The sequence below is a fragment of the Peromyscus maniculatus genome, chromosome 14 (genome assembly GCF_049852395.1).
Source record: "Peromyscus maniculatus bairdii isolate BWxNUB_F1_BW_parent chromosome 14, HU_Pman_BW_mat_3.1, whole genome shotgun sequence".
Lineage (NCBI taxonomy): Eukaryota > Metazoa > Chordata > Mammalia > Rodentia > Cricetidae > Peromyscus > Peromyscus maniculatus.
In genome coordinates this window covers 83,683,260-83,827,013 of record NC_134865.1, presented here as the reverse complement: position 1 = coordinate 83,827,013, position 143,754 = coordinate 83,683,260, and the positions used below count along the sequence as shown (strand labels likewise).

Sequence of the window (143,754 nt, the reverse complement as noted above, 5' to 3'; positions counted from 1 at the left end):
GCACAATGGCTTTCGGTAGTACCTCATCATTTTTAACTCAAAGGTCACCTTCTCAGATCCCCGGCTTTCTGAGTTTGGGGGATTCCCACTAAGTCCTCTCCAATGAGCATGCCTGATTATAAGCTTCTCACCATCAGTAGCACCGAACGGTCACCAGGCTCACTGCCTGTCCTGGCTTTTTTTGAGGGAACTCGGTACCTCATGGGAGCACAGGACTGTGTTGACTGGAAAGGGGTGAGGGCCTGAGAGAGGATAGTGCCTACTGCAGGGCGCGCGGAGAGTTGTCAGGGCTGGCTCTGAATCCTGCTGTCCTCTGTCTCCCTCTGAAGGGAGGGAGCAATACAAAGTCTGAGAAAGCCAGCAACAGGAAAACGGGAACTCTTGTGACTCTGAACCGGTCTCCTAGCCCACCACCAAGGATCTAGGCACAACTGGTCCAAAAACCATTCTTGTCGGAGACACGTGCCTAGACTGCAGCACTAGTGGCCACAGCACCCAGGGTGTGGCTGTGAGAGACAGCTGGCTCTCAGGCACTTCTACCCACCGCCTGGCTGTGGGTGAGTGTGGGGCCGAGTTTTCACTACAGTGAGCTCTCGGGGTGACCAGCCCTCCTCCAGGAAAGGACATCGGCCTGGAGGTGAGCAGTCAGCACCTTGGCCAGCACCAAGCAAGCCTAGCCCTGACACACCAAAGCAGGCCAAAGACCTCCACAGGCACCACCACCTCCTCCCCTTCCTCTTCCAACCCAGTTGGTCCCCACCAGGTGTCACGCTAAGTAGACGCTAAGTTTCTCTGCTGTCTTCACTCCCCACAGTCACATCCTCCCCTCCAAGTGGAGTTGCTAGAATAGAAACCAAGCAATTCGGCATACACCTGCAAGAAGGGTTGGCTGCAAACTGTTTAACTGTGGATCCGACTTCCGATTTATGTAGGTGCTCAGCTCTGAAGACACCAGAGGAGCTCACCTGATTCACAGACCACAGAACCGGGTCGCAGCTCCAGCATCATGGTGAGTAAGGCAATATCGGTGGAGTAGAGGATCTGTGTTCGGTGGGGCAAGTTCACTGTCCAGAGCTCAGGAGTGGGGTGAAGTACATACACCCAGCCGCCTCTGCTGCAGATCACCTTGGAGCCAAATGGGCGGCCAATGAGGTCAACTGAGTGCCGCAGGACGCCATGCCGGGTCTGGGTCTGTGCCCCACGCTGCACGCGCACTGCCATCATCGAGCCATGGCCCAATGACAGGATGGCTGTGTCGCCTTCTTTGATCAGCTCCTCGTATGCCACAAAGCTCATGGTGTTAACATCTGCCAAGTGTCAGGGACCTGGGGAAGTGGTGTGTGGGTGTGAAGTCAGAGGACCAGGAGGCAGGATGGGGGTCTGTAGTTTGGGTAGAGGTCTGTGAGGCCCGAGTTCTGAGCAGTATGGGTAACTGACTTGACCGGGCAACCCAACAGAGCTGCACCCTAGCTTGGCATATGGAGCCTTCTAGATCTGGGAGGACACAAGAGAGTGTGCAACGGTAGAAGCCCAAGGGTCCCCGCACAAGAAGGACCAGTGCAAAGTCTCTTCTTCACTCCCCAGCTGTGAAGGCGGCGGCCTCTGAGAGGCGTGCACCAGCCGGAGAGCGAAGCCACCTCCGAGCTAGGATCCCGCGGAACCCCTTGCCCCGAGTACCTCGGGCGGGCTCCCGAAGGCAGGGAGGCTGGCTACCCGCGGAACAGCACGGGACCTGCAGGCAGAGCCCGGAGCGCCGCTCCCGCCCCAGCCGCGCATCCCAGCTCAGAAACTCACCTAGCGTGCGCCGGCTCTCGGCTCCACACGTGGCTCCGCGGCCGCTGCCACACTTCCGGTGCGCTTTGATGACGTTACCCCAACGAGGGGGTTGCTGGGAGCCCCTCCGCTGTCCTTTACGGGCTCCCAGAGGACGTTTCCTGGCCGGCGTCGCCGCGTCTGAGGCCTTCTGTGCATACTTGCGCGTTGCTAAGAAGTCCGAGCACTGTGCAAAATAAAAGTCCCCTCCTCGCCAGTGGTGTGTGCGCGGGCGGCCTTCTAGGGATGCCCAGCGCGCGGGGCTTCTGCCCGCCGGGTACGCCTGACCCCAAGGCGCACTTTGACAACTGAACAACCCCAGGACCTCCCTACGAGTGCTCACCACAACATTTCCTCATTGCAAACAGCCCCGAAACACCCTGCCGGGACTCCAGCAGGAATCCTAGAAAGTGGAAGCGGAGGGCAGAGGCGGGGTGCCCAAAGGCTTTGGCCAGGCCAAGGATAAGGAGTAGGGTAGTCTGGAGTAGCCTGCAAAAGTGGCCCTAGGCGAGGCCCGGCCATCTCCGGCATCTTGAGAGCTGGATGAGATGGGCTCACTCGTGACCTGGGGGAGGAGCTGCTTGCTGGAGACCAGGCAGAAATGGGGAAGCTGTAGGGGTGTTTTGTCTCAGCAGAGTTGAATCTGAGCCCCCATGGACTCCTCGTGAAGGAAGGTTCTTCCCCGGGGTGGAGAGGGGAGGAGGGATGGGGTAGGGAGAGCGAAGAGCCTCCCTGCCATCCTCAGCTAGCGGAACTGGAGGGCATGAGACTTCAGCTATTCAGAACCAGTAGCAGTGACCAAATCCAGGCTGCTCTCTCCAGACACCAGGCTACTGTAGCCTGGTAAAACAGGGGTGCTCACGCCCCACAAACATGCCCTGTCTAGAGTCTTGCTGGCTTATGGGAATCCTCTGGGGCCAGGCTAGGCCAGCCTATGTGAGGTCCTTGCTCTAGAAACCCAGGAGCCTGACATTAGACCTCTTCAGGTCTCTGCCCTGGCTGGCCTTGATCAGGTAGCCTGTAAGGATAGGCAGTGAGGCTTTCTTGGTCTCCCATGGTGTGGAGTCACAGCTTTTAGCAGAGCCCGCCCCAGCCCTGCCCTTGGCTCCACAACACGTTCTTCATTCCCTTGTCGGTGCACAGCCCAATTCACACCCTAATTGCTCCTCTGGAGAGACAGACTTTCCACTTCCTCTGGGAGGTTCCTCTTCCCCAACCTCTCAGCGGCATGGAGACCAGGCCTGACTATGTTTCCACCCAGCCTGTGAGCTCAACGGGGCTTTTCCCTGGGTCCCAGCTGTCCAGTGCTGGCTTCCCTGTCCCTCCTCTGTCCCTTCTCCAGTCCACCTTCTCAGAGCTAGCTATCTGTCGTGCCTAGCCTCAGCCTGGAATCTTCAAGCAAAAACCAGCCTCCCGAGCCCGTAGCTGGTGGTGTGTGTGTGTGGAGGGGCTTCCCAGGGCAGTTCATACACTGGGTTCTAACAAAACTGACGCTACATGCATTTAGCTAACTGTCGTGTCACTGAACCCTTCCCTACAATCTTTTTTTTTTCCCCCCAGACAAGGCTTCTCTGTGTAGCTTTGGTGCCTTTCCTGGAACTCACTCTGTAGCCCAGGATGGCCTTGAACTCACAGAGATACGACTGCCTCTACCTCCTAAGTGCTGGGATTAAAGGCGTGTGCCACCACCACCTGGCCTTCCCCACAATCTTATGACCACTTTACAGGTTAATTTGCCTAACATACACACAACATGGTTCAAGCAGTATTGAATGTTGTCTTTGAGATAGTTCCCTATGAAGCCTTGGCTGGCCTCAGGCTGGGAGAGAGATCTGCCTTCCTCTGCCTACCAAATACTGGGATTAAAGGTGTGTGTCACCATGACCCGAGGGATTGGAGTTTAAAGCCCAGCTTCAGAGAACTGATAGCACACTTGAAGGGAGGACCAAGAAAAGAGGAAGCCTGGAGGTAAAGAAGCTGAAGGTGGCTGGGCGGTGGTGGCACACGCCTTTAATCCCAGCACTTGGGAGGCAGAGGCAGGCGGATCTCTGTGAGTTCAAGGCCAATCTGGTTTACAAAGTGAATTCTAAGATAGTCAGTACTGTTACATAGATAAACCCAGTCTCAAAACAAAGCAAAAAAAGAAGCTGAAGTTGTCTTTGGGAGAGGCTGCTCGACCTGCACCTCTGGCAGGGACCTCTGGCAGGGTCTGGGTTGCCAAGTGTCCCCTCTGAGCCGGGCAGTGGTGGCACTAATCCCAGCACTCAGGATGCAGAGGCAGGCGGATCTCTGTGAGTTCAAGGCCAGCTTGATCTACAAAGCGAGTTCCAGGACAGCCAGAGATGTTACACAGGAAACCCTGTCTTGAAAACCGCGAACAGGAGTTCCCTCGACTGGCGTCACCTCCTGTTTCGCTTGCCTGCAGCCTCTGCCTCTCTCCTGACTCTTACCAACTTCCCCCTTGCATTCCATGAGCAAGGGGGCAGAGAGGAAGGGTGCCCCCTGGGCACAGGACTGAGGATGGCCCTGCCTGTGCCTGCTGGGCTGGACCATGCTCTGTGAATAAAAGACCGGCGTTCCTTTGAGGTCCCTTCCAGGCCCTGTGGTTAATGTATGACTTGGTGTGATTTCTAAGGAGATGGAACCATAAATCTCCCGAGTGATGTCACCCAGCTTCTTGCCCAGAAGCTGCCAAACCAGCTACTGTGATTTCCAAGGATAGCAGAGGGTCCACAGTCAGGTCTAGGCTAGATGAGCAGGCCTCACCTTGCTCCCTTGCTCTGAGGGCCTCCAGGACTTCCCAGCAACTACCCCCACGTAGGGGTCTCACTTTGATAGTGTGCTGAGGCTGTGAAGGCCCCTTCATCTCTCCAGCCTGCTGTTTCCTTCCTACGGCCGTCTAGCCACTCTGCGAATCTGCAGAGCCCCCAAAGGTAGACACCCTGGGGCCACCGGGGGGGGGGGGGGGATCCGGCCTCTGAGGCAGCACTTCTCTCTCTACAGCCAATCTTCCTTTGTTTCTGTCCTTGAATGCGACAGAGGCTAAAGGTCACGGGAACCTGTTGGAGCGCTGAGTGCTGGGTGTGGCTTACTGCTAGGGTGGACGGGCTGCAGCCCTGCCTTCTGTATCTCACTTTTACTAGAGTCCTGGCCTTGCAGGGAGATGGGAGGCTGAGAAACTAAATGCTGGAGACAAAGAGGAAGCCCTGAGCCCCCCTCCCCTCCCCCCACCCTCCCACCCCCCGTCTGGACATCAAGCTTGCTTCCTCTCTATTTCTACAAACAGAAACTTGAGCACTTGGGGCTCCAGCAAACCAGTTTCCCTGAAAGGGGTAGGTACTGGGTTGGCAGCTGCAGATATTTCTGAGAGGGACTGGAGGGGGAATAGAATACAGGGATTACAAGCTTATGGCACACCTGCTGCCTAGCCAGTGGATTTTTTTTTTTTTTTTTTTTTGAGCCAAGAGCTTGTGTAGCCCAGGGTGGCTTGAACTCCTGATCTTCATGCCTCCATCTCCCATGTGCCAGAATAATAGTTGTTTATAACCACCATACCCATGCTTGTCTCCTCATACTTTTTTTTGAAGGGGGGTCAGGGTCAGGGTCTCTCCATGTAATCCTGGCTGTCCCAAAACTCACAATGTAGACTTGGCTGGCCTTAACTCGCAGATGATCCACCTGCCTACACTGCCTGAGTGCTGAGAATAAAGGGGTGGACACCACCATGCCCAGCACATACCTTCTTGTAAGGGGCTGTTTTAATTGGCTTACAAAATAGTGACTTGACCTGGGTAGGGTGGCTCAGCCCTATAATATCAGAACTTGGGAGGCTGAGGCAGGAGGAGCCTGGTTTACGGACTCTCCTGTCTCAAGACAAAAGACGTGGAAGCTGGCCCAGGTGAATGAGGGACCAGGTGGCGTCACTCACCGAGTGGGGCTTTTCATGCTCACCGAGGCTGGGGCAGGCAGGCAGGCTTTCTGCCCCGAGTCCTTCTGCTGAGGCTCCTGCACGTCATCTCTCAAGCCCGGAATTTCTGTCGTCTCTCCGGCAGTCATTCGCTCAGGGCAGGCTGCCTCCAACAGAAAGGCAGAGATCCTACCCCTGTGCACCTCCTCCTGTGTGCCTTCATCGGGCACCTGGCACGGGCTCACCGTGCAGTGACTGGAGCGATTCTGTCAAACGCACAGGCATGAGACTCCTCTAGCTCTTGCTTTATTAGTGCAGCAGTGAGGGGCTGTGAGAGGACATTAAGCGTGAGAGCTCACTTCTATATTTTTACCAACCGCACCGTCCACCATTCTGCACCCTTTTCTGCCGATAGCTAGTGTCCCCCTCCTCAGGGATGAGCATCAGATCTTATCCGAACTTGTCTTTCCACTACACCTTTCCTGATCTATTTGCAGAGAAGGGACACTGTCCTTCCTATAGGCTGGATTCCTAGAATTCCTGGGATTGCTAGGTCATGGAGTTAGAACATTTTTATTTTATTAAATACTGCCAAATTACTTTCCAGAAAAGTTGAAGAGGCTGGCAGCTGCAGGCAGGGTGCAAACGCCTGTCTTCACATTCCAATTCACAGCGGGCACTGTCTGGGGTCAGTCTTCTGCATTTTCCCATACCTGGGTGTGTGGGGCTCCGGGAGAGACTGTTTCAGCGTGTTGGTTCTGATTAGTAAGCTTATTTTTAACTGGTGCTTTCTCCACTTCCAATTTGTCTGCCCACTGTGGGTGAGGTGGTAGGAACCGGTCTCCCGAGGAAAGGGCCAGGGGATGGAGGTTTGAATACTCAAAACCAGCCTCTCATAGCTCAATGTCTTGAATCTTTCAGGGTCTGGGTCCAAGTGTGTTGGCTCGGCTCCTCAGAGCCCGCCCAAGGTCAGAACACCCTGGATGCTTTGGGGCTGGATCTTAGCCAGACTGCGTCTCTGGTGCTGCACCAAGAACACCCAGGAGATGCCCGCGGGCACCTTGAGGAAGGTCAATGGCTCTGAGCCATTTCGTACCGCCTGGATGCAGTGGATGGACGCCGTACCTAATGTTAAAGACCTGGAAGCTCTTGACAGGGCCCCTCGCCACCTCAGTCTGCCAGACAAGGCAGGAGGAAGGGAAGGCAGAAGATTCAGTACCAGCTAGCTTTCCAGACTCAGTTTCCCGCCCCGAGGCAGTGTGTGTGAGGCAGGTCTAGGATACGTAAGGCCCTGGGGTTCTGCCTTCGGGATCCTGCGCGAGCGCCACAGGGATAGTTAAGCTGTGCGGGGTCGAGACACTGGGACCGCAGGGGTGGGCGGCTAGGGGGTGTCGAGGGCGGCTGCCATGGACAAAGCAGCGGCACCACCCCAAAGCGCGGGCCAATGGAATGAATGGGCTATAAATAGCCGCCAATGGGAGGCTGGCGACGCGCCCCTTAAGAGCTCCGGAGCAGCCAGCGGCCGACGTTCGTCTGTGCTGCGCCAGGAGCTGCTCAGGCACTCTGCGCCCCCGCTCTGTCCTGCATCCCGGTGAGCGGGTCCAAGGGTCAGGGGTAGCCGCGCGGGGCTCCACGCGGAGGGGTGCGGGATCGGGGCGTCACGCGCGGCCGCGCTGCCGGGAGCGCGCACCGCACCCGCCGGGGACTAGGGATGCGCAGGAGCCGGGCGCAGACGATACAGACCCAGCCGACCTTGGCTGCGTCCGGGGGAAGCCACGGGGGTCCCGAGCGGTCTGCAGGTCCCTGGAGGCCGGTGCACAGAGCCCCTCTGACCCCGCGCTTCCCTGCCGCCCGCAGCCGCCGCCGCCGCCGCCATGCCCTTCTCCAACAGCCATAATACGCAGAAGCTGCGCTTCCCGGCCGAGGATGAGTTCCCTGATCTGAGCAGCCATAACAACCATATGGCCAAGGTGCTGACCCCCGAGCTGTATGCCGAGCTCCGTGCCAAGTGCACACCAAGCGGCTTCACGTTGGACGACGCCATTCAGACTGGCGTGGACAATCCGGGTATGCATACCCCTGTAGGCGTCAGGCTTCCGTCTCCCCAGGAAAACCCCAGGGCAAGGGTCCCATTGCCCTTCCCTCAACCTTCGGTGGGCTGGGGTCCCCTCATCCCCTTCCCGCGCTCAGCCGCAGGGGCCTCAGCTGCTTGCTCCAGCCTGGCAGTGACGTCACTGTCGCCGCACCCCTCCCCCAGGCCACCCGTACATCATGACGGTGGGTGCGGTGGCGGGCGACGAGGAGACCTACGACGTGTTCAAGGACCTCTTTGACCCCATCATTGAGGACCGGCACGGCGGCTACCAGCCCAGCGATGAGCACAAGACGGACCTCAACCCAGACAACCTGCAGGTGCGGGGCGGCCCGGTCAGGACGTGATGGGGAGAGGGGTCTCAGCGCTCACTCCCGCCATCATTTTGCGTCCTCAGGGCGGCGATGATCTGGACCCCAACTACGTGCTGAGCTCTCGGGTGCGCACGGGCCGCAGCATTCGTGGCTTCTGTCTCCCCCCGCACTGCAGCCGCGGGGAGCGCCGCGCCATCGAGAAGCTGGCAGTAGAAGGTAGGGGTCCGGTCTCGGCGGGCAGATCAGCTGCGCTCTTATCTGCGCGCGCGTTTCCCCAGGAGACGCAGGGGGTCAAAAGTCCCGCCTCGCGCGCGGGGACACACTGCCTGGGGCGGGGCGGCGGGCTTGCTCGCCCACCCGGGCCTTGAACTCTGCACTCCGCAGCCCTGTCCAGCCTGGATGGAGACCTGTCAGGCAGGTATTACGCGCTCAAGAGCATGACCGAAGCGGAGCAACAGCAGCTCATCGACGACCACTTCCTCTTCGACAAGCCCGTGTCGCCCCTGCTGCTGGCCTCCGGCATGGCCCGCGACTGGCCGGATGCTCGCGGCATATGGTACGAGCCCTCCCTCCTCCCGGTCCCCGGAGGGTGGGGCCCGGCCCGAGCTCCCGGGACCGCGCGGTGTCACCCTGTCCCAGCCCTCTGCGCAGGTGACCTTGGTCCCGCAGGTGTGTGAGATCCCTGCGCTGCGGGAGGCCGCAGTCTCCAGGGATTCCAGGGCGGTGACCTGTCTCTTGGGAGCCGGCGCTTCTTGTTTTCTCTCCTCACCCCCATACCCCGCCGGGATTCTGCCAGGTGCCAGTGACGCAAAAGCCTCCGCACCCGTCCGGGCAGGGCTCCTACCCCTGCGGACTGTGAGGGCGGCGGAGGCGTGCTTCCTCGGGTGGGCTGCTCCGCCTGCCACACACCATGTGACTGGGGATTGGGGTGTGTGAGAGGTGCCTTCGTCGCCCTGCCTTCCTCCAGTGTTTCTGGGATGGGAGTCTTGGTGACAGCCCACACTCCTGCACCTCTGTGACTTGGGAAGCTTTTAGTTTGAGGTCACCCACCTATAGTGTCTCTCTGGATGTGACCTAAGAACGTATTCTGGGAGCGACTTTGGCTTGACTATACCCCTCCCCCAGGCACAATGACAATAAGACTTTCCTGGTGTGGATCAACGAGGAGGACCACCTGCGGGTCATCTCCATGCAGAAGGGGGGCAACATGAAGGAAGTGTTCACTCGATTCTGCACTGGCCTCACCCAGGTCAGGCCTGGTGCTCACACCCAGGGCCTGCTCACTCTAGGGGCTCGGTGTCTGGGAGGGGTCGGGGCAGATCCTAGCGTCCACCACTCCCGGGGTCCCTTAGGGCTTCCAGCCAGGCTTCCCCTCTGAGCTCTCGCTTCTTTCTCTGCCTCCAGATTGAAACTCTCTTCAAGTCTAAGAACTATGAGTTCATGTGGAACCCTCACCTGGGCTACATCCTCACGTGCCCATCCAACCTGGGCACTGGACTGCGGGCCGGTGTGCACATCAAGCTGCCCCACCTGGGCAAGCATGAGAAGTTCTCGGAGGTGCTCAAGCGGCTGCGGCTTCAGAAGCGGGGCACAGGTGAGGGGCAGGGGCACAGGTGAGGGGCAGGGGCACAGGTGTCCTCAGTCCCGCTGATCTGCCTGTTTCCCGTCCGCAGGCGGGGTGGACACCGCTGCTGTCGGTGGAGTTTTTGACGTCTCCAACTCCGATCGCCTGGGCTTCTCGGAGGTGGAGCTGGTGCAGATGGTGGTGGATGGAGTGAAGTTGCTCATTGAGATGGAACAGCGGCTTGAGCAGGGTCAGGCTATCGACGACCTTATGCCTGCCCAGAAGTGAAGCCTGGCCCTCACCACCACCAGCCTGCTGCTTCCTAACCTAATACCCGGGCAGTGCCCGCCGTGCATCCCTGATGTTTGCCGCCTGGCGGCTGAGCCCTTAGCCTCGCTGTAGAGACTTCTGTTGCCCTGGGTAGAGTTTATTTTTTTGATGGCTAAGCTGTTGCTGACACTGAAATAAACTAGGGTTTGGCCTGCCCTATGTCTCATGAGTTGTGCCTCTCCTTTCCTGGGGACTGTGACATGGGTCTGTGGCCTGGCCATTTCTGTCAACTAGAAGATGGCACATTGGCCACAGGAGATAGAGGGTGGAGAGGGAGGGAGGGAGGTGCTCTTAGGCTCTCGGTTCCAGCCTGAGCATCTAAGGACACTCCGCCTGCAGGGTGGAGCCTAGCATTTCCTCAGCTCCAGCCAGAGGAGCCAGTCAGAAACTTGACACTCGCCCAGTTCCTTTCTGCTGTCTTCCTGAAGATCCAGAGTTCCACCCCTTGCTTCCTCTCCCCTCCCAGCCCTACCCGTCTCCAACACCCCCTCCAGCTCCTAAATAATCCTTTCTCGCTCTGCCTCCGACAGCTTCCATCCTCTTGGGCCGAGCTGCCTCCTTGGTCCCTGGGCCCAGCCCTCTAGCACCATCCAGACTGCAGCAGGGTCCTTCCAGTCCAGTGCTTTTATCTGCAGCCTGATCTCCAGGGCCCTGGTGGTTGGGAGGAGACGATCCTCGGCTCCCACCAGCTTATGTGCCACATCATCCAGGAGATAGTCAAGACAGTAGTCTGACTCTGCTGTGACCTGGATAAGTCAAGGGGAAGGAATTCCAAGGCTCCCATCGGGCTCTGGGCAAAAGACTGGGCTGTCTAAAGAGCCAACTTCCCGGAGGCTTATCCTGGTTGGGCCTCATGAAAGGATCTGGCCCACATTTGAAAGCTGAGAAAGAACATCGACCCAGGGGCTAGAACTATAGTTCCCCACCCCCACAGTGCCTTTTCCAAGATAAGTCTTGCGCTGCCACCTGCTGGTCAGTCACCACATGCTTGCCCACTGAAGATTGTGGACATTGGAACACGGTCCACTAAGACTCCAGGCCAAGCACCAGTAGGTTTGGGGGCAGCCTTGAGCTGTGAGCTACAGAGGAGTGTCCTCAATGCTTCTGTGGCCAGCCTCCAGCTATGACCTCATCTAGGCGGTGGTGTGTAGACTGGGGAGGACCCTAGTGCAGGGCTTGACCTCTGTGGAAGACTTAAGTGTCAGAATTAGAAGGGCATCCACCTCATTGGGTAGGCTGGGCGCAGGATAGGGCCGGTCCCCTAAGAGTGCAGGGGGTCAGGGATATGTGCATGCCTCCTTGATGTCCAGGGATGGCGGCACTCCTCTCCTTGGATGTCCTAAATAGTTCCTAGCTGGCACTTTTGTCAGGAAGGGATGGGAGCTGGCACCAGCCACACTGTAGACTTCAGTCTGGTGACAAACAGCAGTCCTTCAAACATCTCCATGAACAAAGGAAGTGATTCCCTCTGACAGGGGAGGATGCAGGCAATAAGACAGGGACAGTAGGCACAGGGGGACATGCATGGCCACAACTCTCCAAGTCTGCTGCCACACCTCAAAAAAAACAGGAGGTACAAACACAGTACCCTTGTAATGAAGTCTTCCTTATAACTACCTCAGGCCTATCAAGTTCCCATGTGGAACACTGCCCCTTGAACCCAGAAGGTTCTCCTGGTTCAGGTCCCTTACCACCAGCAGGGTCAGGGCCGGTTAGCCTGACTGGCTGGGATGAGACTAACCCTGTCCCACTGAGCATCCCTCTCCCCACCCGAACCCTAAGAATCCCCAGAGCTGCAGCCGGGAACCCCGCTCTCCACGCAGGCCTCACCACACATTCCTGAAGGCCCCAGTGGGCAGAGCCTAGCCTGGAAAGATCTTTTTTTCCAGGCAGTGACTCTCATGAGCATCTTGGACCAGCCACTAAAGCACCAGCACTGGCTGGCTTTCTCTATCTCACCAACTGGGCAAAGCCTGTGAGGGGACTGGAGAAGGTAACCTGGATACCTTGCCCCAAGTCCCTTTGGGGCTTCTACTTCCAGGGCTGAGCTGCATCCTGGCCTCTGCGTAGGCTCAGAACCTCAGGATTCTCCTGGGCTCTGGGGCTTCCCACCCCCGACTCTCCCAGCCGGCAGGAAAACTGGGGTGCATGTGTTCCCTGTGCTGTGTTGCATGTCTGTCCCACTGTAAGCTGCACTGGAGTTGGGGCTGAGACAGGGCTTGTACACATGCCACTCTGATGGCGCCAGCTGCCTGCGCTCACCAATCTACAGGACTCCTTGCCCCGTCCAGACAGCCTTCCTCTTCCTCTGGATCGGAGATTCAAATGAATCACTGAGCTTGGCTTTGCCCCGCTGGGACAGAACCTGGGGGTGGACACAGGGAGAAAGATGCTGTGCTCCTAGGCAGCAGGGGTGGAGGCACAGCTCCCTGGGGCACCCTGGTCCCACTAAGCATCCTGCACACAGGGAAACAGCCTGATTCCTTGCCAGGAACAGCCAGAGAAGGATTTCAAGGTGGAGCCCCCAACCCTGCTTGGGGTGGTCCTTGACAGGACGAGGGCTCTGTCCACAGACACAGCTGTAGGCAGTATTCCTGACCTCCAACTCCCCCGCCCCGCCGTCTCCATCTTGGTGCTGGTGGAATTTCTAGACACTGACCCAAGGAGGACCACGATCCTACAGCAATAACCAGGAGACACAACTGCTTAGAGCAGGAAAGAACTGGTCGGGGCTGATGACCTGTTAGAAAGCTCAGCCACTCCCACCCCTCCTCCTCTGTGCAGGCACATTTCACACTCAGTGCTGGCTGTATAGACAGGCTGAGGAAGCCGAGAAGCAAGCTCGGGTTATAAAACAGCTCGTACTGAGATCCCACACAGATTATGTATGGAAAAACCCCCAGAACAGTCGTCGGCTGTGGGTGGTGGGGTAACAGGTGACTTCCTTCTTTATACTTCTTTTCCAAATTTCCTCCAGTGAACATGTATTGCTTATATAAGGCAAGATTTTTGCCCTGCTGAGGGTCAAACTCAGGGCTTTGCACATGCCATGTAAGTGTTCTGTCACTGGGCTACATCCCCAGCCCTCTATGTGGCTGAGGAGAACTGAACTTTTGATCCTCCTGCCTCCACTGACCAGTGGCTGGGATTATGGATGTGGACTCCCACACCGTTTTTGCAGTGCAGTGTTTAGGATTCAACAAAGGGCTTTGGACTGACTAGTTAGTGCTCTGCCGTCTGAACTACAGCCCCAGCCTGCCCCAGTTCATTGGGAATATTTCCTTTTTACTTCTCCTATTTATAAGAATTTAATGTGTCCCAGCTGGTGGGAGTGCTTTAAAACAGCGGCAGGAAGGACTCCACTGCCACCCTCCCCTGATGGGGAAACTGAGGCCCCAGGTCAAGTGGAGCTCAGAGAAGCCTAGTCATGGGCTTACTCCCCCTGCGTCTCAACTTCTAGGGCTTTCAGGACTGCTCGGGTGAGTCCTGCCTGCTGCTCCCAATGGTAGCTTAGAAGGCTGCAATTGCCCGCAGGATTCCTTACACTGCACTTCTTGCTGACCCAGCCTGCTACTTAACAAGCCTCTCAGACGCCTGAGGCAGCTACACACAGTACTCATAAGGGTGCAGGTTAAATCTTCCTTCCACTACCAAAAAGGAAAGGCACCCTGAGTGGGTGATAGCCTAAGAAGCAAGGCTTTTTACCAGCAGGCTGGGACCCACGACTGAGTCAGGCCACTTCTTGCCTCACGTTCACACCGTTCTCTGCTTTGCTGAGGACACAGAGCAAGGGCTCTGGCTGGGGCTCAGACGTCATGACTTCCACACCTTGCCAGATAATGTCCCCACTTAAAAGTTCAATGGCAGCTGGGCATGGTGGCACACATGCTTAGTCACAACACTAGGGAGGCAGAGGTGGCAGGTGGATCTGAGCTTGAGGCCAGCCTGGTCTATAGAGCAAGTTCCAGGCCAGCCAGGGCTCTAAGTACTGATGGCTTATGGTCAGTTCCCTGGTAGCCACAAAGCTTTGGTCCTTGGCTTGGCTAGGCTAGGTGGTAAGATTGACGTTTAAGCAGCCACCTTGGGATGTGAGCACAAGGCCACCCTGAACATGGCAGGCAGGGTTGCTGGGTTAGTACCACCTAGTCACTAGGTCCTAGTGGAAATTTGTGTGGTGCCTAAATCACTCCTAGGAGAGATCGCCTGGGACTGTGGTCCAAGGCTCCTAACAGCAGCTTCACTGCAGAGCAGGACAGCCTGTGGGCCAGTGGGGTTGGAATGCAGGTGGAATGAGGGCCAACTGGCTCTGGGTGGCCCCGAGGCCCATCCACACTTAGATGACTCACTAGGTTGGTCTGACGGTGTCAGGCTCTGTTTGGTGGCTTTGTGTCTAATTCACACAGGGCTCCATTTTGCGTATTCTACCATGCCTATACCAGCAAAGGGGGTCCTGCTCCCGTGAACTCTGGTCCTGGCGCACTGCTCTCTTTAGCCTGTGTCCTTGGTCACTTCTTCATCCTGGTGCTGACAAGCAGTATGTTCACCATGCCAAGGTTCTTCCAAAACAAAGTCCGTTCCATTGAAAGCGAAGTCTAGTTCTCAAAAACGCCTCTGACCAGTCACCGGCCCTGTGCATATGGAGGGGCCTCGGGTGGACCAGACGTTCAGACATCATAGCTGTTCGTCCCATTCAGACGTGGAGTTGTGAACTCTGGCCTGACAGGGCCCAGCTGCCCAAGCCAGAGGCCTCACCTCTTCCTTTGTCCTGGACGCAGAAAGGAGGGAGCAGGCGCTGCCTTTCTCTGGCCTCCAGTCAAGGATGACATGACTTTGCCTCTTCAGCAGAGTCCCCGAGCTTAAGTTCATTAGCGACATTCCATCTGCAATGCAACCCTGCACAATGTGGGGGGCCCTTACTGCCACCGGGACCGAAGGGTGTGTGGCATGGCTGCTCGGAGTGATCGGGCAGATTCCCTGGGACTCAGGACGGGGGAGTGGCAGGTCCAGACCCAGAATGCCCAGGGTAGTCTGCAGTGGGGCCTCCTGAGGTGGGAAGGGCTGCTCTGGGGCTCCTCTACCCAGGACTTCTGGTATTGTGCCAATGAAAATGACTATCTGCTACTTCCATGACTGCTTTGAGAATGTGTCTGCACGGCCCACGCCTGCTGGCAGCTCCCTTGAGGAGGCAAGCCAGTGCAGATCTTGCTCTAGAAGGCATGGCAGAGTCAGGCTGCATGTCAGGCCTTTCTTCTAGATCCCTGGAGCCAGTCACCCCCTACAGTGGGGTCTGTCTTGGTCTGGGAGTGGCACACATATTCCCCAAGGAGCTAGGTCACTCCTTGGTCAAGTTCTAAGGACAGGGTACCCTAAGAGAAGTGCACTCTCAGACATACCTTACTGGGGACTTGCTGGTGTCGTGGCCCCACACAGCAGGAGTGGGGGATGAGCTGGGCTCTGTGCCACCTCCATCCCACCTCCTGCTCCTCCCTCCTCCGCTGCAGGCTCCCTGTGCCTGTCACCTTCTCGGCCTTTGTCCCACTGGTGCTATCCCTTGGCCTCCTACATGAGCCAGTCTGTCCCTCTCTGCCTGGACACTGAGCATCTCAATAATATGGGAGTCTGTATCTTGTCCTTTCTTGTACCTCTAGGGTCAGCACAGGTCCTCCAGAGTACCCGCCTCCCTCAGTCACCCCCAAAACCAACAAAGAGATAAACTATGTGTGTGACTGGCAAAGGGCCTGGAGCAGTGAGCCAACAGAAGCAAAATCTCCATTGTTTTCATCTTCCAATTTTAACTTAACCTTCACTACTTGAGTCATGATTACTTAAAGCTCTCAAGACACAAGAGTCTGGGGCAGTTCAGGAAGTAGATGTCCCTGGAAAGAGCAGGAGCTGTCCGGCTTCCTGAGTCCCTGACAATGCTGAGGGTCTGGCGCTAAAGGTGACAGGAGCTGGAGAAGATCCCAGGATGGTTGATGGTTCATCCCTCAAGAGTTAAGGCAGCCAGATGTGGCTAGAGCAGGATTATGTACAAGGCCAGTCAGGGCAGGAGCCACAGTAGTACTTGCTTCTCATTTACTTACATCTATCATGTATGTATGTATGTATGTATGTATGTATGTATGTATGTATGTATGTGCACTGTTGTTTTGCCATGGGTGTTGGGTCCCTGGAACTGGAGTCACAGTCAGTTATGAGCTGCCATGTGGGTGCTGGAAATTGAACCTGGGTCCTCTGGAAGAGCAGTCAGTGTGCTTAACTACTGAGCCATCTCTCTAGCCCCCTTGTTTCTCCTCTTAAAATATATTTTATGTGTGTCTGTGTACCATGTGTGCAAGTGCTTGCAGAAGCCAGAAGGCGGCACTGGACCCCTTGGATGGAGATACAGTTGAGGCTGCCTGATGTGAGTGCTAGGAACTCAGGTCCCCTGAAGAAGCAGTAAATGCTCTTAACAGCTGAGCAATCTTTCCAGCATATTTGTTCCTCATTGAGATCCCCCCCCCAAGAGCCCCCAAGTTATCAACAACCAGGAGTCACAAGATGAGTACCCAGGGTTCTAGGAAAATAAGGAGCTCTGGGTTTGCAATGTCAGCTTAACCACAGCATTAAGACCCACACCCAACCACAGCCAGTGCCCGGAAAAAAACACCCCAGTGTGGCATGTTTCCTTGGCCATAGATTGTTGGGGTCTAGTCCACAGCTCAAGTTTAGCCCTTGGGACAGATCAGGCTTTCCCATGGAAGAGGATCATAGCCTGGGATGTGAAGAAGTACTGGCTCCTTCATGCTGCCCAAGGTCCAGGCTTACCACTTTTTATAGGTTAAGATCCAAATGGTAGCTGGGAGGTGGTGGTGCACGCCTTTAATCTCAGTACTTGGGAGGCAGAGGCAGGCGAATTTCTGAGTTCCAGCCCAATCAACAGAGTGGGATCCAGGACTGCCAGAACTACACAGAGAAACTCTGTCTCAAACACTACTCCCTCACCTAAAGAAAGAAATCCAAATGGTACAAGACACCTGAGATGGATGATAAAAAGTAGGTGGCCTAGATGTGGTTGCTCACACTTTAATTCCAGTATTTAGGAAGACTGCATTAAGTTTGGGACTAGAAAAAGCAACATGGTGAGTTCCAGCACAGCATTGGCTACAAATCTGTCTCAAAATACAAACAAAAGTATATAACACCCAGCGTTGGGCATGGTGATGCACCTTTATCCCAGTACTTGGGAAGCAGAGGCAGGAGATCTCTGAGTTTCAGGCCAGTCAACCACCCAAGGCTACACAGAGAAACCCTATCTCAAAGAACAAAACAACTATTCCATCCTAACACAAAAGAATATACCTTCTTCTCAGCACCCCATGGAACCTTCTCAAAAATTGACCACATGCTTGGACACAAAACAAATCTCAACAGATACAAAAAAATTGGAATAACCTCCTGTATTTTATCAGACCACCAAGCCTTAAAGTTAGAACTCAATAACAACAAAAATTATAGAAAACCCACAAACTCATGGAAACTGAATAATACCCACCTGAAACATCAATGGGTCAAGGAAGAAATAAAGACAGAAATTAAAGAGTTCCTAGAATTCAATGAAAATGAAAGTACAACATACCCAAACTTATGGGACACTATGAAAGCAGTGCTAAGAGGAAAATTCATAGCTCTAAATGCACACATAAAGAAGATGGAGCAATCCCATACCAATGAATTAACAGCACAACTGAAAGCTCTAGAACAAAAAGAAACAAACTCACCCAGGAGAAATAGACGCCAGGAAATAATCAAATTGAGGGCTGAAATCAACGAAATAGAAAACAAGAGAACAATACAAAAAATCAATGAAACAAAGAGTTGGTTCTTTGAAAAAATCAACAAGATAGACAAACCACTAGCCAAATTAACCAAAAGGCAAAGAGAGAACACCCAAATTCACAAAATCAGAAATGAAAAGGGAGACATAACAACAGACAATGAGGAAATCCAGAGAATCATCAGATCATACTTCAAAAACCTGTACTCCACAAAAATGGAAAACCAGGAAGAAATGGACAATTTTCTGGATAAATACCAAATACCAAAATTAAATCAAGACCAGATAAACCATTTAAATAGACCAATAACCCCTAAAGAAATAGAAACAGTCATCAAAAGTCTCCCAACTAAAAAAAGCCCAGGACCAGATGGTTTCAGTGCAGAATTCTACCTGACTTTCAAAGAAGAACTAATACCAATCCTCTTCAAAGTGTTCCACACAATAGAAACAGAAGGAACACTACCAAACTCTTTTTATGAGGCTACAATTACCCTGATACCCAAACCACACAAAGATGCAACAAAGAAAGAGAACTACAGACCAATCTCCCTCATGAACATTGATGCAAAAATACTCAACAAAATATTGGCAAACCGAATCCAAGAATACATCAAAACAATCATCCATCACGACCAAGTAGGATTCATCCCAGGGATGCAAGGATGGTTCAACATACGGAAATCAGTCAATGTAATACACCATATAAACAAACTGAAAGAAAAAAACCACATGATCATCTCCCTAGATGCTGAAAAAGCCTTTGACAAAATCCAACACCCCTTCATGATAAAGGTCTTAGAAAGAATAGGAATACAAGGAACATTTCTAAACATAATAAAAGCAATTTATAGCAAGCCAACAGCAAACATCAAATTAAATGGAGAGAAACTCAAAGCGATACCACTAAATTCAGGAACAAGACAAGGCTGTCCACTCTCCCCATATTTATTCAATATAGTACTAGAAGTTCTAGCTAGAGCAATAAGACAACAAAAGGAGATCAAAGGGATACAAATTGGCAAGGAAGAAGTCAAACTTTCACTATTTGCAGATGATATGATAGTATACATAAGTGACCCCAAAAACTCTACCAGGGAACTTCTACAGCTGATAAACTCCTTCAGTAAAGTGGCAGGATACAAGATCAACTCAAAAAAATCAGTAGCCCTCCTATACACAAATGATAAAAGGGCTGAGAAAGAAGTCAGAGAAACATCACCCTTTACAATAGCCACAAATAATATAAAATACCTTGGGATAACACTAACTAAACAAGTGAAAGACCTTTTTGATAAGAACTTTAAATCTCTAAAGAAAGAAATTGAAGAAGATATCAGAAAATGGAAGGATCTCCCATGCTCATGGATAGGTAGGATTAACATAGTAAAAATGGCAATCTTACCAAAAGCAATCTACAGATTCAATGCAATCCCCATCAAAATCCCAACACAATTCTTCACAGACTTGGAAAGAAAAATACTCAACTTTATATGGAAAAACAAAAGACCCAGGATAGCTAAAAGAATCCTATACGATAAAGCAACCCTTGGAGGCATCACCATCCCGGACCTCAAACTCTACTATAGAGCTATAGTAATAAAAACAGCTTGGTACTGGTATAAAAACCGACATACGGACCAATGGAATCGAATTGAAGACCCTGACATTAATCCATGCACATATGAACACCTGGTTTTTGACAAAGGAGCCAAAACTATACAATGGAACAAAGAAAGTATCTTCAACAAATGGTGCTGGCATAACTGGATGTCAATATGTAAAAGATTACAAATAGATCCATATCTGTCACCATGCACAAAACTCAAGTCCAAGTGGATCAAAGATCTAAACATAAATCCAGTTACACTAAACTTAATAGAAAAGAAGATAGGAAGCACTCTTGAACGCATTGGCACTGGAGACCATTTCCTAAATAAAACACCGACAGCACAGACCCTGAACACAACCATTAATAAATGGGACCTCTCAAAACTGAGAAGCTTTTGCAGGGCAAAAGACACAGTCAATAAGACAAAAAGACAGCCAACAGATTGGGAAAAGATCTTCACCAACCCCACATCTGACAGAGGATTGATCTCCACAATATATAAAGAACTCAAGAAACTAGACATCAAAGCACTGAACAGTCCAATTAAAAAATGGGCTAAAGAGCTAAACAGAGAATTCACAAAACAAGAACTACATATGGCTGAAAGACATTTAAAGAAATGCTCAACATCCTTAATCATCAGAGAAATGCAAATCAAAACGACTCTGAGATACCACCTTACACCTGTTAGAATGGCTAAGATCAAAAACACCAATGACAACCAATGTTGGAGAGGATGTGGAGCAAAGGGAACACTCCTCCACTGTTGGTGGGAATGTAAACTTGTACAACCACTATGGAAATCAGTATGGCGGTTTCTCAGAAAATTAGGAATCAAACTACCTCAAGACCCAGCCATCCCACTCTTGGGCATATACCCAAAGAATGCTGATACATACCATAAAGATACATGCTCAGCTATGTTCATAGCAGCACTATTTGTAATAGCCAGAACCTGGAAACAACCTAGATGCCCATCAACGGAAGAATGGATGAAAAAAATGTGGTACATATACACAATGGAGTACTACTCAGCAGAGAAAAACAATGAAAGCATGAAATTTGCAGGCAAATGGATGGAACTAGAAAATATCATCCTGAGTGAGGTAACCCAAACCCAGAAAGACAGTTATGGTATGTACTCACTCATTGGTGGATTCTAGATATAAAATGAACAATCAGACCACAACCCATAGAACCATAGAGGCTATATATATATAGCATGGAGGTCCGTAGGACGACTGTGGCATATAATAAATTTCAGTTTTACTCAATTATTGAAAAAAAATAGCCAAATGAATGGAAACACATGAACTATGAACCAAAGACTGAGGGGCTCCCAGCTGGATCAGGCCCTCTGAATAGGTGAGACAGTTGATTGGCTTGATCAGTTTGGGAGGCATTTAGGCAGTGGGACCAAGTCCTGTGCTCATTCCATGAGTTGGCTGTTTGAAACCAGGAACTTATGCAGGGACACTTGGCTCAGTCTGGGAGGAAGGGACTGGACCTCCCTGGACTGAGTCTACCAAGTCGATCACAGTCCTCGGGGGAGGACTTGTCCTGGAGGAGATGGGAATGGAGGGTGGGCTGGGGGTAAGGGGAGGGCGTGGGAGGGGGGAGAATAGGGGAACCCATGGCTGATATGTAGAACTGAATGGTATTGTAAAATAAAAAATATATATCACAAAAAAAAAAAAAAAAGAACAAAACAACAATAACAACAAAAACCCAAAATGTAAGATGAGGTAGAAAACTAAGTAACATTCTTACCTAGCTATGAACCATAAGCTACAATAATGACCCGTCTGGCAAGGTATGACCACGTGTGCAACAGTGGCCATGTTATGGGGGTGACACATTGTTTAAAATATTTTAAACATTAAGCTGGATATTGTGGTGTACACTTTCAATCCTACAGGAGGCAGAGGCAGGAAGATCTCTTCTTGAAGGGGGCCTGTTCAAGAGCAAAATTGTCTCACAATAAAAAGGAAACAGTAACAGCAAAATCACCAAATAACCTTGGTGGAGGTCAAAGCAACAATGCCATCCAGTACCCTGGCTGTACTCCCAGGCCCAGCTCTGGGTCTCCACCTATTCTGTCCCCCAGGAAGGGCTCAGATGGCTGCACGTCAATAGGTCAGATGAGTTAACTGACCCCACAGCTGCTGCTTGTTGAGAGCAGCAGCCATGGGGGTGGAGCATTCAGCCACTAAGACTGTCCTGCCCTTTGGAGACATCTAAAACTTCCTCACCACTTCTGCACACTCCCATTCTGCACTTGTGACTGGCACTATTCTAGGTACTTGGGATGCAGGAGATGGAAGCTTCTCTACCCTATACAAGCCTTAAATTGTGGAGGGGGTGGTGGTGGTGCAGATGGCCCGGACTTGGTAGGTTAAAGTCCACAGTGTGAGGGAACAGTCCTGGGAGGAGCACTGTCTGAGGAGCACCAACAGCCTCCCTCCCACTTGCCTGCACTCAGGTGCTAGGCTCACTACCTCTCCCCTGACCCCTCTGGAGGGTCTCACTATGAAGTCCCACTGTCCTGAAAGTTGCTTTGAAGATCAGAGATTTTCCTGCATCATCCCCCCAACCCAACCCCCCCCACACACACATACCCCACTCTCTCTCTCACACACACAAAAAAATGTTTGCCACGCAGTGCTGGCACATACCTTTAATCCCAGCACTGGAGAGGCAGAAGGAGGTGGGTCTGAGTTAGAGGTCAGCCTGGTCTACATAGTAAGTTCCAGGACAGCCAAGGCTATAAAGAGAAAGCTTGGGGGGGGGGAGAGGAAGGGATGCTAAAAAATACAGTGGTTTTCCACTTGTTAGAGAGTGGTACACTCTCTAACAAGAGTTCAAGATCAGCCCAGGCTACATGAGATACTCTCTGAAAGAAAAAAACATCAAAGGAGTCTATACACCAGACTGTCAGACCTACCAAGGCACAAACGCCAATCTAGGCCCCTCTGTCTAGTCACTATTACCCACCCAGCCAGCCAGCCACCCTCTTTGTGGCCTGGACAAGGTCCTATTCTCAACGGCTGACTTGAAGAGCAGTACTGTCAGCGGTAGGATTGCTGAACTGGTGTACTTAGACGACTTACTACAGCACTGACCATCTGAGGACTGAGAATATAAACATGCACCACCCCATCTGGCTCTAATTCGTTTTCCGCAAAGGTGCTGACCTCCCGGTAAAATGCATTTTGAAATGGTCCTGCTTCAGAATGGTACTCGCTCTCCCCGGGCCTTCCCACACCGGAGCTCCTCTCCTACATCAACCAGAGGGGAGAAACTTGGCACCTTCGCATGAACTGGTTGTGTGCTTCCCTGCGAAGTACTTTTTAAATTCATACCCCCCACCCCACCCCCTGCACCATGTTAAACTAAAACAGAATCTCACGTAGCTTAAGCTGCCCTTGAACTCCTGACACTTGCCTCCAACTCCAAGTGCTGGGATTACATGTGTGTCCCACCACAGTGAACTAACGATCCAAGTGGTGCCCTACATGCTGGCCTCAGATTTCTGCAGTGGGCCAGCATTTCCAGAGACGACAGAGGTCCTAAGAGCCCGGCACATGTTCCTATGGTAGGAAAGTTAGCATATCAACCCTATTCTCAGGACCACACTGCCTCCCAGGTTCCCTAACTAACTTGAGACACTCCCAGGAAACAGACAAGAAAAAAAAAGTATGTGGCACTGTCTAGGTCTGTGAAACAACTTTCAATGCTAGTGTTTTTTTTTGGACAAGAAAGGGCATGGTCTCCTTGTCCTAGTGATGGTAGAGTTTCTGTGTTTTGACCTAAAATGCTGCCACTAAAATCAACATCAATTTTAGTAAGCCTTCTTGTTGGGCAGTGGTATTGCACCTTTGATCCCTTCATGAGAGGCAGAGGCAGGAGGATCTAAAATTCAAGGCTAGCCTGGTCTACGGAGTGAATTCCAGGACAGGCAGGGCTACACAGAGAAAACCTGTTTAAAAAAACAAAAATTAGTATAAAGATTAAAAAAAAAATAGATTAGTAAGCCTTCAAAATACAACCAGTTCAGGAATACAGTGACTGTTGGTCCTTTAGAGACAGTTCTTCATTTGATCCATAACATTAAAATGCAGCCAAACAGCAGCAGAACACAGCCCTGCAGAGTGCCTGCATTCACACAGAAGGTGCTGCTCTCCTCAGGGCACATGGCAGACCTCTAGCACTCCACTGGCTTTGAGAATACAACCATGGAAAAGCAGTTCACAAGAGCCATCTCCTTTTCTGTTTCCTCAGCTCTGGCTGGCTTCTAGGTAGAGCAGGCTGGCCTCAGTTTGCAGAGATCTACCCGCCTCTGCCTCCTGAGTGCCGAGATGAAAGTTGTGTGCCACCACACCCAGCATGAGCCCTATTTGACAAGGCAGGTATTGTGTGTGGGCCATGCCCTGATTGGGTTTCTAGGGCAGGATTCTTTGAGATGGGGTCTCCCAAGGTAGTCTTGGCTGTCAAAGACTCCGCTAACAGAGACCGGCCTACTTTGGCCCCAAGTGCTTTGATGGAAGGCATGTCATCACACCCAGTTTAGGGCAAGATTCATGGAGTAACAGCTGGTCAAGACCCTTAAAGAACAACTCAGAAGCTCTGCCTGGATGAGGAAAGTGCGGTTCATAAAGATACAGTGGCCAAGAGCACCAGTGGGCACAGTCTGCATATGTAGCCCAAGAAAAGCCCCCGTGTACCTGGACAGCACCACTCTGTCTTGGTGGGCCCTGGGGTCCTTTACGTTTTAAAGGGCCATGAGCACAGCTGGCGGCACCCCGAGAGGCTGGCGGTCTCTAGAGGCCTTGAATCCAGGGCGAGCAGTTCCCCTGCAGTCACGGCTGACCTGCTGCCAGGGGCCTCCCCACTTCTGACCTCTCAACACCATCGGGATGGCCTTTCGGCTCTACTCAGTTTTTGTCTTCGTCCACCTCCTGAAGGTCCCTGGGTCCCTCCGACCTCACTGAGTCACCTGCTCCCCTGGGGTTCTTCCTCCCCCGAGCTTCCTGCATTTCAGTTCACAGCGGCCCCCACCGCACAGACCAGAAACTGTCATCTCTGCTTTCCCTTCTCACCCCAGATTCATCAAGAGCCTGCAGCAGCAGCACCCCACCCCCTCAAGCTAGCCATGCAGTCTGAAGGCCTCTGCTGGGCTTTCTTGTCTTCTAGCTCTCTCCCCTTCCAAAGGATTCCAGAAACAGCTCTCAGAGATGGCTGACAACCCAAGCAGGCCGGCTGGGAGCCCTGCAGCTCTCAGGGAAAGCAGCTGCCGTGAGGCCTAGCGAGCCGTCCTCATCACATCTCCATTCTTTTGCAGGCCTTGGGGACCCTGTGTCCTCTGGAGCTCCCAAGATGCTCTGCAATGTATTTCACATTATTTCTCACCACATCCCATTCCAAGTCCTCACTTCTTTTTAACAGATAATCACATATAAATGTGTGTGTGTGTGTGTGTGTGTGTGTGTGTGTGTGTATGCGTGTAATATGCATGTGAGTGTAAGTGCCCTGGAAGACCCTAAGTGCTGGTTTCACGACCAGTCAGCTACTAGATATGGATGCTGGAAATTAAACCCTGGACGATCTCATCAAGTGTAGTATGTGCTCCTACCGCTTGGCAACTGCTCCAGCTCCTAAGGTCCCACTTCTTGTTTGTTGACTGACTGCTGGAGTGTAAGCCGTAGGGAGACAGGGATGCTCAACCCTGTTGTCTTGTACAGCAGACAAGACAACAAACAGCCATGACTTAAGCTAGTTTAGATTTCATACCCCAGGTAACAACAGCCAATCAATCAACAACAACTCTAAATCAATGTAACAACTTTGCTGTGACATTAAAATGTCAAACTAAGTGTCAAGTTCATTACCCCCCTCTATATAACCATGTGGGTGTTGGGAAAAAGCTGTAGGTCTGATTCATGCGTGAATCACAGGCAGAGAGAGGAATATTGGGTACAGCATGGAAAAAACCCACTCAGTGATGGCAAGGGCCTGGTGTTTCCTCATGGGAGTACATGGTCCCCAAGGACTAAGCAGCTACCATCCCCTCCCAGGGACCAGGAGGGCTGGCAGAAAGGATGCTTCTCAGCTAAAATGCTGGGGTCTATGCAGAGTACTTAACACTATGCTTCCCACACGTCCTCTGCCTTTATTCAACCCGATGGTGGAGGCAAGCAGCATGCCTCAGGACTACCTTAGACTGAGGCTTCAACACAGCATTAGGAGACAGTGCAAGAGTTTACTGAGAAAAAGTGAATTTTTAATTATCTTGTGAATCTACTTAGAAAAACACACACAAGCAATGTTCACAACTATAAATTTAAACCTTTTGCACTAAAAAACAAAACAAAAACCAAAAAAACACAAAACAAACACAAAACCACAGGCATGAACTGTAAACCTGTATTAATTATCAACTAGTTTTAAGGTTAATTCTTAGCAGTAATTCAGTCTTTTCCTTCTTGGCAATTGTAATGTTTTAGCACCAAAGGATCTCCCACAGAGGTACTAGTAATGCTGGCTGCCAGTGTAAGGAGATGTTTGCAATGCAGTGCTTCCCACACACACCGTCACTCACACCACACACAGGAGTCACGTGCAGATGGTGCGGCACTCGACTCCCAGGGCAATGGACACAAGACAGAGGCACGGGTCACAGACTTTAATGTAGTGCATTCGTAGAAAAGGCCAGCCTCCGCTCCCAGGCGTGCTCCCGTCCTCAGACTTCATGTCATGATTTAGAAGATGCAGACGTTATTGCCTAAATATTACTCTATACATTTCCATCAGTGTTCTGGAAAACACCTTAAATTGCTACTTAATTTACACCATAATTACTGGGTTACAGCTTTAGCTCATTGGCAATTTTGGAAGCAATATTTTTGAAAGCTATGGATGTCCCTGATATCCGTTTAAACCGGACCCCATTCAGAGACAGTCTTGGCAGCTTACAGACTTCCATTTCCCACTGCACCAGGTTCTCCGCGTGCCCGTCGCCATGGACACAGAAGAGCAGGAAGCGCTCCCTCTGCTCATAGTCGCAGTTATTGGCGTCCAGCACTTTGCGGATCTCCCGCATCATATCACTGGGGTCCATGGAACTAGTGGTTTTCATGCTCCAGGTGAAGCGCAGTGAACGAGGTTTTGCCTCTTTGTTTTCATCCTTTTGTTCCGAAGATACATTGCGACTGAAATGCACAGGGGAAGGGTGATTTTTAATTGCACTGGAAAAAGACTCTTTTCCACCTTAGCTAACTGATTATCAACTCCTTCAGCATATAAGCAAACTGACCCCAAGTACCTCACACATATCGAGGGGTACACGCCTGTATCCCCAATCTCTAAACGTAAATACTGCACACAAGGGTCTGCCTGGCTGGAACTGTGCAGGAGCCCCCTGCTGCACAGGGTGAGTGCTGACAGTAACCTCCTGCTCGTTGTTCACCCACAGCTTGTTAGTGCAGTTAGGCTTGTCCCAGGCACACAAGCATCAGTGCTCCAAGGCTGACTCAGTATCCCCATAGTTTCCTATAGGTTCCTCAGCTAGTTGCCGAGTGCACAGCCAGGCCAGCCTTCTGTCCTCACCATCTCCCTTGTTGTTTCTCCATTTTGTTAAAATCCCAGTTTCATAGTGAAAATATCCAGGTCGTGCTCCTGTGGTACCAGCCACTCAGGAGGCTGACTGGAGCCCAGGAGCCCAGGAGCTTGAGGTGAGCCTGAGTAACAGGGAGGCCCACCTCACAACAGGCAAAACCAAACACTAAAATACCACAACTCAGATGATCTAATCTTAATGAAACAGACAGAAAAATGAAATGCTACAGCTCACTTGTCTGTGGAGAACTGAAATGACTGGTCTGTATGAGGTGAGCACTCAAAGCCAGGCCAAATAGCTACGTTAGACAGGCTGCAGGTTACAAAGGCAAGCACAAGCTTGGCAACACTTTTGGGATCAGGAAACCTGAGGTGAGGAGGCAGAGACAGCACAGACTGTGGGCAGTCTGTTGGTGTTGGAGAGTCACAGGAGGGAAGGGCGAGGCAGGGCAGAGCAGGACTGGCCACACACAACTAGTTAATTCAATGGAACCAGCAGTAGGGGGTTTGTGGGGTTTTGTTTGTGGGTGTGCTTCTTTTGTGAAGATGGGGTCTCACGGGGCTCAGACTGCCCTGACCTCCTGCTCTAATGTCCCAAGTACTAGGACCACAGGTGTGTGCTACCATGCTCGCACAGAGGCAGGAAAGTGCAGAATGCACTCAAGACACGCCCCAGGCATGGAGCCACCACACTGGGTCAGAGTGGCATAGACAAAACCACTGGTCCTTACAGAGCGCTTGCCCGGCAAACCTTGTCCTGCTCCATACCAGGAAGTAGGTTCCCTCATTACCTTCCTGTTGTGGAAGGGGCAATACATATGGAAAGGCAGAGCCTGCTCTAAGCTGGGACAGGCCTGGGAAGAGACTGCCTGGAGCTCCCTCCAAGTCTACCTGGAAAGGGCAGCTTACACAGTGCTCAGGGCCTCACAGGGACAGAGGGTCAAGCAGCAGGTGCCAATGAAGATTTCCCCTTGTAACAGTAGCATCATCAGAACTTGCACTGGAAAGCACAGTAGGAGGCCTACCACTACAGAGATGGAATCTGAGCCTACCTGTGATTCCATTTCATACAAGGAGAGCTACATCATTTTAAAAGAAAACACTGTCTCAGCCCTCCCAACCTTATTCAAGGCATCAAGACACAAATGTGAAGCCTGGCTGAGGGTGCTCAGGAAGGTTCTCACGGCACACCAGTGCCCTCTTGTGGCTGCTGGGATGCAAAGCAGTCTCCTAGGTCCAGCAAGTAGAGCCAGCAGCCTCAAGAACATTCTAGAACCAGAACCTTGACACAGCCCCAACCAGGCCCATTGTACTTAAACAAATAACCAGAAAACGGCATTGATCACCTCTGTCACAACAATGAGGTAGGTAAGTACTTAGAAAATATTTGAAGTAAAAAGCATTTCCCTCACCTTGAGCCCTCATATCTCCCGTTCCTCTCATATTCAGTTGGAAGTCTCAATGAACAGAACATAGAAGCAAAGCAAAGTGGGAAAGAGAAAAGAAATCTTACATACTGGTCCACAGCCACAGGTTCATCAACACAAACACTGTACAATGAATTAAGCCTAGGCATGGCAGTTACCACTGAACTGATTCAAACTCCTCCATCTGACCGTGGATGACGTAGTCTCCAGAGGACAAAGCTTGTAAAGGGCAAGCTGTGCGTCCACATCAGTTTTCTTCCTGCTGTGCCCATTCGTGGATTTGACTAGAGCTGTTCTGTTCTGTGTTCTATTACCAAGCCACACAGTACAGTTTCCATTTAAAAAGAAATGAGGTTATCAGTAGACCTCTATACTCAAATATAACAAATCTGTCCTGAAAATTTGCTATTTTGGAAGATCACCATCCTCATGTAGTGGCACTGGCAACAAAAAGGAAGCCGACTTCTCCACTCTTTAAGAGATCATGCTTCATAAATACCAAAGTGCAGCCTGGCCTTCCTGGGAGGCAGGGGCAGGCAGGAACTTAAAACAACAACAACAGGGTCTCTCTATGGAGCCCTGGCTGTCCCAGAATCCAGTATGTAGACCAGACTGGCCTTGGAGCTCAGAGGACTGCCTGCCTCTGCCTCCTGGTGATGTTAAGGCATGCACCACCTTGGCTAGGCAGCAACCTTAATAGCAGTGTTTCTGCCTTGTACGTGCACATTCCGAGGACATCAATATTTTTGATTTATCAACACCAAAAATATTAACCCAACTGGAACCCCACTTACCATCATGCTCTAGTAAACAATGACACATACTTTCTTCACTGGGACGTGGCTTTTAGACAGAATACTATTTGCTCCTCAATTCTCCAAAACCATAAGACATTTCTGCTGTGAAGTTGCTCACATCTCAGTGTCTACTCACATCTGAGTTTCTAAACGAGCCAAACCAAATGAGACCGGAGGATTGTTTTGGATTGTCTCCAACCCCAGCGTTATCAGCCACCTTGTCATTTGCCAGCTTTTGCCAGCTCAATTTCGGTAAAGCAAAAGTGATGACTAACACAATCACCACTTACCTTCGGTATGCTTCAGGCTACATACACCATTAACTGTACACTTGATTACTGCACATCCCATTCTTTAAACAGGAGCATGCTAAGTGCTATTAGTACCAAGACAGAATTATCTGGATGCTAAATCATTCTACTGAAGAAAGAGTGCACAGGGCATGCACAGGCCTTCTGCTGAGTGGGTGCTCTAGTTCCTTTAATATGCCAAACAGAGTTAATCTATTTCTTTCCAGTTTCCTTTCAAAGATATGAGAATTTAGTTCTTAGCAGAAAGTTTAGTTTTAAAGAAAAGAAAACAACAACAACAACAACAACAAAACAGGACCAAAAAGCCAAACCTGATGTTAATTGCAGGAGCCATTTGGGGAGGGTGGGGTGAGGACTGAAAAGTAAGTGTACATATATAAATCCTACCTTTTGATAAACCTGAATGACATGTTTCTAAAAGAAATTAAGCCAAAAAAAAAATTAACAAAAAAGACTTGTACAAATTAAACAGAAAATCTAATTAATTAGAGAAAGAATAGGAAAACAAAAAACAAAAAACAAACCAAACACCACGGCTCCTCTTCTGGCTAATAATCAATAAAAGCAACATTTGTTGAAAAAGTAAAATTATTATAAACACTTAAATTTTGAGTATGTGGTCTTTTAATTTCAAACATAAAAACATGTTTATCCATAATAATTAAATTCATTTAAAAAGTTCTTAAGATAAAATTCAGTCTTTAAAAAATTATCATGATCATTATGATGTTATTATTAATACAAGCCCTTGCTGTATCTATCAAAGGCTGGTCTTGCATTTGCAGCCTGCTTCAACCTGAGTGCTGAGATTACAGACCTGCCACCATACTGCAAATTCAATATCTTAAAGAAATAACATGTACTTTGTTGTACTTGTAATAAATATCATTTCTCAGACTCCTATAGACTATCTTATGAGCAGAACTTTCTTGACTTCTGCTACATAAATACAAAAGACCTAATTGTAAGCCATTTAGACATGAAGAAGATCGCCACTGAGCTATGTGTGACGGCATAATCCTACAGTCTAGCATGGGAAGACAGAGGCAGGGAGTGCAGCAAATCTGAGGCCAGGCAGGTCTATAAAATCAGTGCCAGAGCCAGTGCTATATAGCAAGATCCTGTATTAAAGGGGGTGGGGCTGGTAATGATGCTTGGTAATGGTAAAGTGTTTGCCCAGCATGCATGACAGGGCATATCCTTAATCCCAACAGTCTGGAGGTCCTGGAGACAGGAGGATCAGAAGTTCAAGGTCATCCTTGGCTACCTAGTGAGTTTAAAACCAGTCTGGGCTCCATGAAACCCTGTCTCAAAAACAAAACCAAACCAAAACAATAGTAACAAATTTAGGAAGACACATGGGCTGTGCGGAACAGTCTGACAAGATCTTCCACACAGTAAGCACTTCTGGGCAAGTGTAGGCAAGAAAAGCCCATTGCATAATGGATACCGCAGACACACATAAGCACCAAATAGCATTTTTGGATTTTTCCTCTCTAATTTGGGATTAACTTTGTATTGCTTTTAGGAAAGTCCAAACTCTTGACCTTGTCCATGCCACTGTCATCTGTAACTGTGTTGGGCTCCATTCACAGCTATCCCATAGTGCACGCAGCCTGTGAACCACAGCTGGACACTTGCTTAGACGAACTGGATAGTGTCTAACTATTAGAGACAACTGCTATCCACATCACACAGAGCAAACAATGGTACACAGCAGGATAAATACTGTATGGAAGATTGGGCATGTAAAATATTTTAATTAGATACAACCTATAGATATATGTTTGAAATACTATTTCAAAATGATTATTAATTTTTACCTTCCTCTCCCAGTACTGGGGCCTTGAGAGTTATATCACTAAACTACATGCCTACTCAAGGCCTTTTTAAAAATCTCTCTCTCTCTCTCTCTCTCTCTCTCTCTCTCTCTCTCTCTCTCTCTCTCTCTCTCTTTCTCTTTCCTGTCTGTCTGTCTATCTGCCTATGTTTTGCCTGCATGTATGTGTGATAGTGTTGGATCCCTTGAACTGGAGTTACAGAGAGCTGTGAGTGGCCATGAGGGTGCTGGGAATTGAACCTGGGTCCTCTGGAAGAGCAGCCAGTGCTCTTAACCACTGAGTCTTCTCTCCAGCTCAACAACAAGGTCTTTTAAACATTATTTATATATTGTAGGTGTATGCGTGTTGGCCTGCACTATGTAACTGTACCACATGTACATAGGCCCAAGGAGGCCAGAAGGAGATGGGTCCTGTAGAATCGGAGCAGTAGATAGTCATCAGCAGATGTGTGGGTGCTGGGAATGGAACACAGGTTTTCTAAAAGAGCAGTAAATGCTCAACCATTGAGCTGTCTCTCCAGCCCCTCACAAAGAAAGTTACTGTTAAATAATACATACATACTTTTCTTAATTTTGGGCTGGAGTTTATACTGCCTGTAGTGTTGAGCAGATTTACTTGTTTTACTTATTTATTCATTGATTTAGTTACTCACTCATTCATTCATTCATTCATTCATTCATTCATTCATTCATTCATTCATTCATTCATTCATTCATTCATTCATGTTTGGTGCCTGTCCTGGATCTCGCTCTGTAGACCAGGCTGGCCTCGAACTGACAGAAATCCACCTGGCTCTGCCTTCCGAGTGCTGGGATTAAAGGCGTGCACCAACACCGCCTGGCTATTTGTTTATTTTTAAGTGCTTGCGTGCGTGCGTGCGTGCGTGCATGCGTGCGTGCATGCATGTGTGCACACGCGCACGCAGGCAAATACTATTTGCCATCAGATCCTTCTGAAGCTCTAGTTGTTGTGACACACATAAAGTGGGCACTAGGAATCACACTCCTGTTGTTTACAAGATCACTATGGTACTCTTAACCACTGAGCCATCTCTAGGGTTGGGAATTCTGCTTGTGGAGTTCCTAAAGCTCTCCAAATCTGCAGGCTGGATGGTCATACTTAAGCCACCTTGACTTCTCCCTCATGGTATCAAAGTGTCAACATCATGGCCTTTCAGGCATTACAATTTTAGCCTGAGAATTATTGTCCAGAGGAAGATAAAGAATTAACTGTAGTGAAGGATTTTTTTTTTAAAAGATTTATTTATGTATATGAGTGCTCTGTCTGAATGTTACTTACACTTGTATGCCAGAAGAGCCAGCATGTGCTCGCTGGAAATTGAACTCAGGACCTCTGGAAGAGCAATCAGTGCTCTTGGCTCAAAATCTAGCCCCTATATTTTAGTTATTATTATTATTATTGGCTTTTTTTGTTCTCACTTTTCAGACAGGGTTTTGAAACCCTGTGAAGCTCTGGCTGTCAAGGAATTCACTCCATAAACCAGATTGCAGAATGGTCTTGGGATCAGAGATCTGCCTGTCTCTGCCTCCTGAGTGCAGGGATTTAAGAAAAAGAAAAAAAAAAATCCCAGTACTTGGAGGCAGAGGCAAGCAGTTCTCTATGAGTTCGAGGGCCAGCCTGGGCTACAGAGCAAGTTCTAGGACAGCCAGGCTATATAGAGAAACCCTGCCTAAACAAACAAACAAACAAACAAACAATCCTGCCTCAAATAAAAAGTAAAAAATAAAAAGCCAGGAGTGGGGTTATTGGTGAGAATGCCTGGTGGTCAGAACACTAATGCTCTTGCAGAGGACGTAGTTTGACTCCTGGTACCCACAAGGAAGCTCACAACTATCTGCATCAGGTTTCAGGAGGTTCGATGCCTTCTTTCTGACTTCTATGGGTATCAGACAGACAGAGATACATGCAGGCAGAACATTCATACACATAAAATAAAATTTAGGGGCTGGAGAGATGGCTGAGTAGTTAAGAATACTGTCTGTTCTTCCAGAGGTCCTGAGTTCACTTCCCAGCACCCATATGGTGGCTCACAACCGTCTATAATGGGATCTGATGACCTCTTCTGGCAGGCAGGGGGTACATGCAAATAATAATAATAAATTTTTTTTTTAAATCTTAAAAAAAAACCCAAACTATTAGATGTATCTATAAATTATTAAAAGGATGATGTATATTGTATTTAAACAAGAAACCTTAATGTAATTTCTGTTCAACACTGTATGACATGAACTAAGTATAATTAGAAAATGAACCTGGGGAGCAGCACAGGCTCCAGAGCCAGGCAGATTCGGCTCAGACACGTTTCTGGTGTAGGATATAAAATTGTGCCTGATCTTTCTGAACCTCATCTTCATTCTTCTACAGAATGGGGAACATGTCCATGTATAGAACGGACCATGGGGCTGAAATAGAAGGTGGAGAGAAGACTAGGGAACAGACTATTCACATAGCTATGCACTCACTGTACATGTAGAAATATGTGTGGATTACTTATAGGTACCACTCATAAAATGTGTATGATACAGATGCTCATATATTATACAAATATGTATGTATGTAGAAAATAATTATATAGGGGGGGCTGGAGAGACGGCTTGGTGGTGAAAAGCACTGCTGCTCTTCCAGAGGATCCAGATTCAATTCCCAGCACCCACAGAGCAGCTCACACCTGTCTGTAACTCCTGTTCCAGGGATCCGACACCCTCACACAAACATACATGCAGGCAAAACACCAATGCACATAAAATACAAGTGAATAAATTATTAAAAACTATATAGTCAGATGTGACCTTGAATACTTTATTCCTTCTAGTACTCGGGAGGCAAAGGCAGATGCAGGTGGATCTCTGTTAGTTCGAGGCCAGACTGGTTTGCATAGCCAATTCCAGGTCAGGGATACACAGAGATACTGTCTCAAACACCAAACTGAGAGCCATAGATCGCTCAGTGGTGAAGAGCACTTGCTCTAGCAGAGGACCTGGGTTTGGTTCCCAGAACCCACATAATGGCTCACAACTGTCCAGAACTCCAGTTCCCAGGAATTTGACATCCTCTTCTGTCCTCCTCGGGCAGCAGGCATGCATGTGGTGGTGCACAGACACACATTTGAGCAAAACACTCGTACCCATAAAACAAAATAAATAAATCTACAAGAACAATACAAAATCTAAAACAACCAAAAAACCCAAACCAAACAAATTGCATATGCAAATATCTACCTGGTTAACTTACCACAAAATAAGCCTTCAAATGACAGTTAACTTTTTCCTTTAAAAATGTTTATGGTCTGTGTCTGACATCCATACAAATGATGTGCCTGTTAGGCTTGTGTGACAAGTGCCGTCTCAACAATCCAGTTTTTGCTGCCCCACCCCCAATCTATGCTATTTTGTTTTTCATTTCTTTGGTTTTTCAGGACAGGGCTTCTCTGTGTATGTAGCCCTAGCTGTCCCAGAACTTGCTCTATAGACCAGGCTGGCCTCCAATTCAGAGATCTGCCTGCCTCTGCCTCCCGAGTGCTGGGATTAAACTAAAAGAGCAGCAAATGCTCTTAAAACCGGGTTTTTACTGAACCTAGAAAAAGTGCAGTGGAAAGTAAGCCTCAGTGATTGTCTTGTCTCTGGCCACCACAGCAATGGTCACAGGTATGAGCAGCAGGTCTGTGGCGTTTTATGTAGGTGCTGGTCCTCACTGTTTGTCTAGGAAGCACTCTTTTTTTTTTTTTTTGGTTTTGGTTTTTCGAGACAGGGTTTCTCTGTGTAGCTTTGTGCCTTTCTTGGAACTCGCTTTGGAGACCAGGCTGGCCTCGAACTCACAGAGATCCGCCTGCCTCTGCCTCCCAAGTGCTGGGATTAAAGGCGTGCGCCACCACTGCCCGGCTAGGAAGCACTCTTACTGGGCCACCTCTACAGCCCCCACCTACACGATGTGATTTTCAGTCAATGACAGTCTTATACAAACAGAGCACACAAAGGAGACAACTGAACAGAAGGACTTTGATGAGCTCCAGAGTCAATTACAGGGCTGGTGAGGTAGCTCAGTGGGTCAGTTACTTGGTATCAAGGCAGACATGGAAGAGACAGATGGCTTCATGTTCAGACACAATCACAGTGCAAGTGTTTTTCTTCGTGTCTGCTAAGCTGAAATAGATATGCCATGTGGACAGATGTGTGAACAATACAAACAATAATTAAAGAATGATACTTCTACCCAAGCGCTAGACAACTTTTGGTATTGTGAAAAGATGCTGAGTTCTGTAACTCTACTTTAAAGCTTTCAAATCTGAAGTTGGACACACATGAGCTAAGGGGAAGAATGAAAAAGGATTCAGGCAGCAGCTTCACCAATTAGGAAAGACATTTACTTTTTCTCTTTGTATTTGCTTCAACAGAACCAGCAGCACATGACACTTACCTCCTTGTGAGTTTTGAAGTTAATTTACTAAAAAGATTAGTGGAACCTCGGCTTCGAGTCTGGGACAGTGGTGTGGCTTCGTGGGACAAGCTGGGTGAGGCAGGTGGGCCATTATACGTTGCGGTTCTCCGCTCCCGAGGCTGGCCGTGGAAAGTGCTACGGCTGGCCGTGCCTCTTGGGAAGCGAATGCGGTCTGGAGTGGTCGCACTGCTAATACTGTGGGTAGAAGCGACTGGAGTTCTCTGATCTGGAATAGTGCTAGGAAAGCAGAAAAAGAGACATCTTTGTTCCCGAAATCATAACAAATGAAAATTTATAAGCACAATATTCCTTACATACAGTGAAGTAAATCAGCCACTGTGAATCAAGATCCAAAGGATACTTTAAAACAGGACTTAGGGGCAAAAGGTAAGCTCAGTGGGAAGGCTATCAAAGGAACAGGACAAGAGACAAAGCTCAAAAGGTTTAGGAACACCATATATGTACATTTCAAGGACAAGATTAACGTAGGGTAGAGAATGGCTAACTCACATTTTCCCCCTCTACTTCCCTTTCAAGCTGCTTACACACAGAGAACTGTGCCGAAAGGAAAGAAAGTCTTGCATGTGAAAAGGAACAGGCAACCAAAAAGTTTCTAGAAGCACACAGATGGCATAAATGTAAAATCCCACATGCTGAAAGCAAGTTGGGGTGGGGATTTCTTATACCCTGTAGTATGTATGCCAAGGCATGAAGACAGGCATATATACATACAGACACAGATAACATGGACACAGTGAGACAGGATGTACTTCACTAAAACTATATGGAGGAAGAACATCTTGTGGACAACTGTAACAAAATCTTGAACCATAAAATCCACAGCACAAAATTAAGCAGCAGTGGGTACACATTAGCTTCACAAGGAATGTGCATTTTTCTTACATAGCCTTGAAGTTATCTCCTTCACTGTCTATTGGAGGTAACATCATCTTGGGGTGCCCAGAGGCTGACATGGACATCGACTTCTGATGTCTCAGCCGACAGGTAGATGTGGCACAGAGTGAGGCAGGGCTAGCTGCGTAAGCGAACACTTCTGTCAGGCTGGGAGAGGGTTTGGGTTCAGGCAGAGGCAGAAACAACAGTGTGATGGAACAGTGACCAAGAGCAGCCTGCTGTCTAATGCACACACCTTCTCCCCAGACCCCTGCAGACCTCCAGAGATTAAGAATCTCTTTACCTTGTTTGGGGATTTGGGCCAATTGCTGGCCCTTAACTGCTTTTACAAACAGCAGGTTGTTTTTTTTTTTTTTTCCCTTTTTTACCCCCGAGACAGGGTTTCTCTGTGTAACAGTCCTGGCTGTCCTGGCTCTCACTTTTCTTTTTCTTTTTTCTTTTTCTTTTCAGGAGCTGAGGACTGAACCCAGGGCCTTGTGCTTGCTAGGCAAGCGCTCTACCACTGAGCTAAATCCCCAACCCCTGGATCTCACTCTGTAGACCAGGCTGAACTCGAACTCACTGAGATCTGACTGCCTCTGCCTCCCAAGTACTGGGATTAAAGGTATGTGCCACTACCGCCCAGCTGCAAACAGCAGTTTTAAAAGTTCATTATCTTAGCCAGGCGGTGGTGGCACACGCCTTTAACCCCTGCACTCGGGAGGCAGAGGCAGGCGGATCTCTGTGAGTTCGAGGCCAGCCTGGTCTAGAGAGTGAGTTCCAGGAAAGGCACAAAGCTACACAGAGACTGTAATCATGAGCATAGAAACTTATTACCCATCAGAGTATCCTATGTCATTTGAACAATAGAGTTCAGAACCTTCCCACTCAGAAGACATGTGCTCCCTTCTTAGCAAGATGGGGAAAATCAGCATGTGGACTATTTATGGAGAGAGTATCGTAGTGATTTAAAGCCTTCAGTGTTACCTTGCACAACGGATTCGGACAAACTCACTCACACAGAGTAGTACCCTAGGACCTGCTTCCTCTTTTCACCTGCACATAGGTTCTAGGGATCAAACTCCAGTCACGGGGTTTGTATGACAAACGATAAAGGCTTTTTGCCTGCTAAGTTGCCTGTCTCATTGGCCCATCTCTTGTACTCTGTTCAAATCCAGACAGTGGTCAATACATTTGGTTGGTCTGCCTAGGTGCTGACAATTTTTACCAAACTGGGAGCTAGGTTCAACATGTGAATGAAGAGAATGAACAGAGCAAGAACAGAAAAAACAGGAGCTGTTTGACTTCTCTGGAGAACATAAGTGGTCTTAAAGACAGACTTGGAGAAGGAAAAGGGCTTGGGTGTAGACAAGAGACTTCTCTCTCTCTCTCTCTCTCTCTCTCTCTCTCTCTCTCTCTCTCTCTCTCTCTCTCTCTCTGTTTTACGGGACAGGGTTTCTCTGTGTTGCTTTGCTCCTTTCCTGGAACTCACTCTGTAGCCCAGGCTGGCCTCAAACTCACAGAGATCTGCCTGCCTCTGCCTCCCGAGTGCTGGGATTAAAGGCGTGCACCAGTACCTTCCTGCTGAGACTGTTCCCTTTCTCCAAGAAGTAGCTGCAGGGGTGACTGGCCCAATTGCCCAGGCAAGACCTATAGATAGGTACAGGGGCATGAAGAGAGCATGTGCAAATACTCTGCAGCACTGACTGATTCTTCCACAAAGTACAAGACCTAGCTAAAGGAAAGTATAATTCATACTTTAAGTATGAACTATTTGGTTAAAATTATTAAATTATTTTTTTGTTATATTAAAAGTGTGCGTGCATGCATGCACGTGAATGTGTTTGAGTGAATATGCCTGCAAACTCTAGAAAAGGGTACTAGATCTCCTGAGCTTTAGTTAGAATTCTGGTCCTCAAGCCGGGGCAATGGTGGCACACACCTTTAATCCCAGCACTTGGGAGGCAGAGGCAGGCCGATCTCAGTGAATTCCAGGGCAGCCAAGAATGTTACACAGAGAAACCCTGTCTCAAAAAACAACCCCCCCCCCCCCCCCCGGAAAAAAAAAAACTATTTCATGCCTCAACTGTTTCATGTCTGTCTACACCCCATGGTGCTGGAGTTACAGGTAGCACAGCCATGCCTTGCTTTCCATAGGTGCTGGAAATTCAAACTCCCATCTCATGCTCACAGAGCAAGTGTGATTTACCCTCCAAGTCAGCTCCCCAGACTGAACAAAGTGTTTTCAATGAATGTTGCTGAGAAGCAAATAGGCCCTGGTAGGAAGCAGGGGACACAACTGTTAGGATTCTGCCACTCCAGCTACATGGCCGCCCATGCGCAGTTCAGTAGCGTCTTACGTCATCAGTGTGATGCGCAGTCAAGCAATAAGCGCATGAGTGGCTTAGCTCCATAAGCCCACCTGTGCATGTGCATGGAAATCCTTAAAAAGCTGGACACAGACTCCTCCCCTCTCTTTTGCTTTCTCTTCCCCATGTGCCTTTGACCTTTCCTTGTTTTTTAAAACCAACATTGGTGCTGTGATGAAGCAGGCTCTCAAGGCACTCTGCGTCTGGGGCCCTATACCTGACTGGATCTACAACTGCCGGCTTTTTTCATTTGCCTAGTCCCCAGGACGGCTCCAGGTTGGTGAGTTTTCCATTTCTGATCCCTCACCATTTCCTCTGTAGCCTGAGATATATTTCTCGTGCCAGATGCCCCAGAGAGTCCTCGGGCTGTGTACCATGACACATTCTCTCTTGATTAAGCACTGAATGCTGTCTGGATTCCAGGGGATCCTCTGGTACTTATGTCCCCCAGCCCTTGCCCATCCCGTGACAATGGGTTGGGTAACTTGTGATGTTCATTTATGACAGTCCACAGAGATGTGAGTCTGGGATCCCCTTTGTTATTTTAATTTTTTTTCTCTTGGCTGCAGTCATGGGACATAAAAAGCTTCCTCCTTTGGTCCCACTGCTCCTCTGAGAAATGTCTTTTTTTTTTGTGGTATTTCAAGACAGGGTTTCTCTATGTAGCTTTGGTGCCTGTCCTGGACCTCACTCTGTAGCCCCAGCTGGCCTTGAACTCACAAAGATCTACCTGCTGGGATTAAAGGTGTGCGCCACCACCGCCAGTGCGAGAAATGTCTTAAATATCCCCAGATACCAGTAAATTTGGCCGCATAACGGCTGCTTGAACCCTGATATTTCACGGGAATTAACTAACTTCTGCCAGGGAATGTGCAAATGAAGAGTTATCTTATCCCCACACTTTTGCCTAAGCTGTGAACCCTCCCTGAGTCTTTCTCTCCAACTCTGGCTTCACTTATCTGACCTCCGATTTGTTCTCCGGTACCGGGCAGGCCACTAAGCATGGACAGGTCTAGAAGAAGGCTAGGATGCATGTAAATAAGTTTATGATCAGGACCCACATTGGGATCATAATAATCCAGATGGCTCTCTAGCCAGAGATCAGTTTACAGCCTGCCACTTGGCGGGTCTTCCTAAAGCTGCCCTCAAACCAGCAAACTATCAAATAAAAAAGAAAAAAAAAATTCAAGACATGGAATAAAATCCATCTCTTGTCTCCCAGAGCTACCTGACATGAGGGCTAAACTTAAGCATCTGGAGAGCAAGGATCCTGACCCCACAGATGGAAGTTTCAGCTGTGGCATTTAAGGTGTACCATGGGAGAGATGAGAAAGCCCATGAACAGAACTGCCAAACGCTGGCACACGCCATCCAAGCGGCTGCTGCATAAGGGCTTCCAGGTCCGTTTTAAATGTGTGCTAGAGGAGGCCATGTGGGCTAGTGCGTGCTACAGACATACATTCAAGCAAAACACCAATGCACATAAAATAAAAATTATTTTAAAAAATTCACAACCAGGTGGTGGTGGTACACGCCTTTTATCCCAGCACTTGGGAGGCAGAGCCAGGCGGATCTCTGTGAGTTCAAGGCCAGCCTGGTCTACAGAGTGAGTTCCAGGCCAGGCACCAAAACTACACAGAGAAACCCTGTCTCGAAAAACTTAAACAAAACAAAACAAACTGCCAAGCCAGTGTTTTCTTTTCCCTCGTGTTGTGCGCCAGGAGCTTCTCTGCTGTGGTGAGCCTGGCATCGGGCGGGTGAGCCAGCGTCACCCTCACTGCACAGGTGCCCCCATTTGTATATGGTTTCAGTTCAACCCCAGTTCTTAAAGAAATGCTGCAGGAACTTCAGTTTTCTCATTTATTTCATCCTCTTTCCACCTGACCACCAGGCAAATGACTTCCTTTCTTCCTCTTTTCCTTTTCACATCTCTAGAAAATACCATCTTTCTAGAGCCCCCAACTTCACAAAGTTCCCGAGGGTGCTACTGGGTGAGTTGTCCTGCTGGGCGAGGGGAGAGCCGTCTGTTCGCTGGAAACACTCATAACCATTCCTTTAGATTTGTTTGCCTTATGGTTGTCATAAACGCGATTTGCAAAAACAAGGAGCCTTAGTGGATGTATAGTACCTAGACTTCTGTGTCAGTGCAGAAGGGAGCAACTTTGCTATTTGGTCCAGTATAATAATAAAAAGACAGAAACCAATTCAATAAAACAAATTAATGTCACAAGACACGTGTGGTGGTCCACACATCTGTAATACCAGTACTTGAGGGTGGAGGCAGGGAAGATCAGGAGCTTCAAGCCTTAAGAAAAAAGGATGACTACTATCACCCTAACTCAGTGCTTCTCACTGTTGTCCTGCTGACTGAACCTCAGGGTTGTACTTGCACACACAGTGGGCAGCTCATCTACAACTGTAGCTCCAAGAGATCCAATGTCCTTTTCTGGCGAGCGTGCATGCTAAATATGACCAGACAGTGGTCAAGATTCAAGTCAGAGGACAGCAAAAGGTAACTTGAACTCATCTTGGAGTTCTCTGAGGCTTACTCTAATTTCTAACTCCTCACTCAGAATTTGGTTTATTTTATACAGAATATGCATTTAACTAAATCCCACCAACTAGATTTCTTTTCCCTTCCCCCACAAATCAATAGTACTTCATGGTTCCTGGATCAACCTAATCCCATTTTTCTTACTTTTGTTCGGAAACAGGGTTTTTCTGGGTATGTAGGCCTCTGAAACTTACTTGATCTGTAGACCAGGCTGGCTTGGATCTCAGAGATCCATCAGCCTGTCTCTGCCTCCCTAGTGCTGGAATTAAAGGCATGCGCCACCAGTGCCCAGATCCTTTTTTGTTGTTGTTGTACAGGAGTTCACATTTAGATTTCCTGAGTTTCAGAAGACAACCAGAGGCTGTACTTTGATATATGTATGGTTGTTTTGCCTGCCTAATGCCTGTGGAAGTCAGAAGAGAAAATCAGACGCCTAGGACTGGAGTTCCAGATGGTTGTTGAGTCCCATGTGGGTGCTGGGAATCAAACATGGGTCCTCTGGAAGAGCAGACAGTGCTCTTTATCACAGAACCATCTCTCCAGCCCTCATTTTCTTATTTCATAACTCTGATATGATCTACTTACAGACACATGATCTTATTAGTGTTTCAAGCCATGCAGAAGATGGACTCTCCATGTTCCTACTGTCTCATGAATATTTCTCTGAGGGGGGACTATATTACTACTGGCCATCTGCACCTGGTGGGAAGACTGGCCTTGAACCTGGAGATGCACCTTCCTCTACCTCCAGAGTGCTAGGAATTAAAGACCTGTACCACCACCACCCAGCTTAAGTTATTATTATTGTTATCATAGAGCTAGAAATGGAACCATGCACATTATTATGGCACTGTACCTAAACCACAACTGAGACCCTGTTCCAAAGATGAACATACACAAAATCTCTTCCATTCCCCTACTCACCATTTTCAAAAACCATGGCATGCTAAGAGTCTCCAGAAGAAACCTCACTGGCTCAACCTCAACTTTTCCTTGTCACACATAGCCAAGCATAGGGATAGGTGCTCTGGACAAAGAGAAGAATCTGGAATCCCAATATTTTGCTAAAAATTAGCATTTAAAGTTTACTTACCTTTAATGAATAAGCAATAACCATTTGAATTTTGATTTTAAAAGTGAGAAGTGACATACTACCACTTCTTTTGGGAGAAAACATTTTTCTAGGTAAAAATCTCCTACCTGTTTTCTTTGCCATTCTGAATGACTGAGTGTCTGTCCGTTGCAGACCTCTCACTGCAAACGTAGGTGTTTCGTCGTGTCATTCCACCAGATGCTGCATTACTCTGCAAGAAAAGGGTGTACTTATCTTAGACTATTTGGTAAGTACAATTCAATAGAAATAAAAAAAATTGTTTATGCAAACAAAAAATTGGAAGACGGCTGTTGTCTATGCGTTTGGGGGTGTGCATGTGCCTGAAGGTTGGAGGTTAATAATGTGCTAACTCTCTGGACACTCTCTACTGAGTATTCTCCCTAAACTCAAAGCTCTCAGACTGAGGTTAGACTACTTAGCCAGCTGGTCAAAGGGAGGGACAGCCTCTCTCTCTCTGCCTTTAGTGTACTGAGATCGTAGGCAGGCGGCCATAACCATCTGGCTTTATTTGGGTGCTGGGTTTCTGAACACTTGAGCAGCAAGCATTTTACCCACTAGATCATCTCCCTAGACCTACACAGTCATTCATAAACAAACAAATAAATAAAAACAACGTATGTGACTGTGTTTGCACAATGGTATGTGAGTGTGTGTGTGTGTGTGTGCGCGCGCGCGCGCTTGTGTGCCAGAAGAGGACAATGGATCTCCTGAAGCTAGAGTTATACAAGAGCTGCCGAATGTGGGTATTGGGAACTGAACTCTGGTCTTCTGCAAGAATAGAAAGCACTCTTAATTACTGAGCCATTGCTCCAGTCCCTTTTAAAAAAAGTCTTTAAATAAATCTAGTAATCCCGACGTTTGGGAGGCTGAGGCAGGAACATCATGAGTTTGAGGCCAGACTGGATTACATAGTAAGCCCTTGCTTAAAAAGATAGAAAAAAATTAATGCAGTATTTTAAGGATAAGGCTAACATATATGCAGAAATATATAATAATATACATGCCAATAAAATTAGAACACATTTCCATGAGGCTGGAGTTTGACAACACACTAGCAGACAAAGTTAGCACAAGTATGAACAAGAATATAAAAAAACTAATAAAAATGCAAAGGATGAACAGGAGAGATGGCTCAGCGATTAAGCACATCTGCTGGCTGCTCTTCCGAAGGACCTGGGTTCAGCATCTGCTTGGTGGCTCACAACTGTCTGTAACTCCAGTTCCAGGGATCTGATGCTCTTTAGGCACCATGAATGCATGTGGCACACAGACACAGAGGCAGACAAAAACAATCATATACACGAAAAAGTACCAAGGATATTGTGAAAAGTGAAGGAACGCACAAGGACAGGAAATGCTTGCAATCTTATGTCTGATCAGTGTCTCGTATTCAGAATATATGGCAACAACTCTTACAACATAATCTCAGAATGACAAATTAAAAATGGGCAACCCAAGGTGTTATGAATTGTATAAAGAAGGCTCTGGCAGGTAGAGAGCCAAGGTGCTCTTGTGGCGGGTGAGAAACAGAGAAGCCATGCAGACAGCGCTCAGTGAGGAGGTTTATTTAGTGGAGGAAGAGAAAAGAGGGAGGAGAGAAAGAGAAGGGGGAGAGGGTACGCACTCCTCGTGGAAGGAAAGGGAAGAGAGGGGGAGGGGAAGAGGAACGGGGGAGAAATGGGTGGAGGTTTCCCTTAAGGGCATAGGGTGGTGCCAAGAGGCAGGATCAGAATATTAACACAGGGCAGCAAGCTGGCTCAGGCTCAGTTGGTGCTGTGTTTGCTCCCAAGACTGTCAACTTGAGTTTGACTCCTAGAATACACACAGTAGAAAACAAGAAGCAACTCCCTTGCACACGTGTGCAAGAATGTATGCATATAGATACATACACAACATAAATATAATAAAAAGGTTTTTCTGCTGTTTTTTGAGACAAGGTTTCTCTGTGTAGCCCTGGCAGTCCTGGAACTCCATTTGCAGACCAGGCTGGCCTCAAACTTAGAGATCTGCCTGCTGGGATTAAAGGCGTGCAAAGCTACTGCTCAGCAGATTCCAAAACTCTTGAGGTTGAGGCAGGAGAATTATTGTGAGTTCAAGGCCACCCTGGGCTACATAGTGAGACCCCATAATGTTCCATCTAGGAACCCACACGTAGAAAGAGACTAACAACTTTATATAAAGTTGTTCCTTGACCTCCACAGGCATACTCTGGGATGTCTTCCACCCACAAATGAATAAAATGTAATTAAATAAACAAGGAAATGAATGGATACAATGGCTCAGTGGGTAAAGTTGCTTGCTGCATAGAGTCTAAGGACCTGAGTTCAAGCCCCATGTGGGCTGTTTTGTAACCCTGATACAAGGTAGAGTAAGCTGGGTGGAAGAACTTCCATCAGAGACTATCCTATAAGAAGTCTATGTGGTCACTGTCTTCATTGACATGGGAGAGTTTGGCTCATGATGGGCAGTGTCAACCCTGGGAATGAGGTGTCACCTCTATCAGAGAGACACTCCTATAGCAAGTCTGTGGGGTCATTCTCTTGACTGATATGAGAGGGCTTGGCTCATGGTGGGTGGTACCAACCTTGGGAAGGCAGTCACCAGCCTCTGCATGAGTTTCTAACCTAACTTCCCTCTGAGACAACCTGAGAGATGTTAAAATGAAATAAACCAGCCAAGTAGTGGTGGTGCATGCCTCTAGTCCTAGCACTTGGAAGGCAGAAGCAGGCAGATCTTTGTGTTTGAGGCCTGTCTGGTTTACAAAGTGAATTCCAGGACAGCCAGGGCTACACAGACAAATGCTGTCTTTAAAAAAAAAAAAAAAAAAAAAAAAAAAAAAGTTTGAAATAAACCCTTTCCTTCCCCTAAACTTTTGATCAGTGCTTTATCATAGCCATAGAAATCTTAACTAAACTGGGTGGTGGTGGTATACACCTTTAATCCCAGCACTCAGGGAGGCAGGGGCAGGTGAATCTCTTGATCAAGTTCCAGGACAGCCAGGGCTACACAGAGAGACCTGTCCTCTGACTTCCACGTGTGCCTATGCCATAGGCACCACTCCCCAGTAATGTATAAAGTTTAAGAGGATAAAGTGAGTTCAGAACCCACATTTAAAAAAAGCCAGCCAGAGCCACACAGAAAAACCCTTCTTAAAAAAGGAAACAGAACAAAGCAACAGTCAAGTGCAGTAGTATGTATTGTATGTATCCCGGGGCGGGGAGGCAGAGACAGGAAAATTACTGGCAGCCAATCTGACCTAATCAACAAGCTTCAAGTTCAGAGACCCCCTCTTAAAGACTAAGATGGCTAAAACTTAAGGCAGAGGCTACAGACGCAAAGAGTGGGGCAGAGCACACCCAAAAGGTAGAAAGCAATTGACAAAAACATTTCCACTGTTAACCTTTGTCTTTTATACTCGTTTGCACAGACAAGTACATACACACGCACACACACACACAGAAAAGAAAACTGTTGTCACCACAGAGTTGTCTAACAGCCCTGGCTATCCTGGAACTCACTCTGTTGACCAGGCTGGCCTCAAAGATAAGCCTGCCTCTGTCTCTGAGTGCTGAGATTAAAAGCCTATGCCACCACCTTCAGGCCACATAGACATTTTATACAAATGTTTACAATGCTATTCTTTATGTCTAAAAGGTAGAAATAATCTAAATGTCTATCAATAAATGATCAAGTGAATTGTAGTCTAACACTCAAGCTCTAAAAAGGAATGACGTGTTAATATATGCCACAACTTGAACTCTCAAAATATTACCCTGAATTCAAGAAATCAAACACAATGGTGTATATATATGTATTTGGCTCCATTTATGTGGAGTCATCAAAAAAGGCAGCTGAGGAGCCAGAAAATGACAAGTGATCACAGTTACAGGCTATTCTGTGGTGCTGAAAAGTTCTCCAACTAAGTTGGGCAGTGGCTCATGCCTGTAATTGCAGGTTGAGGCTGAGGTCAGCCTAAGGCACAGACACCATGTTTCAAACCAACCAACCAAAAAACAAATCTAGTGAAACCAAACAAATTAAAAAAAAAGTAAGTTCTTAACCATGTATGGTTGTACATGCCAGCTGCACACTTAAAATGGTTAATTATATGTTATGTAGATTCTATGTTAATTTAATCTTGTAAATAAAAAACAAAATACCCCAACAAAGGAATAAAAGTTACAATGAAAGATTTTTATCATGTAACATCTATATTTACTAACTTTTGTGGTGCTAAAAATTAAAACCAAGGCTGTGGCGCACATTAGGGAATTGTTTTAAGAATTGAGCTCACTCAGAGAATATTTTTTAATTACACTTGTGTATTATTTTTGTGTGTGATGTGTATAGTATAGGTGCATGCATGCTGTGGTGTACATATGGATGTTGGATGATAACCTGTAAGTCAGTGTTCTGCTTCCATCATGGGCCATCAGGTATCCTAGGGAAATGATCTCTACCTTCAGGATCATCTCACTAGCCAGGATTTTTTTCTTTTATTCTCTGAGGCTTGCTCTTATTTTATGTACATGACCGCCTTGGCTATATGTGTGCCTGTGCACCATGTGTGGACTGTGATGACCAGAGCGGGTGTCGAGTCCCCAGGAACTGGAGTTACAAGTAGCTTTGAGCCACCATCTGGGTGCTGGTGATTGAACCTAGGTCTTCTAAAAGAGTAACAAGTGCTCTTGAACTCTGAGCCGTCTCTCCAGTGCCAATTTATTTTATATTTAGTTATGTGTCTACATGTGAGTAAAAGTGCAGAAGTCAGCGGCATCTGATACACCTGGAACTAGTTACAGACGGTTATAATTCACCTGATGTGGGTGCTGGGAACCAAACTGTGGTCCTCTGCAAGAGCAGCCAACATGCTTAATTTACTGATCCATTTCTCTAGTCCCTTCCACCTTGAACTCCTGATGTTCCTGGCTCTGCCTCCTAAGTACTGTGATTCTCCACCACACCCAGTTTGGGTGGTGCTAAAGACTGAACTCAAGGCCTCTTCCACGCTGTGCAAACAATTTACCACCAGAGCTTCATCTCCATCACCACAGCATTAAAAAATTATTTTCAATTTTTATTTATTTTGTTTTTTGATTTTTCAAGACAGGGTTTCTGTGTGTAACAACTTTGGCTGTCCTGGAATTCACTTTGTAGACAAGGCTGCCTTAGAACTCACAGTTCTAAGTGCTGGGACTAACGTCATATGCTACTATGACTGGTTATATTTATCTCTATAAAAAGAGAATTGTGTTTGTTCTGAGACATGGTTTCATTGTGCAGCCTTTGCTCCCCTGGAACTCACTATGTAGACCAGGCTGGTCTCAAACTCCTAAGATCCACCTGCCTCTGCCTTCCTTGTGCTAGGATTAAAGGCCTCTGCCACCACGCCTAGCACCACGCAACAAAATAAATTCCCCAGGAATTATATGGTAAATCAGCCTCAAATGAATTTAGTGAACCTGTGGAGTGGATGGGGACATAGGAACAAGCCTGCAAAATTCAAACTTCCTGCTTTCAAAATTTAATATAAAATTACAATCACGGCTGGGTGTAGTGGCATAAGCCTTTAATCTCAGGACCTAGGAGGAAGGCAGACCTCTGAGTTTGAGGCTACCCTAGTTTACAGAGCGAGTAAGTAATAAATAAGTGAAAATTAAAATGATTTTACCCTCTTGTTTTTTGAGACAGGGTTTCTCTGTGTAGCCCTGGCTGTCCTGGAACTCACTGTAGATTAGTCTGGCCACAAACTCAGAAATCTGCCTGCCTCTGCCTCCTGAGTACTGGGATGAAAGGCGTGTGCACCATGACAATGGGCAAAAAGATTTATTTTTATTTGTATGAATGGTGGTTCATGCCTTTGATCGCAGCACTTGGAAGGCTCATGTCTTTAATCCCAGCAGTCGGGAAGTGGAGACAGGAATGTAAGGCAGTAGAGACAGGATCTTGGCCCCTTTTGGTCTGAGGATTCAGAGACGTAAGAAGTCACTAGTGGCTGCTCGTTTGTTTCTCTGATCTCCAGGCAAGCTTTATTTGTTTGAACACAAACACTTTAGATTCCCGCTTCAGAGGTTCTAAAGTCACCAGGGCATGTCCATAGAGTGTGTTGAGACTCTGGCCCATCTAGTCACGTGCTTCCTTCCTACCTTGTTCTTCACAGCCTAGTTATGAGTCATAAGCCTAACCCACCTTGGACTGGAACTAGCCCTGAACTAACATATGTATCTCTTCTCTTTTTAGGTTAATTGCCTCAGAATTCCGCTATAGTAACAAGACTATATAATATTGCTGTTACTTATTATTCTTTAGGTAAATACTGACAGTTGAGAACACTCAGGATATACTTTAAACATGTAGATAAGAGGAATAGGGTGAAATGTCACAAAGATGGTAAAGAAAGTACATTCTACTGTCACAAACGTGAGACTGGATTTAAAATGCAAGAGACTGAGCCAGGTAATGGTGGCCCATACTCTTCAGGAGGCAGAGGCAGGCAGATCTCTGAGTTCAAGGCCAGCCTGGACTACAGAGCAAGTTCTAAGACAGCCAGGGCTACACAGAGAAACCCTGTCTTGAACCATCCCCTTCCAAAAAAAAAAGCAAGAGATAGAAATTAAAGTTCAATGCTACAACCTCACTTTATAAGGCATCTGGAAGCTAAAATATAAGTATTGTAGATGTTTTATTCTGATTAGGTACAATGCCAGAGAATGAAACGGACAAAACCCCTTGGGTTTCCTTGTGAACTTCTGACCCCAGAACATAATGAAGGGTTCCTTTCTGGGTTTTCTACGTGTAAAAGGGCTGCATTTCTGTCAATTTTTGACAGGAAAACATACTGATAAGATAACCTCGAGACTGTTCATTGTTGTGCAAATTCTGTCCAAAACTACTTCTATAAGCACTAATGATAATTACCATGTTATGTCAGCTGAAACTAAGTGAATTCAACTTAATCTAACAAACAGGAACTACTTACTGAGGGACTGTAGTAAGGCTAAGGATGCAGAGCTGTATAATTTTAGCGTACCAATTATGTAACTTTCCTTCATTTTCGTCACCTTGGTAGTCCAGTCTTTGGTAGTCAGAAAGGCCTCAGTGAACACACTCTCAACACGACAGTCGACTTGCTGGTACTGTGCCTATCAGCTTCTGCACAGCCACGGTTTCTGTGACACAACTTACAGAGAATAGATGTCTCCAGGGTAACTTCTCCTTGTCTCCGTCTGACACACAGGACCTGAGCACTTACTGGTGTGGAGAATGTGCTATGACTGTCTGGGCTCCAAAGCTCTGGGTAAATGAGCTCCAGTGCAACAGCGCTAAGAACTGGGGCTTCTAGGTCATTAGTGCATTACAAGAGGGAGGGAGGGAGGGAGGGAGGGAGGGAGGGAGGGAGGGAGGGAGGGAGGGAGGAATGATGATGCTCCCACATCCTCACCTCTGGAGCAGGTGGCCACAGATTATTATCTTGGGAAGCAGCAAAGACAATATCCCCCACTAGACAGCGAGCCTACTGGAACCTTGATTTTAGGTTTCCCAGTATCCAGATCTAAGGACACATTTCTGTTCCTTATAAATATGTCTCAGATGTTCTGTTAGAGCAGCAGAAATGAACTAGAAAAAAACCAGACTTATCCAAAGAAACAGCTACAATGCGGGAAGCGGGTATGGAAGCCTGGAAGAAGGGCATCGAAGGCAGAGAACAGAGTGAAATGGACGATGCCAAAGACTAGCCAGTTCAAGTCCCAACACCGAGGACTGCTGTCCTACCCAACAGTACTTACACTGGGGACAGCAGGGCTTTTCTTGCGCTCAGGAATATCCGCTTTATTGGGATTGCTTGCATTCCCAAGCATGGGACTGGCAGGGGCAATCCCCTTTCCGCCTGCAGCAGCGCCGCTGGACTTCCGGGAGGGAATTCCATCTTCTTTGAGGTCACTATCCGCAGTGCTGGTCTGGCTCCTCTTTGGATATGCCACAACCGAAGGGAGAGCTGGTCCAGCTGCAACAAAGAGTTCACTCTTTAAAAGACAGAATGCAGTTTCATATTGAGTCTGTGAAAAATAACATTTTGTAAGACAATTTAAATTTCTATTCACACCTAAGTGTAAACTAGTAAAATTTTCTAAGATGTTTTCCATTTGATTATTACACAAAGATTCTACTTTTTTAAAAGACTGTAAAAAGTTAACAAATTAGTTATCTTTCAGAAACAACTTAATACCGTGTCATTGTCTAGAAGCTCACTAATCAAATTCATTAGATGCAAAGGCATCATCATGCAGAACAAACTATTCTGTAAATCGAATTACATCCTTTAGTATGACATGTTCTCATTTTGTCAGAATAAGACAGCACAGATTTCACATGCCATTTCTTTTGGAAATTTATCTTGTGTCTTTAAAAAAAACACCAATATTAGAGAGAAGGGAGAAAATGAATACATAAGGGAAAGCAATAAAGCAGAGGAAAACATGCTCCTTTAGGAAGTGCCAGCTAGGGAAGAAATGGTTATAGCCGTGTTCTAGGAGAGCACATCTGAAGAGGATCATGGCAGATGATTAACTGGGCTCCTAAGTCAGCCACCCAGAGGCCCCACTGGAGTTCAAACAACTGGAAATGGACACGGAGCTACTGTAATTATCAGACACAATGCTCACTAACGACCTCTCTCTCTGGTTTTTCAAGACAGGGTTTCTCTGTGTAGCCCTCACTGTCCTTGAACTCACAGAGATCCGCCTGCCTCTGCCTCCCAAGTGCTGCGATTAAAGGCGTAAGCACCAATGCCCACTGCTGAAGTTTTTGTTTTCATTTTTAAAATTACATTTATTTGTGAGGACACACACATTCATACATGGAGGTCAGACTATGTCAGTCCTGGGTATTTAACTCAGGTTGCCTGATTTGGTGGCAAGCTGAGTGATCTTGCTGGCCCAATGTATTCTTCCTTTGCTGGTCTGGAGTATATTCTTTTTTTTTCAAAGACTTATTTATGTGTTTACATGTATGACCCATGGAGGTCAGAAGGTGTCAGTCGGATCCTCTGCAACTGGAGTTATGGATGATTGTGAGCCAATATTCAAGTAATTGGGGATTGACTTCTAGTCTCGGGAAGAGCAACAAGTGCTTGAAACAAGCCATCTCTCCAGTTCCTGAGTTATTCTGTTTAAATAACTCCCTTGACTAGGGCTGGAGAGATAGCTTAAGTACTGGCTGCTCTTCTAGAGGCCCTGGGTCCAACTGCCAGCAAACACATGGAAGCTCACAACTGTCTGTAACTCCATTCTAGAGGATCTGGCACCTTCACACAAACATGCCTGCAGGCAGAACACCAATACACATACAATAATAATTAAAGAAACACCAAACCCCACTGACACACATCCAAGCTGTTGTGTGCACTGGTTAGTTCCCTTTCTATCTTCTTAAAACTTTACCAGTCACCTATTCTATGTGTGTGTACACACATGTTACAATATGCATTTACAAGTCGGAGGACAGCTTGCAGAAATAGGTTCTCTCATTCCACTATGTGAGTCCCATGTACCAAACTCAGGCTAGTAGGCTTGTCAACAAGCATCTTTACCTGCTCAGCCACCCTGATGGCACTCTTTTCTCTCCTTTTGGTGTGTGTGCATGTGCTGAGACCAGAGGTGGAATATGTATGTCACTTTGTACTATGCATTTAAAGATTTACTTATTTATGTGTATATGTGTTTCCCTTTGTGGGTTTATGTGCATCATGTGCATGCAAGAGCTCATAGAGGACATTGGATCCCCTGGAATTGGAGTTACAGGCAGTTGTGAAAGGATACTTGTATGTTAGGAACCAAACTGTAGTCCAATATAGGGGAGCAGTTAAGTGTTCTTAACCACTAAACTCTCTCTCCAGCCCTAGGTACCATATATGCATTTAGATGACGTGGTATTCTCAGTAAGTATTATTATAAAAATAATAAAATGGTAATATTTTTATACTATAAAGGATTATAAAAGTAAAAATAACAATCAATTTGAAAAAAATAATATTAGTGTTTATGTCCTTAGTATCAAAAAATTCAGTCAACATTTAATTCTCATTAGGTGTGGTAATACAGGCCTTTAATCCCAAAACTCAAGAAGCAGAGGCAGGCAAATCTCTAAAGTTCAAGGCAAGGCTGGTTCTACAAGTTTCAGGCCACCTAAGACTACAGAGTGAGACCCTATCTCAATAAAACAAAGCAAAACAAAAAATAACATCAAGAAAAGAATCTATGTAAAAATAAACAACAATAGGCATCTAATTAGCATGAAAAAATCTCTTTTAATAGAATAGTAGTGTTGCATGTATACAAAAGAATTACTTTAAAATAAATTACTTTCATTATTTATCAGTGCTGTTTGGCTCTATATACATATACACCTGGGTCCACAGAACTTTCTATGGTGAAACCAGATTGTGAGTGGATAAAAGTCCTGTTTTAGTGTAAGAACCACAGGCCGGGATCAGGAGTCAGCTCTGCTCCAGGCGTTCCTCATTAGCTCTGTCCCCAGACTTACTGACATTCCTTTTTCCATGCCTTACAGATAAAATGAAGGGTTAGCAAATGCATGGTCTAGTTCCAAAGCGCACTTTATCTCTGAAAAAGTCATTAGAAACCCACGTGAAACCTATGTGCTTAAGGAAGAATAAACAGTATTAAGATTATTCCCTTGATAAATGAGAAAATTCCACTGGTTTCTCTCAGGATTTAGGAGTAATTCCCTTTAAATTGGTTATCTTAAGGGCATTCAGTACACAGGCCCTGAAAACTTCCTTATTAGCTAACATGAATCCACAGGAAGAGGACTGAGCTCACCTCCTTGCCTACAACCCTGCAGACGGAGTAAATCAACCCCCTCACACACACTGTCTTCTTTCTTCTTCCCTTCTCTCCCCTCCTCATTTTGCAAAAGGGTCTCTGCCTAAACCAACTTCAAACGTGGCATATAGCGAGGAAGACCTAACTTCTTTTGAAGTTTGAAAAGAAGTATTACCTTATGCAGACAGTTGTTTTGTTTGTGTGCATGTCTGTGCACATGTGTGCCTGATGCCCACAGTGACCAGAAGACAGAGATGGATCCCCTAGAACTGGAATTACAGATACTTGTGTGCTGCCATGTGGATGCTGGGAACTGAATACAGGTCCTCTGGAGGACCAGCCAGTGCATTCTACACCACTGAGCCAACTCCCTAGCTTCAACTGTTATTTATTAGGCGACACAATGTTATTTATTAAGCAGTGCTGTTTATTGTGCAAGAAAAGCCACAAGGCACAACAAAATCCACTCTAAGAGTTTATTAAGGGAACAGAGAGAGCATGTGCATAGGCCTGTGAAATGACTGTGCAGGAAGAGGGAAGGAATAGGTGGAACCGGCTTTTATAGGTCATCCTGCACTGTCCCTCACCCCCCCATGCACATATGATCACACAGCGCATGGATTCCCTAGGATGACTAAGCATCTTGCCTGGCTACTGGACAGTGCACGCACAGTCATGTAGCTGGGGAAGTAGCTGGGAATTCTTTTTTTTTTTTTTTCTTTCTGGAGCTGAGGACCAAACCCAGGGCCTCTAGCAAGCACTCTACCACTGAGCTAAATCCCCAACCCTGTAGCTAGGAATTCTAACACCAACCTTAAATTCTTGATCCTCCTGCCTCTACCTCCCAAATGCTGGGATAACAGGCATGTGTCAAAATACCCAGGATGAGGTTTTTACCTTTAACTGAAATTAAAATCAATAGAAAGATGATTCAGCAGTTAAGAGCTCTGACGACTCTCACAAAAGATCGGGTTTGGTTCCCAGCGTCCCCGTTATGGCTCACAGGCATCCAGTTCCTGGGGATCTGACAAACTCTTCTGGCCTCCATGGGCACCAGGCACAAGTAGTGTACATAAATACATGAAGTTGAAACACTCATACACATAAAAAGAAAAATCTGGAAGTCATTTCCTCCATTTAAGTGCTCCCTAGCCTCCTATGTTAGCTGTTACAACCCTGACTTCAAGTACAGAGAGCCCCACCAGTTGCAATGCTCTGGACGGCTATCTGACAAAGACTGTAGAAGAGAGACATGCATTAACTACAGACGAGGTTTTCATTCTCTAAGCCTTACCCAGCAAAGTCTACCAAACGTTCCAAATAATTAGGGGACCTTAACCATACCGGCCCCTAAGGCTACAAAGGGAGAGCAAGCCAATCTCCGGCCCGCCAGGCTCTGTACAGGAAGCTACTGGAACAGTCTCAGACTTACCATGGTCACTGTACCGCCTCTGCTTCTGACTGGAAGACACACTTCTCTGCACTTTGTGATGAGGAGACTGGCCAGTGCTGTTGCTGAGGTCACTGCTGGGCCGCACCTTAGCAAGTGAAAGGTTGCTGCTAGAACTGGAGTCACTAGCGTCCAGCTACGGAGAGGAAGAAGAGCACAACCACACACGGAGCCCAGTGGCTTGTCAGGAACTCCTGGTGATGACTCCTCCCAGGCGGAGAGGAGCTATCACAACGTACAACAACTTTAACCTCAGTCAGAAGTACTTCTGACTCCTGGGAATGAGATTATATGCTAATGAGCTCCTTCCTGACCTTATCAAAGAACTAAGACACTACACTCTGTTTCCTCCGTTTGGTATTTTACATCATTTCAAACTGTTAAGGACTAAAGTTAACTCACGATTGTATAGGCTTGTGACATTATTGGTCATAAAGGGTTATTATCTTGAAGTTAAAATAGTAGCTTATGAGCTGGAGAGATAGATGAGCCACTAGACACTAGACTCACAACCAAAAATATAAAATAATAGCTTGTAATGATCAATGAAGTTAGACCACTGTTTGTAGGCAAATGAATACCAAATATTATGTTAAAAAATTAAGGAAATAGTTTACATAAAAACTAATAATTTTTATTTTTTAACATATGAAGTCCAATCTTTTGGAGACAGGGTCGGTCTTCTGTAGTGCAGACTGGCCTTGAACTCATTACATAGCTGAGGAGTGCGGAACCTGACTCTCCTGTCTCCACCCCAAAGCAAGGACTACAGGCCGGTGCCATCATGCACTGCACACTCATCATCCTTACACGGGGTATTTAGCTTTCCTCTCTAAACACTCTTACCTCTGAAGACTTTCTCCCCAATAACAAGTATGTAGCTGTGATTTCATCATATTTCATTTTACTAAGAGATTCTTGAATTTCTTCTTGGGAATATCCCATTCCCACCATAATATCTACAAGATAAAATATGGTTTATATATTTTATTTGGACTGGAAATCATGCTAGCATGGGGGAAAAGAATTTCATTTGATTTAGAAGGTTACACATTTCCTAACATAGAAGAGCTGCTGAACATGTGACTGGGGTAACTGAGTAACTGAGCTGCTACTGACTTACTGGTGGAGCTACAGAAGACTACAGTAGATTAAGATCCCAATTTTGTATGTTTGTTTTTGGTTTGTTTGAGACACAGTTGCTTTGTGAAGCCCTGGCTCTCCTAGAACTCTCTCTGTAAACCAGAACTCACAGAGATCTGCCAGCCCCTGCCTCCTAAGTGCTGGGATTAATGGTGAGCACCACCATCGCCTGGCTAAGTTCCTAATTAAGATAGAACAAATAAGTGGATCTCTAAATTCTGTGTTTACCTTCTTTTCGTTTCTGTTTGAGCCCCATACACAGAAATAAAACATGTAGAGCACACACACAAACATGCAGACACAGGTAATTACCTATTCTCTTCTGGTCTGAGATGTCTAGTTCTGGTTCAACAAATGGCTTGAGCTCATCTTCCTCATGACCTGAATTGATCCACCTGTCCTTCATGATTTGCTGAAAGGTGAACTGTGTGTTAGCAGCACAGAATGAAGCCTCTCAATAGTCACAATATTTAGGGACATGATTTTCAACATTTCATTGCATAACACTCCAAAGGAAATTTAAGGGAATCTGTCTGTTTGTTTCACTCACTACTTAAACCCCAGCAAGCGTTCCGTGTCACACAAACTAGGCACAGTCTGTTAAACACTCTCCCTTCCCACTCACGTGGTTACCTCGAGAGTGCCACGTTTAACTGGGTTCAGCACCAGGAAGCGTTTGAGAAGGTTTTCACAGTCAGTGGACATGTAGAAAGGGATTCTGTATTTCCCTCGTAGTACTCTCTCTCTCAGTTCCTTTGGGGATTCAGGAAAGAAATAATAGTTAATTTTTAGGTTAAAAACAATAACAAAAAAATCAAACCCATAAAAGCACACATACAAATAGAACATTACAAATGTTAATCTATATAATTTTACAAAAAAAAACCTTAGTTTTTGAAGAGCATGGTTGCAATGCTTTTTTGGTTTGTTTGTTTGTTTCAAGACAGGGTTTCTCTGTGTAGTCTTGGTGCCTGTCTTGGATCTCACTCAAACTCCCAGAGATCCGTCTGCCTCTGCTTCCTAAGTGCTGGGATTAAAGGCGTTGCACCACCACTACCACCCGGCCTGCAATGCTTCTTATACCTTCAGGTTCTGACCGTCGAAGGGAAGTGACCCACTGACTAAGGTGTACAGAATGACGCCGAGACTCCACACGTCCACTTCTGGCCCATCATACTTCTTGCCCTGGAAGAGCTCAGGGGCTGCATACGGAGGACTGCCACAAAATGTATCTAGTTTACTGCCGACAGTGAATTCATTGCTAAAACCAAAATCTGCTATTTTAATGTTCATATCCGCATCTAATAAAAGATTCTCAGCCTAGAGAGAAAACATCAAGACAAAAATGAAACTTAACTAAAATACAATTACGATAATAGTATCAGGAATTTCATAAAGGCTTTTTACAAGGACTTATCTCCTAGTTAGTAAATGTAAAAACATTATTTCTAGAGAAAAACAGGAGATAAATTATATTCCCAATCTGATATTAACAATCAAATACAGACTAATTATAAGACAAGTTTAAATAATAAACACTTCAAGATCAAGGGAAATGTAGAAAGCTTCTTCAATTAATAAGCGGCTTTTTAAAAATACAGTATTTGTTTTAGGTAGTCACATCTCATAAACACTCCAGAATAGATGTAAAGTTGGTATTACTGGGGAAGGAGAACTCCCACCCCATCCCCGAGACAAACCAGTCACTTCTGTGGATTTCAGCTGACAGGCACTAAGCAGGTATGAGACTGCTGTCTGGATGTACACAGATGAGCAAGTCAGGGCCCTGCCCTCAGGATTCACAGTGGAGGTAGGGTAAGCAGGAAGATACTAAGCTGCTGAGATCTGAGTACTATTATGGATACTGATAATCCAAAGGCTCAGCAAAAGATGGCCATGGAAACTTGCATGGGAAGTGAAATTGAGAAAGGTAAAGCTTGTTACAAGGGGTTTTTGAGGGACAGAATAGAGTCAGAAGTCCACAAAGGAGAGAGCACATTTCTGTCGACAACTATCTCCAACAAGATAATGTAGGGAGAGAGATGGCTGGGGAGGTAGAGGGCACCAAATCAATTGTGTCTAGAAACTTCAGTGTTCTACCCTCAAGGTGAGAGAAAATCACTCAAAAGTTGTTAAAAACAAGGAAATGACAATTTGGGGCGGGGGCATTCATGCGAGGGTTTCTCTGTGTAGCCTTGGTTGTCCTGGAACTCACAGAGATGCACCTGCCTCTGCCTCCTGGGTGCTGGGATTAAAGGCGTGCGCCACCACCACCTGGCTGGAAATGACAATCTTATGTGTACTTTTTTCTTTTGGGGACAGGGTCTTATTATTTTAGCTCTGGCTTCCCTGCAACTCTCTATGTAATCAGGTTGCCCTGATTACAGAACTCACAGAAGTCCAGCTGCCTCCAAGATACACCCACACCCACAGAGAGAGAAAGAGAGACAGAGAAAGAGAGAGAACACACCCACACCACTAAAATCAACTACCGATACAATGGGAAGGAGGAGAGGCCAGGAGGAGAGAAGACAGCAGGAAATCGCGCTTTAACTGACTATTACATGGCTGTGGTCTGGCTCTGGAGAGCAGGAATGAAGCAGAAGAGACAGGAAGAGCAGCAAAGGAAGTGGCAACTGAAGGGAGGCTAAGCAGGAGGCTCTGGAGAAGCTCCAGTCACCAAAATGAAAAAGAACACAATCCTACTTAGAAAGGGAAAGTCTTGACTTTGACCTGGCTATACCTGAGGTGCCCAAGGGATACCTTTTGCCTAGGTACTAGGATGCTTGGGTCCTAGGACAGCTCTGGCTGCAGAAACAGACTGAATTCCCACAAAGGCAGCTACCACAACTGCCAGAGTAGATGCACTCGGGGTGGGAGCTGAGAGGGACGAGCAAGCAGACAGTAATCCTGTGAGGAGAGTGATGAAAGCACTAAGTTAAGACCAGTGTCTAGAGACTGTTCCAGAGTATGCTGTGAGATATGGAGAGAGGAAGAGGGTGTGTCTGGAAGCAGGGCGAGGTCCAGCAGAACTGCCCAGGTTCCAGTAACAAGAAGAGAGAAGAGAGGACTGCCTATGGGTACTGTCAAGCTGAAGACCTCTAAGAAAATTGCTCTGTGAGTCTTAACTCCTTGCCAAAGGAGAACAGAGATGCAGCCCATGGAAGCCTCCAACAAACATCACTCACAGCTTACAAGATAGAATGCCTTCCTACACAGGCATTGGTATCCACGGGCAGGTGGGCTGAGTTTCAGGAGACCTCTGTATGATTACGGGACGGCTGTCCTTCAGAGATGAACCACTAAGTACCTTGACTGAGACCTAAAATACTTTTCATAAACTTCACTTAAAGAACAACAGCAAAAACCTTTTCACTATGTATCTGGGTCAAAGGGAGTCGATCATTATAGAACTTATTTTTTCCTTCAAACTATTTTCTTCAAACTTTTAAAACTTAATTTGTTTGTTTTATTTTGATTTTTCGAGACAGGGTTTCTCTGTGTAGCTCTGGCTGTCCTGGAACTCACTTTGTAGACCAGGTTGGCCTTGAACTCAGATCTGCCTGCCTCTGCTTCCTAGATGCTGGGACTAAAGGTATGTGCCACCACCTTTAATTTATAGCTGAATTTATTTATTGTATGTGCATTGGTATTTTGCCTGCATGTATGTCTGTGTGAGGGTGTCAGACCTTGGAGTTACAGACAGGTGTGAGCTGCCATGTGGGTGCTGGGAACTGAACCTGGGTCCTCTGGAAAAGCAGTCAGTGCTCTAAACCACTGAGCCATCTTTACAGCCCCCGAATTTATTTTTCTCTTATTCAACAACACAATCTAATCTTTTCTGCAAAATGGCCACCAAGAGAATTATACATAACAAGCTTAGCAAGGATGCTTGGGCTTACCTTGAGGTCTCTGTGAACAATTCGCTTTTGGTGGCAATACTGTACTGCAGAAACAATCTGGACATGAGAAAAGTGGGGTTAGTCACGAATGGTGCAGACTCACAATTTCAATATTCATTTATCCTCATTTCTTCTTCTTCGGGGGTTTTTGTTTAGTTTCTTCTGAGACAGGCTCTCACTATGTAGCTCTGATTGGCCTGGAAATTGCTCTGTAAACCAAGCTGGCCCCCAAATCACAGAGATCCAGCTGCTTTGCCTCCTGAATACCAAATGATTAAAGAGTGTGCCACTACACCCTGCTTTATTGTACTCAACTTTTAAGATGGTTTCATGTAGCCCAGGTTGGCCTTGAACTTTCTACAGCTGACAAGGATCCTGAACTTCTTCTGATCCTCCTGTTTCCAAATCCAAGTTCTAGGACTAAAGACATGCAACATGCCCACATTGGGTTTATGTGCTGCTGGGATAGAACCCAGGGTTTCATGGATGCTAGCAGGTTCTCTATCCACTGGGCCGTATTTCCAACCCCGGTAAACATATTTTCTAATGTTGAGGTTTTTCTTGAAGTTCTGAATCACATCTTACAAGCTCCTGCCACTTTTCACATCTCTTCCTTCAGCTCCAAACAACTCAAAGCTCATCTGACACCACAATGACTAGATGATACTCAAACCTATTACTGGGGGCTTCCTGGTATCAAGCTAGAAACACTTTTCTTTCTTTTTCTTTCTCTCTCTCTTTCTCTGTCTCTCTGTCTATCTGTCTCTCTCTTTCTTTCCTTTTTTCAAGACAGGGTTTCTCTGTGTAGCCTTTGATGTCCTAAAGCTTACCTCTGCAGACCAGGCTCTGGGGTCCACATGGAGAAGGAAAGGACTAACTCTGTAGGTCATGCTGACATCTACATGCAGCCCCTGACAAATTTGTGCTTGTATATGCATAGATACTAAATAAATACAATTTAAAAACTCTACAGAATCCATTAAGTGTGACTGGAATTCACTGCTAATACAGGGTCTTAGGTATGAAAAGTACTTAAATTTCTTAGTGGCTAATCAATGTCCTGGGAGACTGTGTGTGTGCATGTTTGTGTGGAACCTAGAGGTCGACATGGAATGTTTTTCGTCAGTTGCTCTCCACCTTTATTTGTTGACAGACTTTGGGATTCGAACTTAGGTCCTCACGCTTGTACATCGGGAACTTTACTGACTGAGCCACCTCCCCAGCTCCAGATGCCTCTCTTAATTGCACTACTAGGACTAACAATGTAACTTACTGAATTAACAAACTGAAGACATGTTAATTCATACCTGTCTAAATTTAGCTCTTGCTTCTTTTTCCTTCATTCTTCCATGTGCAACCAAATAGTCAAATACTTCACCTATAACAGAAAGAAATGAAATTAAGCAAAAATCCTACACTGCGCATTTTCCCACAAACTGATAACATTCTACTTTTAACAAAGTTCTAGTCTTTTTTCATTCATGAATCTTTTAGGTTTTTTTATTTTATGTGTGAGTGTTTTGCCTGGATGCGTGCCTGGTGCCTGCAGAGGTCACAAAGTGGCATTTTATTCCCTTAGAATTTGAGTTACAAATGCATGTTGTGAACCACCACCTCTGCAGAAGCAGTAAGTGTCCCGAACCCTGAGCCCACTCTTGAGTTTTAGATATTTCTTTAAAAGTTTACTTATTTATTATTTATACAGTGTCCTGCCTATATGTATGACTGCAGGCCAGAAGAGGGCACCAGTTCTCATTACAGGTGGTTCTGAGCCACTATGTGGTTGCTGGGAATTGAACTCAGGACCTCTGGAAGAGTGCTTAACCACTGAGGCACCTCTCCAGCCCCTAAGTTTCAGATATTTTAAATATAAGTACTAACTAAAACATTATCACTAAGCTATAATTGAGGCTTAAGATCTTAGCTCACAAGGATAATCCTCAGGCTGAGGAGAAACCCTAAGACTAAGATATTGAAGTTATGCAGCTTTGCATCTCTTCAGGAGGTCTCAACAGATACTGAGCAATCAAGATGAAGAGAAAGGTAAGCCAGGCATGGTGGCGTATGCCTTTAACTCCAGCACATGGGAATCAGAGACAGGTAGATCTCTGAGTTTTAGACTAGCCTGGTATAAAGAGAGATCCTGTCTCTCTCCTGGTTATCAATCAGTTTTTGCCTCCTGAGGTTTGTAATTAAAGGTGTGCACCACCACACCCATATTGTCTATCCTGTTTTGAATTCAGTAATTTTGATAAAATTTCTGTCTCTATACTTCTCTGTATGTGTTACTAGGCATTTCTCCTGCAATGCCCCAGTATCTTCCTGTAAGATTATTACCACAAAGCATTACTTTATTCCACAAATGTTTTGAGTCTCTACTAACTGCAAGGCAATGTCCCATGCTCTGGAAAATTCAACAGCTGTTGTAGAATATTAGTTTAAGATGTGTAAGATTCTTTCATGTTGTGGAACATTTGTGTAATGATGTAAAGATGTGCTGCATTCTCTTACGTTGCATTTGTTTAACTCTGTGAAGCTGTGTTCCTGTGCCTGTCTAAACATCTGGTTGGTCTAATAAAGAACCAAACAGCCAATAGCAAGGCAGGAGAAAGGACAGGTGGGGCTGGCAGGCAGAGAATAAATAGGAGGAGAAATCTGGGAAGAACAAGAATAAGAAACAGGGCTGGAGGGATGGCTCAAAGGTTAAGAGCACTGGCTGCTCTTCCAGAGGTCCTGAGTTCAATTCCCAGCAACCACATGGTGGCTCACAACCATCTGTAATGAGATCTTCTGGCCAGCAGGCATACATGCAGGCAGAATACTGTATACATAATAAATAAATCTTTTTTTTTTTTTAAAGATTTATTTATTTATTATGTATACAGCCTGTATGACTGCAGGCTAGAAGAGGACACCAGATCTAATTACAGATGGCTGTGAGCCACCATGTGGTTGCTGGGAATTGAACTCAGGACCTCTGGAAGAACAGCCAGTGCTCTTAACCTCTGAGCCATCTCTCCAGCCCCCAATAAATAAATCTTTAAAAAAAAAAAAAAGAATAAGGAACAAGAAATGGAAGAGAAGAGGATGCAAGGGGCCAGCTACGGAGTAAGAAGTAAAGAAAGGGATACAGAAATAGAGAAAGGTAAAAGCCCAGAGGCAAAAGACAGACGGGATAATTTAAGAAAAGCTGGCAAAAAACAAGCCAAGCTAAGGCTGGGAATTCATAAGAAAGAATTAGACTCCATGGGATTGACTTGGGAGCTGGGTGGTGGGCCCCCCAAGAGTGAAGAGAAACAACAACAACAAACAGCAAATTCAGTAGACCACCTTTCCTAATGGAATTTGCTGGCTAATAGGAGAAGCAATGGACACACATGTATAGAATATATCAGAGGCCCATGAATGCTGTGAAGAAAAGGAAGAAAATAACAAGAGTTTGTAGGGCACATGTTTACTCTGCTGACTATCCGATGCATCGGACAGTGAAGCTGTCCAAGTGGAAGTCTGCATACATCCATCATACACACATACATGGGGAGGGGGGAGAGGGAGAGAGGGAGGGAGAGAGGGAGGGAGGGAGGGCAGTAAGGCAGCCATAGATCCTGGAAAACTGTGAGCAATGGGGAGAGCGCAGGGCAGGGCAGGGCAGGGCAGGCAGGTCCACAAGAGTTCAGCAGGTTTTGGAAAGGGTTCTGGCTAGACTCTAAATGAGGTGAGAAACTGAGAAGAAATAACTGACTTCATAAAAGGACCACTGAATTGAAAGTGGGAAGAGTCAGGATGAGGGGAAGGATAGGAAGCCCACCGGAAGATCCTGCAGTAATCAAATCGAGCGTGAGCATGACTGGCTAAGTGGGTGAGCAGTGGTGGTGAGCAGCGAGGGAGGCTCAGGACAGGGTGAGGTGAGGCAACAGAGCTTGCTATGGTGGTGTACTCAGAAGCAAGCCCGTCACTAGGACGTGGAAGCAGAAGGACCAGTTCAGTGTCGTCTTTGACTACTGTAGTGGTTTAAATGAGAGCTCTCATATACTCTGGTATTTCAATACTTGGCTCACAGTTGTTTGGGGAGGTTTCATAGGTACGGTCTTGCTGAAGGAAGTAAGTTCACTAGGGTGGGCTTTGAGAGCGTAAAACCTCACCCTACTTCCAGTTTGTTCTGTCTGCTTTGTGCTAGTGGGCGAAGATGGGAACCTCAGCTTTCTGAACCTGCTGCCAGGACTGTGGCTTGCTGCTATGCCTCCCCACCATGATGGATGCTTATTTCTCTGAAACTAAAGCCCATATAAACTCTTCCTTCTATAAGTTGTTTGGGTCATGGTGTTTTAATACAGTAACAGAAAAGTAACACACATGCATTATAGCTACAAAACAAGTTCATGGCTAGCCTGAGCTATATGAGACCTTGCCATACCAAACAAACAAAACACACATTCCCACACCCCCAATACAAATAAACACCTAGGGGCAGAAACCCGGCTCAGTGGTTAAAAGAGCTTGCTACTCAGCCAAAAAGACGAGGCTGAAACAAGGCAGATGCAGTATTCCACGGCCTCTAACGCAGTGCCACAGAGAGGAGAGTCAGGATCTCTGGATCTTAGGGGCTGATGGCCTAGCTGAAAAATTCTAGTTCCAGATTCAAGGAGAGATCCTACCTTAAAGGTACAATGAAAAGAGCAATAAAGGAGGAAACCTAACCCCATCCTGTTTTCTGTACACATGTATGCACAAGCACAAGACCCATGCACACATGTACATATACCACACACACATAAAAACAATTTTTTAAAAAAAGAAGAAAACTATTAGTGGACGAGACCTACTCACTGTTGTACAGACCACAGATGAGGTCCAAATATTCAAGTCATAATTTACTTATAAATTCAAATGCAATATAAACCTCTTAAGAGATTCCTAGAACTATGAAGGACACTCACAATAACTAAGTTTTATAAATCAGGAGTACAATTTATAAGCCAGGAAAAATGTTTCCTATTAAAAATGTATTAACACTTGATTAAGCAGCTGGACTAAAAGCCTCCAAAGGCGACTGACTAAGTAAAAAAGCTGAGCGGTACTCCTGCCAGGTCAGGGAGAGCATGTTGGGGACGGAAGGACTGAGTGGGGAAGTTCAGAATACCTTTATTTCTAGTCTGGGCCTTGAAACTCGCTAGCGAGGGCACCCTTGGCAGGTACCACCTTTTGGAGCAATTCTAAGACTGTACCAAATGACACGGCACTGCCAGGCATGGTGCGAATGCCTTTATTGCCAGCATGCAGAGGGCAGAGTCAGGCAGATCTCTGAGTTTAAGATCAGCTTGTTCTACAAAGTAAGTAGGACTACACAGTGAAAGCCTGTCTCAAAGAAACAAACGTACAAAAAAAGGAAGGGAGGGGGGGCTATATAAGGGAGAAACTGTCTCAAAAAAAGAAAAAAAAGAGACCAGGTAGTGGTGGCACAAGCCTTTGATCTCAGCTTTTGGGAAACAGAGGCCAGAGGATCTGGTTCACAGCCAGCCTGGTCTACCGAGTGAGTTCATGGACAGCCAGGGCTACCCTATCTGGGGTGGTAGTGCTTCCTACTCTTGAAGAGGACCTGGGTTCAGCTCCCAGCACCCACATATGGAGGCTCACAACTGCCTGTAACTCCAGTTCCAGGGGATCAGATGCCCTCTGTGGGTACCTGCACCCATGTAGTATACAAAAATTCACACAGCCTCACCCATATACACATAACTAAAAATAATAAATCTTAAATAAAATAAAAACGAACATAAAATATATAGCCAGTAATGAATTCAGAATATGGAAGATTTGGTGTTGGTTACATCTACTGTAACTCATTCCATCCCATGACAAGCTTGTAATTGTTTAGCTAATCTAAATCTAAAACTGTTTATGTATGTGGCTGTTTTGCTTGCATATATGTTTGTGCAACATGTGTGAGCAGTGGTGCTCTTGGAGGCCAAAAGAGGGCATTGGATCCCCTGGAACTGGAGTTGTAAGCCTCCATGTGGGCACTGGAAACTGAACCTGGGTTCTATTTGACACAAGCAAAAGTCACCTATAAGGAGGAAACTTCAGGGCTGGAGAGATGGCTCAGTGGTTAAGAGCACTGGCTGTTCTTCCAGAGGTTCTGAGTTCAATTCCCAGCAACCACATGGTGGCTCACAACCAGGTGAGATCTGGTGCCCTCTTCTGGCCTGCAGGGACACATGCAGGCAGAACACTGCATACATTATAAATAAACAAATCTTTAAAAAAAAAAAAAAAAAAAGAGGAAACTTCAATCAAGGAAATGCCTCCATTAGCATGGCTTATAAGGCATGTGTCTGTGTGGCATTCTCTTGCTGACTAATGGCGGGCAGGGGAACCTCGATCAACCAACTATGATCCTGGAAAGGTAACTGAACTGGAACCCAGAGACAAGCCAGTAAGCTCATTCCTCTATGGCTCTGCTTCCGACCTGCTTGAGTTCCTCAACAATGGACTGTGATCAAGATGTTGAAGACAAACCTGTTCCTTCCCAAACTGCTTTGGTCATGGTGTTTATCATAGCAACAGAAAGCAAACTAATACAACACACGAATGCTAATCTTACTTGTCCAGTGTCTCTGTGCCAACCATGGTGCTACAGGCACAGTAAGAACAGACGACCAGGAAAGCATCTGTTCTATACAGTGGAATTTACATGTGGTTCTGAAACACTAGTCTCCCCAAGCTCAACCCTCAAGAAAGATCTTTAGAACCAACAGAAGCTATACATATCTACTGGTAATCATATGTATTGAAATCATCATTTTTGGCTTTGGGAAAGACAGGCATTAATGGCATTAAAATATGATAAAAAGAGATATAGTTCTGTGATAAAGCTTATGGGTTTGTTTTTCTTGTTTTGATTTTTCAAGACAGGGTTTCTCTGTGTAAGTAATTCTAGCTGTCCCGGAACTGGCTTTCTAGACCAGGGTGGCCTCAAACTCACAGAGATCCACCTGCCTCTGCCTCTCAAGTGCTGGTAGCATGTGTCACCACGGCTGGGCTAAAGCTTATGGTTTTAAGCCCTAGATTTCAATCCCCAGTTCAAAAACAGACAACAACAAACAAACAAACAAAACCAAGAAATTGTGCTGGTGGCACAGCCTTTAATCCTAGTACTCAGACAGAGGCAGACAGAGGCAGGGGGATTTCTTGAGTTTGAGGCCAGCCTGGTCTACAGAGCTAGTTTCAGGCAGCCAGGGCTACACAAGAAACACTGTCTTGAAAACCAAAAACCAAAACAAAACCAAAACAAAAATCTAAGAAAATGGTATAAAATATCTAGCACATTAAAAAAAAAAAAACCCAAATACTTGGGATAAACAAAATGTCAGTAGACACATAAGTCTCCCTCTTGCTCTCAGATTACTATTCAGCATTTAAAAAGAAAGGAAATTCCACTACATACCATAATGTAGATGACTTTAACAACATTATAAGAAGTAAAATATTCTAAGTCAGGGACAAATGGACAAACACTGTACAATCTCATTACATTTGGTACCTAAACTAGTCCAATTCAGAGACAGAAAATAGTTCGGTGGATGTAAGGAGCTGAGAAAGAAAGGAGGCAGTTAAGGTTTATTTAATGTATGAACAGCTTCAGTTTAGGAACATTTATTTCTGGAGGAACAGACAATAGTGAGGGGTATAGAATTATGTTGAATGTACTTAGTATCATTGTGCTGGCTAGTTTTATGTCAACTTGACAAAGCTCGAGTCATCTGAGAGGAAGGAAGCTCAATCACAAATGCCTCCATAAGACTGGACTGCAGGCAAGCCTGTAGAGCATTTTCCTAATTAGTGATCAATGTAGGAGAGCCCAGCCCATTCTGAGTGGCACCACCCTGGGCTAGTGTTCCAGGTGCTATAAGAAAGGACGGCTGAGCTGGGCAGTGGTGGCGCACGCCTTTAATCCCACTACCAGGGAGGCAAAGGCAGGAGGATCTTTGTGAGTTTGAGGCTAGCCTGGTCTACAGAGTGAGATCCAGGAAAGGTGCAAAGCTACACAGAGAAACCCTGTGGTAAAAAAAAAAAAAAAGGAAGGCTGGAGAAAGGAACAAAAAGAAAGCAGGCTAGTGAGCCATGATGAATAAGCCAGTAAGCAGCAGGCTTCTGTGGCCTCTGCATCAGCTCCTACTTCCAGGTTCCGGTCCTGTCTTCCTTCAATGACAGACTATAATGTGAAAGTGTAAGCTTAATTTCCTCCTCAACTTATTTTTGGTCATGGTGTTTATCACAGCAATAGAAACCCTGACTAAGATAATTATTCAACTGTATACTTGAAAATGGTCAAATGCTGGGCTAGATGTGGCTGTGTTGGTGAGTGCTTACTCAGCTTCAGGAAGCCCTGGGTTCCAAACCCAGAATCACATTTAAGAATAAAAAAGAAAAAGAAAAACAGCTGGGTATGGCGGCACACTTATAACCCCAGTACCTGGGAGAAAAAGAAAAACAACTGGGTATGGCGGCACACATCTACAATCCCAGTACCTGGGAGGTGGAAGGAAGTTCAAGGTCATCAGAATAGAAAGAGACAGAGATCCAAGTCCTAAATTCCATGTGATACATATATTACCACAATGAAAAACTGAGAGTTGTTGTATATTATCAACTAGTAATGCTAAAAGTGGAGCCAGAGAGTGCTCAGAGGTCAGGTGCTAGTCATGCAAACCTGATCATTTGAGTTCAAGTCCTGCAAGTTGTTCTCTGACCTCTACACATGTGCCATCACATATACATAATAAATCAATGTAATAAAAAACAGCAATGTTGAGCTGGAGAGATGGCTCAGCAGTTAAGAGCACTGGCTGCTCTTCCAAAAGCCCTGGGTTCAGTTCCCAGCACCCACATGGCAGCTCACAACAGCCTGTAACTGTTCCAGGGGATCTGACACCCTCACAAAGACAAACAAGCAGGCAAAACACCAATGCATATAAAGTAAAAATAAATTAAAAAAAAAAAAACCAGCAATGCTAATAATCAAACACTACAGCCCACATAACTGACAAGGAGAGGTCAGCATTTCACACTCTGATGATACCAGTTTACAACATCTGAATATTAAATAAAATCTAAAGGACTATCCAAATGGGCACTGTGGCTGCACACTGCTTTTAACAAGAAAAACGAAAACACATACTCTCTTACTTTGAAAACAATATAAATGTGCTTACCTCCACTTGCATATTCCATGATTAAGTAGAGTGTTTTTTCTGTTTCAATGACCTCAAACAACTTCACTGGAGGGAGAAGACAGATGAGAAAAAGAACAAATGTCTGTATGTACACAACATGCACCTATAAGCTAAAAAATACCCAACTTTCTCCTGCTAAAGGTTTTAGAGAGCTGGCTCGTAAATGCATTGTAGGAATTAAAAAATATCCTGTATTACATAATTTCGTAAAAACAAAGAAACCATAAAAATAAAGACTATTTCTGGGTGTTGAGAATGAGCTCAGCAGTCTGGCCACATGGCTGCTTTCTTACTTCCTCTCTTCCTGTCCATGATGGTGTCTGTGTAAGTGGGGCTGTCCTCCGGCAGCTCAACCCCATTCTTCACTTTTCTTACCTATTGCCCTCCTGGCAAGAGCAAGCCCTGTCATCTGGTACTATGATTTTAAGAAGAAGGTTCCACCGGAGATTTCTGTAACTTGGGGAACTTGCTGCAACTATCAAAGAACTAGGCCCCTTTGTTAATATTCTGAAAGTAAAACTAGGAATAATTAGAAGGGGTTACATGGCAATCAATTTTTTTTTCTTTTGTAGTACTGAGAATTGAATCTAGCGTCTCACAAATGCTAGTCAACCATTATCCCCAAACTTTTTAATACTTGTTTTGAGATAAGATCTAAACTGCAAGGCTTGCCTTGAACTCCTTCTGTAGCTAAGCAGTGGAGTCAGTGGTTTTTTCCTGCCTCATCCTCCCTAGAGGCATGTGATACAAGCAGCAAAAATCACTTTTTTGTTCTTTCCTCTGGAGCTGAGGTCTGAGCACAGAGTCTTGGGCTTGCTAGGAAAATCTTCTATCACCAAGCAAATTCCCAACCCCAGAGCTTCTTTTAAAGAATGATTTTCAGAGGCTAGCCTGGACTACATAGTGAGTTCTAGGACAACCAGAGCTATATAGTGAGACCTTATCTCTAAAAACCAAAACTGAGACAAAACAAAACAAACAAAAAAGAATGATTTTCAGGGGGATGGGGATCAATGAAATTTTGCTATGATGACTCCTTTCTTTAGATAGAAATTCCTATTTCTCCTAATTTATAAAGCTACAACACATCAATTAAAAACAAACATATTTTTAAAGGAATATGAAGTAAATCTCTGAAGCTATTAAGTCACTGTTGTACAGATCTACTTAATTTTGTTATTTCCTTTCATTTTTTCTAAAAAAAAAAAAAAAAAAAAAAAGCTAGTCCTTTATAGTTAAAGAATTTTTTTTTGGATGACTTAGTAAGATACTAGAGCAAACAAAATACCTGACAAAGTAGTGAGTGTTAAATGAGCTAGGAGAGTCTAAGACCATTATTCATTCTCTGTGTTCATACTGTTAAGAAAACCACCTTGAGAAAGTAAAGGCAGTACTGGTAAAAAAGCAACAAAAAAATAAAAGTACTTTAATATGCAAAAGCAGATATTTGGCTCTTTTGAGAAAATTATCTTAATGTTATATGAGTTTAAAAAATTTAAATCTAGCTGGGTAGCGGCAGCACACACCTTTAACCCCAGCACTTGGGAGACAGAGACAGGCAGATCTCGAGATCAGAGATCGAGGCCAGCCTGGGATACAGAGTAAGTTCTACGTCAGCTAGGGCTACACAGAGAAACCCTGTCTCAAAAAACCAAAAACAAGAAAAAACAAACAAAAACAACCAAAACAAAACAAAATTGAATCTCTTACATTTAGTAAGTAGAGCACTGTGATTAATGAGTTTACTCTACACTGGCCTAGCACAGAGGCCTTGCGCTTTGATCCCACCGACAGGAGTGATCAAGCATTTAGTGATGAAATTCTGAGCAGCAGTGATAAAGTCAATTTTTGGTGAAAAATTGGAATCTAAAATCCAGAATTTAATGATTACTCTCAAAGGGTTAAAATGAAAAATGAAGAAAGGGTTTCTTTCCATTATTATACTTCTTATGGTTTTTCTTTTTCTCCAAATATATATTCATGGATTCTAATACGTATATTTTTCCATGAATAGCTCTTCAGAATAATAGCTTAGAAGCATTTTTCTGTATAGTAGTGCATAAAACAATGGTTTTTATTTATTTATTTTTTGTAATTTTTTAATTTTATGTGCATTGGTGTTTTCCCTGCATGTATGTCTGTGTGAGGGCATCAGACCCCATGGGACTGGAATTACAAACAGTTGTGAGCTGCCATTCGGGTGCTGGGAATTGAACCAGGGTCTTTTGTAAGAGCAAGTGCTCTTAACTGCTAAGCCATCTCTCCAGCCCCAATAATATTTTAAATAACAATGACTATTTAATAAAATAGTGTGTAAGCTATTTGCTTAGTATATACTCAAATTAAAAAATTCTGTGTGTTGGTGGGTGGTGGTGGAACACGCCTTTAATGGTAGCACTTGGGAGGCAGAGGCAGATGGATCTCTGTGAGTTCCAGGTCAGCTAAATCTACATAGTGAGTTCCAGGACAGCCAGAACTGTTCAACAAAGAAACTCTGTCTCGAAAAACCAAAAAAATTAAAGCATTGACACTATTTAAAAGTTCTATTATGATACACAGAATCAGAAGTTTTCACTGGTGTGCACATGTGTGTTTCATCTTAGTCCGACAATTATGAGGGCAGGAAACGGTCCTTCCCTCATCTTTAACACCTGTCACAGTTAAGCACACAGAGGACAAATAGTTCCTATATAAATTACATTAGATAGTATGTATCCCATCTTTTATATACTACTTTGTATAAATATTTTCTTAGGAACACAGACACAGCAAAAGTTTATCTTTGAAAATATTACCAACTAATGAAATACAATTACATTTCCTAATACACTAAAAAAAATTAATCAGCCAAATTATACATATTCCTATGGCATAAACGCTTAAGTCAAAATGCCTAATAGCTGTACTCTCAAAGAACTAGTAGTACAAGTAATAACTTGTACATGTTTTATTAAAAATAGACCTTGGCTAGGGAAAAGGGGTGGAACGTCCTAGCACTTCAGGAATACACTTTTAGCTTTATGACATATTTTCAAGATTCCAAAGTATTTAAGAAAATGAAAAGTACCTATGTTTGGATGATTTAAAATCTTCATTATTCTTACTTCTCTGAAGAGCTAAAAAACAAAGAAAAAGACAAGCCCCTACATTATTAAATGTTATATTCTGCTTACAATATAAATTTAAGTTTTTCTTAGATAACTGCTTCATTATTTATATTTATTACCCTATCCTACGAATAAAATAATACAGAATTCTGAATAGCCCTGAATAGGTTTATAACCTGTTACCACACAGTATCGCAAATGCTCACATTAATGGAAACGGCAGCAGTCTGGAGAGGAACAAGTACCACACTCTGAATTTAATTTGGCATCTTAAAAATAGTTTGTGATTAATCTTGGTCTGATTCATTATCTGCACACCTGAGAGCCAATAAAAACCTGTGCAGTCCCAATGAACTAAATCAGGGGCACATGAGATCTGGTGATCCCAAATGATTCTCCAGTAAGATTCCGAATGACACCAATTTGGAAGTCCTCACTGGAGAGGATGAGTGGCTGATAGCATAGCGGGAGCAACACAGGCTTCCTGAACCACACCTTACACATGCAGCTACACTTGCTGTATTCCTTGCTTTACCAATGTGATAGCAACAAAGTCAAAGCGAGCAGAAGCTGGAGAAAATGTTTGACCATCAGGTTCTGCCATCTTCGGTGTGTGTGAAGCTGGTCCTGAATGAGAGGCAGTCCAGAGAAACAGATCTTCTCTCTTCAGACTCCAACAGCACTCAGACACCCCGTGAACCAGGACGGGCCCTCTGCACAACTGGCTCACACAGGACGTGCAGATGTCCAGAGAACTGGTAAGTGCGTAGCAGAAACACAGGCAGGCAAATAAAGACAATTCTTTTCAAAATGATTTATTTTGAGTATGATTACTCTGCCTGCATGTAAGTCCACTAGGTACATGCGGTGCTGCGGAGGCCAGAGAGGGCACTAGATCCCCAATAACTATAGTTACAGATAACTGGGAGCTAGGAACCAAACCTGGGTCTCTGAAAGGAAAGCCAGTGCTCTTGACTACTGAGTCATCTCCAGTCTTCCCATTTTTCTTTAGCTCCTCGCCCAGAGAAGGTCCCACTATGTAGCTGGCTTGCAGGAAACTTGCTAAGCAGATTGGAGTGGCTACCTGCCTCTGCTTCCCAAATACTAGGATTAAAAGCCAAGCACCATTACACCCTTTGTTAAGCCTGGCTTTTGCTTTTGCTGTCTTCAATGAAGAAGAATTGTGGTGAATTAGGGGTAACTGCCCAAGCATTAACTAGATTAGCACTTCACAGATGGATGTGTTGTTGTTGTTGGCCTCAGCACTAGAGAGCCAGCCCCCAGTCCTCTGTTGGAGCAAAGGCAAGGAAGTCAGGTGTAACGTGAAAGGCTTTTTTTTAAAACAGGAATCTAAAACAGGGTTCCTCGGGTACCACTAGCAGCAATGTGCTGGGTCAGCAACACATTACTTCTTGCAGCACTAGAGACTGAACGCAGGACCTTGCAGACAGGAGGCAAGTGTTCTACCACCAGGGTTCATCACCAACCCACTATCTCACTTTTATTGTAAGGCAGTGTCTAACGTCCAAGCCAGCCTAGAATACATTCTGTAGACTAGGTTTCCTCAAAATCATGGTGATCTTCCTGCCTCAGTTTCCCAAGTGCTGGGATTACAGACACAGACTACCATGTCTGGTGACTTCTTTTCAAAGCTGGATTTTCTTCTGGAGCTACTGTGGCACTTGAGAGTTCCGCAGCAGTGGCGGTCTTTTTGCTATCTTGAGGAATCTTAGTTGTGGGCTATTCAAGAAGCTGCCTATTTTACAGGCAGAGAACCAGTTAGTGCTCTTCAGTGCTCTTTGCCAATGGGCTACTTGGGGGCACTGCTGCTTTGGCTTCTTTACATCAGCAGTTTTCAGGGGGCTGGGGGTTGCTCCATGGTTAAGAGCACTTGTTACTATTGCTGAGGGCCAGGATTCGATTCTCAGCATCCACGAGGCAGTTCACTACTGTCTGTACCTCCAGTCCCAGGGGATCTAGCGCCCTCTTCTGACCTCAGTGAGAATCAGGCATGAATACTGTGCACAAACATGCAGGCAGGCAAAACTGTCATACACACAAAATACTGTTAAAGAAAAACAAAACAGTAGTTTCCAGCACTCTGTACATTGGATTCATTTGTGGATTCTTTTTTAAAGACCGTGCTTCTTCTTCCCCAGATGGGTACTTGCCCCCCTAGAGGTCCTGGTTGAAAGGGTTGGGACAATAACAGTGACGGTGCATTAGAATGAGAATGGCCTGGGACAGACACTCTTCTACAAGGCAGCCTGTTTTACAATTTTTAATTAGCTTACTCATTTGTTTGTTTGCTTGTTTGTTTGTTTGTTTATTTATTTTAGGTTTTTCAAGACAGAGTTTCTCTGTGTAGCCTTGGCTGTCAAGGAACTTGCTAAATAGTCCAGGATGGCCCTGAACTCAGAGATCTGCCGCCTCTGCCTCCTAACGCTGAGTGTTGGGATTAAAGGCATGTGCTACCAGTGCTCGGCCTATTCATTTTATTTTATGTGTGTTTTACCATCTCTCTAGCCATAACACAGCCTTTTTTAAAGAAAACCCCTTGCCCATGCGTTCTCTAGGTCCTGCTGATCGCTTCCTTCCCTCTGTAGAACTCCTAGGAGAGTCTCCGCATAGCCCCGGACTCCTCCCTAACAGCTCAACACAGACCACTTACAAAATCTTGGTCATAGAATAGTTGTTCATCCTTTTTCCCCCCTTTCTTTTTCTTTCCTTTGTTATTATCTTCTTCCTTGCTTCTTCTGTACTGATTTGGAGCAGGCTGGCAACCCAGGCCCTTGTCTGTTGCAGTTTTGTGTCTGCAGTAAGACTATGCAATGAATCTGGCAAACTGATGCAAACAGAGTGCTCTGACACAATTCTTAGTTATGCCTGCTCAAAATACTACAAATAAAATCTGTGGTTTTCTACTTTTAGGTTTTAAAGAAGTAGTAGATAATAGGAATAGAAGAAAAGTTACTGCTTCTTTATAGGAAACTCATTTTTTCTTCTCTGTGTAGCCCTGGCTGTCCTCAAAATCACAGAGATCTGCCTGCCTCTGCCTCCCAAGTGTTGGGATTACAGGCGTGCGCCACCAATGCCTTGGAGGAAATTAAAATTCATTGACAGATTTCTTTTAACAGAACGTAATACAGCTTGTTCTTTAGAATAGGTTGAAAATTGGACTATGACAAGGTAGTTGAATTTTTTCCATTTATTTAGTATGGGTATGTGTCATAGCACACACAGGGAAGGCAGAGAAAGCTTGAGGAAGTTGGTTCTTTCCTTCCATCAAGCAGGTTCCCAGGATTAAACCTGAGTCCTCAATCTTGGCTGAGCCATCTTCTTGGCCCAGAGGCAGTTTTTTTTTTTTTCTTTTTTCTTTTTTCCTTTTATTTTATTTTACAATACCATTCAGTTCTACATATCAGCCACGGGTTCCCTTGTCCTCCCCCCTCCCACCCCCTCCCCTCCCCCCCAGCCCACTCCCCAATCCCACCTCCTCCAGGGCAAAGCCTCCCCTGAGGACTGAGATCAACCTGGTAGACTCAGTCCAGGCAGGTCCAGTCCCTTCCTCCCAGACTGAGCCAAGTATCCCTGCATAAGCTCCAGGTTTCAAACGGCCAACTCATGCAATGAGCACAGGACCCGGTCCCACTGCCTAGTTGCCTCCCAAACTGATCAAGCCAATCAACTGTCAGAGGCAGTTTTAATTGTGCCAATGGTTCATTAAGTCACATTCACTACTTGGCTAATCCTACTTCTGTTTAGTTCTCTCAAGAAGTTAGCCTAGGGATGGAGGGATGGCTCAGAGGTTAAGAGCACTGACTGTTCTTCCAGGGGGTCCTGAGTTCAATTCCCAGCACCCACATGGTGGCTCACAACCATCTGTAATGAGATCTGGTGCCCTCTTCTGACCTGCAGGACAGAACACTGTATGCAAAATAAATAAATAAATCTTAAAAAGTGGTACTTGAGAAGCTAGGACAAAAAGAATGCCAAAGCTGTGGGTTCCAGGCCAAACTGGGCGATTACAGCAAGACTGCCTTAAAAAAAAAAAAAACAAACAAAAAGCCGGGCGGTGGTGGCGCACACCTTTAATACCAGCACTCAGGAGGCAGAGGCAGGAGGATCTCTGTGAGTTGGAGGCCAGCATGGTCTAAAGAGCAAGATCCAGGACAAGCACCAAAACTACACAGAGAAACCCTGTCTCGGGGGGTGGGGTGGGGGTGGGGTGGGTTTAATTCATCAACCAAACAATTAAATTAAAACAAATAAAGGAAAGGGAGAAATAGTAGCTGATGGTTCCAACACTAAAAAGGAGGACCTAGGAGTTTGAAACCAGCCTAGTCAGCATAAAGATATCCTGTCTCCAAAAAGATGTTTTAGCAGGGCTAGAGACATGGCTTGGTAGTTAAGAGCAGTAACTGCTCTTGTAGAGGGCCAAGATTTAATTCCTGATACCCACATGGTGGCTCAAAGCCACCCGTAACCCCAGTCCTACAGAATCCAACAGGCATGTACCGTGGTACACATATATGCACATGGGCAAAACATTCATACACACAAAATAAAACAAATAAATCTAAATGCTTTACTACTGAGTCCACAGCAACAACTTAGAAGGAGCATTCTCCACTGAAAGATCTTTGTCCCTGTCTTGCTTAATATTTTAAATGGGTGAAAACTCCATACCTAATTTAGACAGCACCAAAGTAGAACTATGTGTTAATAAAAATGACTCAGGGCTCAAAAATGCCCCAGTAGGGCTGGGGATATAGCTCAGGGGTAGAATGCCACACATACAACATATACTGATAGACACAGGTCCAAATTACAGCATAAAACCATTTTAGCAAGAACCATGTAACTTAGGTAAGGAAAACAATCAATTTAAGCACAGCAGAAACTAGGCCTGTGCTAAGGGAATCTCCTGTGGGTGACCAAAAGTCTAAGTGTTTACTTTAGAGAAGACCTCAAAGGCTGGCTGTATTTGAAATGGTGAATTTTGCTTCTGGAACTCCATATGATGAAATAGAGAACAGTGTTATAGACATTTCCAAAAGACAGATACTCATCTAAAGCAAGGGAGAAATGCTGTCTAATAACAAAGTTGCTGGACACCAGAACAAGATGCTGTGGGAAGGTAAGACTAGCCAGCAAACCAGCCAGCAATCATGGTTACATCTTAAAAACATCAACTATTGGCCAGGCAGCAGTGGTGCACACCTTTAATCCCAGCACTCGGGAGGCAGAGCCAGGAGGATCTCTGTGAGTTCCAAGCCAGTCTGATCTACAGAGTGAGATCCAGGACAGGCACCAAAACTACACAGAGAAACCCTGTCTCGAAAGAAAAACAATAACAAAAAACCGTCAACTATTTTATTACATGTTATAAATGTCTTGTTTTTAATTAACAGTTTCAGTTTAAGAAAAAGATGGATGGCTGTATCACCATGGTAACAAGTTTCTGTCCCAGAGAAGACAGAATTGAGACCTCTGAAAGCCTACGGCTGGTACTCCCCAGTCTTTGTGTATTAACACTGAGAATTCCTATGTACTTAAGTATACTTCTTCACCTGGAAAGTCTAGGTCAAGGTTAGGTGAAATTTTATAGCACAGCACCGGGGTCAGCTGTACTGATCTGATGGTATCAGAGTCTCATACAGAGGACAAGGACATTTCTTAAATGAACTACTACAAAGATATCTCCACCACCACCACCCTCCCCCGCCTTTTCAGTTGAGATCCATGCCAATCTGTGACCACCAATGAATAGATACCTTCTTTCAGTTTTCCCAGAGGAGGGGAGCACCATGGTTAGTTAGGAGGCAGTGGCAGGCAGGAAAAGCAAGGGGGCAAGCCTTTATTATGGCTTCTACAGGAAAGGCAAACCAGAGCAAGATGCTGGCTTGGACTAGCTACTTGGGATAATCTCAGAAACTCTGAGATACAGATAGTCTCTCAATGACATTTGGCCCTACGGTGTACTTAAGGGCCAGATAGAGCTGGTGGTTTCAAATACAGGCTCTGAATTTTCTGGTTTGCATATTAAAGGCACATATAAGGGACAGTAATTTGTTATCACTAAGAATTAGCTCACCCTGAGGAAAGCCAGCAAGGCCCCAGATACCATAGAATCACGACTATAGGAAAACAATACAGTGTACACAGCCTGCTTTGGTTTTCTTCATAGTATTTTCCAAGAAAGCAAGGACTTCACCTGGCTCAATGATGTACCCACAGTCCACAGAATAGTGCCTGAAATACAGCAGGTATTGAAATGTTTACTAAATAAATAAATGAATGAATAAATGTAGATTTAAAACATGGCTTGAAAACTGAGTGGTGATGGTGCACGCCTTTAATCCCAGCACTCAGGAGGCAGAGGCAAGTGAATCTCTGTGAGTTCAAGGTCAGTATGGTCTACAGAGTTCCAGGACAGCCAAGGCTGCATAGAGAAACCCTGTCTTGAAAAACCAACATGGCTCAAGGGGAGGTAGGATACAAATCTGCTTCTTTTAGGTACTTGCAATATTTTCTCAGATTGAAACTACTGACCAACCTCTTTACAATTCCTCAAACAGGAAGTGCTCAGTTCTTATCTAGGGTTTTTAAAACCCTAAATTAGGGAACTGTAATTATAAAAATGCAGCATGACAGAGTAGAAACAGCCTATAATCTGGGGAAGTTGTTGATGTTTGTTCCCCTGCTCCATCACTAATTAGATGGAGGGCCTGACTACATCAGTTTCTCAGAGTGTTTCCTCAGTGGAAAATAAGAGGGCAATAAGACCCATCTAAGAAAGTGAAGGTGAAAATATGCCCATCAGAATAGGAAATATAAAAAGTCCATGGTATCTAACAGAAGAACAAGGAGAGGTACAGTCTAGTATCTGATGACAGCAAATGCCTATACCCACCAATACACAAGTGCAATCCCAGCATGGTTTTTTCAGTGGTTCTTTCACTCATGTAACAGGATGAATAACTGGCTAAGTATTCATCCTTCATCAATTAGGGCAGATTACCTAATCTCCCTGCCTCCCTCACCTTAATAGGGCCTATCCCAGGGTGTGGAGAAGAACACGGCTTTGATCCAACACTCTAGAGGCAGAGAGGCAGGTGGATTTCTGTAAGGTCCAGGTCAACCTGGTCTACAAAGCAAGTTCCAGGCCAGCCAGGGCTACACAGTGAGACCCTGTTATAAAACAAAAACAAAAAAACAGCCAGATAGAAAGAATGAATAGGATCTGCCTCTGAATTACAAAGGGTAAATAAGTAATAAAAATAAATTATTAAAACAGTGTTCAGCATATATCCAGATTAAACGTGCAAGTATTAATAATTATTGTCATTAATAGTATACAACAATTAAGTCCTACAAAAGAGACCTAATTGTAAACTACCATTCACTTCCTAAACTTCACTTATTTCCTATGAGAGGAACAATTTTAAACACACCAAACACTATTCCCACACCTATGAACCCCTCTCCAAAAATCAAGCAAACAAAAAACTGCCACTCAGCACAGATCAAGGCTTACTGTGTTCTTATGATGTGTCAAGTATTGTTCTGAGCTTTGCTAAAAGCTCTAAATATTAACTTACTTCTTTCTAACTCCCTACAATGCTATTTTAAAGACCCAGATAAGTGGCATGACACACAGTAGGCAGGGTTTGGAAGTCTGATTTCAATCCATGGAGTCTGTCTTACACATGCTCCTAAGCATTACTCCTTTGTTGACAGTCTACTTACAGTCTACTTCTAAGACTGAAGGGAAACACTCTGACTTTAGATGGGTTACACTTAGTATACAGACATGCCTCGATAAAGTGGTACATGCTTTTAATCCTAGCACCTGGGAGGAAGAGGCAGACAGATCTTGAGTTCCAGGCCAGCCTAAACAACATAGTGAGTTCCAGGATAGCCAGGGTGATGTACAGAAACCTTGTCTCAATAAATAATATGACTGAATGAATGGATAAAGTCTAGTAACTTTGAAAAGGTAAGCATTTTTTGTTTAAAAATGAATTATGATCTCTGTATGTGGAGTAAATGTTAGTGTAGAAGTCAGAGGACAACCTTGATGTCATTCCTCAGATGTCACTCACTCTATTATTTGTTTGTCTGTTTATAGACAGGGTCTTTTACGGGTCTAGAACTTGCAAAGCAGACTAGGACAGCCAGATCTATCATTCATTCATTCATTCATTCACTCACTCACTCACTCACTCACTCACTCATTTTTTTGTAGTCATCTTTCACTGGCCGGAACTTGTCAAGCAAAGAGCCACCTGTCCCTGTAGGATTTACAACACACTACTGCTGTGGGATGTCTTTCTGTACGCTGTGAATATGTGTTGCTCTGATTGGTTGATAAATAAAACACTGATTGGCCAGTAGCCAGGCAGGAAGTATAGGTGGGTCAAGCAGACAAGAAGAATGCTGGGAAGAGGAAGGGCAGAGTCAGGAGTCGCCAGCCAGATGCAGAGGAAGCAAGATGAGAATGTCTAACTAAGAAAAGGTACCAAGCCACGTCACTAAACATATAATTATGGGTTAATTTAAGAGTAAGAGCTAGTCAGTAACAAGCCTGAGCTAGTGGCCAAACAGTTATAAATAATATTAAGCCTCTGAGTGATTATTTTATAAGCGGGACACGAGACTGCAGGGGGCCTGGGGGGACTGGAGAAACCTTCTGACTACACACTAGCACACCTAGCTTTATGACTAGCTACTGCTTCTTTTCTTTTTTTAAGATTTATTGATGGGTGGCAGTGGCACACGCCTTTAATCCCACCACTCAGGAAGCAGAGCCAGGCGGATTTCTGTGAGTTGGAGGCCAGCCTGGTCTACAGAGCAGGATCCAGGACAGGCACCAAAACTACACTGAGAAATCCTGGGGGTGGGGGTGAGGAGAGCTGAATGACCAATAGCTAAGCAGGAGAGGGATAGGTGGGGCTGCCAGGCAAAGAGAATAAATAGGAGAAAAAGAGTAATGGAGGAGCAAGAAGAAGAAGGAGAGAAGACACTAGGGGCCAGCCACCCAGTTACACAGCAAGCCATGGAGTAAGAAGAATGGTATATAGACTAGAGAAAGATAAAAACCCGGGGGCAAAAGGTAGACAGAATAATTTAAGAAAAGCTGGCTAGAAACAAGCCAAGGTAAGGCTGGACATTCATAAGAAAGAACAAGGCTCTGTATATTCATTTCAGAGCTGAGTAGCTGCCCCCAAAGAACAAAAAGTTTAAAACAAAACAAAACCAACACTACACCACAAATTATGAAGTGTGGTTTTTTTTTGTTGTTGTTGTTGTTTTATTTTTGTTTTTTGTTTTTCCGAGACAGGGTATCTCCGTGTAGCTTTGGAGCCTGTCCTGGATCTCGATCTGTAGACCAGGCTGGCCTCCAACTCACAGAGATCTGCCTGCCTCTGCCTCCTGAGTGCTGGGATGAAAGGCGTGCGCTTTTCACCACCGCCCGGCAAATTATGAAGTTTTAACTATTAGATTATTGTAAACAAAAATTGATGCCAGTGCAAAAATGCATAATCACACTATGGGCTAAACATACAGGGTACTAAGAAAACATAAATTGTAGTAACTTGATGCTGTAGCAACAGTACCTTATAGTAAATAATAAGCAATGAACCAGTAAAATGAAAAACTAAAGCAAGCAATCAGGGAGCAAGGTGAAATTACAGCCAACCTGAGAAAAAGCTATGTTAAAATGCCTGCAAAACTGGTAAAATTCCAACTATCTCTAGGTTCACAAAAACCATAAACAGTTTGTAGTATCATAAAATACAGAATTAAGAGTCCTTAGTAAATTTTATAGTTAATACCAAATTATAGTATTTCCTAGTTTATTTGCATTAGGTCTAGATATGAAAATCTAAGCAAACAGGTTAGGGGCATAATGGCAACATGCCTTTACTCCTAGCACTCAGTAGACAAAGGCAGGCACCTCTAGGTGAGTTTGAGGCCAGCCAGGGTTACTTAGTCAGACCTTGTCAGAAAGAAAGGAAAAGAAGGAGGGAGGGAGAAGAGAAAGCAAGCAAACAATTCATACTTTAGAACCAAGAACTGGGATCTGTTTGCATCATATTTAAATACTATTTATAGTACAGATAAAGTCTACCTCCTCCCCGATCCCTGATCCTCTCTAAATAAGATATAGGACTCCAAAAAACAAAATCAGGATTAAAAACTCACCATTAGGAATAGAGTAGTAATTAAACTGTGCACTACATATACCAAAGTAACTTACAACTGTAGAGTTTGAGGTTTACAAAGCTCTTGTATATGCACTATTTCATTAATACATCCACTTTGAGATGGTGAAATGATATTAGATAACAATCACTTTGTTAAAGAGGTCTTGGGCTGGAGAGGTGGCTCAGAGGTTAAGAGCACTGCTTACTCTTCCAAAGGTCCTGAGTTCAATTCCCAGCAACCACATGGTAGCTCACAACCATCTGTAATGAGATCTGGTGCCCTCTTCTGGCCTGCAGAGATATGTGCAGACAGAACACTATGCATAATAAATAAATTAATATAAAAAAAAAAAAAGAGAGAGGTCTTGATAGGTCGCCTAGGTGAGTCTCCAATATCTGGGCTCAAGAGCGTCTCCTGTGTCAGCATCACTAGTAGTTAACACTACAGGGCCACACCACCAACACTGGATCAAACTATCTCTATCTTAAAGATGAAAACCTACGGGGCACTTTTAATCCTAGCTCTCAGGAAGGAGAGCAAGGCAGATCTCTATGAGTTTGAGGCCAGCCTGATCTATATAGCAAACTGCTGGCCAGTCAAAGATACACAGTGAGACCTTGTCTCAAAAAACACACAAAAAAATAAAGGACCTAAAACTGAAAAGTTTAGTGACTTGCTCATGGTCAAGCCAGACATTCAGTTAGGACAGAGAAGCAGGATGGGATGGCTCAGTGGGTAAAAGAACTTGCTACGTAACGCAGACAACCTGAATTTCACGTCCAGAACCCACATAAAAGGGTAGAAGGAGAGAGTCAACTCCATGCAGTTGTCCACTGACCTCTGCAGATGTGCCATGGCACTCAACACAGGTACAATATGCACTCACAACAATAATAAAGTTTTAAAGAGCCAAAGCAGAGCCAGGTAGTGATGGTGGCACACACCTTTAATCCCAACACTTGGGAGGCAGAGGCAGGTGGATCTCTGTCTACAAAGCAAGTTCCAGGACAGCCAAAGTTGTTACACAGAGAAGAAAAAAAAAAAAAAAAAACCCAAAGAGGCCGGGCGGTGGTGGCACACACCTTTAATCCCAGCACTGGGAGGCAGAGGCAGGTGGATCTTTATGAGTTCGAGGCCAGCCTGGTCTACAGAGCGAGATGCAGGAAAGGCGCAAAGCTACACAGAGAAACCCTGTCTCGAAAAACAAAAACCAAAAAACAAAAACAAAACACCCCAAAGAGTTTAACCAAGCCAAATGCCAACAGTATGTATGTATTTTAAAATAGAGCATTGCCTATGAAGAACAACAGTCCTGCTGGGTGGTAGATCTCTGTGAGTTTGAGACCAGCCTGGTCTACAGAGTAAGTTCCAGGACAGCCAGGACTGTTACAAAGAGAAACAATGTCTCTAAAAACAAAAACAAACAAACAAACAAAAAATGCCAACAAAAACCCCATCAGCCCTTTACCTAAGGCTGAAACATTTTGGAAGCGTGGGCAGATTGTAAGAGCCAGAGGATCAGAGGATTTGCTGTGAGACTGTCTCCTAGTAACAAGTATCAAGTAACAGAAGCGACACCCATCAAGTCTCACCAACGTGACTGCTCAACCATGAGCTGAATAAGGAGGACACCAACAAATATGGCAAACCAGAGAAAAGACCATGAAGCCTCAAATCCTACACAAAACTACAGACAACTGAGGAATGCTGAGAGGAGAGTCTTCCCCAGGGAAAAGTATACACATTGGTTGTCCAGTGCCGTATGGTCAGCCCTAAAAACATATTACAAATGGCATTATATGGGCTGAACAGGTAATAGTTAGGAATATATATACACATGCATATATGCATACAATAACAACTGGTGAAAAAAAGAGGCCATAAACTTGAAGGAAAGCACAGAGGGGTTTATGGGAGGGTGTGGAGGGAAGGAAAAGTAAGGGAGAAAGTTGTAAGTAAATTATAATCTCAAGAAATTAAAAAGAAAAAAGAAAAAAAGATGGAAGTATTGTTAAACTGCTTAGTACAGTCTCAAAGATGCTTAGGCTCAAGCAATTTCCTTTCTCCAGCAGTCTCACAAGTAGCTGGGTCAAGAAAAATTATATGTCTCAAATGAAAATATTTTCGTATTTTGTTTTTGTTTTTGTTTTGTTTTGTTTTTGAGACAGGGTTTCTCTGTGTAGCTTTGGAGCCTGTCCTGGATCTCACTTTGTAGACCAGGCTGGACTCCAAACTCACAGAGATCCGCCTGGCTCTGCCTCCAGAGTGCTGGGATTAAAGACGTACATCACCACCGCCTGGCCATCGTATTTTTTTTTTAATTCTATCTTAGTCGAACATTTAAAATGATGGCCCTCAATTGAAGTTAACCCAACTATTTTTATGAAATATTCCATTTAAGTTTTTTTGAGGGAGGAGGGAAATGTCTAACTAGAAAGCTTAGGTTGGCCTTAAACTTGGGGGGAGAGTTTCTGCCTCTGTCTTCCAAGTGCTGGGGTTACAGGCAAGCACCATTATCATGCCCAGCAAGCTACATCCACTGTAGGAACTGAAAGCTTTGTTGCACTAACTACTAATAGCTAAGACATTTAATGGGCTTGGAGAGATAGCTCGGGGGTTAAGAGGACTGACTGTTCTTTCAGAGGACCCAGGTTCAATGCCCAGCCCCCACATGGCAGCTGACAACTGTTTGTAACCCCAGTTCCAGGGGATCTAACATCCTTATACATACATGCAGGCAAAACACCAATGCACATTAAATAAAAAAAGTAAAAAAAAAAAACCCAACAATTAGAAGTAAATTATATAGCAATTAAAACAAAAATTTAAAATAAAATTTTAAAATAAACAGTAAATACTAGATCAACATACCTTTTGTAGACTTGTTGGATTCAATTGAGTTTTGTCAATTATTTTTATTGCAACCTAAGGGGGAAAAAGTATTGACAGATTTTTCAGAACTTGGTAATTATAGACTAAACAGTAAGAGTTTTGTAAATTCTCACACATATGGCACTGTTAAAAAGCAATCAAAGCCGGGCGGTGGTGGCTCACGCCTTTAATCCCAGCACTCGGGAGGCAGAGGCAGGCGGATTTCTGTGAGTTCGAGGCCAGCCTGGTCTCCAAGGCAAGTTCCAGGAAAGGCGCAAAGCTACACAGAGAAACCCTGTCTCGAAAAACCAAAAAAAAAAAAAAGCAATCAAAAAAGCAAATCTCGGCTGGTTATAACAAAGCAATTAGAACTTCCTAAGACTATGTGATTAAGAAGAGACTGACCTCATGCAAATGGTATTATTATGACATTTTATATTTGTTACTTACATAGAGGAGGGTGAAATAATCTCTTCTATCCTTCCTTCAAAGTATTATAGAATGAATACACTTCAAAACTTACGCAGTGTAGCAGATCTCTTCGCTTTGGGGTGGTGGTGGTAGTAGTGCTGGCTAGACAGAGTCTTATTCACGCTACAAGAGTGCTCTGCTACTGACCTATACCCCATCCCCACTTTGCTATTTACTGAGACTAATTTCAGCAAACTTTGGAATTCTAGGGTAAAAATTTGAAAAGAATATTTAGCCTAAAATACCTTTGTATCTTGCACACAGAGCTTTCATAAGTATTGAGGTAAGTTGGTACTGAATCTGAAAACAACAACAAAAGAACCCACCCAAAAACAGAAGGCCTGGTGTGGTGGCGTGCATCTGTACTTCTGGTACCAAGGAGACTTAAGGTAAGACGACTGAAAGACCAGTCTGGGTACCACATCAGGAACCAACTCAAATAACAATAGCAAAAGTCCCCCAGGAACCAACTCAAATAACAATGAAAAAGTCCCTCAGATAGTTAAAGAAAACCCCAGGTCAATCTGTGGGCTAACCATGGGAAACATATACAGAGGCAATAATAAATGTATCACCTGGCAACCTTTGTTCAGAAAGAGTATACAGCAAACAATAGTTTTTTTAAAAAGCCATTAGAATATAGGGAGAAACTACAGCTTCTTTTAATATGTATGTCTTACTTAAAAATGAAAGGGGTCGGTTTTATTAATATTTAACAAATGGATGAATGTGTATCCTCACCTGGTAAGCTTGCATTAAGATGGCTGAGAGTATAGAACAGTATAAGAGCATTTTCATACCACGCACGAGCCACTGGGTTTGATCCACAACAACAAAAAGGGATGGGAAGAAGAATTAAAAATTATTTTTAAAAGTTCTACAGATTACGTATGTCAAGTGTTGAGAAGTGGAGGGCAACTTAAGAAGAAAAGACTTAGCTACGACTAGAGTATGAACTGAATTCAGCTTTCCACTGACGTTACAGATCAGGCAACAGACTGCCCTGTAAGATGCAGGAGAGCCCATTTCCCACTGTGTATTCTGCAGAAGTCACAGCTCATAAACCCACTGAAGAAAGCATATGCAGCCAAAGTCTAGGACATGATCTTGGAGAGTCTCCATGCCAATAGTTTCCATACTTGGTGCTTTCACATCCTTAAGGATTACGGATGACCCAAGTGTGGGCTCTATCTGTCAATATTTACACATCACAAATGAAAACAGGAAACCAATAACAACAAACCCCTCTACCTATTCATTACAAAATAACAATAAACCCATCATGGTACCATAACATCCCTAATAAAATTCTTTTCATTTTATTTTATTTTATTTATGTTGGTTTTTCAAGACAGGGTTTCTCTGTGTAGCTTTGGAGCCTGTCCTGGAGCTAGCTCTGCAGACCAGACTGGCCTCGAACTCTCAGAGATCCGCCTGCCTCTGCCTCCTGAGTGCTGGGATTATGTGCATTGGTGTTTGGCCTGCATGTATGTTTGTGCGAGGGCATCAGGTCTCCTGGAACTGGAGTTACAGATAGGTGTGAGCTGCCATGTGGATACTGGGAATTGAACTGGGGTCCTCTGGAAGAACAGCCAGTGCTCTTAACTGCTGAGCCGTATCTCCAGCCCCAACATTCTTTTTTATTTTTAAGACAAAGTGTCACTGTGTAGCTCTGGCTAGCCTATAACTCACTATATAGACCAGGCTGGCTTTGAACGCACAGAAATCTGCCTGCCTCGGCCTCCAGAGAGCTGGGATTAAAGGTGTGCACCAGCTTCTGGATCTATACTTCATCTGTTGTGATACGTTTGATTACATGGCCTCTGGAAAATCCACTTTCCATTTGTGTGAAAATGAAAAGTTTTAATAGTATTAGTACAAAAATTATTTTTAATATTTATTTTTACTGGGGAGTGGTGGCACATGCCTTTAATCCCAGCACTAAGGATCCAGAGGCAGGCAGAGCTCTAGGTTCGAGGCCAGCCTGGGTCTAAAGAATGAGTTGCAGGACAGCCAGGGCTACACAGAGAAATTCTGTCTTGAAAAACAAAAACTATTTATGTATGTATGTATGTATATATGTATGTATGTATGTATTTATTTGTTGTGTGCACACATGCATGCCACAGATGACAACCTTCTGAAGTCAATTCTCTCTTCCCACTATGTGGGTTCCAAGGATTCAGGTCATCTGAGGAGGCTAAGCTGCAGGAACCTTTACCCATGGAGAGCCATCTTCCAACACTATACTATTTTAAAAACTACTTTACTTGGTCTGAAACTCCTACCTGCTCCAATTACTGATTCTCTATGAACTTGTTGGCCTCCAGGACCAAGAAAGAAGAAACATTGTAGCAATGATTCTGACGGCTTCAAAGCAACTCAGAATTGAGAAAAAAGTATAGAATGAATGTGGACGCACTGGGAAAAAGTCAAAATACTAGTTCCATATTTGAAAAATATAAATTTAAGTGGAAACTGCACTAAATAAGAGAAAAAAAATATTTGCTGGTAGGATAGTCAAACACTGCCTATACATATCTCACCTGGGAGGCACCAAACTATTTATTCATCTTTATAGCCCAAGTTGGACAGTGGTTGGATGGACAGGTGTTGCCTAACAGTTTCCTCTGAGATTGGAACATTCCACCCTGCAATGAAGTTCCTTCAGCAGGAAGATTAACAACTCACAATAGGTTCAGGAGTCCCCAAAACTGACCAGATTCACTAGGCCCTTCCTTGTCAGGTGAAACAATAAAACCTGAGAGTCCCTCTCAGATAAACGGAATTTAGCTGCCAAGAAGACTGAAGCTAGACCAGTTAGCTCCTGAAGCAGCAGTTTAAACAAACTGAGGCACCTGGGATGGACAGTCTCCAATCTGGTGAGCGCGTGCAGGCTGTGCCGTGTGCTCCAGGTTCCCAGACTGTGAGCTGTCACCCCAGCTGGGGGTGCTTTAGTGATACAGCTGTCTTTGAGTCACTTCCTTTCCTGTGAGTGACCCCTCACCCATATTCTTCTAAGTAACACCGATAAAATTTAGTTAGCTCACCAAGTTGGCCTCTGGTGGTATCTGCACTTGGGTCTGTCATGAGTCTGGTGTCGTGTAAATGTTTCTCAGGAGAAGTTCTGTCACACAGCAGCATGGTACTCACATTTGCTGAGCTAATCTAAGGCCTTGAACACTCATAATTAGCAACCAAAGATACATTAAAAATGGAGAAAGGTCAATAAAAAAACAGTCTCTAGCATTTTAACAGATTACAATGTCACTCATAAAAATTTACAGTATTTCAAGTTAGAATTAATTTTCTTTAATCTTTATTTTTCTTTCCTTTTTTATGATTTATTTTTAATTTTATGTGAATTGGTGTTTTGCTTGCACGTACATCTGTGTAAGAGTGTCAGATCCACTGGACCTGGAGTTATAGACAGGTATGAGCTGTCATGTGGTTGCTGGGAATTGAACCCTGGTCCTCTGGAAGAGCAGCCAGTGCTCTTAACCTCTGAGCCACCTCTCCAGCCCTAAAACCTTACTTTCATAAGCAATTTTAAATGATATATTTAGAATCCCCAATTCCAAAAAAATCTTTCTTTTCTGGTCATCGCTCAATGTCATTCTCGGGGCCAAATCTGGCAGTGTTGAGGCCTTTTCCCATTTTCTTCCTTCTGAGTTCCCGAAACCTGGTTTCTAGCTGCTCTTTACAATTTATAAACAATATATATAATTTTAATTATATATTATAATTATATAATTTATAAACAACAATTCTATCTTGCTTCTGTTCCTACATAGTTCACATTCAGGGATATTCCTTTTATTTTGTTCGTTTGTGGGGTTAATTTTTGGTTTTGGGTTTTTTGAGACAGGGGTTCTCTGTATAGCCCTAGCTGTCCTTGAACTCGGACATCTGCCTGCCTCTGCCTCCTGAGTCCTAGGATTAAAGGTGTGCACCGTCAACACCCAAGCAAAGTTTATTTTATTTTTATTTTATGTGTCTAAGTGTTTTGCCTACATGTATGTAAGTGTACCATGGGCGTACCTGGTAACCATGGAGGCCAGAAAACAGCACTGAACAAGAGTTACAGACAGTTTCGAGCTGTTACCTGGGTGTCAGGAACTGAACCTCTGCAAAAAACTGCTCTTAACTGCTACACCATCACTCCAGACAGGAACTGCTTTTCAAAAAGGTCAAATACGGGGTTGGGGATTTAGCTCAGTGGTAGAGCGCTTGCCTAGCAAGCGCAAGGCCCTGGGTTCGGTCCTCAGCTCCAGAAAAAAAAAAAAAAAAAAAAGGTCAAATATGGTGTATACAGCTCCACTAAATTATTAGAAAAGTCATCAAAGCTGTTGTGAGTTAAAGATAATCATTTAACATATACACACAGCAATTAGACCTTCCTCTAAGCTGTGTTGACTCAATCACCAAATTAACCTGGGTGATCTAGAGCCTGGAAAGGGGGTGGTGGTGGTGCGGCATCCAAGCAGGACCTTGAGATCACCAAGAAAGGATGACTATGGGTGATTGCGGGTGTTACCAGGAAGGTGGAAACTACCACTCATTCTCAAGGTTGTGGATTGCGGAGTGTGGTACAGAATAAGCCTTGTAGGTTCACTAGGTGAGGAGAGATTATGCCTGTCACATGCTGTATAAAATTCTTGGAAATTTTATTTAGTAACTGTAATGCCAGAAGCAAAGTGGAAAATTTCAAAACAGAAATAAAGAGGCTCATGAATGCGAACAGGCCAGGCAAGCATCCCTGGAGAAAAAAGTTCATCTTCTACCTTCTAATCAAAATATCCTAATACTTGGACCCTGAAAGGTGTTAAGGCATGCATAACCATTAAAATAACAGTCAAAAAGGAACTCTAGGGCCTAGAGAGATAACTTAGCAGTCAAGAGTGTGTACTGCTCTTGCAGAGGACCTGAGTGTAATCCCCAGCAACCAAATTGAGCAGCTAAAAACCACCTCCAATTCTGCATGTAGAGGGATCCAATGTCTATGGCTTTTCTGAGCACCTACATTCAGGAGCACAAAACTACACAGACAACACACACACACACACACACACACACACACACACACACACACACACACACTTAAACAATAAAACTGTTAACAACAAAAAAAGAAAGAACTCTAAATCCTTTAAGCTCTCAATAGCCTGAATAGCAGTCTGCTTAAGCTGCCATAATAAATACCACAGACTGGTAGCTTAAACAGAACCATTAATATTTTGTTTTAGTGGATGATGGATCATTCAACATCAAAGTGCCAGCACGGCTGGTTCTGGTGAGGGCTCTGCTCCTAGCTTCAGATAGATGCACTCCTTCTCACTGTATCCCCATAGACCAGAAAGAGAAGATTCTCTGTTGTATCTTTTTACAAAAACATAAATAACATTGATTAAGGCTCACTTAAACGTCTATGAAGACCCTATTACCAAATATAGTCATGCTATAGCCAGGACTTCTACTTTTAGAACATGTCCTTAAACATATGAGTTTAAGGACAAGCTGGGCAGTGTTGGCACACACCTTTAATCCCAGCACTCGGAGGCTGAGGCAGGTGGATCTCCGAGTTCGAGGCCAGCCTGGTCTACAGAGTAAGTTCCAGGACAGCGGATTCTACACAGAGAAACCCTGCCTTGAAAAACCCAAAAAAAAAGTTTGAGGGCATACCTTTTAGTCCATGGTGGATGCAAACAATGACAGTAGTTGGTTACAAAATAAAACTTAAGAGGCTGAAGAGACAGCAAAGCACTTAAGAGCACTTGATGCTCTTACAGAAGACTCAGTTCCAACATCTACATGGTGACCTACAACCATCCAAACCAGATCCTGAGGATCCAAACCCTATTCTGACCTCTGTAAGCACCAGGCACACTCATAGTGCACATACATACATACATACATGCACATTAAACACTAATTCATATACAAGGGAAAAAAAGCTTTCCAATTACAGTAAAATACAACAGCATGCAAGAATGTCACAGGAAAAAAGAAAAGCCAGCTTCAAATGGTAGAGCAAAGCTTTAATCCCAGCACTTGGGAGGTAGAGACAGGCAGATTTCTGAATTTAAGGCTAACGTGGTTTACAGAAAAAGTTCCAGGACAGCTGAGTCTACACAGAGAAACCCTGACTCAGGAAAAGAAAAAAGGAAAAAAAGAAAAGGAAAGAAGAAAAAAGCAGCAGGGTACACAGTAAATACTACATGATCTCAAGAGCATTTACGTATTCAAAACAGACATTCATCTAAGTGAACAGCAACTTTAAAAGGCCAACAGACAATGTCTAAAAGTAGAAAAAAGCACTAAAGCAAGCAGACTATTTCAGATAAAGTAATTTTAAAAATGATTGTGGACGTCTTAGACTACTAAAATTTGAATAATCTGAAACCATGGTGTAATTCTTTTTGGCAGTAAAACTAAACACTTTACATACAAAATTAAGCACAATTACTAAGTGCAAAGTTTTCCTGCAGCCATGATGTGGCTATTTGGCTAACGGCTGGGTGCTGATCAGATGCAGCTCGCTCCTCTGACATGACAGGTCAATCGAACATCACTTGTAGCTCTAGCTGGCCTTTAACTAATGATCCTCCTGCCTCAGCCTCCCAATCATGGCTTATTATATTTGAGTGCCTCCTCAGGGGCAACTGGTACTATATATTATTGGTCAGTGTTGAACTGATGGCCCACAACTCAATCATGCCTCGGGGTGCTTACCTGAACACAGGCATTTTCTCTGCAAGACACATCTCAGCCTTGCAATTAGGACAAATAAACAGCACTGCATCACTACGATCAGGAACTACATTAATCAGCACAATTATTTTTTTTTAATTAGACTGGAGGGAAAAAAAGGCAAATTAGTGCCAAAGCACTGTGAGGGATGATTCTTGCAAATAACTTTTATCAAGTACATAAATTTCTAAGCATGAACTCTGTCCTGGAGTGAATGGTAGTAATGGCTTCACAACAATGTAAGTAAAAATACTATCACTAAATTGTAAACTTAAAAACAGTTAAAACTGCCAGGGGGTGGCGGCACCTGTCTTTAATCCCAGCACCAGGAAGGCAGAGCCAGGCAGATCTCTGTGAGTTCAAGGCCAGCTTGGTCTACAGAGAGATCCAAGACAGGCTCCAAAGCTACACAGAGAAACCTTGTCTCAAAAAAACCAAAAAGAAAAAAAAAAAAAAAGAAAACAGTTAAAATTGTAACTCTTTTTTTTTTTTTTTAAAGATTTGTTTATTTATTATATATACAGCATGTATGACTGCAGGCCAGAAGAGGGCATCAGATCTTGTTACAGATGGTTGTGAGCCACCATGTGGTTGCTGGGAATTGAACTCAGGACCTCTGGAAGAGCAGTCAGTGCTCTTAACCTCTGAGCCATCTCTCCAGCCAAATTGTAACTTTTACACTACATGCATTTTCCACACACTAAAGCAGTAGTACAGGCCAGTAATCCTGGCACTTGAGAAGCTAAAGGAAGAAGAGCACTGAGACCAGTATGGATTACAGAGTGAATGCTAGGCTAGCCTGGGCTACATAGCCGACCCTCTTGCTCAAAGAGCCATAAAAACAAAACAGTTCTCCTATGAGTGTAAGAGTGATTTTCTTATATCTGAAAACTGAGTTTACAGCATGGAGAGATGGTTCAGCCAGTTAAAAACACTTGTTGCTCTTGCAGAGGACCTGGGTTCAATTCCCAGCACCCACATGGTGGCTTATGACCATCTATAATTCCAGTTCCAGGGGATCTGGCCCTGTATTCTGACATCTGAAGGCAGCAGGCAAACATGTGGTGCACATACATACATGCAGGCAAAAACACTCATACACATACAAGAAAATAAATAAATCTTGAGAAAAAAATGTTTAAAAAGAACATGGTTTTGCCCTGTCCTTTCAGAATGTACTAAAAGCATAGTATCAGTTTCAGCTTTTAGTTACATATATTATTATAGATTATACAAGGCCTTTCCTTTAATCTTCTGTTGCTCACTTCCAAATCTGCTACTACTTATACTCAAATGAAGCAAATTATTCTGGGTATTAACTTTGTCAGTCTTTGTGTAGTTGCTTTTAATTAAATTTCAATTAATCACTCCTTCCATCCTAAGAAACAACTCTATGCTGAGTTCTAGAATAGCATTAAAGACAATATCCATAATATCTGAAAGTGTAAAGTGTTCCTTTTTTTTTTTTTTTTTTTTTTTGGTTTTTTGAGACAGGGTTTCTCTACATAGCCTTGGCTGTCCTGGAATTCACTCTGTATACCAGGCTGCCTCAGACATCCACCTGCCATGCCTCCCAAGTACTGGGATTAAAGGTATGCACCACCACCGCCCCCCAGCACTCATCCTCCCCTTTTTTTAATTTTTTTTTATTTATTTTTTAAATTACACTCATGATATTCATTACTTACACTCATGACATTAATCACATTTGTGGTATTCATAGATTACATTTGCAGTATTCATTCAATTTTACATATATATATTTTAAATTTTAAATGTCGAATGTCATTTCTTGAAGGGGGTAGGGGGTCTTAAATACAGGCTTACAGCACAATGGGAGGACCCTGGAGGGCAGAAGTTTGCTACTGATGCTTTACAATCTTGCATGTAAGCTGTTAATGCCCATTATTCAGGATACACAGACAAGGAACTTCCCTTAAGCATTCAGAAGGGTGGAACCTGACAGGGAATTAGCATTGGGAGGATATCAAGGTCAAGGTCCACAAGCAAGGCAACAGTTACCCAAAACGGGGGCCAGGGCCCTGCAGGTCCCCCTTTTATTAAAAAATGAGCTTCTGACTTAGGTTGTGTGGGACGTCAGCAGGTCACCTTACCAGTCATGGAGACGCCTGCCCAGGCCACACAGGTGCTCTGTCTTAGGTTAGGTTTTTTTAATCTTTTCTTTTTTTCTTTTTTTTATTTATTATGTATACAGTGTTCTGCCTGCATGTATGCCTGCAGGCCAGAAGAGGACAACATATCTCATTACAGTTGGTTGTGAGCCACCATATGCTTGCTGGAAATTGAACTCAGGACCTCTGGAAGAGCAGCCAGTGCTCTTCTTAATCGTTGAGCCATCTCTCCAGCTCCACACTTCTCCCTTTTATTTCTTCATCCACTTCAACCAAAACAATGTAGAGAAGATTAAAACCTAGCAAACTTCTATTAGGTCTCACAGTAAAGATATTTGTGGGGAAAAAATAAGATAGTGGATCTTTGTGACTTCCAGGGCCAGCCTGGTCTACAGAGCAAGTTCCAGGACAACCACGGCTACACAGAGACCCCGTCTCAAACCTTCCTCCACAAAAAAAAAAAAAAATGACAAAAATAGAAGATAATATAACAAACTCACATAATTATAGTGAAAAAGTATATTTGGTTTATAATATCTGATTATAGACCTGAGGGTTTAAGGTGTGGCTTGAAGGTTTGTGTGTCACTCTACCCCGCCCCCAAGCCCATGTTGACATCTGACTGCCATTGTAACAACATTAAACAGGAGACTATTATAAGGGGGTGGGTGACTGAGCCATAACTGAGAAATAGACTCAGCTGTCATCCTAGGTGGGATGGAAGGACATTGTAAAAGGAATCTAGTCTCTCGATCTTGAACTTCTCTGCCGCCCAAACTATCAGAAATTATTTTTTTAAAAAATAAGGTACACTATCTAACATTCTGTTACATCAGTAAAAATGGATTGAGACAATCAGACAAAAGTAGACATTCATTTTTTGGTAGGATAATTATGATTTTTCAAAATTATCTTAGCACTGTCTATTACAATGTGAAATATTCACGCACTCTGTCTGACCCAGGGCTTTTTCCTATGACTTTATCCTACATTCTTTTTTTTTTTTTTTGGTTTTTCGAGACAGGATTTCTCTGTGTAGCTTTGTGCCTTTCCTTGAACTCACAGAGATCTGCCTGGCTCTGCCTCCCGAGTGCTGGGATTAAAGGCGCGCACCACCACCACCACCACCCGGCGGAGCTGTCCTCTTTATCTCTGCGCATGGGCAGTGCTGTGCATGCTCAGGCTCACACACACTCAATTATAACAACAATAATATTACTATTGAAATAGCCATATAATAGAGATCACTATTATGTCCATTAGTTTTTTTGTTTGTTTTTTGAGACAGGGTTTCTCTGGGTAGTTTTGGTGCCTGTCCTGGATCTCGCTCTGCAGACCACAGAGATCCGCCTGGCTCTGCCTCCCAAGTGCTGGGATTAAAGGCGTGCACCACCATCGCCTGGCTGAGTCTCTTTTTTGTTAAGACAAAAGTTACTGTCTATATAAAACCTGTGGGAATTCTCTTGGAATAGAGAAATTGACAAAAACAAAAACAAAACCCCCTCTTGCTTTCTACGTAATAAATTTTTATAATGTTTACATATATGATTCTGGTCATACCTATAATAAAAGGGAAAAAAGAAAACTCATTTTGACTGAGGTTTTGAAAACTGAGGAAAACCTTCAATGAAGGCCCTTTGGTCACACTTGTTAACCCTTCTGAAGAAAGACTACACTGAAAGTAACCACAGCAGACAGACTCTGCAAACACTGTCTGTCTGTCTGTCTGTCTGTCTGTCCCATTACCTCTGCTAACTCAGGGAACTGGAGCAAACATCTGGGACTGGTGAGAACTAACCTGTATCTCAAGAAAGGTCCACTTAGGGACAGTAGGGACAGTGCCATCTGTTCAGCTTGTTTTCAGTCTCCACATATCCACAAGAAACAGAGTCACTAAAACAGATTGTGAAGGGTGAATTTTCTGTTACTGTCTTAAGATTCCGCTAGCATTGAACATGGCTTCCCGACCTTTTTCTAGGTCCAGCACAAACAAAACCTAGAAGAGCTAGAGGGCATGTGGCGGTCAACTGACTACCTACTGACAGCAGAACTGGCACAGGCCTTGTTCTCCTTAGCCCCAGCCCCAGTGAGCTGTGGGCAGCCATGCCATGGCACACCTGTCATGTCGTGCTGGCATATCCATCAGGAGAGGGTGACGCATACAGCAGCACATCTCTTTTTTGTTGGCTTCATTTTTTTGTTTTGTTTTGTTTTGAGACAGTTTCTTTGTGTAGTTCTGGCTGTCCTGGAAGTCATTCTGTAGACCAGGCTGGCCTTGAAATCAGGGATCCCCATCTCAAAGAATCCTGCCCTAGAAACCCAATCAGGGCATGGCCCACACACAATACCTGCTTTGTCAAATAGGGCTCATGCTGGGTGTGGTGACACACAACTTTCATCTCGGCACTCAGGAGGCAGAGGCGGGTAGATCTCTGCAAACTGAGGCCAGCCTGCTCTACCTAGAAGCCAGCCAGAGCTGAAGAAACGGAAAAGGAGATGGCTCTTGTGAACTGCTTTTCCATGGCTGTATTCTCAAAGCCAGTGGAGTGCTAGAGGTCTGCCATGTGCCCTGAGGAGAACAGCACCTTCTGTGTGAATGCAGGCACTCTGCAGGGCTGTGTTCTGCTGCTGTTTGGCTGCATTTTAATGTTATGGATCAAATGAATAACTGTCTCTAAAGGACCAACAGTCACTGTATTCCTGAACTGGTTGTCTTTTGAAGGCTTGCTGTTTTGGGGTTCCCCCCCCTTTCTTTTGCTTATTTATTTATTTTTGCTTTTTTGAGCCAGGGTTTCTCTGTGTAACCAACTGTTGGCTGTCCTGGAACTCTGTAGACCAGGCTGGTCTCAAACTCAAGAGATCTGCCTACCTCTGCTTCTGCCTCCCAAGTGCTAGAACTAAAGGCGTGTACCACCTCTCCTAGCCAGAACTTCTCTTTTAAAATCACCTTTCAATCATACAATTATAGACATCTGACCAGTATTTATTATGCCTGTACCAAGTACCAACCACTTCCCTACATACAGCATTCACTGTTAGAGTGGAGGAGAAGAGACAGTCAATCAGTGTAAGATAAACCCTGCTGTGTAAGAGAGGTATCAGGGTTTTTTAAGGAGTCTAAAGCCTGGGGTAAGGAGTGTGTCAACAAATACTTCCCACAAGTAATCCCTACCCAGAAGGATAAAGAGTACTTCAGTCAGACAGACAGCAGGTGCTGAGACCTAATACAAGAACTCTGTCAAAGCAGAAGAAAGTCTGAACCACAGAAGAGGCAAAGAGGAAGTCAGCTCTGTGGTTTTGATCCATGTACTGTGATAAGGGATGCACGAGAGCCAAGATCACAAAAGCTGGGAAAGCATGTGCCTTCCGGCACAACCTGGCAAACATGGGCTACCAGAAATCCTCAGAAAAGGAAGGAAACCCATGGGATAAACCTGTAAATCCAGATAACTACTGATCTGCAAGCACCGTGAGCTTATGGGCTTATATACAGGACATACGTGCAGTTCAAGACAATTTATTAATTTGTCCACTGGAAAAGAGCAGAACTTTACTCATTTTTCAGGTTAGGTCACTCACTTGGTGTATTTACAGCGGAAGGGAAGCAGAATCCCCAGTTGTTAATAAGCATCCTGGTCCTTACACAGTTCTAGAGCAAAACCACAGCAGAAGGGAAGCAGAATCCCCAGTTGTTAATGTGCATCCTGGTCCTTAGACAGTTACAGAGTAAAACCACAGCAGAAGGAAGCACAAGCGTTTACCTCTCTGCCTGTGAGGATGTGTCTCGCCAATTTCACTTTTGCAAAGTTCCCCTTGCCGATTGTCTTCAACAGTCTGTAGTTTCCGATGTGAGGCTGTTCATCTGCACAGGAAGCTATTGAGTTTCTACACCGAGCTCCAGAGCGCCCGGTTCGGGAGGTGACTTCTTGCCTCCCGTCTCCATGTGAAGTGTGCTGAAACGTAATGTACACAAAGACAAGGAAATGAGAGGACACGCAGTGCTGCCAAGTTTTAGGAGCATCTAGTGGAAGGAACAAAACACTAAGGCTTTCACTTGAATCCTAAAGGATTGAAATGAACCACATGATATAACTTAATGAAGAAAACAAGAAACTGTTATAGGAAACAGATCAAGTATTTTAACTCAATCAGGTGCTCAGAGAGCTGAGTCAATTCCAATTTATGGTTTTTCAAATTTACCATGTTACAGAAGCATTCATGGAGTATATTTAGTAGAAAACATACTTCAAATTCTGCATTGCAACTGTTTCCTGAGCCACTGATACACAGTGTAACAATCTAAAAGCACCAATAGGCTATGATGGAGAAATAGTAACCAAGACTGTACAGTGCACAGTTTGGCCAGCCCTTTTTGGATACAGGTATTTAATTAAATTATCCAAGACGTACAACACTTTCTTATAAAATAGGTAATTATTTTAGGTAATTTTTGCAAAATTGTAGGCTAATTGAAGTATTCTGAGCACCTTAAGGTAGGCCAGCTGGATTAAGCTATGAAGTTTGGTAGGTTAAGGGTAGTAATTAGGAAGGCATCTGCAGTAATGTTTACTACAATGGAACCCCACTGTCAGCTGATGAGCACCTGTATTTAAAAAGGTGACTATCACATGAAAGAGAACTTAACTCTTAACAACTGCATCTGTATGTCTAATCCTCATCACAGCCTGTGAAGGAGCAGAATGTTAATGTCACCATACACTGACGACAATGAGGCCAACAGCTAATTAGTGAGACATTAAAAATTTTTTATTAGCCAGGCAGTGGTGGCGCACGCCTTTAATCCCAGCACTTGGGAGGCAGAGCCAGGCGGATCTCTGTGAGTTCGAGGCCAGCCTGGGCTACCAAGTGAGTTCCAGGAAAGGCACAAAGCTACACAGAGAAACCCTGTCTCAAAAAAAAAAAATTACCATTTCTTGCTATATTCAATCAATGTTTTCATTTTATATATTAGTTTCATTTTAGGGCTTTTTGTTTTGGTTTGGTTTTGGTCTTTACTTAAAAGAGCTACGCCTAGGGCTGGAGAAGTGCCACAACAATTCAGAACAGCCTGTCGTTTTTGTAGAGGATTCAAGTTTGATTCTTAGCACTCACATGTTGGCTCAAAACTATCCATAACTCCAGTTCCAGGGGGTCTGATGCCCTCTTCTGGCCTCCAGACACCAGTCACACACCTGGTGCACAAACACACATGTAGGCAAAACTCTCAAACACATAAAATAAGTAAAACTAAAACAATTTTTTAAAAAAGAGCTAAAATTTATAAATTACATTATTCAGAAATATATAAATGTGCGGGCTGGAGAGATGGCTCAGAGGTTAGGAGCACTGGCTGCTCTTCCAGAGGTCCTAAGTTCAATGCCCAGCAATCACATGGTGGCTCACAACTATCTATAGTGATATATAGTACCTTCTTCTAGCCTGTAGGCATACATGCAGTCAGAACACTGTATATATAATAAACTTTTTTTAAAAAAAGAAATATGTGTATCTGTATGTATGTGTGTGTATGTATATATGTATGTATGTTTTGTTTTAACATAACCAATATGGTCCCAAAATTATTGTGTACTTATATTTATGGGGCAGAGAACCGACCAGAAGTTGAGAGTCCTACTTTAGTATCTCCCAAATAAGCCACCAGATTTGCAAGCTACAACTCCTTTTAAAAGTTTTGTATAGCTATTTTGCCTGCATGTATACCTGTGTATCACATGAATGCAGTGCCTGCTGGAGGAGGTCCGAGGAGTCCTAGAGGCCAGATAAGGACATTGGATCCTCTGGAACTAGAGTTACAGTGGATTGAGAGCCATCAGCTGGGTGCTGTTCTTTAGAGGAGCAGCAAGTGCTTTTAACCACTGAGCTATCTCTCCAGCCCCTGAATATGGTATTTCCAATCATCCTGAATAGGACCTAGTCGCTGCCTTATAACACAATACACATACCATACATCTTGTCTAATCTTTAAAACAACAAGCCATATACTTAATTTATAGGGAAGGTTTTCCAAATGTTAAAAATAGTATGTGACAGTATGTGGCTATCTTCTAAATTTTGCTCTTCAGAGACACAAAGTCAAATTTTACTTTTAAAAACATCTAGGGAGCCTGGTGTGGTGGCACACACTTTTAATCCCAGCACTCGAGAGGCAGAGGCAGGTGGATGGATCTCTGTGAGTTCGAGGCTAGCCTGGTCTACAGAGCGAGTTCCAGGACAGCCAGGGCTGTTACACAGAGAAACTGTCTCAAAAAACCAAAAATAAATAAATAAATAAATAAATAAATAAATAAATAAATAAATAAATAAATAAATAAATAAATAAATAAATCTGAAAGGGAGGGAGGGAGGGAGGGAGGGAGGGAGGGAGGGAGGGAGGGAAAGAAGAAAGAAAAACTATCAGCAAACTAGAATTAAAATGGACCTTCCTGACCCAGCATAGTAGTACATGCTTTTAATGCCAGCATTTGAGAGGCAGAGGCAGGCAGATCTCTTGAGTTTGAGGCCAGCCTGGTCTAAGAGTGAGTTCCAGGACAGCCAGTCAAGGCTATGTCTCAAAAACAAACAAACAAAAAGAACGGACCTTCCTCCATTTGATAAACTCCCAGAATGCCACACCACACCTGGCTGACTGCCAAGCTGCCCACTGTTCTCTTGGCAGTGTACTAAGGAAACTTGTTTCTTTCCATTTCTCTCTGTCTTTCTTTTCATTTCTTTTCATTTGTCTCTGTCTCTGTCTCTGTCTCTGAGATACAGGGTCTCAGGTTGCAGGTTGGCTTCAAACTCACTATGTAACTGAAGAATGACTTTGAGTTCCTGATCCTCCTGCCTCCATCTCCCAACAGCTATTCCAGCAAAAAATTACAGTTAATGGAGAAATTTTAGAGTCTAACTGTTCTCTTTTTTTAAATTTCTTTTCTCTCCTCTCTTTTCATTTCCTCCTACCTCTCTGGATTCACTACTGGGCCCAGGTTGGCCACAAACTCCCAAGATCTTTGCCTCAAACTCCTGAGTGTTGGGAATACAGGCAGGTACCACCACATATAACCAGAATCTTGTTTCTTTCTTCTTTTGAATTCTTTTTCGGATTATGTTATTTTCTGTTTTCACCGCATGTATGTATGTATGTGTGTGTGTATATATATATACACACACACATACATACATACACACACACACACACACACACACACACACACACACACATATATATATACCATGTGTGTGTGCCTGATGTCCACGGAAGTCAAACAAAGGTATCAGATCCCCTGGAAGTTGAGTTATGAATGGTTGTGAACTACCATATCAGTAATGGGAACCAAATGTGGGTGCTCTTAACCTTTGAATCACCCCTCCAGTCCCAGAATAATTTCTTTTAAGAAATCAGAGAATCCTGTCCATTACATTCCTGATTTATGTACCTTTAATTCAAAATCCAAAATTATATACTCAAAAAGTTCCTTCAGATTTCAGAAAACTTTTGACTTATCATTAAGGACATTAAGCAGGTAAAGTTTTTCTCTAATTCAATCTAATTTATATCCAAATATTTCAGCGTGTAATATATAATATTAAGATTTTTTTAAATATTGTCTTTGGAACTGAAGAGATAAAACACAGTACCGTACTTTGCTGTGCATCATGAGAACCTGAGTTCAAACCAGGAACCCACACACACACAACAGCCAAGCACTGGGTTCAATTTGCAGTCCCAGTGCTGAGGAGACAGAAACCAAAGAATACCTCTGGGGTGGGTCACTGGCCAGACAGCCTAGGCTAATCAGCAAGCTCCAGGCCAGTGAGAGACCCTGTCTCACAAAAAGAGAGACCGGTGAGACGGCTCGGCGGGTGGATGTGTCTGCTGCCAAGCCTGATGTTATGAGTTTAATCCCTGGGACTCGGACAATAGAAGGAGAGAACGGATTCCCCACAATTGTCCTCTGCCCTCCACCTGTATGCTGTAGCACACACATCCCCACAATAAATCAATGTTAAAAATATTGAAAGGAAAACAAAACAAGGTGGACAGCATTTGATGAAGCCCAAAGAAGGTTAACCTCTACAAACACCTACACACATACGAATACATAGTCACATAACAAGCATGCCACCTCCACACCTGCAAATACACACACAAATAGTGTTGAAATTTTGGATTTGTTTCATATTTGCAGAACATCTTAATTCAAACCAGACACATCCAAGTGCTTATTAGCCCATATAACTAAAGGCTAACAATGCACCTCTAAGCATGCAAAGAACACTGTCACATTTTGGTGAGATGAAGAAAATAAGGTGTCCTACAAGTGAAGGGATGGAGTCTGACTGACAAACAGAAAGTGCTAGTTGAAAATGAAGATCACTTCAAGCCAGGTGTCAACCCAAGACAAGGCAAGACAGTTCAGAGACAACTGGGCAAGATTTCCCTGGCACCAACTGCATCATAGTCCAACTTCTCCAGATCATCATCAGTCTTACTCTGTTATCACAGCCATCAATAGCACAATGATAGAGATGTAAACATGTAACCTACTTCTGGTTAAAGATTATGACCACATCTACCTCCACTCTGTCCAAAAAGTCCATTTAAATGAAAGTAAATCAAAACCACCTAAGGAAAAATGAACAGATGACAATGCAGGTGTGCGCTAGCACACCTGTAATTCCAACACCTGTGAAGTGGAGAAAACAGGACCAGGGTTTCAAAGCCATCCTTAGCTACAAACTTCCAGGCCATCCTGGGGCTCAAACTTCATCAAAACAAACCAACAAAGGAATAGATGGAAAATCATACTTTCAGAAACTAGAAAAGGAAATATCTTTACTATTTAGCTTTATTTTTAAATCATGTATATATGTGTACAGATATGTGCAGGTGTGAACAATAGTGCTCAAGGAGTCCAGAGGATCCCCTGGAGCTGGTATCACAGCTGGTTGTGAGCCACTTGATATGGGTGCTGAAACTGAACTCAGGTCCTCTGATAGAGGATATGCACTCTTAACTACTCAGCTATCTCTTTAGCCCCAGAGACTATCTTTAATACATAAAAGATGAATTTCTAATCAGCTATAAAGATAATGGGGTAACTTGAGTTACACTATTTATCCCCCATCCCTAAAGATTCAGGAGTTGGCAATATCTAGCACCTCTGGAATGTGCCAGTTGTTAAATACGTACACTGGAGTCTCCTTTCAGTCTAGCAAAACGAAACAAAAAGCAAGCAAAAAACTGGAAGTTCCCTAGAAAGGACAAAATAGGCACATGGGAGGCTGAGTAAGGAATTAAAATTACATGTGCCCAGGATTTCAAGATCAGCCTAGAAAACATATGACATACCATTTCACAAAAACAGAGAAAAGGCCAAGCAGAAGGTCTTATATGACTGGGAACACAAGGCACACATGAAACAAGAATGAACTGAAAACAGAAAAGGAAGAAGCTTTTTCTTCTTGTCCTCTTCAATGGCCTGGTCCCTTAGAACATGGGCAGCTAGGCTTACACCTATACTGGCATCTGTCTAGCCCAGAGATAAAAACAAAATATACAGAGAACAAACAGCTCCCCAGAGGACTCCTATAGGAGACCCACAGTTTATCAAACACATGCAAGTATTTTGCACAGGCCTCCAAATCATCTTTACTGTTTCAATATGGACAGAAATATAAGCAAAGTTCAAAGTAGCTCCCTGAAAAATGCACCATCAGACATCATATAGCACAACACACAGAATCTAAGGGACAGAGTATCAATCTAGAATTTTATATACAGTCAAATATCAATCAATTTTGAGGGTGTCAAGTACATACAGGAAAAATCATCATGGCATGCTATACAACTCAGCTGTGATAGGTCCAAATGCCCACAATATTGTGCAGACTCGATAGAGCTAACAAAGACAACTAGTGTAACTAGAAAAGACTAAGAGACAAACAGATGGAAAAGAGGAAGCGGTAACCTTAATGGTAATACCCTCATCTTCCTTCTAAGAAATCAATAGCAAATGCCTGAAACTGGGTAGGGTACAGGACCAACCAAAACGAAGTTATGTGTGAATAAGAAAACCTAATACTCTGTGAGTACTTAGGTTTTAAAAATAAAGTCACAACCTAAAGTTGGCAGTGGGGATCAAAACCAGCAGCAGTACCTTTCGTCATTCAGAGTTCATTGCTGGGGTTTGTTTAGATTTATGTTTGTGTCTGTCTTTTCCATTTCCCCACCTCCTCTCTGTGTTCACAGTCACAAGGTCTTCTGTCACTTTGATCTCTCTAGGCTGTTCATTATCAAACCAATTCAAATAATAAATAGTAGCTTTTGGTTTGCCATACCCTCCTAACCATGCCAGTCTGTCTCTGTATAAATAAAACAGTATTTGTTTTTTTACTTATCTTGAGGCAGACTTTCACTATATAATCTAGACTGGTCTCAAGTTTACTATCCTTCTACCTCAGTTTCCCTCACTGCTAAGATCACTGGCATGCACCAACCATACTCAGTCAAAAGCTTTTTAGAACAAAACTTTTTAAAAAATTAAATTAAAAAAAAATTGGCAAGAAGTGGTGGCACATACCTTTAATCCCAGCATTTGGGAGGCAGAGGCAAGCGGATCTCTGAATTAGAGGCCAGCCTGGTCTACAGAGTGAGTTTCAGGACAGCCAGAGCTACACATAAAAAATCCTGTCCTGGGAGGAGGGCATCTAAGCTAGGCATGCTCCCAGAACTGGGAAGGCAGAGGACTGTCAGAAAGTCAAGGTCAACCTGGTCTACAATCAGGTTGCAGGCCAGCCAAGACAATATAGCAAACCTTATCATTAAATTAAAAAATAAATAAATTGCTAAAATAGAGATTTTTTGACATCTATGGACAGTCCCTCTTACATTTCTGCACATTTGGCCATTATCTATAAAAAGAATGAAAAGTTGATGTCTGATAAATTGGGAAAATAACTATGTCCAGAAGAGATCATAATAGACCATATGGTTAATACACTGAATTTCCTGTATCAGCCATAAATACAAATTTGTGGAAAATTTAATGAGAGTCAGATATTAAAATCCAATCAACTAAAGATAGGTAAAGTCAGAAATGAAAGAGAAAGAGCCAGGAATGTAGCTAAATGATAGTGTTTGCCTAGAATGCACAAGGCCCTGGATTTTATCATAGTGTTTTAAAAACATGGGGGGCTGGTAATAAGGAAGGAAGAACACAAGGTGGTGGTGGAGGGGTGGAGCCAAAAGATGTTGAGAGATGTTCATCATAAGCCCCTTAATTTTCTCACAACCCTTCCAAAAGATTCAGCATTTTTTCCTATGGAAAATCAACTAGGTGGCCATGGCGACAAAAGCCTTTAATCCCAGCACTCAAATCAGAGACAAGCAGATCTCTGTGAATTAAAGGCCAACCTGGTCTACACAGTAAGTTCCAGAGCTACATAGTAAGACCCTGCCTCAAAAAAAAAAAAAAAAAAAAAAAAAAAGAATGAATAAATAAAAAGCAACTAGACAAGCATAAACCTTGAGAATGTTAAAAGTTCTATTCAAGACCAACTATTATAAACTTACTAAGTCAGTTATATATAAATTAAACTGACTTTATATAAACTTTTTAGGCAAATGACTTTCAATAAAGGGACCCAAAAAGGTGCTGGAATTCAACTAGGGAGAAGGGAATTTTACTTCCATAGGGAACATTTAGCAATGGTGGAGATATTTTTGGAGATTATAACTGAGGGGATGCTACTAATACCTTGCTAGTAGAGGCCAGTGATACTGGAAACATCCTACAAGGCACAGGACTGGGCTGGATGGCTCAGCCAGCAAAGGTGTTTGCTGTCATGCATGACAGACCTGAGATGGACCCCCAGCATTCACATGGTGAAGGAGAGAAAACGAGCAGGTTATCCTCTGACTTCCACTTGGACACCACAGAATATGCACCAAGCTACCCAGTGAGTCATAGTGTAATAAAAATGTGTAAGTAAAGCAAAGACCTGCAGTCTAGTTTGGTGTAGGATTCATGTTTGTAATCCTAGCACTGGAGAGGCAGAGGAGGGGAGACTTCAAGAGGCCTGCCTGGGCTCCACAGTGAGTCAAGAGCAAAAACAAAACAAGCTGAACAAATAAAAGCCTGCAGCACTCACAAGGACAACAACAAAAATTGTTTCAAAATATCAATCATTCCAAGATTAAAATGATCTGTTTTAGGGAAATGAAACTTACTCATTTTCCCTAAAACCTGCTTCTACTTTTTACCAGTTGTAAACCATTATCTCTGTCTCGTACAGAGAAACTGATGGTGTCATCCAGGGCTCCTTCCTCTCTCCACTTTCTCGCCCATTCAAGTCAATCTCTCAAATCCCGCTTCTCCATTTCTGCCATCACTGCACTCATCTCTGCTAACAGTGCCCTCTTCTAACACAGCCTCTTCAGCTCCTCAAACACCACAGAACAAGGCTCTAGCTCCCCCCACTCCAAGACAGGGTTCCTCTGTATAAACAGTCCTGGCTGTCCTGGAACTCACAGAGATCTGCCTGCCTCTGCCTGCCTCTTGAGAGATAGGATTAAAGGTGTGCACGCACATCATTTTCACACATACCCCATCTTTGGATTTTTGAGATAGGGGTTCTCTCCACTATGTAACCTTAGCTAGTCTGGAATCCCTATGCAGACCAGGCTGTCCCCAAACTGAGAGATCCACCTGCCTCTGCCTCCCCAGTGCTGCTGGGGCTAAAGGTGTGCACTACCACACCCAGCAATAGCAATGTCTCCCCTTTATTCCTTTCACTAGGCTGTCCTTTCTGCTGCTCTTGCCCTTCTCTCCCCAAGGCTTCACTTCTGAACTCTACTTGATGAGCTCCAAGAAAGCAGGGTCTCCTCGAGAGTCTAATTATCAGTCCACAGGTTCAAACACAGGCGTCAAACTGCTAGTAAACAAATGGCCAAGCAGATTTACTTGGTTGGCAATTGTCAGTATGGGGACAGCTAGATGTTCTAAAGAGAAAAGGTGCTTACTTAGTTAGCACATGGGAGGCTCTAGGTTCAAGTCTCAGCATGGCAAAATAAAGTAAATTAATAAGGAATAATAGTGGCAATAATAAACCGACTATTAAATCAACGGTTTTGGATTACTCAGTTTTTGTACTCAAATACTTTATCCAGAAAAACTACAAAAGTTGTCTTCAGGTGGAATTACCATTTAAAGAAGGCCTACTGTGTGCAATGGGAAAACCCCTTCACAGGCACATTTCTTTAATCACAACAGCAATGAGGGGTAGATCATGTTACCCTTTTTTTTCTCTCATAAATAAAGATTACAATTGAAGAGCTGCTTAAGTCTTTAACAGCAAACTTTTCCTGCACAGTGGCTTCCATTTGCTCCACACATTATCCACTCAGCCCTTCCCTCAGTCACAGCTCAGGGGGCCTCTTCCTCCTTCTGCAAGTGCAGACTCCTTCAATCACGCCACCCTTTAAGAAATCAGTCTGGCTGGGCAGGGTGGCACATGCCTCCAATCCCAACACTCAGGAGGTAGAGGCAGGCAAATCTGAGTCTGACCTCTGAGTTTGACACCAGCTTGGTCCAGGAAGGCCAGGGATACACAGAGAAACCTTGTCTCAGATGAACAAACAAAACAACAACAAAAACCCCAAAACCAAGAAAGGAATCAGTCTGCACTGACATAGTGGCACGTCTTTGATCCCAGCCAGCACTTAAGAGGCAGAAGCAGGATCTCAATGAGTTCAAAGCCAGCCTAGTCTATGAAGTGAATTCCAGGACAGCCAGGTTACACAGTAAAACCTTGTCCCAAAGAAAAAAACAAAAAAGAAACAGAAATCATTCTGAAGGGAATGTGAGGGTCTGACTCAATACTTGCCTACCATGTCTTACCAGCACCACACACAGGAAGTAGTGTGAGGCTTTAAGAAAGGAGAAAGAAGGTATTCTCACAGGAGTGAAATCCAGAAGGCACAGGGGCAGAGGTGTGGTGAGCCTTAAGTACACTATCAGTGATGACTAATTTTTATGTATTTATTGTGTCGGGCTTACCCAATTTATTCATCTCATTATATCTTAGTAATTCAACAGATATTTGCTTATTGGTCATCTATAATAAATAAATGACTTCTCCCTAGATATTTATAATAACATTAGTAAGCAAAGCAATCCTGCTCTCAAAGAGTTTTAGTATAGCATGGGAAACTGACAAAGCACAATGATTATAAGAAATACTAAAGTTATAAAGTATGTTAGAGAGCAAAGATTTGGCCGGGCAGTGGTGACACACCCCTTTAGTCCCAGCACTCAGGAGGCAGAGGCAGAAGGATCTCTGCCAACCTGGTCTACAAAGAGAGTTCCAGGACAAAAAAGAAAGAAAGAAAGAAAGAAAGAGAGAGAGAGAGAGAGAGAGAGAGAGAGAGAGAGAGAGAGAGAGAGAGAGAGAAAGAAAGAAAGAAAGAAAGAAAGAAAGAAAGAAAAGAAAGAAAGGAAAGAGAGAGAGAGAGAGAGAGAGAGAGAGAAAGGAAAGGAAAGGAAAGGAAAGAAAGAAAGAAAGAAAGAAAGAAAGAAAGAAAGAAAGAAAGAAAGAAAGAAAGAAAGAAAGAAAGAAAGAAAGAAAGAAAGAAAGAAAAGAGTTGGTGAGGAAAAAAATAGATGAAGGTTGGGAGACTGGAAGGGCCATGGGTGCTCAGAACAAGTCTCACCAAGGGGAGATGAAAAAGTAGCATTATTATATGGCACTGATTCTTAATCTGTGGGTTGTGACCCCTTTGCAAGTTGAACAACCCTTTCACAGGAATGGCTTAAGACCATCAGAAAACACACACATGCTGGGTGGTGGTGTCGCATGCCTTTAATCCCAGCACTTGGGAGGCAGAGCCAGGAGGATCTCTTTGAGTTTGAGGCCAGTCTGGTCTACAGAGTGAGATCTAGGACAGGCACCAAAACTAAATGGAGAAATCGTGTCTCGAAAACAAACAAAACTAAACTAAACTAAATTAATAAAAATGGAAAAAGAAACTGGAATACATTACCATAATACGTAAAAGATGCTTTATCATTTGAGTATCTTCACTGTCTAGAAGGCAACCTTCTTCTGATGACTAAGTCTACTCTCCAGTAAAGCTATCGGTACCACAACAGACTAGAATAGGTAAGGGCTGGATCAGAGGGGGGAAGAGTTGGGGACAAAATGTGAAAAGAACACCAAACAGCCTCCAAGGCCTCCTACAGCAAGACACTTGCCCAATTTAACTAACTCTTCTTGGTAAGTCCTAGAGCAGAAGGCAAATAAGAAATGGTTCTAAGTCTCCTCCTTTCTAGGGTTCTCATTCTAGAATGTATTCCTGTAGACAGCATAGTCATAAAATACTGACCACATATGAAGTAGTTAGATAGAATCCTGTGATCAAAATCTTTGAACTTACACAAATTTCACATTAAATGCTACCAAACTGATAACACAAACCCCACAATATTTAGGCTCCACCCAGAAGCAACTACCTAACTATTAACAAGAAATACAGACAAAATACCTCCTGGGTTGAGCCTCAAGATTAACCATGGCTGAGCAGTTTAGGTGATTAGAGAGTAGTATTGGAGCCAGGCATGGTGCCAGTACTTGGAAGGCAGAGCCAGGAGGAACTCTGTGAGAGCCTAGCCTAGTCTACATAACCGGTTCCAGGACAGCCAGGGCTACACATAAAAACCCTGTCTCAAAAAAACAAACAAAACAAAACAAATCCTAGGTTAAGGAGTTGAACTATCACTTTAGTCAGCTTCTGTTACTATAATAAAGTATCTGAAGGGCTGGAGAGATGGCTTAGTGGTTAAGAGTACTGGCTACTCTTCCAGAGGACCTGGGTTCAATTCCCAGCACCCAGATGGCAGCCCACAACTGTCTGTGTAATTCCAGTTCCAGGTGACCCAACACCCATGGCAAAACAACAAGGCACATTAAATAAATTTTTAAAAAAACTTGTAATAAAATACCTGAGATAATTAGCTGGGCGGCGGCAGCGGCGGCGTACGCCTTTAATCCCAGCTCTTGGGAGGCAGAGTCAGGTGGATCTCTGTGAGTTCGAGGCCTGCCTGGGCTGCAGAGTGAGTTCAAGGAAAGGTGCAAAGCTACACAGAGAAACCCTACCTCAAAGGGAAAAAACAAAACAAAACAAAACAAAACAAAAAAAAAAAAAAACAAAAAACAAAAAACAAAAAAACCCTGAGATAATTAACTCAAGAGAAAAGTTGAGTTTAGCTCACAGTTACAGATATTCCAGAAGGCAATGGTTTAGCTGGCAGGGCAAAACCATTCACCTCATGAGCTAGGAAGAGAGATTCAGGAAAGGGAATACCCCAATGATATAAGGATTTCCTAATTTTTCCACAATGGGGAATGAGGTTTTAACAAATAGGCCTGTGGGTGACATCAATATTCAAAATGTCAGTCCAAAACAGAAAGGTCTATTTTTCCTCTTTCACCAAGAAAGTCATCCTGAGTCAATGTCTGCTCTTCCTAATCTTATAGGAAGGCACATAAGGGTCGGTAGAACAGATATAAGCATATTCTTGGCCAGTGTATCAACTCCAAGACAAGACAAGAGAACACACAGAGAGAATGAGAATAGAAAGTACCTCACACTGCAGCCCAGGCTGGCCTCAAACTACGCAGCCCAGGTTGTTCTGAAATGTGGGACAAACACTTGTTTCAGCACCTCAAATGCTTCAAGTGAAATCTTTTTATTTTTGCTTTTTTAAAGATGTATTCTATGTGTATGGACGCTCTGCTTGCACGTTTGTCTGTGCACCCCGTGTGTCTGGTGACTTTAGAGGCCAGAAGAAGGCATCAGATGCCCCAACTGGAGTTAGATAGTTGTAAACCAACATGTGGGTGCTGGGAACTGAACTCAGTTCTCTGTAAAAGCAGTAAGTGCCCTTAACCACTGAGCTATCTCCTTCAAGTGTATTCTTTAATTTCTGTCAAATGAACATGAAAGCATTCCAAGTAGATTTTTTTTCCATTCAAACTTAATTTGAAATTCCAAACAGATGTACCACAAACCAGGAGGGTTTACACTCCGTGGCTCACTCTTCTAGCCTGGAAACAAGTTCTAAAGCTGAATTTGTTTGTATTTTCGAATGATAAAATTCAGAACCTTTTTTTTTTTAAGATTTATTTATTTTTATAGATAAGTGTTTTGTCTGTATGTGTGTAGGTGCACCACTTGTATGCCTAGTGCCTGAGGACATCAGAAAAGAGCATCAGATACCCTAGACCTAGAGTTATGGATAATTGTGAGCTACCACGTGGGCTGATAACTGAACCCAGGTCCTGTTAGAGCAACAAGTGCTCTTAATCAGAGCCATCCTGGAGCTCTCTCTCTGTGTGTGTGTGTTTGTATGTGTGTATGTGTGAGAGACAGACAGACAGACAGACAGACAGACAGACAGAGAGACATACTGGGTCTTGTTATATAGGCAGTTTGGCCTTGACCTACTCTCCAATCCTCTGCCTCTCAAGTGCTGGGATTACCCACCATAGCTTGCTTACCAACACATCACTCCATTTGGAAATAAAGTAACAGGTACAATCAATTTATAGCAAACGGGGTATAAGTCTCTAAGTAGTTCTCAATCTTCCTAACCCTTTACTACAGTTCCTCATGTTGTGGTGACCCCCAACCATAAAATCATACTCATTGCTACTCCATGAATGCAATTTCACTACTGTTATGAACCGTAATGTAAATATTTTAGACTAGAGGTTGGTCAAGAGCACTAAACCAGTGCTCTTAAATAGATTTAAGGCTAGCCTTCCAGAGGATCCAGGTTTGAACCCCAGCAGGCAGCTCACAATCATCAGCAACTCCAGCTCCAGGAGATCCAACAAACTCTTCTGAATTTTCTGGGCACCAGTTACACATGAAGTACAGACATACAGGCAGGTAAAACAATCATACACATACAAAAATAAAATAAAATAAGCTTACAAAAGAGAAAAAAATAATTTTGGGTGAGTGAGAATATTGAGCAAATAAAGATGCTTGCTGCCAAGCCTGACAACCTTTAATCACCAGGGCCCATGTGGTAAAAGGTAAAAGTTGACCTCTGAGACTACACACACAAAATAAAAAATTTTAAAGTAAATGAATGTGTCATTTTTAAAAATTTTAACTTTGAGGCAAGATGTCACTAAGTTGCCCAGGCTGACCTCAACTGACTGGCCAACATACAATTCTACCTCCCCATTCGATGGGATTGCAAGCATGTACTATCATGTCTAGCTCACACTACATATTCTTACATTGTTTTGTGTGTATGGGTGTTTTGCCTGCATGTATGTGTGTGCACCACGTATACACAAAGTGCCCAAGGTCATCCAAGGGTGTTGGATCTCCTGGAACTGGTGTTACAGCTGTTTTAAGACACCATGTGGCTGCCGAAAATTGAACCTGGGTCTCTGAAAGAGCAGCCAGTGTTCTTACTCACTGAGGTATCTCTCCAGCACCACATACTACATATTTAAATAAGACACTATATAAACTAATTTGTACCTTCGCCTGAGTTTAGTGAAATAAGAACAAGTAGTAACTATTCCTATATTCCACGGCCCCATCTTTTGTTTTTGTATTTCCAAGACAGGGTTTCTCTATGTAACAGCCCTGGCTGTCTTGGAACTTACTTTGTAGACTAGGTTGGCCTCAAACTCCGAGATCCTCCTGCCTCTGCTTCCCAAGTGCTGCACCATCACATCCAGCCTGCACACCTTCTAAAGTCAAGTATTGAAAACTCATAGAATAGCTGGGCAGTGGTGGCCCGCACCTTTAATCCCAGCACTCGGGAGGCAGAGTCAGGCGGATCTATGAGTTTGAGGCCAGCCTGGTCTACAGAGTGAGTTCCATGACAGGCTCCAAAGCTACACAGAGAAACCTTGTCTCGAAAAACAAAACAAAACAAAACAAAACAAAACAAAAAAAAAAACACCTCAGAGTGTTTGAGGCCAATTAATTTAAGTAGGCAGTTCCAGACCATCCAAGGCTACATGATGGAACCCTGTCTCAAAAACAAAACAAAACAACTCATAGAATTTAAAAACCCCATTACATCTAGTTTAAAAAAAAATCTCTTCTAAAAACCTGGACAATCAAAAGGTAGCGTAGTTAGTAAGCTGAACACTAAGGCAGTAATTTCTGAAGTGTGATCCCTGGGTGTGCCGAATCATTGTCTTGGAACCTGGTAGGAATGCAGCCAGGTTTGAGGTGAGAACCGGAGATGAGCATGTCAGCAACAGCAATCCTCTAGGTATGCTTGCTCAGGTTAGACAGTACAGACGAGTTCCACAAAGCCCTGAGTACTTTGTTCTGCTGGATGAGCAGGTCCTCAACAAGAACAATCTGGTTCCCAGGCATCCAGTACACCCTCTACAGTACAGCTTCATTTAGTATCACCCAATCAACAGCTGGCTAGACAATAGCACCATTAGTTTATTTCACAGGAAGTCAGAGCTTCTTAAAAGCTAGGATGCATCACTCCACGCTATACTAACTTCTAAACACCCTATGTAGTTGGGTGTGGTAGTACACACCTTTAGTCTGAACAATTTGGGGGGTAGGGGCAGAAATATACCTGTGAGTTTGAGGCCAGTCTGGTCTATATAGAGAATTCCAGGACAGCAGTGGTTCTCAACCATCCTAACTCTGCGACCCTTTAATACAGTTTCTCATGTTGTGGTGACCCCAATCATAAAATTATATTCGTTGCTATTTCATAACTGTAATTTTGCTACTGTTATGAATCATAATGTAAATAGTTTCAGAGTCAGAGGTTTGTCAAAGGGGTCGAGACCCACAGGTTGAGGACCACTGCCAAACAGACATCTAACAGTAAGTAAATGGTGTACATATCTGGGACTGTTAATTAGCAGACCCCTACCTCCAGTTCTCTAGCAAATAATCCATGTTTACAAAGTGTTGTATGCTTTGAAATCTAAGTGAAAAACTCATTTCTAATTCTGTCAAATATAAAAGCAGGGCTTACTAGTGGATCTCTATGCAACTCAACTATAAAACAGAATATAAAAGGTAAACTTTCTTTTATCTTTAAAAAGCATTCTACTTTTGGGCCGGAGAGATGGCTGAATCATTAAGAGGTCTTGCAGACCCAGGCTTAGTTCCCAGCACCCACACTGTATGATTCACAACCACCCGAAATTCCAGTTCTAGGAGGCTGGACACACCATCTTCTAACCCCAAATATTTAGTTTTTCTGAACTATGATGAACTTTTATATTCCTATCCATAAAGGCAAATAGTAATGTGAAATCAAACACATGAGAGAACAGAATAGTGTATAAGGAGGGAAAAAATTATTGTTGCAAATTATGTTTATTTATATTTACACTACATATAAAAGCCAGAGCTTCTTTTTTTGCTTTTTCGAGACAGAGTTTCTCTGTGTAGCTTTGCGCCTTTCCTGGAACTCTCTTTGGAGACCAGGCTGGCCTCGAACTCACAGAGATCCACCTGCCTCTGCCTCTGCCTCCCGAATGCTGGGATTAAAGGCATGCACCACCACCGCCCGGCGTAGCCAGAGCTTCTTAAAAGCTAGGATGCATTGGTCCACAAATTTAATCTCAGCACTCAGGAAGCAGAAACAGGTGGGTCTCTGTGAGATGAAGCCAGCTTGGTTTACATAGGTAGTTCCAGGCCAGCCAGTTATATGGTGAGATATATACTGTCACAAAAGGAAGCCCACCCCCCACACATGAATATAATCATTTAAAATTTAAAATGCCTAGGCTAAGTAAAATATCTTTTTACACACATACATACACACACACACTCACACAGAGCAAAGCTGCTCTAGTCATAATAACCAATGACCATCATCTGGTAAAATAATTTTTTTAAAAAAAATGGTACATCTGATGAAATACTAATTAGCAAAAAAAGAAAGGAACTATTAATATACTTGAAAACACAAATCTGAAAAGCATTATGCACCCAGACAATGGTAGTGCATGCCTTTAATCCTGGCACTTGGAAGCAGAGGCAGGCAAATCACTGCGTTTCAAGTTCCAGGAAGGCCAGGGCTATACAGAGAAGCCCTGTCTCTAAAAACCAAAATAATAATAATAATAATAATAATAATAATAATAATAATAATAAATGGCTAGGCAGTAGTGGTACACAACTTTGATCCCAGCACTCGGAGAAGCAGGGGCAGGTGGATCTCTGAGTTTGAGGCCAGCCTGATCTACAGAGTTGAGTTCCAGGACAGCCAGGGTTACATAAAGAAACACTGTCTCGAAAAAACAAAAACAAAACAAGAAGCAAATAAATAAACAAACAAAAAATATGCATAGCCAGGGATACTTATGTCAACCCTGTCTCAGAAAGAAAGGAGGCAGGCCCACAGGCATATGTTACATGGATGAAGCTACCCACAGCAGTACTCACAGCAGTAAGGAGGCTGAAGCAGAAGATGAGTTTGAGGCCAACGTCAGCTACACTGTGAGACTGTCTCAATTTTTTTTTAAAGTTATACATTTTATGGTCCCACTTACAAAAAAGGTCAAACTACAGGGACAGAAACAGCAGCAGTGTTTGCCAAGGGCCTGGAGAGGCTATCAGAGGCCACAGGAGACCCTTCCAGATGGAAGTGTTCTGTACCTTGACTGTGGTGGTGTCCACATGACTGCTCACCAATGTCTACCTCCAAAGTGTTGGTGTTGTGTCCACACCCCTGCCTAACTGAAGAGCTTCTCACCAGACGGATATGTCTCTTTCACTGCTGTCCTTCATGCACCGGGAAAAGTCTAACTTACGTTGTGTAGTAGTGACAGGTAAGGGCGGGCTATGCTAAAAGTGACACCAGATGTGACAGTGACACAGGCCCAAAACTGTGGCTGACACACAGCTATTTCCATATCAGGCCTACGCAAGAACTACAAGCAGAACATGGCAAGGTGAGTTAGTGCAACCAGCTGGAAAGACCATCATAAGCCTCTTGATTTTAGCAATGCTGAAACCTCAGATCCATTAAATGACATAAGAACAGGGTATCCTTCACAACCTAAGTTTGTTCTCTCTTACTCAGTGGTGGCAGGGATTGAGCTGGGGGCTTCATGTATAAAAGACCATCACTCTATCACTGAACTACATCTCCAGCTCTTAGGTTGTTTTTAAAAGACAAAAGTAGTAATTCTAAATATACACACACAAAAATCACAAAACAGCAAATTGACAAAGAACAGGTAAAGAATGAGCCACTTCAGTCTATAATAATCACAGTACCACCTAAACCATGCATTCCAGACTAAAATTAGATTTCTCCTTATCCCTCCCCATTGAAACATACATATTAAAGTCAAGCGTGTCGGAGCATGCCTTTAATTCCAGCACTTGGGAGGCAGAGCCAGGCGGATTTCCGTGAGTTCACGGACAGCCTGGTCTACAGAGCTAGATCCAGGACAGGTACCAAAGCTACAAAGAGAAACCCTGTCTCAAAGGGGGGGGGGGGATCAAAGCCAATCAATCGATTTACTTGCTTCATTTTTTTTTTTAGAGTGGCCTGATTGATCATCAATCAGGTTAAAGGTAAGTGTCTTCAAAAGAACATAAAAAGGTCTCAGGATGCCAAGCTTGATGGCATGTGTCTGTAATTCTCAGCTATGGGGAGAATGAGGCAGAATGCTCCTTTGAGCAGCCCAAGAAACACAGCAAGAACTATGAAATGAAGGGAAGCAGGGAGAGAAAAAAAAAAAAGGAAGGGAAAGGGAGAGGAGGAAGAAAAGGAGAAAGTTCTAATTTAAGCTCTCCTAATTAGGTAATTTTCTAATCTTTCTCAGGTGGAAGAACATATACAACCATATATTAATATATTACAGAGATGATTTAGACTAAATTACTCAATACCTATCAAGTACCAAGTGGCATTTCGAAGATTAAAATGAAGGCATTGGATGTCACTAGGTCACCGTATCTAAGGATGGTTTGCAAAGCATGAAAACACCCGGAGCATGGAAGCTTTTCCAAAGAGATGGCATTTTGTTGCCAGCAGTTACCTCATAGCTCTGTATAATGAAAGGCCAGTGAAGTTTCTTTACAAGTTATTTGCTAAATGCTTTACAGAGGACAAAGCTAGGCTGGAACACTTTGGAATCTGATGCGGCAGAAGGGTTCAAAAAAAAAAAAAAAAAGCACACTCGGGCAGGTCAAATATTTCTTCAATAGAACTTCTACACATCTGTGACTCCCTAGCAGTGCGGTTCCAGGTTGTTGTTTGGTTTGTTTGTGAAGGTCCTTTCGAACAAAATCCTTTTATACAGATTTGCTGGGTGTGCACACTGAAATGGGCCTGAGAGCTCCTCTAAGTCGCAGCGGAAGGAAAAGCCAGCTCAGTGGGTGTCTCTCAGCTGGGCAGCAGGACAGAGCGGAGCTTCATGCCACATCTGCCTCTCAAAACGCTTAGCCCACCGCTTCCGAACAGATTTTAATTTGCAAGGACGGGAAGCTACTCCTTGATAAAGGCGGCCACTCTAGAGCTCTTCGGTCTTCAGGAACTACGGGGGCCCACAAGGATCTCTCCGTGGGGCACTGAGTTTTAGCGGTTGTCATTAAGCTTAGTCCCATCTTAAAGGACCGTCCGCTTGACCCGACTGAACGCTATTAATTTGCACCAAGGACAGGCAGGATCTTAACCTGCCCGGTGTGAAAGCAGAGGTGGGTTCCAACAGGCACCGGCCGCGGCAGCGCACGGACGGGGAATGCTCAGCAGACCGTAAGGGCAGCGCGCAGGCCGCACGCGCGCTGCAGGACAGGGCTGCGCCTTGACCCCAGCCTGGAGCATCTGGGCTAGGTCCCCCTGCTACCACCCTGAGGGGCTGCCACCCTGCAGCGCAGTCCACTCACGTTTTCAGTGTCTCGTTCATTCACCGTTGGCAGAGGGGTCCTAGTGGACATCTTAGTGCGCTTTGATTCTGCACAACGCCAAGGCGAAAACAAAACCGCCCAACTCGGGGCGGCCGGCGAGCAGCGGCCGTGAGCCTCCGGGCCCTGCCCTCCCCGGCCGGAGTCTAGATCCCCGGCCTGGCCCGGGCCGTGCGCCCGCGGGCCCCGGGGCTCATTCTCCCCCAGCGCCGGCGGCCGCGGCGAGGAGCCCGGTGGAACCGGGCCGGCTGGCTGCCGCAAGCCTCAGGGCGCCTCGCGGGCTCCTCGCCTCCTCGCCGCCCGCCGCCGCAGCCGCAGCGCCGCGGAACTCAGTCCCGGGGGCTCCACACAGCGCGGCGGGCAGCCCCAGAAGCGGCGGCGGCGCAGGAGGATGTAGCGGAGATGCAGAGCAAGACAGGCCGCCGCGGCCTGCAGGCGCCAACCATGGAGGGGGCCGCGGAGGAGGCGCCCACGCCCTGCTGCTTTCCCTTCTCCCGCTCGCTTTCCGCCCGGCCTCGCCCTGCCGGCTGCCACCGCCGCTCCCCGGCACCTCGGGAGCCTCACAGACCCAAGATGGCCGCCCCTCGGCTTCCTCCGCTGCCTCCGGCTGCCGGAAGTGACGCCGCTGCCGCCTGGAGTTCCGCCAATCAGCGCGGTCGGAGCGAGGGCCGGCTGCTGTTGCTAGGGGCGACTCGTCCTGTTGGTTCTCAGGGGGAGGTGCCGTGGGGACTTACTGGCTTGGTCTCTTGCAGCGCTCGCGGAGTTCCAATGGTCCAGAGCGCCTGGGCATCCCTGACCCTTCCAGGGCCACCGCCCCAGTGGGCGTCCTGCGCCCGATTGGTGGGCTGGCATTTACAGAGTACATCCGAGCTGGCTGGGTTACCCTACATACACATGGAGATCCTACTGTTGGCAAAAGTTGAGTTCGCTTTCCCCGGGCCACGCAGCAAAGGATGGAGCTACTGAATCAGTAGTTATAGGTCTAGCGGAGAGGACAAGAGCCAGGCTCCTGCTTCATCACTGAGACACCGAGCATCCAGTCAATGAACTTTCTTGCCTCTGGCTCTAGGAGGCCACTGGATATTGAACCCAGCCCAACCTAATACCCATTCGGATGAAAGAGTGCAGTGGCAAAGGTGGCCCGAAAGGGATGGGAAGAGGGGTTCGATGAGAACATGTAGACGCCGCCCCCCAGGGATCAATTCCTAAATGCCGGTAGGGGCTTCTATAGCAATATTTCTCTGTCTCTCCCTCCCCATCCCACCCCCCCTTTCGCTCTCCCACTCCCTCTACCTCTCCCTTTCTCTCTCCCTCTCTCCCTTTCTACTTCCTCCTTTCCCTTCCCTCAAACTCCCGTCCGACTTCCCTGTCTTGCTTCAGCCTCCTGAATACTGAGATTCCTATAGGCTTGGGCCAGGCTGCGTGACCTGCAGCTGGAGCTCTGAATATGCGGCCTTTTCTAGAAGCTCTCAACTGTCACCTCAGTCTTCTGAGGATGGAATCCATTGGTACAGGAAGGAGGGCTGTGTGGGTTGGGGTAATGCAAACCGCTACTGATAGTCGACCTTGCACTGGTTATTCATTAAGCCTCACGTACCCATATAAAAGATGGGCAGACACAACATGTGATCTGAAGTCTGGACAAGTTAGTTTCTTAACCAAATCATCTGTGTTGGTTATAGAAGAAGAATCTGAACCCCGTTCCTACAGCTTTAGAAACAGGTAAATTTGTGAGTGACTTAGCTTTGCTTTCTTTTCCTTCTTATGTTTTGTTTGCTTGCTTGATTTGATTTTGTTTTTTGTCCCCCAACACCCCAATGTCTTGCTGTATCTGGGACATTTCCTGCTTTGTGAAACATAGATCTTTAAACACCAGCATCACTTCCAGAGAAGCCAGGGGATCCCAATTCAAAACAACACAGGGCTAAGACACATGCAGAACCCCCAGATGACCCTCTTTGGGGTGTGCTCAAGGGGACCAGATGACCCTACTTAAAAGGTTATTCTCGTTCTCCTTTTGTAGTCAAGCAGAGATCTGCAGCGGAATTCCTCTGAATCAAGTCTTTGCTCCACACAGTTCAACTGAAATGTAGATTATGATAACTGGGAGTGTGCTCAAGAGCTAGAAGACCAAGTGTGGGCATCCAACCCCACGTTGGGGCCTAGGTCAGGGGAACCGTACAGAGGGTGTGCTTACTCTGAAGATAGGAGACCAAATGTGGGCATCCAACCCCACATGGGGGCCTAGGTCAGGGGAACCATACAGAGGGTGTGCTTACTCTTAAGATAGGAGACCAAGTGTGGGCATCCAACCCCACATGGGGGCCTGGGTCAGGGCATGCTTACAGAGGGCGTGCTTACTCTGAAGATGGGTTGATGGCTATACAAAGGCATGTGGCTAGAAACAACAGAGTGGATTCAAGTCAACATCATCAAGATCATGTGAAATGGGGAGTCAAGCCAAAGGGACAGAGCCATGTGGTGGTAATCTAATTGTACTGAAATGTGATTTTGATTGTATGTTAATAAATAAAGTTGCCCAGGGGTCAGAGCTATTAGAGCCATAGCAAGAATGTGGCGGCGGTGGCACACGCCTTTAATCCCATAGATCTCTGTGTGTTCAGGGATATAGCCAGCATTGGAGACATATGCCTTTAAGACCTAGGGGGCTGTACATTCAGACAGTGACGAGGCCGTCACATGTTTGGGTTTACAACCAATGAGAAGGCAGAACAATAATACTATAAAAAAGGTGTACAGACAGGAAGTAGCCCTCTTTCGCAAAGCTGGGACAGCAGGAGGAAGGGTGAGATTTTAGCTCTGAGCTCTGACCTCTCGGCTTTCTCCTTTACATTGTTTCTGTGTTTCTTATTTAATAAGACAGTTAGTTACATCAATAGAGCCAGGTAGATTTAGACATAGCATGGCACCAGTTATCCCCTCAACCCTGGTGAATTCTGGTGATTCAACATTGGCTCCTGATGAATCCAAGAAACCTTCCAAAAGGTTGCCAGCCTCAGGTTGGAGCTTTGAAAAAGCCTGTGGACACTTTCAAGCATTCCACATTGGCCAGAGAAGTAAATGGACATGAGGCTTCCCCCAGGGGGGTTTCCTCATTCCTGCTACACATAAACAGTGAGTCAGTGAATACTAAAGAGTAGAAATAAAGATGACAGCCCTTAAACTCCAGATATTTCCTAGTTTTCATAAAGTTGAGAATTGAAGACACTGAAATTTAAAGACACAATAAAGACCTGGAAGCAGTAGGCATGTTTGTGACATGTAAAAAGGAAAGGTGGGCTAGCAGGATGTGAAGAGGAGGAGGAGAGCATTGTCCATCTAGAGGAACTTATGTGGTCCTGAATTTTGTGTATCTGTGATCTATCTGAAAGGAATGGAGCAATTAAGCCTTAAAACTATTGTTAAAATGACACCTTTCGCCGGGTGGTGGTGGCGCACGCCTTTAATCCCAGCACTCGGGAGGCAGAGGCAGGCGGATCTCTGTGAGTTCGAGGCCAGCCTGGGCTACCAAGTGAGTTCCAGGAAAGGCGCAAAGCTACACAGAGAAACCCTGTCTCGAAAAACCAAAAAAAAAAAAATAAAAAAATAAAAAATAATAAATGACACCTTTCATTTCTTTTCATAATTCTTGTTTCCTTCCTGGTTCTTCTCCCCTTTATTTTTTTAGACAGTCTTGCTGTGTAGCTCAGGCTGGCCTCCAATTCCTATCCTCTTGCCTCACCCTCCCAAATGCTAAAATTTCAGATGTACACTCCATTTGTTTCCTGTCTTCCTGTTAAAATAGTACCTACCTTGAGCATCATAACAACAAATCCATTGCAATTCAGAAATGCACCCAGGGCTAGGGAGATGGTTCAACAGTCAAAGCTCTTGGTACTCAAGTGGAAGGATTAGGTCTCCCAAAATCCACGTAAACCCCAGGTGGGCAAAGCAGCCTGCTTGTATTCCAGTACTTGGAAGACAGGATCTCTCACTGACCTGGAGCTCCCCACCAATTAGGCTAAGCTGGCTGTCCAGTAGGCCCTAGGGGTCTTCCTGTCTCTGCTCTTCAGCCCTGGGACTACTGGCATAGACCACCACACCCATCTTTGTCACTGGGCTCTAAGGATGAGACTCAGGTCCCTGTGCTCGCATAGCTAGCTGTCACTTTCTGAGCCGTCCCTCCAACATTTGGGAGACAGAGGCAGAAGATTTCTGAGAATTTGAGGCCAACCTAGTGTAGAGTTTCAGGCCAGCCAAGATGACGTAGTGAGATACTAAAGAGATGGCTGAGCAGTTACAAGTCCTTGCTGCTCTCGTAGAGGACCTGTGTTCAGTTCCTAGCACCCACATGGCCACTCACAACCTTCTGGAACTCTAGTTCCAGGCGATCCAATGCCCTCTTTTGGCCTCCACAGGCACTGCGGGTACATTCACAGACCCAGACATAGACATACATAATTAAGAGTAAAAACAGACCGAGTGTGGTGCACACCTTAATCCCAGCACTAGGGAGGCAGAGCCAGGTGGATCTCTGTGAGCTCAAGGCCAGCCTGGTCTACAGCGCAAGATCCAGGACAGGCCCAAAAATAAATAAATACATAAATAAAAACAGGCCAGGTGTGGTGGCTCATATCTCCCAGTACTCAGGAGGCAGAGGCAGGCTGATCTCTATGAATTTGAGGCCAGTCTGATCTACAGAGTGAATTTCAGGACAGCCAGGGCTACCCAGAGAAATCCTGTCTCAAAACTCACTCTCCCCCCCCACAACCCCCCTACCCCTGCAAAAAAAGTTTTAAGGAACAGTTCAAAATGTACTAAGGAAACATGTATAAAGTCATTCACAAATAACACTCCAGATCTCTATAGAAAAAAGCTAGAAATGACATAAATGTCCATTACCAGTATGAATAGAGAATCTGGAATGTTTGCACCAAAGCTAATATGTAACAGAGAGAAAATTTTGATTAGCTCTAGCCTTGTACAATAAAGTGGCTGGATCTCAAGAACACAATCTGAGGTTGGTGAGTTGGTTCAGTGCTGCCAACCTTTACGACCTAGGACCTACATAGTGAAAGGGGAGACCTGACCCTGCAAACTGACCTCTATACGTTCTGAGATCTGCTGCCTGCCTGAAAAGGAGACGGGGCTGAAAGTGCAAAGCCCTCAGTGGTCCACTCTTACAACTTGTTAAGTCTCTGATCTCACACGGGCAGCTCCGGATCAGCGCAGGCAGGACAAGAGGGAGCCCGGGAAGTTGTTAGGACAGATTCTGTTCCTGAGGCTAGAGTGCCTCCTGTCCTGTGGTATGACCTCAGACATGAGCTGTCTGGGGCTGGCCCTCTGAGTCAGCCCCGAGTCCCACCTACACGCCTTCCCCGTGGGGCATCAGGACTCAAAGCCTTCTTTCAGAATGAGGCCAGGAGAACCAAGGCCGTAATGTGACCAAGTACAGATGAATAATTGGTGCGTTTGAATATTAATAGGAAGTAGCCTTTGTAGCCAAGCAAATCCAAAACAGATTCTAGTAGAATAAACTCTCTAATCTAGACCCAAGTCAAACAAATAGAAAACAAGAAAAACCTCGAAACCCCTAAATCTCCCTAATGATGGAAATTTACTCAGAAGAGATCCTACTTTTACGTAAAAGTGTTGTTCTAAAAATCACAGTTTCAGTCTCTGGGCATGGCAGCACACACCTTTAATCACAGCATTTGGGAAGCAGGAGGCAAATCCCTATGAGTTCAAAGCCAGCTTGGTGTACACAGCAAATTCCAGGCCATGCAGGTCTACAGAGTGGGACCCTGTCTCAAAACAAAACAACAGAAACTCACCAGATTCTTCTAAACTTTTTTTTTGGTGGGTTGGGGAGTGGGTAACGCTGGGGACCAACCTTAGATCTTTGTGTATGCTAGACAACTAACTGCTCAGCTACTGAGCTATAAGGTCATCTTATTTAGGCCAGGCCAGGCTTGAATTTCCATTTAGCCAAGGCTGCCTTCAAACTCTGTCTGGTTTAGTTTCATTTCTGTTGCTGAGATAAAATATCCTGGCAAAAGCATCTTAAGAACACAACAAAATAAAATTCTTCATTATATGGTAAATCAGAGGACTAAGATGAGGCCAGGGAACCTGTAGAGTGGATGGGGACACTGGGACAACCCTGATTTTAAAATTTAGTACAAAATTACAGAACATGGCCAGGCATGATGATGCATGCCTTTAATCTCAGCACTTGAGAGGCAGAGGCAAGAAGATTTCTGAGTTCGAGGTCAGCCTGGTCTACAGAGCGAGTTCCAGGACAGCCAGGGCTACACAGAGAAACCTTGTTCAAAACAAAACAAAATTAATATCAAAGCTGTTAAAAACAAATGTAAGCCCCAAAATATAAAACTCTCAAACTCTTTTTTTAATGAAATAGTTTTTCAGACTAGATGCCAAAACAACAAAATTGTCATCTTCAGAATAAAAACTCTGTGCTGAAAAGGACACTTAGAGAGAGAGAGAGAGAGAGAGAGAGAGAGAGAGAGAGAGAGAGAGAGAGAGAGCTCAGTGGTTAAGAGCACTTGCTGCTCAGAGTGAGGACCTGCCCCTGTGGTGACTCACAACCACCTCTAATTGCAGTTCTATGGGATCCAAGGCCCTCTGTTTCCCTTAGGCACTGCACATAGATTTATGTGCAGACAAACCAGTCATATTAATAAATTTTAAAAAATTAAAAAGACAGGAATAAAAAATGGCTGGAAAGGTGGCTTAGCCATTAAGAGGGCTTGTTGCATTGCAGACCCAAGTTCAGTTCCCAGCACCTGCTTCATATAATTCGCAACCACCAGTAACTGCAGTACTAGGGCATACAGTAGTACACTCTTCTGCTTTTCAAGGATATCCACACACTCAGTCTTTTTTATATTAAAAAATGATTTAAAGAAAGCAAGACAAGCACTAAGCAGTGGGGCATAGCTCCCTTGGCAGAGTGCTTGCCTAGGATGTGTGAATTCCATGTTTCATCCCCAGCATGCACAAACTAGGTGATGGGTGCACAACTGTAATCCCAGCACTCCAGAGACAGAAGGGTAAGAAAGTCAAGTTCATCCTTGATGACATAGTGTAGACTAGACTACATGAGATGAGAGAGAGAGAGAGCTCAAGTAATAGAATAAAAACTTTGCAAGTTACGTATCTCTCGGGGATGTTTATGTACAATATATAAATAACTCAACAATAAAGACACAAAGCAGTGTTAAAATGGATGGAAGCACTGAGTAGACATTTCTACAAAGAGGGTACACACATGGCCTATGGCAAGTCTCATCAGCTATCAGGGCAATGGACATCTAAACCACAGTAGGATGCGACTTGACACACACCAGGATGACTGCCATCAGAAAGATAAGTGACAGGCGATGGAGCAACAGCTCAGTGGACAAAAGCATGGGCTGCTCTTCTAGAGGACCTGGGGTTCAGTTCCCAGTATCCATATGTTGGCTCACGACTATCAGTAACAACAGGTCTAGGGAATCTGCCCTCTCCTGGCATCTGCAGGCACCAGTCATACGCACGCACATGTGTGCACACACACACAGATAGATATATGTGATTGCAAAACACATACACAAAATAAAATAAAATAAACAATAAGAAGACAGGTGACAAGCACTGAACAAAGAATATGGAGATTCACTGCTGGTAAGAATTTAAAAAGTGCAGCCTCGCCAGGTGGTGGCACCACGTCTTTAATCCCAGCACTTGGGAGGCAGAGGTGGCCGGATCTCTGTGAGTTCGAGGCCAGCCTGGTCTACAGAGCGAGATCCAGGACAGTCACCAAAACCACACAGAGAAACCCTGTCTCGAAAAAACAAACAAAACAAAACAAAAAGTGCAGTCTCATTAGGGAACAGATTAATAGAAATCAGAGAGAGGGGAAGGAGGGAAGAAAATTAAGCAGTAAGAGAAAGGCTTTTTGTTTGTTTGTTTGTTTGTTTGTTTGTTTGTTTGTTTTTCAAGACAGGGTTTCTCTGTGTAGCTTTGCTCCTTTCCTGGAATTTGCTCTGTAGACCAGGCTGACTTGTACTTACAGAGATCTGCCTGCCTCTGCCTCCCAAGTGCTGGGATTAAAGGCGTGTGCCACCACTGCCTGGCAGAGAAAGGCTTTTAAACACAATATATTTCTGTGTGACTGCAGGCATGCATGTGCCCCCAGTGCCTGTGGAGGTCAGAGGACCTGGGACTCGAGTCCTCACGTTCCACCTCGATGGGGACAAGGTGTTTCAGATAGCTTGCTGGCCCGCTTCTGCCTCCAATCTGATCACAGAAATGCTCAAATTAGAGACCTGTCACTGTGTTCTGGCTATCCACTCGGGTCTTCACACCTGCAGGACCAGTGCTTTACTGATGGGGACATCTCCCTAGCCCAAGAAAAGTCTTCCTAAATCTGGAAGACACACCAAGGGCCCCCAACACAGTGAGTGCGACTTCAGCACAGCCAAGGACAAACCGTGCGTGAGTGAGCCATTTTCACAGTGGTGGCTTCCTTGGCATTCTAAGGCATAACTGCAGGGTAAGATGCATGGTCTTTGAGCAGCTTCTGGTCTCAAAAGAGGTTTGTTTTGAGACCGGGTTTCTCTGTGTAGCCCTGGCTATCCCAAAACTCACTCTGTAGACCAGCTGGCCTTGAACTCATTAATGTCCACCTGCCTCTGCCTTCTGAGGGCTTGGGATTAAAGGCGTGCACCGTTACAGCCCGACTCCTCCAACTCCTCCAACTCCTCCTTAAAAGAGTCTAAGAAATACCATTTCATTCACAGGAAAGAAAAGGTAAGACATTGTGTGACATTTCCTGGGAGACATAAAGAAAAGGCTATTCGCCCCAGATAGAGAGGGCACCTACAGAAACAGACAGGAACTTCCTCCGAGTCCAGCCAGGCAAACCAGTTAGTGTATTGGCGGTACTTATAGGAGCATGGTGACTCTCAGGCAACTGCACCACCCCAGTCAACTGTTTACCTCTTTGTGCAGACCTATTTGGGGGGGGAGGGGCAGACAGGGTTTCTCTGTGTAGTTTTGGTGCCTGTCTTGGATCTTGCTCTGTAGACCAAGCTGGTCGCCAATTCACAGAGGTGTAGACCTCTAATATAGTGACCATTGGAATCCAGGGAGGGGAAGGGGTTCATGAGCATCCAGAGAGTCATGACCCTCCCCAGTCCCACTGTATGCCTGACCTACCAGGGTGGCATAGAGATCACCGTAGCTGCTCTGTAATGACCATGCCAACCCAGAGGACACAGCTGCACTAGACAGCCTTGGAATTTAGACAGTGTGGTGTACGGTGCCTGCCACTCTATGGGATTAGGAAGCATCAGGAGATAGGACAGCACAGCTCTGAGTGTGTTCTTTGCAGGGAGGGGTACCAGAGGGAGAAGACCGGCCCTGAATGAGGGTGGCAGCATTTGAAAGGTTGGGGGCCAGAACACAGTAAAAGAGATCAAAGGAAAAAGTTCAGTAACACAGGCCCCTCTGCCCTACCTCTTCTCTCTCCCTTCTGACCACCATGGTGTGAACTGCTGTGACCCCCCCACACACATCCATGACGGATGAAACCTCTGCAACTGTGAGCCAAAGCAAACATTTCTTGAAGTTGTTTTCCTTGGTGTTTGTCACAGTAGGGAAGATCACTCAGTCCACACACTTAGATTAATATGAATACTAAGACTTCAAAGACGACCACTGAGAGTGAAGACAGTGTAGACCAGAGTCAGTGACAGTGAAGACAGTGTAGACCAGTGACAGTGAGAGAGAAGACAGTGTAGACCAGTGACAGTGAGAGAGAAGACAGTGTAGACCAGTGACAGTGAGAGAGAAGACAGTGTAGACCAGTGACAGTGAGAGAGAAGACAGTGTAGACCAGTGACAGTGAGAGAAGACAGTGTAGACCAGTGACAGTGAGAGAGAAGAGACAGTGTAGACCAGTGACAGTGACAGTGAAGACAGTGTAGACCAGAGACAGTGAAAAAGAAGACAGTGTAGACCAGTGACAGTGTGAGGGAAGATGTTTACCATCCAGTGCATACCGTCCACCACAGAAGAACAAACTAGAATGAAAACTCGGCACACCATCAAACAACACCCTCTTAACCTCCACACAAAGGCAAGGAGTGTGTGAGGGGCTGGAGCGCTGGCTGAGTGGTCAAGAGTACTTGCTGCTATTGCAGAGGACTAGAGTTCAGTTTCCAGCACCCACAGGTAGGCACCAAATAGTCACATGGTGCACATCCATCTATACGCAGGTAAAACACTCACATATACAATAAATCTAAAAGAAATTTGTGAAGAAGTATGCCAGGCATGATGGTGCAGCCTTGAAGAGCACTCCTGAGGCAGGGGCAAGTGGATCCCTGCAGATCCAAGGCCAGCCTAATCTACAAGGTGAGTTCCAGGCCAGTGGGCTGGCCCTGCATGAGACCTGTCTCAAAAAAAAGAGTGTGCAAGCATGTATTGCATGTGATCCTGTGTGTATGCATGCTGGTGTGCATGTGTGTATCTGTGTGTGTGTACATGTGTGTGCATGGTTTGTCCATGTGCGTTGGAGAGATGGGGAACAGAAATTCAGGAACAATAAGATAGCTGTGATGTTAAATCATTAATTGTCAACTTGATTGCATCTTACCACCTAAGAGATCAGCCTCAGGGAGGTCTGTGAGCGTATCTTCTGGATGATACTGAAGGAGGAACGTGCCCCCCCCACCATCCCCGCGTGAGCAGCATCTTCCAGGTATAAAGAGGTCCAATCACAGACAGTGCTGTATCTCGAGTAAGAAATTTCTAAACCAAGAATGCTGGGTCACACACACCTTTAATCCCATGCTTTGAAGAGGCAGGCAGATCTCTATGAGTTTGAGGCCAGCCTGGTCTACAGAGTGAGTTCTAGAACAGCCAGAGGTACATAGAGAGACCCTATCTCAAATAAAAATTCTTGTAGGACACCAAGAAACAGTAACCACAAATAAAGCACAGTATTTCATTGTGTGTGTGCAACAGGTTTTATTTATCCACTCGGCAGCTGGACATTTGGGGTGCAGGTGACTAATGCTGCTGTAATATTAACGGACAAGTTGCTACTTGGAAGCAGACTTTCTTCTTTCCTGGGTGTATTCCTGAGGAGGGGAATTGCTCACCCCCTTGGTATCTCTGCAGTCAGGCCCGTTTTCCAAAGCTGCAGCGCCCTCTTTCTTTCCCACCATCCGAGTTTGTGAAAGGTGGTCCCGATTGCCTGGTCTGCCTCATCACTGTCATCTGCAGGGACAAAGCACCACATGCTGAGTCGTGCAATTCAACACTCCCTCTCCCGTGGCACCAGCGCGCTCTACTGCACGTTGTTTCATGACTCTTACAAGTGGCATTCCTTGGCTTGGGACTGCATCACTCTGACTTCTGCCTTTGTTTTACTCGTCCCCCAAGTGCGTGCGTGCGTGCGTGCGTGCGTGCGTGCGTGCGTGCGTGCGTGCGTGCGTGCGTGCGTGCGTACACTCAGTATGCTGCCTGGCACAGTGGTGCACATTTGTAATCCTATTACTTGGAAGGTAGAGAGGCAAGAGGGTTGCAGGTCAGCCTGGGCTACAGAGCGAGAACCTGTCAAAGTTGAAACAAACAAACCACATGCATGTGCTGCTTTCTCATGAGGACACAGGCAATCACATCTGAAAAGCAGCCAAATGAGTCAGGATAAGCTTCTAGCCTCAAGCTCCTGACACCTTTTGCCATATAAGGCAACACACAGGTTGTGAGATTTGATGTGGCTTTCTTTTAGTACCACACTAGTGGTGTGAAGTGGTATCACACGGTGGTTTTGATCGGAGCTTTCCTGTGGGCTAACAGTGCTGACACCTTCTCATGTACTTATTAGCAGCTCGTATTCTTTTTTTTTAAAAGATTTCTTTATTTATTATGTATACAGTGTTCTGCCTACATTCATGCTTGCAGGCCAGAAGAGGGCACCAGGTCTCATTACAAGTGGTTGTGAGCCACCATGTGGTTGCTGGGAATTGAACTCAGGACCTCTCCAGCCCCAGCAGTTCGTATTCTTGGAGAAATGTGTGTACGCAGATCCTTTGTCCGGTTGTCCAGTTTTCCAGTCACTTGTTTCTTTGTTATTGACTTGTCTGCTCCTTATGTAGCAGTGATTCAGGGAAGATGATGAATAGGAAGGGCCAGGAACTGACTCCTCATTTATTTGACAATCCAGCAGAATCCGTCTCAAATGATTTTGACTCTCTGGAGTCTGTTGGAAAATGTGCAGTTTCCAGACCACGGCTCAGTTCCTCTTGTGAACTGTGATAGGACACCAGGGACCTGGTGATTGTGTGGGTGTGGGTGGACTCCCCTGTGTGTCACATGTGGAGGCAGAAATTCATGTCCAATGCCTTCCTGTATTGCTCTCCACCTTATGTTTTTGAGGCAGGGTCCCTCACTGAACCAGGACTCCACCATTTTGGCTCGATTGTCTGGCCTGTGAGCTCCCATGGTCTGCCTGTCTCCACTCCCCAGGGCTGGAGTTACACACTTGTGCCACCGAGCCTGGCTCTATGTGGATTCTGGGGATTCAAACTCAGGTCCTCATGACTGCACAACAAGCATGTTACCCACTGAGCCATATAGCAGCCCCATAGTGAGCAGAAATGTATGGTCTCTCGGGTCAGAGCCAGCCCAGCATTTAGGGTCAGCATGTGGTAAGGGACTTCTTGCCTGGGGAAGGAGGGAAAAGGAGAGAACAAGAGGTTATTGCTGTTTTGTTTTTAAACTAATTGAGAAGAGAGATCATATGAAAAACAATGGCCGAGAACTTTAAATCTGATGAAATAAAAAAAGGAAAGGGAAAGGAAAAAAAGAAATCAGAAAAGAGGGAGACTCCACTGAGACGAAGAATGCCTCCCACCCGTATGCCCTGGCAAAGGACATGGCTGCTGGTCATTTCCACTGCTGTAATTCAGTGTAATTCACTCAGCCCCAAACCAAGAGCCACCAAGATCAACCAGACCATACCCTATAGCTACAAAGTGCCCACGGGAGATAATGGGTTTGGGCCTGAGGTACCCAGCCACACCCAGGGCCTTCAGCCACACCCAGAACCTTCGGGGCCCAAACCTGGAGTATCTAGAGAACCTGTAAACACTCCCACTGATGGAAGAGGTCTCCTTCCCTGTGCTCCCCAATAAAAAGGTGAAAACCAACCCTCTCCCTTAAGAAGATGAATTGCAGCTCTTAGGATGCTGAGGTGAGAGGTCCACTGAGCACCGAGCTACACAGCAAGTTTGAATCCACCTTGTACTACACACACACACACACACACACACACACACACACACACACACACACACACTAAACAGGGCGGGGGTGGGGTGGGGTGGGGTGGGGGGGAAGCGGAGGAAGGGGGTCCCCGGATAAACAAAAGCCAAGAAAGGTCATTATTACTAGATGTGCTCCCATAAAATATAAATCCTTCAGGTGCCTCATGCCTGTAACTCTTCCCAGAGACAAAAGCAGGATTTGAGACCAGCCTGTGCTATCAGGAAACCTGAAATACAAAATAAGATTCTGTCTCAAAAAACAAAACAAAACAAAGAAAAAGAAAAAAGCAAAAGAAGAGACTGAGTATTCAGCCCTAAATAGGAAGTCGTTACGTTACATAAACTAAATGAGATTAAAAAGACAAATGTTGGGGCTGGAGAGATGGCTCAGCAGTTAGGAGCACTGGCTGCTCTTCCAGAGGACCTGAGTCAATTCCCAGCAACCACAGGTGGCTCACAACCATCTGTAATGAGATCTGGTGCCCTCTTCTGGCCTGCAGGCATACATGCAGGCAGAACACTGTATACATAATAATTAAGTCTTAAAAAAAAAAGACAAATGCTATATGTTTTCTTTCATATGCAGAAATTAATATTTAAAATGTGATTGTTGCCGGGCGGTGGTGGCGCACGCCTTTAATCCCAGCACTCGGGAGGCAGAGCCAGGCGGATCTCTGTGAGTTCGAGGCCAGCCTGGGCTACCAAGTGAGCTCCAGGAAAGGCGCAAAGCTACACAGAGAAACCCTGTCTCGAAAAAAAAAAAAAAAAAAAAAAAAAAAAAAAAAAAATAAAATGTGATTGTTTACATGGGTGCAGGGTAACAAAATTAGAAAGAGACTGTGACAGAGAAGTGTTGTTGTTTTTTCTCTTTTGGGGCCCCACCACCCAGCTCCTAAATAAATCGCTCACACACGGAGGCTTTTTTTTTTTTTTTTTTTTTTGTTTTTCGAGACAGGGTTTCTCTGTGTAGCTTTGTGCCTTTCCTGGAACTCACTTGGTAGCCCAGGCTGGCCTCGAACTCACAGAGATCCACCTGGCTCTGCCTCCCGAGTGCTGGGATTAAAGGCGTGTGCCACCACCGCCCGGCTCCTGTTTTCTTATTTGGTAAATCTTATTCTTACTCCGTGGCTTGCTGTATAGCTGGGTGGCTGGCCCTTGGAGTCCTCTTCATTCTCTGGCTACTTCTATCTCCTCCCAGATTTCTCCTTCTATAGATCCTTTCTGCCTGCCAGCCCCGCCCATCTCTCTCTCTCTCCTGCCTTGCTATTGGCCGTTCAGCTCTTTATTAGACCATCAGATATTTTAGACAGGCACAGTAACACAGCTTCACAGAATTAAACAAATGCAACATAAACAAAAGTAACATCTTAAAACAATATTCTGCCACAGGGGAGGAAGAGTTCTTCAGGGAAGTGGGAAATAGAGAAGGTGTTAGATCAGCCTAATAAGAAAGCAGAAGCTGAACCTAACTGGGGGAAGGAGGAGGTTGTTGTGGTAGGGGTGGCTGGGGAGATGGCTCGTTGGTTAAGAGCACTTGTTCCCCGTACCCACATGGCGGCTCACAACTGTTGATAACTCCCTAACTTCAGTTCCAGGGGATGTAACTCCTCCTTCTGATCCCCAGGGGCACCAGGCACACACATGGAATACATACTTATGTGCAGGTAAAATACTCATAAATGTAAAAATGATAAATCTTGGGCTCCAAAAGTAAACCAAGTATAATGAAGAATCCAGTGAACTAGAGGCCATAAACAATACAGTAAACCATCTACGGCCAACAGATACTCATAGATCATTACCCGCAGAAGACAGCACACACATCTTCACAAGGACACAGAGGCCTTCTCCAGGACAGGCCATATGGGGGAGGCACAAATCAAATCCTGGTGTATGTGTTTTAAAAGATAAGCAAAAGCAAAAAAAAAAAAAATAGCTAAGCGGTGGTGTCAAATACCTTTAAATCCCAGCACTTGGGAGGCAGAGGCAGGCGGATCTCTTGTAAGTCTGAGGCCAGCCTGGTCTACAGAGTGAGTTCCAGGGCAGCCAGAACTATACAGAGAAACCCTGTCTTGAAAAACAAAAAGATATGCAAAGGGTCTCCTCACCTACAATGGGATGAAGTTAGAACTTAGAACTCATTAAGAGGCAGCATTAAGGAGGTTTAGGTAGGAGGATCCTGAATTCCAGGCCATGCTGCTCTTAGAAAGAACCTCTCCCCAAAGGAGTAAAAAAGTACTATAAATAATTGTTCATTACATTTGTGATTTACGGTTCATTCATTATGCATTACATATGTATTCTCTAGTAGATGCCAAATAATATACGACAAAGGAAAACAGGAAGAATTAAATGCAAGACAATTATAAAAGCTCTAAGAGATGGGGGGGGGGCAGGATGAGAGGGAATGTAGATCCAGTCACTTCTAGCATCTCTGATTTGCTTTCATATCTGAAGACCTTGTGACCAGATCTTCAGTGTCTGTGTAAAAATGAGCTAGCTGTACGTTGGGATGCTATATCAGCTAACTTATCAATAAAATGAGAGCAGAATAAAGGCAGAGATCATTGCCCCCAAACAGTTATCCTCTTACCTTGATTTCCAAGAAGGAGCATGCTTCCTTGCCCCACCAGGGTTGGGTTTAGCTTTTGTTTGTTTGTTTTTTGTTTGTTTGTGTTTGTTTTTGGGGACAGGTTTTCTCTGTGTAGTTTTGGTGTCTGTCCTGAATGTCATTCTGTAGACCAGGCTGGCCCCAAACTCACAGAGATCCGCCTGGCTCTGCCTCCCCAGAGCTGGGATAAAAGGCTTGCGCCACCACCGCCCGCCTAGCCATCTGACTTATTTTGATCTACATAAGTGAGGTAACTCAGCCCAAAGCTTGGACTGTGCCCTCTGTGGGCTTGGGTTTGACTTTTACCTTCTGAAGTATCCCTCATTTAAATAGAATTAAGACAGGTGAGTAGGGCTGGTCTCAAACAAGCCCAGAGTCAGGTCCAGCCAAGTCCAGAGAGCAGCTGAGTTGCAGATATGTAGAAAGAAAGCAATGGTATTTTATCACTGAAGTTTATTGAGATTTGCTGTGCAACAAAAAGGAATGGCCAGGCATAGTGGCGCATGCCTTTAATCCCAGCACGCACAAAATAAATCCATGTAAAGTATGTATTTCCTAATCTCTCTCTCTCTCTCTCTCTCTCTCTCTCTCTCTCTCTCTCTCTCTCTCTCTCTCTCTCTCCCTCCCTCCCTCCCTCCCTCCCTCCCTCCCTCTCTCTCTCTCTCTCTCTCTCTCTCTCTCTCTCTCTCAGACAGGCTTTCTCTGTGTAGTTTTGGTGCCTGCATATGAGCAGTATACACCCTCTACTGTGCTGTTTAGTGCCAGCAGCTGCCTGTACTGCAGTACTGCCCTTCTTTTGCTACTGACCTAGTTCAAAAGTCTTCCTGTGCAGAGTAGGATTGGATCTTCATTCCCAAGTGCCAAATCTGCGGCCTCCAAACAGTAATGAGGTCCAAGAAACAGCGCCGTATTACTTCCTCCTAGTGGTAGGAGATGCCAGGTACAATAATTTACCTTTTACTTCAGCAGGCCTTGGATGATTAGACCAGCAAGAACATGGAGGCTCCCGAGAGCACCTTTAGACCATCTTCTCACCTGATCATCAGCTCCAACCAATGGGACAGACACCTTAGTGCAGTGCAGCAGTGTGGGTCAGCTACCTTAGAGATTCATGATAGAGAAGCGGCATAGCTCTGGGGAAGACACTGAGTGGACACTGGTGCCTTCTCCCAGGGAACAATGTGAGTAGTGTGGCAACTGCCCCATTGCTCACCCCAGGGACTATCAACAGTCCACCTGCCACTGCTTCACTGGACCACTTCTAAACCCAACTGCTGTCAATCAAGTCCCTGAAAACAGAGCCTGCAAGCAGGGATTCAATATATAGTGCTCTCAGAAGGGATGTAAGGAAGAAGAATGAGGTCAAGGAGAGGATGCAAGCAGAGCTGAGGAAGAAGGGCTATTAGGGTTCTCTAGAGGAAGAGCTGAGAGGAGAGAGAGAGAGAGTGTGTGTGAGTGTGTGTGTGTAGGGGATTATTCATGTGGTTTTCGAGATAGGATTTGTGTAGCCTTGGCTGTCCTAAATCTAGTTCTACAGCAGATTCAGAGATCCACTTGCCCCTACCTCCTAGAGTGCTAGGATTAAAGGCATGGAACCCTCCACCCCCACCCTGGCTTAAAGGGACTTATTCACTTGTTAGAGTGGTTTACAGGCTGTGGTCCAGGTAGTCCAACAATGGTTATCTGCCAACAGATGGTCCAAGAATCCAGTAGTAGTTCAGTCCACAAGACTGAATGTCTCTCTTCAGCATATTCAAGAATCCTGAAGTAGGCTCTAATGTCAGTGAAGGAATGGACTTGCCAGCGAGAGCAAGCAGGCAAAGAGCAAACTTACTTTCTTCTGTCCTTCTTAAAGGCCGCCAGTAGATGTGGCCGCCATTAAAGGTAGATTTTCCACCACAAAAGATCCAGATGAAGTGGGTCTTCCCACTTCAAATGATTTAAGAAAAAAAAAATCTCACAGCTATACACACCTACTTGGGTTTTAGGTAATTACAAGTTGGTAACCAAGAATAGCCTTCACAAGGGTCAAAGACTGAATTTTAGTTAGTCCCAAGTTGAGGTGGAGTGGACTTATGAGCATATATACCCCCGCCCCCCAGAGCTTGCTGACTTCTCAGACACAGCAGCCACTGTTCTGCTGAGGCAATTCCCTATAGACTGCAGCTTGAAGCAGTCAATGCTTACAGCAGTGATGAGGGGCATGGGTATCTATAGACACCTGCACAAACTAACATAGTTACATTAAAAAAACCTTTTTTTTGGAGACAGATCTATTCAGCCCCAGCTGACCTGGAACTATGCAGACCAGGCTGGCCTTGAACTCATTCACCAGCATGTGTCACCATACCTGTTTTTTTCTGCTTGAGATAACAGTTTCACTATTTAACAGTCCTGGCTATTCTAGAACTCTCTGTAGACCAGGCTGGCCCCAAACTCATGAGATACACCAGCCAATGCATCCCAAGTTTGGGATCAAAGGCATGCACCACTATCCCTAGCTAAAATAAAAAAAAAAAAAAAAAAAGTATTTGTGAGTTTAGTGCCCATTGAGGCCAGAGATCATCAAATCCCCTAGAACTAGTTACAGGTGACTGAGCTACTCATAATGGAGCCTGGGAACTAAATTCTGACTTTTGAGACAACCTTGGCTATCCTGGAACTCCACTTTGTAGGTCAGGCTGGTCTCAATCTCATACAAGATCTGCCTGCCTCTGCCACCATGGCTGGCCATGTATGGGTATTTTATTTACATTTATTTAAGCACACCGTGCCATTCCAGCTGAGCTTCAAGGGTTGCACGTTACACCACCCCCCCCCCCATCAGATATATGAAGGAAAACTAACTGGCCATATTCCAGGTTATGTTTAAGGCCTAATATTCTTTGGGGAAGGGGAACGGGGGAGTCACAGATACATTACCAGCTGGTATTGGACAAACCCAGGTCCTACTATGCCCATCCACAATGCACCAAAAATTGGCTCTTACAAGAACTATTCCTGCCTGGGTCAAAAATAAAGTCTAAACTGGGAGTGGTAGTGCATGGTTTTAATATCACTTGAGAGGCAGAGGCAGGCAGGTCTTTTGAGTCTGAGATCAGTCTGGTCTACAAAGTGGAGTTCCTGGACAGCCATGGGGGTTACAGAGAAACCCTGTCTCAAAAAAACCTAAGAGAACAGTCTTAAATCACTACCATAGGTGGGTATAAGCTCCAAGTTTACAAGACGACTTCAAAGGTTCATGGGGCCAGATTCTGATGGGGTAGGGGCAATGATAACATTAGCTGATCATTTACCTATGCTATCCCACTCAGTGGAGTCCCACTAACATGGAGTTGGACCTTTGGGATTCACATGGAGTAGAAACTTCCACAGCTTGTACCCTCATCTAAATATGGTATACAAGCCCATGCAGAATCTAAGTGAGGATAGCAAACATGCCTACCATCTTAATACTTAGGAGGTATAAGCAACAGAGTTCAAGGCCAGTTTCAGTACCCATACTGTAGGCCTTAATTAGTAAGATGTACAAGGAACCAGGAAGGTAGTCCAAGGGACAGTCGAGGATTAATGGTGTCTGAATTCCCTTAGTAAACATGTATTGAAGATTTGGAGCCGAGCAGTGGTGGCGCACACCTTTAATCCCAGCACTTGGGAGGCACAGCCAGGCGGATCTCTGTGAGTTTGAGGCCAGCCTGGTCTACAGAGTGAGATCCAGGACAGGCACCAAAACTACACGGAGAAACCCTGTCTAGAAAAAAAAAGGGGGGGGGGCAGTTTCCAATCTATAGAATAGATTCTACATCTTAAAAAAAGCCAGTGGGGGCTGGAAAGATGGCTCAGAGGTTAAGAGCACTGGTTGCTCTTCCAGAGGTCCTGAGTTCAATTCCCAGCAACCACATGGTGGCTCACAACCATCTATAGTGGGATCTGATTCCCTCTTCTGGTAAGCCAGTAACCCAATGAAATGATCAACCTGTTTTCACACACAGGGCTGACATACATATACTCCACAGAATACCTGATATTCAAATCCAAAGCATGAGCTATAATACTGGAACAGCTTTCAGTGCTTTTTACTCATTATAAAATGAAAACATAGCTTAACTTTAATATTAAAGCAGAGACAAAATTTAATTTTAACATTGTTTTAATCAAGTAATGTAGCTGTTTGAAACAGGAAACTTTTTAAGACACCTTAATAGAGCAATGAACGATTGATTACTCTTAAACCCCAGATTGTGTGAATTTGAACCCCATTGGTTTGGCACCAGACAGAACAGTGGCTGAAGCCCAAGCCCCTTCCTCAGTATTTGAGACCCGACTGTGACTGCTCTAAGACAAAATCTTACCAGCCTGAGGTTGAATATGCTGATCTACTTGAGAATCTCATGATGACGACAAATGAATGGTTGGGCCATGCAACAAAGAACCTGAAACCTACGAAATGAGTTTGCAATACCTCTTCTTTGGTGTGACACTGCATATCCCCTTGTTACCATTCCAGGTATATGGCTCCCATTCCATGCTCAGCAGACTCAAGGTTTTAATTTTACCAAAAATTTGTATCATTTCAATGCAAAAAATTTACATATTTATTAAAGTTTTATAATGTGAGATGGATGACATAGAAGGTAAGATCTAAACAATGTTATGAGCTAGTATGCCACACAAATTAACCATCTGGGTTCTTAACTCCCAGAATGCACTTTTGTGGGGAAAGGAGTATATATGATAACAAGTTTTTAATGTTGAAGACGAGTATGCAAATATAATCAGGAACCCAGATGGAGTCTACACCAGCTAATGGGTAAGGAATTCACTTGTGTCTGAAGTTCAAGGCTCTGAATGGGCTGGTCAGGCCCTAGCAACTGCACCCACCCAGTGGCCATCACCCGACTTCTCAGGTGCCCAACTATATTCAATGTGAAGTAAAAAACATCCCAAGTCTTACACCAAAATACAGGCTCTGACTCAGAAGTATGATTTTAACTTTCTCTTTAAATAAGACAATTGGGGGGAAGGGGGTCAAGCTTGAAACACAATAACACTTATTTTGGCAAGATAGCAACCAAAATCTAAAGTACAACTATTATATCCAAATTAAAAGGCATTGAAGAATAAACCATAATATTGGGGAGTGGGGTGGGGAGAACACATCAAACACAAGATACAGTATGTCTAAACATCTTGAAATTATAATTTAAGGGTAAAAGCTGAACAATTATGCTGTTTTAGCTAGGAATTAAGTGCACCTTTTCCTGTTTCTCCCAAATAGAAGAGTTTACGATTTAATCACACCTCAAAGCTTTTTCTCTCATTACAAAGCAACCACTAAATACACACAAAATACTTATTTGTTAATTATTTCCCTGGCTCATAAATGTGCAAAGCACATGACTCCAAAGACTACAATTTGGGGTGAGTGTACACAAACTGAAAAACCACAACTCCAAATTTCAAAACTTGTTCTTAAAACCATAGGACAAACAGGTTGTTTTTACTTCTCATGAAGATGTCACACTGTTATTTATTCATTAGTCTCCCTTAGAATGATAAAAATTATCAGTTGCCAATCTGAACAGATGAGGACTGGAGATACAACTTTTAAAATATCCCATTTCTTAATGGCTGAGTAAGGTCATTACAATGGTTTGCATTCTATAAGTTTCAGCACCTGCAATCTACCAGGCTCAAGGACCTTAAGTTAAATGGTATAACATCCTATAAGTAGCCAATTACTTCAGTATAAGCCATTCAGAGCCCAAAGTCTGAAGAATGACCAAAATCAAATCTTTATTTTTTAGTAACTGTATAAATGTGATCCAAATGTGTCCACCACTAGTTTTTCCAAAAGAAACATGCTATAAATAAGCAAACTACAACTGCTCACTGATAAGTATGGACTCCCTAGATGTCTCATTGGGCTTAATTATAGACCACTCACAGTAATAGCTTTTTAGTATCAAGTGTAGCATGATGTTAAGCCATTTGAGCTTTTGCACATACATGTTGCACTTCTGGCTGATAATGGAGAAAAATTTGCAGCTTTACACTGTTAAGCTAAGTTGCATCCATCCTTTTAAATGGCATCAATATCAATGTCATCATCCTTGTTGTCAGACTTCACAGTTTCAACTTTTGGTACACTGGCAGTCTTCGAATATACCACCTGATAAGAGAAATCATTTCATCAGTTAAATACAGGCATTGAGTAACCACCCCTAGTTATATTATTTCCATTAAGTTTCTCTCATTTTTAATTTTTTGAGATATTGTAGTATTTTCCCTTCCCTTCCCTCCCTCCCAGGGCACCCCCCCCCCCATTCAGGGCCTTTTTTTTCCTTCCATTTTTGTGTTTTGAGACAAGGTTTCTTTTCATAGCTCGTAGCTGTCCTGGAACTCAGGAGATCCTCTGCCTCCTGAGAGCTAAGAAGGTACATGCCACCACATCCATCAGTAATTTCTTTATCTTAATAGATTATGCCTAGGGGTAAATGTCTATCACTGGGTTAATCTAATTATTTTCTAGGGCTGGAAGAGGCAGCTCAAGGTTAGAAAGAATGCTTGCTTACCTATCACTCTCCAGAACACATATAAACATTGTTTCCACCCTTCGAAAGACCATACTTTGTGCCACCACCCAGCTGATTATACTTTGTTTTATTTTTAATCTGAAATTTGGAGCTATACTTGGGATCAGTTCAAGGCTAACTAGGGCTACACAGGAAAAACAAAACTTCAACATCCATTGCCAATCAAGTACTCAATAACATGTTCCCTAGCTTTTACCTCAATATTTTCATCTTCATCTTCTTCTTCACCACCAGAAGATTCTTCCTCTGCTTCCTTCAACCATTTAATAAATGGTTCTGCTTTGACACGAATCTCTTTGGCAAGTTCTTTTGAGACATATTTCTTAGAGGCCTAAAAAAGTTTTTTAATTTAAAGAATTTTCTCAGTGAAGATTTGAAAATATAAATTACTTGTATAACAAGCTATTTAAAGGGACTGGGTCATACCCTAACCTTCAACAGTACATACATACTAAGAGACTAAACAATTCCTGCTGCCTTTTAACAATAAAGGGACTCAAAAATCACATTGGATTAACATAGGAATTTAATCTAATGTAGACAAACTAAAGACATTCTTCATAACCCACCCCCACCAGCTGTTTTGATGATTCTGAACTTCACAAACAATTTATGTGCTCCCCACCTTTTCCGACCAGCTGATGATGACCTCCTCTTCTAAAAGGTCTGCATCATACATCTCCTTCAAGATATGTGGAATCTTGGAGATCAGCTGAGCTTGATGCATTGCTACCACACATTCCAAACCATGAAGGAGGTATCGCTGAGCCTTTTTGTTGTTATGACAAAACTGCAAGTAGACAGTTAGCATCAATAATAGTCCCTATTCTAAGACAATTCAGTACTTTAAGAAAACATACTCATTCTCTTAAAGCATGGCACATGTAACAATGGCTTAAAAAGGTCAATGCACAGATACCCTTCCCATTTGCAGGTACTCCCACACTTGATCAAGTGGGCCAATTACCTATTTTCAGGATGACAATATAGTGGACTGAAACAACTTAAAGCCAAAGTCTCTTACTCTTAAGAAATGGCGCCTGTATTTCTTGATCTGCTCTCTTATCTTCTCGTTAAAGAGAACTTCAGTCAAAACAAGAGGACCCATAGCTTTTACATCCAGTCTTTCTGCCTCAGCAACAATTTCTTTATCAGATGAATCAATAATGCCCTCTTCTTTCTTTTTCTGGAAATAAAAAATTCAATGAAGTATAAGCATATATTGCTATGCTTTAGAGAGTAGTCCTCCTTTCCAGGATTTCTACCCAATTTATGGAAGTATGCCCACTATAGACGCCCAAAATATTTCTTGAATAAGTAAAGAAAAGCAAATACAAGCATCAAATTGAAAATATACAAAGGGAGGGTGTGAGCCGGGCAGGTGGTGGTGGTGGTGCACGCCTTTAATCCCAGCACTTGGGAGGATCTTTTTGAGTTCAAGGCCAGCCTAGTCTTACAGAGCAAGATTCAGTAAAGGGGCAAAGCTACACAGAGAAACCCTGTCTCAAAAAAACCAACAACCAAACAAACAAAAAAAACCCAAACCAAACAAACACACAAACATACAAAAAACAAAAACCCACAAAGGGAGGGTGTTGGCATACGCCTTTAATCCCAGCAGAGTGTGGAAGATCTCTATGAGCTCCAGGCTATCCTGGTCTACATGAGTGCCAGGACAGCAAGGGCTACAGAGACCCTGTCTCAAAAACAAACACTGAATAAATACAATTCAAAGATATCAGAGAAAAAGTTAACCAATTATAAAGACAACAAACATTTCAAAAGAGAAAGGTTTATGATGTGTTATTTGTAGATCAAGCATATTTACCTTAACAAAATCAAACAGGATGTTAACACGCTCTTCTATAGTTCTTTCCAAATCATCGCTGAGTGTCAGAACTTTTGCATGGTCACTGATTTCATCCATTCTGCGCCTCTGAGCTTCCTCAGTTGTATCCTCCCCCCAATCATCATCCTCCTCTTCTTCCTGCTTAAACAAAAGCAAAGATCTTCAAATAGTGGTATTAGTCACATTGACACAGACCATATCATAAGCCCGGAGAATGTATCTTTTCACATGCTCACAACAAAATGCTAACCCAGGCTCAAAAATATATTCAGTTTAGCTCAACTCAAGCAACCAATAGTACAGTTTTAACAGTGCACTACATTAATCAATTCAAATTTTCGTTCATTTCAACCAAACACCAGTCTTTTGACACAATTTTAAAGCGCCCTACACTCACCACAGCATGTGGAGGAGGACTAATTTCATTTGGTGGTGGAGGTGGTGGTGTCTCACTGCTGGATACGGAGCCATTTTCCTTG

The 143,754-nt window shown here is 44.6% G+C and overlaps 4 protein-coding genes and 1 long non-coding RNA gene across 42 annotated transcripts in view; 2 read left to right on the top strand and 3 right to left on the bottom strand.

The window, feature by feature from the left end:
- Trmt61a (tRNA methyltransferase 61A) overlaps nucleotides 1-2,873 on the bottom strand; it is a 6,889-nt gene extending 4,016 nt beyond the window's left edge. The window contains exons 1-2 of the mRNA XM_006987971.4: nucleotides 1,795-2,873; nucleotides 966-1,325 (exon numbers count right to left, since the gene is read on the bottom strand). Of these exons, the coding sequence (XP_006988033.1) occupies nucleotides 966-1,296 (331 nt within the window). The 5' untranslated portion in view covers nucleotides 1,297-1,325; nucleotides 1,795-2,873. The remainder of the gene's footprint in view (nucleotides 1-965; nucleotides 1,326-1,794) is intronic.
- Nucleotides 2,874-7,184: 4,311 nt separating this feature from the next.
- On the top strand, nucleotides 7,185-10,188 carry Ckb (creatine kinase B). The gene is made up of 8 exons (XM_006987970.4): nucleotides 7,185-7,310; nucleotides 7,577-7,786; nucleotides 7,977-8,131; nucleotides 8,209-8,341; nucleotides 8,510-8,681; nucleotides 9,251-9,374; nucleotides 9,530-9,719; nucleotides 9,799-10,188. The coding sequence occupies exons 2-8, from the start codon at nucleotides 7,594-7,596 to the stop codon at nucleotides 9,975-9,977; spliced, it is 1,146 nt and encodes a 381-aa protein (XP_006988032.1). The 5' UTR covers nucleotides 7,185-7,310; nucleotides 7,577-7,593; the 3' UTR covers nucleotides 9,978-10,188.
- Nucleotides 10,189-26,114: 15,926 nt separating this feature from the next.
- On the bottom strand, nucleotides 26,115-119,063 carry Mark3 (microtubule affinity regulating kinase 3). 35 transcript variants are annotated; one of them, XM_076551455.1, is made up of 20 exons: nucleotides 118,862-119,063; nucleotides 98,703-98,894; nucleotides 86,801-86,872; nucleotides 85,589-85,642; nucleotides 72,463-72,511; nucleotides 69,375-69,440; nucleotides 61,470-61,540; nucleotides 60,163-60,219; nucleotides 57,344-57,580; nucleotides 56,894-57,013; nucleotides 56,573-56,672; nucleotides 55,964-56,076; nucleotides 55,100-55,253; nucleotides 50,611-50,828; nucleotides 42,910-43,013; nucleotides 36,796-36,954; nucleotides 35,872-36,129; nucleotides 29,984-30,010; nucleotides 28,474-28,518; nucleotides 26,115-26,655 (listed from the first exon to the last, which is right to left on the bottom strand). In XM_076551455.1, exons 1-20 carry the CDS (start codon nucleotides 118,910-118,912, stop codon nucleotides 26,310-26,312), a joined length of 2,493 nt encoding a protein of 830 aa, XP_076407570.1. In that variant the 5' UTR covers nucleotides 118,913-119,063; the 3' UTR covers nucleotides 26,115-26,309. The 35 variants fall into 35 exon arrangements, with proteins under 35 accessions (XP_076407570.1, XP_076407551.1, XP_076407574.1 ...); XM_076551436.1 differs by having other exon boundaries at nucleotides 55,100-55,205; nucleotides 118,862-119,054; XM_076551459.1 differs by lacking the exons at nucleotides 36,796-36,954; nucleotides 86,801-86,872 and adding exons at nucleotides 92,792-92,913; nucleotides 96,740-96,834 and having other exon boundaries at nucleotides 118,862-118,929.
- A 534-nt stretch (nucleotides 119,064-119,597) lies between these two features.
- Nucleotides 119,598-122,312, top strand: LOC143268501 (uncharacterized). Its single transcript, XR_013044552.1, has 3 exons — nucleotides 119,598-120,094; nucleotides 120,903-121,357; nucleotides 121,786-122,312. It is a non-coding gene; the product is annotated as an uncharacterized LOC143268501 (long non-coding RNA).
- Nucleotides 122,313-140,602: 18,290 nt separating this feature from the next.
- Eif5 (eukaryotic translation initiation factor 5) overlaps nucleotides 140,603-143,754 on the bottom strand; it is a 6,543-nt gene continuing 3,391 nt past the window's right edge. For 2 of the 4 annotated variants that reach the window (XM_076551430.1, XM_042261211.2), the window contains exons 6-11: nucleotides 143,673-143,754; nucleotides 143,255-143,416; nucleotides 142,451-142,612; nucleotides 142,052-142,216; nucleotides 141,623-141,757; nucleotides 140,603-141,002 (exon numbers count right to left, since the gene is read on the bottom strand). The exon at nucleotides 143,673-143,754 is cut by the window's right edge and continues 61 nt beyond it. In XM_076551430.1, coding sequence (XP_076407545.1) covers nucleotides 140,913-141,002; nucleotides 141,623-141,757; nucleotides 142,052-142,216; nucleotides 142,451-142,612; nucleotides 143,255-143,416; nucleotides 143,673-143,754 — 796 coding nt within the window. In that variant the 3' untranslated portion in view covers nucleotides 140,603-140,912. The remainder of the gene's footprint in view (nucleotides 141,003-141,622; nucleotides 141,758-142,051; nucleotides 142,217-142,450; nucleotides 142,613-143,254; nucleotides 143,417-143,672) is intronic. The other 2 variants (XM_076551432.1, XM_042261212.2) reach the window with 1 other exon arrangement.

What these genes read in the sequence shown, in the direction of transcription:
- Ckb (XM_006987970.4), top strand. Translation starts at nt 7,594, where the DNA reads ATGCCCTTCTCCAACAGCCATAATACGCAGAAGCTGCGCTTCCCGGCC. An exon ending in TCTGCACTGGCCTCACCCAG is followed by an intron (nt 9,375 to 9,529) that starts GTCAGGCCTGGT and finishes CTCTGCCTCCAG; the next exon opens with ATTGAAACTCTCTTCAAGTC. An exon ending in GCTTCAGAAGCGGGGCACAG is followed by an intron (nt 9,720 to 9,798) that starts GTGAGGGGCAGG and finishes TCCCGTCCGCAG; the next exon opens with GCGGGGTGGACACCGCTGCT.
- Mark3 (XM_076551455.1), bottom strand. Translation starts at nt 118,912, where the DNA reads ATGTCCACTAGGACCCCTCTGCCAACGGTGAATGAACGAGACACTGAA. An exon ending in ACATCCTCACAGGCAGAGAG is followed by an intron (nt 86,873 to 98,702) that starts GTAAACGCTTGT and finishes GATCAAACCCAG; the next exon opens with TGGCTCGTGCGTGGTATGAA. An exon ending in TGGGGAGAAAGTCTTCAGAG is followed by an intron (nt 55,254 to 55,963) that starts GTAAGAGTGTTT and finishes TCCTCTCCGTAG; the next exon opens with CTGGACGCTAGTGACTCCAG.